Here is a 111078-nt window from a genome sequence, read left to right on the forward strand (position 1 = left end):
CCCACCATTGCAGAAATTAGGATATATTTATTTCTGCCTTTCCTTCTTGTTTGCTTAAATTAAAGTGATAGCTCAGGAATTGTCTGTTTTGCTTTTATTGCTGTGTCAGGAGCTTTGTTTATTGATGTATGCATGTAAATTCTGTAAATAAATGCTTTATGGACAATCATGTCAAGGCAATGTATAATAAAAACAGGAACATGGGCACACATACACCCAAATCCATCAATACATTTTTTAAAAAACAACCCTAAAACAATGCAAAGACCCATTTACCCAGCTGGGAAAGCCTGTGTGAACAAAAATCTTACCTGTTATTTTTTGACAGGAAAGCTATTCCACAGAACAGGGGCAGCCACACTGAAAGCAGTGCTCCAGATTACTGTGGGGCAGGCTTCTGAGATCTTTGGAACTTGCAGAAGAAACTCCTTCAGAATACAGTGATCTATTATTCTACTGGGCATTTAAGGAGTAGGGTCTGTCAAATAACCTGATCCTGAGCTGTATAGAGCTTTAATTGTTAGTACCAACACATCAAACTTGGTCTAGTAGCAAATTGGCAATAAGAGCCTATCCCCCAAGCAAGGTAATTTGTGGCAGTTTTCTCAAAGCAACCTTTCATGATATTAAAGTTGATGAGTGGAACAAAGTACTGTAATTAAGGTGCTCACATTGTTCCTCAAACATGAGCCTCCAGCTGATGTTGGACTAAAACTCCCATCATCCCTACCTCACTTCATAAGAAACAACTGGGGCAGAAGCTGCCAAGAGGAAGGTTCTAATTAAAGGTGCAGATGACCTCTGTTAAGTGGAACTTCTCAGTAAACATAAAAGATCTTGGGTAAGGGAACAGGCATTGCTAGGTTATATAGCTCAATATTAAGTCCTTAATTAAACCACTGTTTTAATTCCACTTCTAGCCAATGGCAGAAAAACATTTCCTCAGCCGTGCAGTAGCAAGGACTTTGGGGGGGGGGCAGAATCAACATGATTGGTCAGTTAGTTATTTCTATTGTTTAACTTGATCGTGAGGGGGCAGCTGCCCCACTGCCCACACCCATGGCCCTCTCCACCAATTACATTTCTGAGGTCTGAGTTTGCCTATCAGCAATACAGCTGTGTTCCTAACCCCTTCACATGTTAACTAGCATCATTAGAGCTGACTGCATATCTCCTACATAAAGGAGATGCAGCTTCAAGCATTCCTGCCCTGCCTTCCTTGTCCCATTGCTCACCTCTTGCTTGCTTGCTGTGGGAAAACAAATGAGAGCCCTGTGAGAAATGGGATCAGGGCAGGAAAAGAACAGTGGCACCATCTTTTGTGGCTGTGTGTGTGTGTGTGTGTGTGAGAGAGAGAGAGAGAGAGAGAGAGAGAGAGAGAGAGAGAGAGACAGACAGACAGACTCCAGGTTGTGGCCTAAGCATTTTGGAGAGAGAAGTAAGGAGGTGAAAAACTGATTTCAGTATGAAGTTTCAGTGCCAATTTCTCTGGGCAATATCCAACTAAACCATACTCAAGAGAATACTAACTTGATTTCAGTGCGTCTACTTAGACGCACAACCATTAGGGTATCACCATTTTTCTCTCACATAACTGAGGAGCAAGCTTTAGACCATGTTCTCCAACCAGTAACAGAGATAGGAGTGCTGAATTTACTTCTCCTATTCATTATGATATGTTATAATACAGCAGCATGACAGAACAGTTTCACTTTATTTCTGAACCCATTTAACTGATGGCAATGAGGGAACAGAACAATATTGATTATTTTTCTTTGCTATGTAAGGTATTCAGATGTTTCATTAGGTTATTAGTAGTTGTTAGCAATATCCCTGTGCACCTACCCAACATTTAGAAACTATGTGTATCTCAATATGATAAGACTTGGAAATACAATTATTTTTTATTTTGGAGATGTGGGGAATACAGCCCACTGCACTTAATGCAAATGTAAATGTAAATGTATTAGTAATGAACATGATACAATATTACCAGCCTAACTGTGTGTCTACTTTTTAAAGATTTCTGGCTGCAATCCCACATAAACTTACTTGTAAGTGCCTTTGAGCTCAATGGGGCTTAAGTCAGAGTACACACATACTGGACTGCTCTGTCAGACATTCTTAACTTTTATAACTAAAGCTAACCCAGAAGAATACAATACAAGTGTTGAGGTAAAAAATAATAATTAAGTGACAGAGACCATTTATTGCCTGAAAAAAATACATATCTTTTATAATTAAGAACTAAACAGGGCACATAGACAAAAATAAATTGTAGTATGTACATACATTAAAAAGGATAAATAGCATATATATATATATATATATAGTAATACTGCAATACATGCCGTTGTGTATTTCAGGCCCAGAAGTTTCACCGTGCACATTAAAAGGATAAATAAGTGCTAATATAAGACAATTTTTAGTGTAAACAATGTCATAGGCTTACAATAAGCCAACATACTCAGGGCCAACATAATAAAGCACATATTGCCTCTCTCACCACCGTATACTATTTAAACTTAACTAAACATGTATTCACAAATACAATTACAAGATAGTATAAAAGTAGACAATTTGCTTCGCATTATTAACACACAACAAATACAGGCTGAAGGTTCCAAGGCCTTTCTATAATTTTCACAAGGTCCTTTATGGGGATGCTGTAGGGACACCTACGGAACGACCCTTCCCCACACAGGCACAGAGTCCACTGGCTGAGAGGTCCCTGAAGGGCATGACAGAGCTCTGGTTTCACCCGTTTGGTACATGGATATATCTTTTAGGGAATGGGAGATAAGAACATAAGACGAGCCGGCTGCGTCACAACAATGGCCCCTCAAGTACAACATCCTGTTCCCACTGTGGCCAACCAGATGCTTATGGCAAGTCCACAAGCAGGACCTGAGATCTGTATTCACCGTCCAGCCCTTTCCCCTCAACTCGGTCAAGCAGGCTGGACAAAGATGTAAGAAATGTGCACAGGCAGCCTCATTCCTCAGACTGTCCTGACACAATGCTAAAAGAGGAGAAACAAGGCTCTGTTATGTGGAATAGGTTCTCCCCACCCCCCATTTGAGGACACAGTGGTCACATAGGGAAGGGCCGTGCCCATACTAATATTCTCTGCACATAGTCCCAAACACAAAGGCAATGTAATACCCATATATTCTGTGGCCAGCAAATGATGTTGTCTATCAAAAAAAGTCTGCTCTTTCTGCCCTGGAATGGCCAACTACGAGAGTGCTGGCACATGGCAGGAGCATGAGGCTGTGCAGTTTAGAGGGAAAGTCTTGGCAAGTGACGAACAGCTTCTAGGTCTTATACTATGTACTCTGATCCAAGAATCTGTTAATGTAGCTGAAGCTATAAAGATAAAAAATAGACCCAAACTACTTGCTAAACTGCTTTATTGTTCACTTTCATTTCTGTTTGGCTTCAGAATTTGATTGTCAAGACTCGCAGCCTAAGCAAGGCTAGAAGTCAGCAATTCAGCCCCGACTTCAAAAACCAGATTTTTCAAAAGGCATTTCTATCTGCATCTTTTCATTACAATTTCACATATTGTCCTTCCTCTACATGTTTCTCAAATTAGTACATGATTATGGAGGACCATGATTTTCCTTTAAAAAAAATATATCTATGTTGCAATCCTGGACATAGTTGCACGCTCAAAAGTTCTGACCTCCTTCTACTGCCCAGCTCTGCTCAAGATTGTAGCCTCAATGCACTTTTAAAAAGCATGACAGTCATATTTTATTATTATTATTATTTAAAAGCCTATGAATCCAGCTAGGACTAATTACTGGCAAATTCACTGGCACTGCACTTTATTGTAAGCCCTGTTTATGAAGAGAGAACTTTATATTCTCCACTTGGTTATGAAAAGTTGAGGATTCTGGAACGGTACACACAGAATTGCTCACATTCTTGGATTTGCACTTTTAAGAAGTTATCCAATACCCCCATATAGCATTAGGTTAATTTCACCCTAACATTATTCTATTGGCTGACAGGTAGGGACTCTCTTCTGTCTGTTTCTAGCCTACATGAAAGTGGATTCTTACTACTTCCTGGCAACAATTAGCCTCAGTTTTTTTTTTCCCTAGCCAAAAAAAGGTATAATTTACTCTGAATAAGATGACCTCAATACCATTTCCTCTCTTATTATGCAACTGCTTTCACATTCCTTCCAGGATCTCTCTTAGATTCATCACTTTTGTCAAATGTGGAGGCCACATTGTTCAATGACTTCAGGTTAAACGGCTGCAGACATTTCAGTTGCAGTGCACTCTTGAGATGCTGTGCTCTCCCCATGTTGGAAGTTTGTGTCTGGATTGCAGGATATTTTCAAACACTTATGGACGGTGAAACCTGCAGTAGATAAAAAGAAAAATAAGCCTTTTTTTCAAAATCTCTCTCCCTGTTCCTGGAGATTTAGCATGGGTCCAAATATCTGTAAAAGCCAAAACATTCAAATTCTGTTTTCTTTGTATATGACTTGAATCTGTATTTCAAGCTTGTTTAAGACTGAACTGAGCAACATGGATATAAAATGCCTGCTAAATGTTTAAATCTCCATGACTGACAATGTAAACGCTTGCTTCTTGGCTCTCTGTGGGCTGCTGGATCTGGAATAACGTTCTAATAATTACAGAGATTGAAAGGATGAAAGTTGAATGGACATTTGTGGAAGACAGAAGGCTTAAAACTTGTGATTAATTTTGACCTCTTAAAACTCAGGGGAAGAGATGTTGATGGCAATCCTTTATTTAGATTACATTTAGAATGGTTTGGTAATCCTTTTTAATTTAACAGCAGGATGCCTTCCCACTTTGCCTATTACTTTAAATTTGGGGATTGGCAATTGCTTTGGAGATGGGGGAGAAAGCACTTTGCATTTCCTGTCTCTTACATACTAGAAATAGAGCTTTTTGCCTTGCTGCATGAGTTGGAAAGAAAAGCAATGTTTTTAGGGAACAGGAGGTGCAAAAGCCTTGTGCTTTGATCATGTCAGAAGCCACTCTCAGAAACACAGACAAAATGGGCTTCTGTAATGCCTACATTTAAAGCAGTCCATCAGAGGAACCACTTTGTAAGGTATTTAGAATCTTCTCCTGTCTTTAGTATATTTTATGCGTTTATTTGAGACATTTAGCACATAGTGACTTGGCATGCCCCACTGGAAAAACAAACTGAACGGGTGGTATGCCAGTATCAGCCACCACTGAAAGTTACAGCGATGTGCAAAATTGTTCATGCGCCAAAGAAATATGCTGAAAAGCAGCAGAATGAAGCTAGCATTCCAAAATGCAACTTGCCTACTACTGGTACAGAGTTAATGCTGCAGCCCTATGTGCTAAGTACGGTCGTACCTTGGTTCTCAAACGCCTTGGTGCTCATACGTTTTGGCTCCCAAACGCCACAAACCCAGAAGTGTGTGTTCCAGTTTGCGAACTTTTTTGGAAGCCGGAAATCCAACGTGGCTTCCGATTGAGTGCAGGAAGCTCCTGCAGCCAACCGGAAGCTGCGCCTTGGTTTTTGAGCGGTTTGGGGAGTCGAACGGACTCCCGGAATGAATTAAGTTTGAGAACCATGGTGTGACTGTAATGGTACACAGAGCACAGTTGGACAAGGCAGTATGGCAGGCCAGACATGATCAACTTCCCTCTTCATAATGGGCTCTGCTGTTGCTATATTCAAATAAGCTATTCATTCCAAAAAGATAACTACAGCCAGAAATTTCTGAAGGGTTCTCCCCAACCCAACACAAGCCCTCCCCTGCCCCAGCTTTAAGTGAAGTTTGTATGTGCTACATCAGTGAAAGCAGAGGCAGGGGCAAAAAACTGTAGATAAATGCAAAGCTATAAAGCTGGCTTTTATTTGTCAGGAAAAGAAGTGAAACAAAGCAGATGAACTTTGCCAGGATGCTGATAGCTCATAAAATCATAAAAAAGTTATCCATGTTCCTGGTTGTGTGTAATAATTTCTGCCAAGACAAGGAGGACACTGTGCAGGTAGCCCAATACCTCAAGCCCCATTGCCACAATCTTTGCACCAAGAAATCAAGGACTAGGCTGAGGTGCGGGTTTTTGCTGCATCAGGGCCAGATCTAGAAATCCTTCCACACTTAAAAGATCATTATTTTCAAACAATGGCAAATGACATACTTGCCTGGTGACCTTTTAAAACAAATGTCACCTGGCAGCCATATGTGGCAGGGTGTGAGGGACTCAATAAGCTGCTTTTCATGCTTACCTGAGACTTCACAAGGGTGTGTGTGTTCAAGCACCAGGCAGGCTATAACATATTGCTAATAGCCTGTGTTCAACAGGGTGAACCACAGGTTGTAAACCTGGTATATAAGGAACCTAGTAAGGTATCAGAAAATATTGCTTCTGAAAATTGAAATACAATCTGGGGGTTTGTATTTCAATCTGGGGTTGAACCCCCAAGTTTCCTTACCTTGTAAACTGCCGACTCTCTTCATGTACTTCCATTTCGGTGCTTTTAAATTCATTTAATTCTTTCCTTATTGCTGCCTAGTTTAAAAAACAAAGTATGAGATAAGACTACACACACACACACACACACACACACACACACAAAATGTAATAATGTAATGAATATATATTTTATGTAATGTATTCACCATTCTGGAAAGAGCAAAGTATTATTTTGTGTCTAGCCCATTTTTATGTCATAACATATACAGTTAAACTTCTGTTCTCTTCATATCTCAGTGCAACCCCATATTTCGTCAGTATGAATATTATACCATGTAAAATTGTACACCATGATGTTTTAAGTGTAACTAAAACGACAGACCCACCCCCGAACCGACAGGTGAAATCCAAGACCTAATCCAGAAAGAGACCCCCAAACCCCACTTTAGATTTTACATCTATGGACTTGTTGCTGAATAGCTGCAATTCAGGGCTTCTTCACATGTTCCACTTACATGGTAGTGTTTGATGATCTTGCTCTTATGTCAGTTCTTTTACAATACACAAATACTCATGTCTATTTAAAAAAATGCACACCACTGATCTGCTCTCACAACCTCAGCACACCCACATTCTTAGGTGTGTTTCACAAGACACAGGAAATGACATACAAAAGGCCCTGCTATGTTGTCTCAGCTCAAAGTCAATTTTTTTCTTCCCATCTTCTTTATCTAAAACAGTATTTATGGTTCATAAGATAATTCCAATAGAAAATGGCTCTAGCTACAAAGAGTGCTGGGAATAGAGGTCTTGCAGCGGTAGAGCAGAAAGGGAACCACCACCTGTTTAATGGGCACCCACAAAGTGATTATAGCAGAATACAGTTCTAGTCTAGTGGATGACTAGACTTCATGCATAGCAATTGCAAAGAACTGCAGGATTCCTGTCTTTCTTGACGGAGGACAAGATATGAGGCATGTAAGATGACTAATGCTTCCTGTCTAGAAATTAGCTTCTATTTCAGTTTTCTGTAACATCAGGTGAAATATTTGGACATTCTAGGCCTTTGTTTTCATGTGGCAGATCATTAAAAAGCAAAGTAGCCATTCAGTGTACTTTACAAATGAGAGTTGACATATAAAAAGAAAGACTAATCACTTTGCTATCTCTTCATTTATTCCATAGTAATTTTCTAAAAAGGCTAGCTATCTGCGTACAGCTATTACCACAAATACTTTTATGATAATCACTGCCTTTCACCCCCATCGCTCCATGAAGGTCATAGCTACTCTATGCTTGCATTTTGTTTTTTGAAAACACCATTAATATCTCTCAATAATCCTTTATAAAAGGCATCTCATTAGAAGTAGAAATCTTTCAATGCAGGACAGAATTGCAGCATGAAACAATTATTATGCTGTGTCACCACAATGATATATCTCTAACCGCAGTCTCCTGTTTCAGAAGAGGATTATCTTGCTTAATTCTCATAGTGATGCTGAAGCATAAGAGTTATGCAATAGCAAATGAAGTGTTAAGTACCAGAAGAGATATCTCCTAATTTAGCAATATTAGGCCAGAATTAGAGACCTCCTCTCATATTCCCCTCAATACAGTCATGTGCGATTGGGAACCTTGACCCGACCAGGGTTTCTGACCACATATACAGGCCTTACATGTATAGAGTTGCATATGTTAAAGGTAAAAGACCTTACTCACAACCCAATACCTAGTGGGGCCAAGTGGGTGCAACATGGTGATTAAAAGCTGTGGGGTTTAGGTATCAGCACCTAAATAGAATTTACATTCTCCCTTTTCCGACGGTGATGTTCAGTAATGCGAAACTGTCAGAGAATGAAGTGGAGCAAGGCACTGGAAACTTGCAACATGGTGACGTCACATCATGAGTTTTATGTTACTGAACATTAGGTGTGGGGAGAGGAAGTGAAGGTGGAGATGCCAGGCTGCCTAGTTCCAAACTTAGTAGCAAGAATTTCCTCCCTGGAATGCTGGAAGATGCGGGAGAGGAATGAAGGCTGCAGGCACCTTGAGCTATGATTTAAAGCAGGCATAGGCAAACTTGGCCCTCCAGATGTTTTGGGACTACAACTCCCATGATCCCTAGCTAACAGGCCCAGTGGTCAGGGATGGTGGGAATTGTAGTCTCAAAACATCTGGAGGGCCGAGTTTGCCTATGCCTGCTTTAAAGCAATAGTAGGGAATCTTTTTCAGCTGCAGGGCTGCATTCCCTTCTAGGCAACATTCTGGGGGTACATTCCCCACCAGTGATGTGTAGGGCCAGAAGAAAAAGTGGACAGAGCAATGATAGCAACGTTTACCTTTGTACAGTAGACTAATTTCTGCACACATTGAATCATTCCTCTTTATCCTCCAACTAGAAAAAAAATAGTTGAGGGAGCTCAAAGATAACATTCCACCTAAGAAGGGTGTGAAATAAGGCTGGGGCTGGGGCCTAGGATGAGAGGATATGGCTTGAAGAGAACTCCCAGCGCCTGACAGGGAGAGTCCCTGGGCCAAAGGAGAAAACTGGACCACTACATCTGGTCGGTGTATTTTTCCTTCTAGATGGATGTGCGCTATCCATGGGTACATACATATATTTGGAAGCAACCTCTGCTGCAGGAATTAGCAGAAGTTTCTGCCGGAAAATATAAGGACAAAGAAAATTTCTGAGATACAGAAACAAAATTGCATTTATAATCCATATTTGTCTCTTGCCTTGTCTGCAGGGGTTAACCTTGCCCAGGGCTTGTCAGCACGACGATCATAATCTGGAGAATCTGTTACTTCCACATACTCATTAAAACGCAGGATTCTTCTTGCTTGCAGCTCAGCCACTGTTGGTCTCAGACTGAGCTGTAAAAGAAGGCTAGGTGAACAAACCAAAGGAAAGCAGAGCAAGGACTAATGTTGGAAAAGACACACCCTGCAGATAAGCAGCACCCAATTTGTTATCAGGGTACCCAACTTTTCATGTTGGTGACACATTATTTAGACATGCATCATTCCACGACACAGTAATTCAGTTTTCCTAGAAAACCAGTGGACTACCAGCTCCCGTTCCAGCCCCGGGAGGAGCATGGGGAGCGTTCGCACAGCACACCTACACACAGCAGTCGACACACCAACATGTCAAGCATGACACACGGTTTGGAAATCTCTGGGTTACAGAAGACATTTTGCGTACCTTTCTGCTGAGACTGCGCTTCAATTCTCTTTTAGCTTCTTGTTCCTCTTCTTCATTCTTTTCTGTTTTTAGATGAAAGAGAGAAAAGGTAGGAATATTTAAAAGGAATGTTAACTACTGTATAGCACTAGGCTGGTTTGAGTACAAATGCTTTCAGCTTTATTCCTAACTCATTCTGGTTTCCTCCCCTTTTTACTTCTCAGCATGTTACAGTCACTGTCCCAGATGAGGAACAGTAGATGGGAAGCCTTCATTATTACCAATCAAAGTAGAGAGAGCAAGAAACCCAAAGAAGCAATGGTCAAACTGAATGTGCCATGAATAACCTTAGGCAAAGTGGTTGCTTTCAGACATCCTGAGTAACAAGCATCCATCCTGATTTGTTTGAGGGGAGCTGATGTTGTATCAGAGTCAGTGTTATTCCACATTTTTCTAGTATATCTCCCCATCACTTTCCTTATTGAAAAAAGTCCAGTCTTCGGGGGAAGCAGGTTTTTGCACAAGACCTCCCAATCCACTATAATTGGGAGCCCTGAATTTGCTGGCATATGAATGAATTCCACCTGAATATACCAACAATCTGGAAGCACCAATCCTGTAAGGTATGCTCATAGACCTTCATCTTGATCTGCCAGCACCCCTTTTTATATAGTACCATGCTACCTTCCTGTTTATTTAATTTCACAGGATTTTTGTCCACCTGACTGACTGTTGGTCGCACACAGTTCAGTTTTGTGCTCTAATGTAACCCAACAGCATAAAACTGAATTTTCCATCATGTCCTCTGGGGATTAGTTATGTTTATATAACTTTGTAGGCTTGCTAAGGAAATGAAAAAGAAAAGACAAACAGAGCTCTGGGATACTGGAATGCTACAGAAAGCAGATTCTGTCTGCTGGTTTTACATGTAGTGATAATCATTAATATTCTTCAGCTGGCACATAGAGCTATGACATGTTTCTAGAAAGCTCGTTTTGGCAAGATGGCAAAGCCTACAGACATTAAGGCTCCAGATCTGCAATTTGCTAGATATACAATGGGTATTAATGAAACTCGGTGCTAAGAAGATATTTAACCTTCTTGCTGTCATGCAAACTGCAAACTAGTTGCATAGGCAATATGCCATGGTCACAAAACAAGATGTTTGATTCAAGCAGCTCTACAATGTTATAAGCTATCTTCATTCACCTGTCATGGCTCAAAATTCTGGGAATGTCTCTAAATTCATTTGACCCAGATTTCAGGTTGGCATCTGATATGATCATGCACTATCTTAGTCTCCAAGAAAAAGAAATTATTTATACATATCACACACACACACACACACACACACACACACTGCTTTGCTTACGTCTTAGGATGTTTCTCTGTTCTAGTTCTTCTGAAGTAGGCCTCTGGCTAAGCCTCCTGCAAAAAAGGGGAAAAAATGAAAATAATGCAGATTTTCAGTCACTAAGACAGAGAACTGAAATGCAACAGCTAAATTTATTTTCAAACCAAAAATTTCAAATGCCAGTTTATACTAATGGTGGCTGTATCAAATGTGTTGCTGAATGGGGTTAACATGGGTTTGGAAATAGATGCTTATCAAGTCACATTTAACCTTTCACAAGATCAGCTATGTATCTGAATTTTTTTATTTCATAAAATGTATATAACTGCTTGATTGTTCAAAAACAATCCTCAATATCATAAAGCAAATAATCCATTAAGTAATAGTGGGAGACACTCATTTTTTTCACCATCCTCAGGCAATGCAAGAGGGAATCTGCTCAGATGATGCAAGAAGAAAATAAAAGGCTAGATTTCAGGCAAAAGAAACATGCTCAGTTAAAGCAAAATGCTTTTTATGTCAAGTAACTTCAGAAGTAGTACATAAAAGTTGTATCAATGTAAGATGTGAGTTGATCAGAAAAATTACCCAACAAGATGTCTGAAGTTCAGATTTTTCAAGCCAGCTAAGTACTTGTCATATAACAAAACGAAGCAGCAACCACCTGCAGTTAAAATGATTCATACCTGAAATGCTATTTGTTTGTTTTGCTTTATGTATTTGGCCTAGCTTCTATCCAAAACACATGAGTAAGCAGGATGGGAATGCGACCAAGATATCAGTGATTAACAGCTGTATTATTTTTGTTGCGGCTTTGTGTGGGGAAGTGTTGAACAATAGCAAATTCCTTCTACTGAAAACAAATAAAGTCAGATCTGGTGTCAGAGCTGTAGTGGGTTCATAATTATGAAGTGTGATTTATTTTATAATGTTAGGACATGCCTCAGCTCACAGAACAGGAAAACATCTGGGTCAGACCCCAGACCTGCCTCTATTCTCTCTTCCCACCTCCCAAAATGTGCTCAGATGACAACTGATACCTCACTAGCTTTGTGCCAATCTGATGTCTGATTTCCTGCCTCTCCTCTTCAGATGTTCTCGGCAAGATGTTTTTGTCTTCCAGTTCTTTTTTCGATGGCCTGTTGCCAAGTTTGATTGCAAGAGTATCCCTACGCCGTATTTTGCTTGCTAAAGAGCCTGGGATGGAATGGAAGAAGAGGATAAAGGGAGGGAGAGGTTCATTGATTCATTCATATTTGGGCTTAAACATGCCAAATCCCATCAAAAAGCTTTTTAATGCAACCCATGAACACCTTCTATCTTTGCATTCTTTCAATGGAGGAATTTTAATTAGCATCTGAAGCAAAATACTTTTGACTTACTTCATGCCCACAAGAATTTGAATAACTTAGAAAATAACAACCTGCCTGCTAGGGCGCAGTCAGAAAGTTCACAAACTTTCCCCAGTGCCTATGAAATAACTTGATATAAAATCTCAGCTTTAGCAACTTGCTGCATAGTAAGAATGCAGTTTCAGTTCTCTCATTAACACATTTGCATATTTTTTTAAAAGATTGTCCTCAACAATAATCAACAAGCAATTATTTCTAAACAAATATATAGCATGCATTTATTATTATGTATTTATCACACTGGTTTTTTTTTTAAAGTTATTTTAGTGGTCTCAGACAAATCCAGAACAACAAGTTTCTGGATGATGATAATATGTACTCAAAAAACAAATGGAACAAATCAAAACCCTTTGACCCCTACGTACATTGATTTATTTAAGTGGCATGTATACTGAATTTATTATTTAAGATATATTTATGCCCATCATTTGCCAAAATAGTCTTCTAGGATAATACTAAGAGTCTTCTAGGATAATACTAAAAGACAAGATACAATACATAAATAACAATGTAAAATAGACAGGACATCAACAAGTAAAGCCCTCAATAAAGCATTAAAGGGACCCCTGACCATTAGGTCCAGTTGTGGCTCTGGGGTTGTGGCGCTCATCTTGCTTTACTGGCTGAGGGAGCTGGCGTACAGCTTCCGGATCATGTGGCCAGTATGACTAAGCCGCTTCTGGCAAACCACAGCAGCGCACGGAAACGCCGTTTACTTTCCCGCCGGAGCGGTACCTATTTATCTACTTGCACTTTGACGTGCTTTTGAACTGCTAGGTTGGCAGGAGCAGGGACCGAGCAACAGGAGCTCATCCCGTCGTGGGGATTCGAACCACCGACCTTCTGATCGGCAAGACCTAGGCTCTGTGGTTTAACCCACACCGCCACCCGCGTCCCCCAATAAAGCATTAGGAAAAGGCAATTAATAGGATTCTCAGATACCACTAAGAGCCAATAAAGGCCCAGGCATATTAACCTGGTATCAAAATGACCTATATGTGGAAAAAAACTATAATTTGAGTGCCTATTCTGGGCCAGCACCTGGTTCGAGTGTCCTCTGCTCCAACCTCCTGACCACCTTGTTACTTCTGCCCATGAACTTGCAGGAGGGCAGCAAAAACAAGGGCTGCCAAGCACCCGGGTACTGGAGAAGTGTTAGGCCAAGCAGTTGCAGCCACCACAATGTTAACTTTCCCCAAATGCCTCTGGCCCACATATTTGGGGGAATATGTATCCCCCAGATACATTTGGGGGAAATGAAGTTGGTGATGGCTGCAGCTGCCTCACACAGGCATGTCTTTCTTCATGCTCATTAAAAAAATTATTTTTAAAAAATGTGTAAAATTGCAATTAGATTAAATGAAAGTTCACAGAACACGAGGCTTCTGTATGAAATGGAGTACCTGATTTGACCTGGGAAGAGGTCCAAAGGAGCAATTTCAGCAGACACATCTTTGCTGAAACCTGAGAGAGATCTGGAGGACTTTTGTCTGGGAATATAAACCAGCTTCCCCACCCCACATCTCTGACCTTCAACATTAGCAGTATGCTACAATGCAAGACTGCTGCAAGTCACTCTCTATCAGCACAGTCCCTCAACCTGCGATAACGGTATAATAGCGTGCTACACTATAAGCTTCATGCGCCTGCACATACATCCTGCTGCAACTGGTACTGTGCCATCACCTCTGCAGTTCCAACAACTGAAGTAAGCAAGGTGGTATTCCTTAACTACGTAGACTTTTGCCTGGGTAACAGTTTGACTTGATGGAGGATCCCAAATAAAGTGGAACTTGACTCTTCTGACAAGGCGGTATAATTCTCTGCTCAACAAGTATGTTTCCCTCCCCCTTGTAAACATGGCTTAATGGCTTACTTTCACTACCATCATCATCATCTTCATCATCATCTGTGTAGAGTATTGGCCCATCTGAATCAGAGTCACTGGTGTGATTCTCTTTGTAGCTCTCACTTTCTGGAGTGTTTAGGGCTTCAGAAGGTTCATCTGTTGTGGCAGGACTTGGTTGGTCAGGGCTCTCTTTTTCCTGATCTTCTTTGGTAACAGAACTGTAGATCCACAGGGGAGGGGGGAAAAACCTGTAGTACTTGACATAAACACTACAGAAACATGACACTGAGGCTGTTTACATGCGTGCAAACCTTAGGAAAAGGCTGTGTTCAGACATAACGCTAAGCCACAGCTTGTTTTAACTGTGGTATGTTGACCAGCAGAGTAACTGTGCCTTGTTTTGCATCATGTTAGTTTAATTTTCTAGCTGCTTTTGCTTCGCATTTCTGGAACTATGTAAGAATTAAACAGGACATTGGGTTTGGACATAACAAAAAACCATGGTTGATGCAAGCAGAGATTCATAAACCAACTTCAAGCCATGGTTTCACATTCTGCTTTGCTGGCCACAAACCATTGGCTGATGTGGGTTCAAACATACAAATAAATCACAATTAATCTATACAGACCATGGCACAAGCCAGGACACTATGTCAAGCCAGCAGACTTTTAGAAAACAGTAACCAGAACTTAAACCTAAAAATGAGTTGTGTCTACAAAGCACACAGAAGGGGGAGATAATAAAACAACGCTATGTAGATTAGGCTAGAATCTATCATGAACCAAGACTTCTGCTTGGTGTTACAAATGGAGAAAGGAGGATACTAGAACAGTTGAGGATAAGTGTAACATAGCACATATCCAACATGTACCTACCTATGCAGACATTATGGGAAGTATAGGTAGCTTAATTAATATATTTAGAACTCCACTTGTACAGAGCTTTGGATTCCTTAAAAGGTCAGCTATTTATAAATGGATTGCAAATTTGTAGCTCAGACAAACTATGCAGACAAATTTTAAAATATGCAGATCGTGGGCAAAATAATGTAATGCCAAATAATGGTTTCTCCATCCTTTGGGCCATGCAAGCCACCCCTGGTTTGAATGTGGCTTCCAATTCTGGTTTAAAGGCAAACTGTAGTGTGTTCCCAGTTTGCCTGGTTTGGATACAATAGCAAACTATGGTTTGCTGCAAACCTGGCAGTCAGTGAGAAAACTGAAGGAAAAGAGAGAGCTTGTGAGCTCCATGTTTTGGTGGACTTTCTTTCGTTGGAAGTTTTTAAGCAGACTTTGGGTGGCCATCTAGCATGGATGCTTTAGCTGAGATTCTTGCACTGCATGAGGCTGGACTAGATAACCCTCGGGTCTCCTTCCAATTCTGCAATTCTATGATTCTATAATCACTCCAGGGGAAAGTATTTTTCTGGGTGAAATACTTGATTAGTTTCTAAATGGCATCCTGGCCTTATGCTGCGGAATTGATTTTAAGTACATAATGAGAGTTTTATTTATGCAAGATCTGGAATATATATATATATATATATATAGGAGCACAGATAAATAGAAAGAGCTTTAGATTAGAAAGGAACATGGCACAGCTTAGCCCTTTTCTAAAGGAATATTCATTTATTTCATTGTTGCACAGCAGAGCACCAGGCAAAATGCAAGATCCCAATACCAGGTTTCAGTAAACAAGGTGAAGCAAAGCTGTTTTCAAGAAGCAAAGCTTGCTACTGGATAGAAGCATTACCAAGGACAGCTCCTTCTGAAATTGTCCTAAGAATGCAGGCAGCCTCAGAAATGGGGCCATGTCTACCATACTACACCATGTTGGAACAATGAAGTCATTCTAAAACAGAACTCTGAGCCTCATGATATATTCACTCAACCAGAACCATGGATTTTTTTTTTAACAACTCTTAGGAATGAACAAAGAATATGAATAGCATATCTCCAAATAAATGGTGAGCTGTAATTTTGGAGCCCTATTTGTAGACTTTCAAATATATATTTGAAACTCAAAGCAGTCTAACCAAGTTATTTTATATGCTTGGCAATTTTGCTAAAGCTTTTATTTTGAAAGTTTCTTGTGTATTTTTTTAAATAAATGAATTGCATAAAATCCTGGCTCCCTCTCTTTCACTTCTGCTTGAGGTTATGAAAATATAATTAAAGAAAGAGAGAGAAAATTAGCAAAACCTTTCCGAGTTTCAAAGCATAGTTCAAACTTTAGGTATAGGAAAGCCTATCTAAATCACTCCACCATCTCCCTAAATACTACTCATGAGCTACCTGAGAGCATGTGGTCTTACCATTCTGTGTCTTCTCCCTCAGTATCCAGGCTATTGTCTAGGACAGCACTGCTTGAAGAGCTTTCACTATCTGCTTCAGTTTTCATGTGAAGATCGTTAGAATCTGTGCCAGGGACAGACGGAGCTATTTCAGTGCTAACTGGCACATCTTGTGTGTCTGAGAAACCAGGGGGCTGAGAGCCTGGATACAGAGATGGGATGAAGGGAGGAGGGGGTGGTGGCGGAACAGCAGGAGGGGGAGGGACAGTAGCTGTGCTTGGCTGCGTTGTGTCTCTAGCTTCAGAAATAACAGAGAGAGGCTCTTCTGGTTTAGAGTTTTCCACCTTTGCTTCTGAGTTGCCTACTACTGTGTTTGAGGTGGAAGAAATGTCCCCATCAGCAGATGTTCGCACCGTCACCTGCTTTCCATGCTTCTTCTTGTCTCTGGGTGTCCCTGTGCCTGTTTTGCTTGACGTCGGCTCTTTAGAGGTTTTAGGGCGAGATGATGTGGATGAAGGAGATGACGACGGTGCCTTGGAAGTGTGCACTTTTTTTACGTGCGAGGAACTAGCTGAAATGGGAGAGAACATACATGTCATCATTGCAGAAATGGTTTCCTAAACACTTTTTTTTTTGCGGTCAACATACGTTATGTTTCTGCAATGGGGTTCCACCCTATTACTGGAAAATCTGAAGCTAAACAAGCAGTATTGGCAACTCTGAAGTGTAATAAGTACATAGTTATTTACAGAGCTAGGGGACACATTTGACAGTAGTTAAACAAGAGATCTGACTGCTGGTTCACGTCCTTTCTTCCTTCCCCTGCCCATCTTGTACCAGCTTTAAGCATTATATTAGCCCAGTTTGCACACCATAGTAAACTATAGTTGATTATTTACCATGATTACGCCTTGCATGAATGTTTTGCTCTTCCCCATGAGTGCATGGAGGTTAAGAAACACCAGATCCTTGGCTTAGTGTTACATCCAAACTAGGGATATAAACGTAGGAAGGTGCCTTTCACTGATTCATATTGTTGGTCCATCTAGTTCAGTATTGTCTATACTGACAGGCAGAAGCACTCCAGGGGTTCAGGCAAGACTCTTCTACATGCAAATCAGATGCTCTACTATCGAGCTATGAACCTTTCCCACAAGGTGAGTAATGATTAGTAAGCCAAAAGGAAACCTTGGCTAGTCATCAATCATGGCTAGTCATCATCAATCATGCTCCGTGGCTTGGAGCAAACCAAACCACAATCCTTGGTTCAGAAGCAACACTGATTTTGTTCTCCCCAGCACAGGCAGGGAGGGGCAAAGTGGATGTAACTGTCTCATGCACAGCAAGTCCTGTTTCAAGGCTTGCCAAACACTTCCACGGGTACCAAAATTAGCTGTGGCCAAGGCTAATGAGAATTCTTGCTTAATATGAAACAATGGGTTGATGTCTGCTAACATTGATAATGTTGGAATACTTAGATGTAGTTATTATTTTTATTTATTAAATTTGTGTACTGCCCTTCATCTGAAGATCTCAGGGCAGTTCGCAGCATAAAAGGCCAGGGGTATGAATTTGTGAAAGGTTACACAGCTTACTCCCTGTTGCTTAGCCATAAAAAAAGGATTGGGATCAATCATCAGCCCACTGGAAGATGGAAGGAGGGGTCCAAAGAACAGTGGGAAAATTTCATCTCACACATTCTCTGGTAAGAAAAAGTTGGACTTCTTTTTGCTTGTTTTTAGAAGTCCCCTTTCTTTCTTTTTACAACTTATAACAAAACCAATAAACTCCCTAAGCACACCACCCAACACTTTCAGATCTGGTGTAAAGTACTGCATTCCTGGGGTGCCACGAGCAGCTCAAATCCCTGCTACTGCTGAAACAAAATGCTAATCACATGCTGCCTGTTACTGTGCCTCTAAGATCAGGCGTGGGCAATTTGCCTCTGCATTTCACAGGCTTTTTCAATGTTATCTGCCATCCTTGGAAACTTAATGTTAGAAAAGGTTTCACAAACTCATTATTGCTAAGGTATTTTTGAAATATTGGGAGAGGGAGGAAATCAGAATAGAAGCAAGTAAAGAGAATCCAGCCTTCACAGCTGCATGATTTCCAAGTCCTTGTATAAAGACTTTCAGATGCTAAACAATTACAAGTCGCTATTTACAAAAGCACACTTTGGAAAAACAACCACTGGGCATTTTAAAGGCTACATGTGTACACAGCTATATCCACCAACGGCATTTGGGTAGTGGTCATTATAAAGGCGACATGCAGTCATTAACCCCACAACCCTTAGCTTCATCATATATTCTTAGTTTAGCTGTCAATACTGACCAATCCTTTGGGGGGTTTTCTTTTGGTTTTTTGTTCTTTTGTTTTCAAATCAGCCTCGCTATCCAGGAGGGCTAGCAATGTACATTTATTCTAACCAACAATTTTCAAAATTTTAATAACAGAGCATGATAACCACGAAGTTTGCTCTACACTGGGCTGTGTGTTGCCCAGCCACGCATTACAACACCCAAGTCTTATTATCGTCAGATGCAAAGCCAACAACTGTCATCTGCCTGTTTCCATGATGCTGTAGCGCTTGTTCAGCTGAATGCACGCTAATGTCTGGAAGTTGCTGCTCCCTGTACTTTTAATGCCAGTGGCTGTGGCAAGGAAGCATAGCCAGTGGCATTTATTCAGCAGTAGAGTGCATTAGAAAACAAAGTCAGTGAAGAGTTAGCTACTGACAATACACACACTGTATTAGTATTTCTGACATCGAAAGCAAGCAGTAAGCTCCACAAATCCAAAGCTGGGCACCCGTATGTTAATACCCACAGCATGCATTACGGAATGACCAACCCGTGTATTACTCACCAGCTTCTCGGTTTGCACCGCGGCTTGTTGGCTTGGCAGGCGGTGCAGAGGCCTGCTTGGCAGGGGCCTTGCCCTTTTTTTTAGCATGTGGCACTTCGTTAGTCTTATGGCTAGTGGCAGCAGCAGTAGCATTTTTTGGAGGTATGGTTGCTTTTTTAGCTTTAGGCTTAGATTTAGGAGGTGGCGGTGGTGGGGCACGGGGTGCCGATGTTTCTGAACCTTTAGGAAGAGGTTTCTCTATGGATGAGAAAGTGAACAGAAAGCAACTGACAAACAGACGACAACTGGCAGGATGCCAAACAAACAAACAAACAAACAAACACATCTCTCCAAACTGCTCCACCTCTTGAGAATCAGGAATATTTCTGATTTATTTATTTATTTAAAGAAAGGAATTGCAGCCAAATTATATCAAGTCTGTCTAGTACATCTCCGAGGTCCGTCATGCGGCCCAGAGAGGCTCTCAAAATGCAGAAACAAGGGAACAGCTTTAAAAAAATAATTCAGTTCCCACTGAAGGAGGATAGTGTCATTACAATCATTTCAGAGATACTTCTCAAGCAACCAAAGCTCAATTTATTCCAATTCACCAGACCATATTTGGATCTCTACCCCATTCTCAAGAGATAAACAGTGTTATTATTAGAAATAATTAGTATGTAAAAACCAACAGTATGTGAGACAAGTAAATACAGTTGTGCGTGTCACATTTGACCAGGGCTGCCAAGAGACAGGTACAGGGGTTACTGAAATAGCAAGATCACAGCTAGCAGGAACCCCAGACTCTGAGTTTTCATTTTTTTTAAAGCAAGGGTCTCTAGCTCTCCTAGAAAGTAAGTTATGAAGTAAATATGCAGGCACCCTTCTAAGTGACTTCTTTGAGATAAGGCAGCCTTGCTGCTCCTGCCTTTCAATGTCCGTGGCCAATCAGTGAAGTAACAGCTGTAATTGACACTGGGCAACAGGAATCTCTAGGATCCTAAGGAGCTGTTGTTCTCCCCTCCTCTTTAGTACACTTTTCCCAGCTTCTGTCTCATTTACTAGTCCTTGGAATCTCCATAGTTTGCCCTTCCTTTCCCCCTAGCAACCAGGATGCCTCATTCTTGTGATGAGTCTGTCTGAGATCAGGTAGTTCCTAGCAGCTCTTTTCTGCAAATACCAACACACAGTAAGTATAGGTGGATGTTGAAGAATCCCCCTCCCCCCAAAAAAGGCAAATGTAAAAACTCTGCAGAGGCTTAGGTAGTTTTCCCTGCATGCGCTAAAGTCCTGGCACTCATTAATAATTCACTGTATAGTTCACTTATTAATATTAATTTGATTTCTATACTGCCCTTCTTCTGAGGATCACAGAATCATAAAATTGTAGAGTTGGAAGGGAGCATGAGGATCATCTAGTCCAACCCCCTGTGATGCAGGAATCTTTTACTCAAAGTGGGGCTCAAACCCACACAACCCTAGGATTAAGACTCTCATGCTCTACCGACTCAGCTAGCCAACCTCAGGCTCACAGAGCAGTTTGCAATGCAAAACTACAAAAATATATACCATATTAACAAACAAAAGCAACAGTCCCCCTAGTTTCAAGGCCATGGGTTGTTGATTAACCTGGGAGATGAGGAATGTCTACTCAGAAGTAAGTTTGTGTTTAATGGGGAGTACTCCCAGGGAAGTGGGTATAGGATTGCAGTCTAGGATTTGGTTTAGGGATAGCATTGAGGAAAGCAGCGTTCTCATGCATTTAACAGCTGTGTGGAAGGCAAAAATTAAACAAGTTAAACCTTTTGTAGTATAGAAATGCATTTATGGGGAAAGCTTCACTTGTTCACATTCTGTCTGTCAGACATTTTATTATATGTGTGGCCGCTGATTTATTTTTGGACTCTGCTTCACTTGCAAAATTTACATATTAGACAAAGCATATGCAAATTTGATGCAAATCTGTGTCCTTTCTGCATGTGTGTCAGAGGGCCCAGTCCACATACAGTGGACTGGACCCAGAAAACCCTGCTGCCTCACCTAGTTAGTAGTATGTAAGCATGGTATGGAATCATGCCAATTTTGTTACTTTTTGACTCAAGTTCCCCTCTCACATTATCACTGGTAACCCCCTAAATTAACTAGCTCTTCTGCTACCAGTTCTAAGCCAAATTACAATTCTAAAATGGTATGTGCTCAGCTATTACAACATCTGTGTAGGACAGAAATCATTTATACTCAGTGTTGCTTGATACATGCTGGGTAATTTTAGTGTTTATTTCTTCTTCTTCTTTTGAGAACATGGTATTTCTTAAAGCAGATGACAGATTTATAAAAGATTCAGGGCAAGATCACTTATACAGCATGCACTCAATAATCATTTACCCAAAATACAAGCAGATGAAAACCTGTCAGCATGTTCTTATTAATTTGGTACAAGAGAAGTACCTCCTTCTAAACATGCCTCTTGTAGAGTTGACACCCCATCATTATTACTAATAGCAATACTCAAAATGTAGAAAGCATCTGCAAGGCGACAAACTTCGGAAGCATTTAACATTTCTAGAATTGTTTATCAGGAACATCTTTGCTTCCAAAAACACTCTTAACTCTTTCTGTGCTCAGAGTACCAGTCTACCATGGCCTAATCATCAAGGCATTCAGCATTTCATTATTACAGTTCTGCTCATTTTCTGCTCTTGTTAAAAGTCCCATTCCTGAACATGAAAAGAAATCATATATACAATCCCACCACTAGTTATGTATACATAAGTCCTACTGAGATGAATATGAGCCGAGATCAATATAATCGTGAGCACAGAAGAACCATGGGCAGTATTGCAGACCCGGGTTTCGTAGGAGTAGTTTTAATACTTTGTATTTATAGAGAAAAGGTTAAAACAAACAAACTGAAAAACCTCAAGCAGGCAAAGGGCACATAAACCTATTTGCTACAACATAGACCAAGTGAAAAAAACCACCCATCTTCATGCATATATCATGTGAAAGGTCACTTGTCTTTTAATGTATTCTCAGGAGAATACGCTCTATTTGTAGCTAGCAACATTTTTTGCAGGAAATGCACTTGTTTCTTATTTCACATGGCTAGAAAGAATCCTGGATTAGGCTGATAGGTTTGTTTGACAAACACACAGCATTTGCCTTTTAAGATTTCAGGCACAGCCTTCATTCATTTCAGTGATACTGCAAGGAGCTCCTTCATAACGATAAGATACAGATGAGCAACAAGACCTCATAAAGGCACATATGTACGCCATCACATACTTTACCAATTAATCTGGAATTGCCACCAAACTTTCCCCCTGTATTCATAAATCACCAATTTTTATTAGGATGCACCTATTAGCATGCATAGAAAAATAATAATCACCCCTTCTGTTACCCTGACTGCAGGTACAACAGGGAGGTGATATAGTGTTGTCTGTAGTTATCTTGAATATGCACCGTCAAAGAGAAATCTGTCATGTTTCTTCATCTATGGAAATGTATGGTTAAAAATGTTTTAAACTGCCTTGCGGGGTCAGACCTAAAGTTCAGTATCGTCCAGCACTGTTACCTATGGCAACAAGCAAATTTCTCTGGGAGGGCTACAAGCAGGGCATGGAAGCAATGACTTTCTCCCCTAGATTTTTTACCAGGATTTGGTATTCAGAAGTGTACCATCTTTGATCACAGCAGTTTGAGTTAGCTTTTATGGAAAATGGGTACTGACTATTCATAACTATTATATTTGAGAAAACAATGTTGTGATTACCAGAAATATTCTATTTCTGCTATGGAGTGCTTGAAGCTATGAAATACACCAGTCATGGTAAACAGTTAGATGCAGCAATGCATGTAAATAAGCAATCACTGCCTTCTTTCCCTCTGCAAGATTTAGGAATTCTTTGCATGAATATTACTTGTCCGATGGCTCCCTCAAGTATCTGGAGTTATCCCTCAAAAATGCAGAACATTTGCCCATGGAAAGACATCATGGTTGGATCTCCTGGTTTCTCTGTATTGAGTTAAATGACTGGCAGAAGGGAGGCTCTAATTTTGATCAGACTAACAGCATTCCAGAATCTTCAGTTTGCCTTGTTGTGAAAAATACACAGGTAACCCATTGCTCCAATCAAAATTGAAGCCTCCTGTCTTCTATCGACTACAATCAGAAATGTCAGGAGTTTTTGATGTTTCTTTGTCATTTTGCCCCAAGACTACACGAAGCGAAGTTCCATTAATTGTAATAAAACGTAAGCTAAATACAGCCTTCATGTCCAGCAGCAGTATTTCTCTGAATACCAGTTGATAGAGGCAAACATCACAAGATGGCTAGCATCTTCACTTTCTGCTTGTGGACTTCTGGTCCACCACTGAGGAAAATCAGAGTGACAGTAAGGATGGAATTTTTTGCCTGATACAGAATGGCTGTTCTTATGTTCTTACTGATTTTCTCACATAGAAAGCAAATAACAACCTGGTGGCATGCACAGTACTTGTAGTGCCAGCTATAGAACAGCAGGGCACCCACTTAAAAAAAAGATGTTTCCATTAGTGTATTGTGTATTTTCCTTTGTAGAAAAAGTTCATAAATCAACTTTTGGTGGTGGTGGTGAGCTTTTGTTAAAATAGAACTAATATTTGTTCACCATCATCTTGTAGTCTGTAACTGTTCCATTCTACACACGCAGGAAGTTTAGTTATAAACAAGCAGAAAAAGTTATATAAATGCTTTTGCATGATGTACATCCTGCCCTTCTTTGAAGGAGCTCAGGGTGGTACACAAGACCCCCCACACACACACACCACACCTGCTCTAATGTTAGCCTCACAACTTTGGGATGGAGGTTAAGCTAAGATTCAGTGAATGGCCTTCTCGTGCAATTCTAATTGCCTCTCATTAAGCCACAGACAAGGTTCCATTCATGTCTGTTAAAACAAATAAAAATCTGCTCCTCTTCCAAACCTACCACCTTTTCCTCCACTTCCAATGAGACCAACTTTATGTTCCATTTTAAATTTGTATTTCTGATTGAAAAGATGCCACTTAAAAATATTAACTGCTGTCTTGTTTCTGCAAAGTTGGCTTCCTTGTTGCTATAGGCAGAGTCATTTTCAGTATAACCGTTTACATAAATTATCTACTCATGTTTTTAAAATGAGAAATCAATCCAGATGAGTTGCATTTTGAATTACCCTTTTTGCCATCTTTTCTCTCTTCTGTAGCTGGTGGTGCTTTTGCTGATGTGGAGCTATTCTCTTCTGCGGTCTTCGTGACATTTTCTCCCTGTATGGCTTCTTCAGTGATTACTATTGTGTGGCCGTTTGAGGTTTCATAATTTACTGTTATCTCTCCATCTGAAATAAATGATAACAAAGTTAGTGCCTTACACTGACAATGTATGTAAGCGCTTCCCATTTACAGGGTTGTAGCATACAGCAAGGAGCCGCACGCTTGATGTACATAAAATGTGATGAAGCTATATTGGAAAGGGAGGAAGGGAGGAAGGTATCTACATTAACAAGCACTTGAATGCCTAGAATACAGTGGTACCTTGGGTTAAGAACTTAATTCGTTCCGGAGGTCCGTTCTTAATCTGAAACTGTTCTTAACCTGAGGTACCACTTTCACTAATGGGGCCTCCCGCTGCCACTGCGTGATTTCTGTTCTCATCCTGAGGTAAATTTCTTAACCCGAGGTACTATTTCTGGGTTAGGAGAGTCTGTAACCTGAAGCGTCTGTAACCCGAGGTACCACTGTACTTACATTACCAGAACACTAATTGTCACCTAATATTTAGCCCTTCCTAGTCAACCTGAGCAAGCCAATGTGCACACAACACCTTTCCCCCAAATAAAAGGCCCCAACATGTTGTAACATTGCCTCATAGAGGAGTTGCTTCATCCCTTTGATCATTTTGGTTGCTCTTTCCTGCACCTCTTCCAGCTCTATATCTTTTGAGAGGTGTGGCGACCAGAACTATACACAGCATTTCAAGTGTGGCCGCCCCATAGATTTCTGTAGCAGAATTATTATGGTATCAGCAGTTTTGCTGGGAGTACTTGACACCCTTTTTAGGGCATTCCAAGCAGTCTTTGAAGCATGTCTTCCTTCCCTTGACATCTAGACTCAACAGCACAACACTTAGATGCATGGCAGGTTCCCCCCACCCCAGCCACCTGACACAAATACTTGGATTCAAGTATGCTCCTATGTTCTCTCCTGAATATACCTTGCTATTCAGTTCACTTTTCCAAACAATGAGACACAAATGACAGACTGAATTATGGTTTGTGCTTATAACAGAAGACCCAGGGGTTTTATCACAAGCGGGTTATGAGTCTGGCTTGAAAGGATGTGTCCCTGCCTGCTGTATCAGTCATGTCACAGAGTTTCAAAACAATGATAGTAGCAACAGAAAAATAATGCTAATCATTTAAATGGCATACAAAAGTTATTAGCAGCTGCCTATATTAATTGCCATCACCTTGTTCAGTTATTTCCTTCAGGACACCCCTTCTTATCAACTCCTCTCTGCTTTGCCTTGTTGATATCTTTCTTTCCAGCACTTCAAAAAAGAAACAGACAAAATGTAGACATTAATTCACTGAAATTCAATTATAGCAATTATATATATATATTTTAAAGCCAGAAAAAGATTAAAAAGAACAAAAGCAAAGACCTTAGCCTTTGTCTTCAGCAATAGCTTTTCAAAATATTGTTGTTAGACAGAAAAGGAGCACTGTACAAGTCGGCGACGCTGTTTGATCTTTTGTTAACAAGTGCAGCTACTTTTTTTTTTTATTAGTAACAAGAATAGCAATGAACCTCCAGAACAGAAATATATTATGCAAATGTGTAACAGCGGAGTCACACTCACATACTCTGTTAAGGCATTGTTTTGTATGACAGGCAATCATTCTTCCCATCCAAGTTTTGGATGAAATACAATGTAGCCCTAAGGCGAGTGTTCTGTTAGTGCAAGGATTTCTTCTTGTGTAATGGAATGTTTCCCTCCTCTCCTGCCCCTCAGGTTTCCCCAGGCCTCTATAAAAGAGCAGGGGCAGGAGAGATAGAGAAAGTCCTGCTGCCCAAGTGGAAATCCCAGTGCTGACAGGAATTCTTTGTAAAACACCACCCTGGAAGTGGGAAAATGTATCTCTTCTTATATAAAGCTATGCATGTCATAGTTCCTGGAAACATGAGTGCACAAAACGTTGCATAACTCACAGCCTGATATATCAGGAAATCCCCTTGTACAGAAAGCACTGGCTAGTCATCTGAGAGCACATGCTATGATGAATACAAAGAGTGACCTTCAAAGTGGGGTCTCCAGCCTGTATATAATGGCTGCCTTTCAGCTTCGCTTACGGGGTTCAGGTTGGGGAGGAGCCATAGCTCAGTGGAAAAGCTTCTAGGCCCCAGGTGCAATCCCAGGCATCTCCAGGTAGGGCTCAGAGAGAACCATGTCTGAAATCCCAGAGGGCCACTGGCTCTGTCAGAATACATAATACTGAGCAAGATGGACCAATAGTCCTACTTAGTGTCAGCTTCCTTCAGTCTGAAGACTTCCAGTTTCGGCCAGGTCTTACTGGCTTCTGTACAAGGGGACTTTCCATAACTTCTTGGATGCTGTGATGCATCAGGCTGTAAACTATGTAACTTTCTGTGCACGCATATTTTGCAGTTTCCAGGAAGTATACCATAAGCTGCTTTGTTTGCTTATAAAACTTATTTCTGCTGACAGAAAGATGCAGAAACACAAATAAATAATCCTTGAAGGTAAACTGGTACTTCTGAGCATCTGTGGCTCCAGTGGAGAGGGTGCAATACTTGGACAGGAAAAGTGCACATTATCCAAGAGATCCCTAAGATGCAGAATATCAGAGGTCCCTGATTGTCAACCAAGGCAGATCTGCAGCCATGCTTCACAGACCACATCTATCTAAGACCACAATAATGGAATCCCAAAGAACCACAATTCATTCTTTGAGACTAGAATACCCAGTGGATTTAAGTGCAGCATATCATTCCTGGCTTGCCAATTGTTCATACTGACTTTCTGAAGCATTTGCTAATACCCTGTCCTTTAAAAATATACCATATTTTTCGCTCTATAAGACGCACTAGACCACAAGATGCACCTAGTTTTTAGAGGAGGAAAACAAGAAAAAAAATATTCTGAATCCCAGAAGCCAGAGCAACAAGAGGGATCGCTGAGCAGTGAAAGCAGCGATCCCGCTTGTTGTTCTGGCTTCTGAGATAGCTGCGCAGCCTGCATTCGCTCCATAAGACGCACACACATTTCCCCTTACTTTTTAGGAGGGAAAAAGTGAGTCTTATAGAGTAAAAAATACGGTAATTGTTAAGTCTATCTTCTGAATGTGACCCTTAAAATGTTTGCTTCTTCCACTCGTTTAATCCTTCCCCCCTTTCATCTCCCATTGCTGGGAGAGAATTAAGCATTTTACTTTCCTCAAGTGTTATCTATAAGCTAAGTCAGGTGGAGTCCCTTCCTCTTGCCATTTCTATCATCTGTCCTGCCATCCACACTTCCATGCTCTGTGTATTCATCATCTGCCTCACAATGCAGCATTTTTGGGATTTAACTATGGCTCAGATTTATCTGCTCCCTTAAGCCACTATCTCCTCCTTACTCAGAACAGGACACCAGTGAACCAGACAGACATTAAGCGATTAAACAAGCAGAATATTTCCGTATCAGGCTCTGAGCAGGCACACTTGGCTTGTGGAGCTACAGCTATCCTATCTGTCCTGCTTATTGCTACAAGTCATCATTTTTTCATGTCTCTTGCTTGGTCTGTTTCTCTTCATCTTCCCTTTTCTTTAGCTTCTTTGTATGCATGGAATGTTCCTCCTGCTAAAATCCTATATGCCTCCTTTCTTATTTCAAAAAGCCTGTAAAAACCAATCCTTTTTGCTTTGCCTCCTTAATTTTTACCTTCTATATTTTGCTTCATTTTTTTAAAGGCAAAGTAGTAATTACCAACTTTAGCAGCATGCAGATTTAAGAACGTTCCACACTGCCTTAAGCAAATTACAACTCCTTCTGCACAGTCACATATTGTTCACCACCAACATGTTCTCTTCCTTTGCCTCTGCTTGGTTTCAGTGTGAGCCAATTGGATAGAGACCTGCTGTTTTTAGTTTTTGCAAAGTATTAAATATTCTTTAAATCAGGAATGGAGAACCTGTGACTGTCCAGATGTTCAGACAAAATCTGGAGGGCCAAAGCTTCCCCATCCCACCTTTAAACACAATGGCCTTGATCCAAAGAACTTTGTGCAAAGCCGCAGGTCACTTGCATGTTGCCGCCTGCCTCTTTGGAAAAAAGAAACCCCCTCAAAAATAAATGTATAAATATATTCAGTTGCAGATGTTTTCAGTTATAAATGTATTAAGTCACAGACAATACTTTAAAAGCACAAAATAGCCTTTTCTTTATTATTGCATTCACAAAATATGGCTTGTTTTGCAAAAATCAATAAAAATATTACTTTAAAAAATCACGGAAAATATTGCAGTTCAACAGATACAATGTACTTCAGCTTTATAGGGGACATTCTCTTCTAATATATGGATGCACCCTAGGTTTTGTTTTCACATCCTCTTTTCCAATCTCATACTTCTTTATAGAAATATACATATATAACAAAAGAAATAAATGCAGAATGTTTATGATCATGTTTGATCTCAGGAAGTCAGTGAGAGACAAGTCAGTTTTCCTACTTTGTAGAGAAACTTATTCATGAATATACGTAGTCAGATAACATATTGCAGCACCTCCACATGCAACTGTATTTTCTTAAGCTGCTAGATAAAAGGTGTTGAATTCCGTAATCATCAGTTTGGGGTGCTTTATTGTCCTATATTCATTGGGTTTCTAAGCAACCCTCCTCACCCGCTTTTTCTGAACACCAGGGCTTGAACCACCTTCATGCTGTTCTGATAACGCTGCTCTAATCTGGCAGGGCTAATCATGCGCTTGGAAGGTTGTGTCTTAATAACGACCACTGCCAGCCTGGGACATCCCATTGCTGACAACCCTCTCTATTTGGTGGGGGAGGGAAATGAGTTTGCCAGAAAATCCTGAGTTCAAAAATTTCCTGGAAATTAGGGTAATTCACATTGGGGATGGTGACGGGACTGAATTTGCATTGGAAAACTTTCTGATGCCCTAGATCTTTCTGTTATGTTTGCCAAAAGATTATGTAATTTGTGAAATGCATGTTACTGCATTTGAATTATGGAAGAATATATTGTCCAGATATCCGTGCAACTGTATGTGCTTTTAAACAGCTGTAGGCATTCATGTGCTGAAGTTTCTAAAGTGTTGCATGTTTTTATGACTAAGTTAATAAATAATATTTTTGTGCACATTTTTGTAACTTGTATATTGGTTATATATATTCACCCAGAAAATGTTTGGGATTTTTATAAATATATTTGTATGTATTGATAGGAACACTATAGTTTTGTAGTGTTTGTTACAAAGGTACTATACATATGTCAGTCATCTGCCTGTTACAGAAAGACCCTAAAGAAGATTTACTGAAATGTGTAGGGCAACTAATATGTATTTATCGGCATCTTAAGACATTATTCTGAGTCAGACCATTGGCTGCTCTGAGCTCTGAGTTTGTCTAGTTTGAAGAATGATAGCTCTCTAATGTTTCTCTCAGCAGAAATATTCCCAACTCTGCTGCTATTTTTATTTTAACACTTATAGAGTGCCTAACATTTTTCTAAACGCTGTACAGATATTACAAAAAAAAAGATAAGACAGCTTGTAGCCGGCAAGCAGGGACTAACAGACATGATGCAAAAAAGAAAATGGAATGGAGAGTGAAGAGGGAAAGCAAGCGAATTCAGGAAGTTGGAACAGTGTGATCTTTCTAGCAAATGCGGTGGGGGGGGGGAGAGAGAGAGCAAGTTCTTTGCAGCTGCTTCTTCTCTAGCTAATGGATAGAGAAACTTTAGTCTTTGTATAGTTAGAAAGTTGATACTACAAAGGGTGATACTACAGAGGGTGCGGTCTCCCAGTGGCCCTTGTTCAGATGGCGATGGCAGAGATCAAAGTGTGCTTCCCTTCAGTTGTGTAGTCCCAATGGACTGAACCTGGGAATGTCTGCTTCAAACCACATGCTCTTCCACTGACCTATGGCCACTTGCCACAAGTTCCCGCAAAATACTCTCAGCACAAATTGTTCTCAAGCTCTAAAATGTTACTTTGGGGCATCTAATTTACATGCTCAAAAACCTGAAATTCTACTTCCTCAGTTTCTGATGACTTAAAACATTTATACACCTCATGCTCCAGTCTAATTGTGGTTTCTTTAAAGCAAAATGTTACAGGGGATAGATGTGGTAATTTAAACATCTGAATTACACCTCACAGACAAGACAGTCTTGTCTTGTCTCACACATTATAATTCACCCCCAATAGCATGCATAGCACTCAAGATTGTTCCATAAACAAAAAGACAGGTATTTGCTCTCAAGAAATGTATGGCCTACCACAGAAGGAAGAGAAAATGTAGGAAGGAAATGTGAGCATGTGTTCAGTTCTGTTAATTGATTTTGTGGAAACTTGCAGATTCTGGCTTCAAACAATTAACTCAAGGCAGTGTCAATTTACTCTTGGCAGAAAGCCAAGGTCTGCTTGACCTAGAAACTACTTACTCTGATTGGTTAACGACCAGCACTCAACTCTGTTATCTAGAAATGCTAGCACAGTTTGGGGTGTGTTAGGTGTGTTAGGAGTAAGAAGTGCTGTGTATGGTTAAGAGAGAGAAAGAAAGGATTTAGTTTGCTTTGTTTTGTATGCAGAAACTCTGCTGGTTTTATTTTTTCCTTTTAATAAATCCTGTAAATAGTTATTCTGAGGCTAGCTGACTAGTCATTACCACCGCAACTAGCTTCTTCGCTGTGCAGGAAAACTCTGCTACGTTTGGGCTAAAGCCAGTAGGGCTATGCCTGACACTTCAAAGTTCCATGAGGTTATGGGCATTGTGCTGCCAGCCTGAGTTGTGGTGGTGTCAGCATCAACGGTGTTGGTTCCTGTAGTCCCAGAAGTTGTTGTTCCTGTTGATGCAGCAGATGGACACTGGCTGGTTCCTGACTGTTGTGAGCTGGTGACGCAGTGGACACAAGGACAACAGTTGCAGCGTGTGAGTGCTGGGTGCTGTGGTTCCTGTTTTCTCTCTCGGTGGTCGTGAGTAGCTGGTTCCGGGTTCCAGGGACATCGCTCTCAAGATGGCCTCACAACCAGTTCAGATGGCTTTTGAGCGTCTGAATGACTCCAATTACTTGCTGTGGTCGGAACGCATGCAGGCAGTGCTGCAGAGGGATCGTCTCTGGCAAGTGGTGAGTAAGTTTCCTACGAAGCCTGATGATGAAGACCTTGATAAAGACCAAAGAGCAAGGGCCACAATTGTCTTGGGGCTGGAAGATTCCCAGTTGCCGTATGTGAGGGGAATCAAGACAGCTAGAGGTGTGTGGCAAGCACTTAAAGAACTCCATGTGCGTGAGACAGCGGTTTCCAAGCTGTTCATTCGCAGGTCATTGTACAAGGCAATGTTACAGCCTGGGGTTACAATGCAGGAACACCTACACAGTTTACAGTTAAAGTTTGCTGCGCTACAGGAAAGAGACTGTGCGTTAGACCAGCAGGAGAAGGTGGCTATTATTTTGAGTTCTCTCCCGGAAAGCTGGGATAATTTAGTTTTGTCTCTAGAGGGCATACAGGAGCGTGATTTATCAGTCAGTTACGTTACTGGGCGTTTGATTGAAGAATGGCAGAAGAGGCAAGAAAGGTCGTTGGCTGCAGAGACTTCTACTGGCGGGCGGTTTGGAAGGAGTTCTCATGCCGTGCCAGAGGTGAAGCAAAAGCAGCGTACTGGTGAGGAGTCAGCGTTTGCTGTTAGGTGTTGTTTCCGATGTGGGTCTTCAGCGCATCTAAAACGACAATGTCCAGAGTTGGTCAAGTCTCAGTTGCCGGTGCAGGAGCAGAGACGAGATCAGCAGCAGCAGCAGCAGCGTAAAAAGAAATTCTTCAAACAAAAACAGTCGGCTCAGCTGGTGACTGCCAAGGTCAAGATTGCTGATGAGAAACAAGCGGTCTGGGTGGTCGATTCGGGAGCGTCTCGCCACATCGTAAATTCAGATGAATTGTTTGTTTCCAAGAACTCAGCACAGCGCAGCCAGGTGGCTCTAGCAGACGGAAGTACTTCCGAAGTGATTTCGGGGGGTGCAGTTTTTGTTCCTTGTCTTCGTGAGTGCCTGCAAAATGTACTTTGTGTGCCTTCATTAAGGAGCAATCTGATGTCTGTAGATTGTTTGCTAAAAGCTGGGTTTAAAGTGTATTTTGAAGGAGACAGTTGTATTATTAAGAAGGCTGGTGAGATTTTAGGCACTGCTAAGTCAGAGGGAGGCTTGTTTTGGCTTAAAGCAGGATCTCAAGTTGCAGCAGTAGTCAGTAAATCTCAGCCTGCAGTGAATAACAAAGCTATACATGACAACTGTGTGCACTTATTGCATAGGAAAATGGGGCATGCTTGCTGGAAAAGTGTACTAAAAATGTCTGAATTGGCTGATGGGGGTAATTTAAAGAGTTGTAACAAGTACCTTGATTGTAATGTCTGTAAAAAGGTTAAAACCCACAGAGTCTCTTACCCCAGAAGTGACAGAGTTAGTGAGTCACCGCTACAGCTGGTTCACATGGACGTAATTGGTCCATTTGCTGTAAGCAGGGGTGGAGCGCGTTTTTCACTAACAATTGTGGATGACGCCACGCGTTACTCTTGGGTTTTTCCCATGAAGAATAAGGGTGACGTGTTCACTAAGTTTAAAGGCTGGGTGGCATCTGTGGAAAGATTTCTGTCCATTGAACTCAAAAGGATTCAGACGGACAGAGGTGGCGAATTTATGTCAAATGCCTTTAGAGATTGGTTACAAAAGCGTGGCATTGGGCATAGAAAAACGAACGTTTTTTCCCCAGAGGAGAATGGTGTTGCAGAGCGAAAAAATAGGTCTTTACAAGATATGATGTTTGCCATGCTTGATGATGCTAATTTGCCCATGTCTTATTGGGGGGAGAGCATGCTCACCGCGTGTTATCTCCAAAATAGGCTCTTTCATCAAACAATAGGTACAACTCCGTACTTTAAATTGTTTCAGAAAAAACCTAAAATTGACCATTTGCATGTGTTTGGATCAAAAGCCTGGGTATTAATTCCAAAACAAATGAGAAAGAAGGGAGATCCTAAGACCAAACAGTTAGTGTTTGTGGGTTACCAGGAGCTGGGAAAAGGTTTCCGTTTTGCTGAAGGGACAAATGGCATTGTGATCTCCAGGAATGCCAGTTTTTGTGAACATAGTGGCTGGGAGAGACTACATGCCAATACTGAGGTTTGGTTTGAACCTTCCCAGGAGCTTCATGACTCTGAAGGTAAACATAGAGAATCAGAGTCTGAGGGGGAGGAAAGTTCAGATAAGAGCTCTCAAGAAAGTGGAGTTAGCCAGAGACCAGTTGCTAAGCAACAAAAGAGAGGTCGTAGTTCTGAGGAGGAAAGTGGGTGAGAAGAAAAATTTTCTCCCAGAAGATCTAAAAGACAAAACAAAGGAGTGCCTCCGGTGCGTTTTTCTCCTGATACTGCAAATGTGTTTAGTGTAATTGCAGAACCCAAGAGTTTTCAGGAGGTGTTAAAGTTACCAAAAGAGGAGGCAGAGCTCTGGAAACAGGCAATGGAGGAAGAGATGTCCTCTCTGAATGAGCACAAGGTCTTTACACCAGTAGCAGCGCCTGAGGGGGCAAAGATTGTAGGCTGCAGGTGGGTGTACAAACTTAAACCTCTGGTGACAGGAGAGTACAAATACAAAGCTCGTTTAGTGGCTCAAGGATATTCTCAGAGGCCTGGAAAAGATTATGACGAAACTTTTTCCCCTACTGCTAAGGGGGACAGTATAAGGCTGATTTTAACGCTTGGAGCAAAGAGAAAACTCCTGTTAAACCATTTTGATATCCAGACTGCATATTTACATGCATCAATATCAGAAGACCTGTATCTAGCCGAACCGCCTGGTTATGAGACAGGTTCCAATAGAGTGTTGAAATTAAACAAAGCTCTATATGGTCTCAAACAGTCTGCAAGATCTTGGAACAAGTGTTTCCATGAGGCCTTAGTGTCATTTGGTTTCAAGCAGAGTACAGCTGACAATTGTGTTTATGTACGTGGTACAGGCAGTGATCAAGAGTTTTGTCTGATTTATGTAGATGATGTATTGTATGCCTGTAAAACAGATAAACAAACTAAAAGGTTTGCCAAGCAATTGTCCAGTAAGTTCAAAGTGAAAGACTTAGGCCCGGTTAGGACATATCTAGGGTTGGAAGTGTGCTGGGCCCAAGATGGCAGCTGCCTAATTAGTCAGCAGAACAAAGTTAAACAACTACTGACTACATACAGGATGCAGGATTGCAAAGGGGCAGCGGTGCCTATGGATCCAGGTTTCATAAAAACACTTCATATAGATGAGAGTCCTGAATTTGAACATCCTGATGTCTATCACTCTGTAATTGGAAGTTTATTGTATCTAGCACAGTGGTCCAGACCTGATATTAGCTACGCAGTAGGCATATTAAGTAGATTGGTCTCAAAACCCACACTAAATGCCTGGAAAGGGGTAAAACAAGTTCTGAGATACCTCAAACAGACAATTGGCTATATGTTACAATTAAATTCTTCCGAGGACGAAATGTTGAGTTGCTACTGTGATAGTGACTGGGGAAATTTGCCAGATAGAAAATCTGTCACAGGACTAGTCATAATGGTCGGTGGAGCTTTAATCAGCTGGCGGTCACGCAAGCAAGACGTTGTAAGTGTGTCATCAACGGAATCTGAGTACGCCGCATTGAGTGAATTGTGCAACGAGGTGATTTATTTCAAGCATTTGTTAACAGATTTAAATGTAAATTGTGGAGAACCAGTACAAGTTTACATTGATAATCAAGCTTGTATAACCTTAAGTAAAACAGAGGGTTTCAAATCACGTTCCAAACATATCTCTGTAAAATACCAAAATGTACGTTGCTGTGTACAAGACAATATAATCACCTGTACTTATGTATCAAGTGAAGAAAATGTAGCAGATGTATTAACTAAACCATTGGCAAAGATAAAGAACAAGCAAATGTGCAAGGGTTTAGGTTTGCTGGAAAAATAATCTCCTACATAGGTGTTATTTGATGTTAATTGTCCAGCAGAATCTGTGAGGGGGTGTTCAGTTCTGTTAATTGATTTTGTGGAAACTTGCAGATTCTGGCTTCAAACAATTAACTCAAGGCAGTGTCAATTTACTCTTGGCAGAAAGCCAAGGTCTGCTTGACCTAGAAACTACTTACTCTGATTGGTTAACGACCAGCACTCAACTCTGTTATCTAGAAATGCTAGCACAGTTTGGGGTGTGTTAGGTGTGTTAGGAGTAAGAAGTGCTGTGTATGGTTAAGAGAGAGAAAGAAAGGATTTAGTTTGCTTTGTTTTGTATGCAGAAACTCTGCTGGTTTTATTTTTTCCTTTTAATAAATCCTGTAAATAGTTATTCTGAGGCTAGCTGACTAGTCATTACCACCGCAACTAGCTTCTTCGCTGTGCAGGAAAACTCTGCTACGTTTGGGCTAAAGCCAGTAGGGCTATGCCTGACACTTCAAAGTTCCATGAGCATGTAGATTTACTTACACCTGAAACTTGATTACAGTAAAGATTATGGGATTAATCCACGTGTCTCAGGGAAAAGATGGGCTCTGAAAGATGAGAGAGAGTGCCCTACATAAAATGGGTGGTCTAGACCAGTGTTTCCCAACCTTGGGCCTCCAGCTGTTTTTGAACTACAATTCCCATCATCCCTGACCACTGGTCTTGCTAGCTAGGGATGATGGGAGTTGTAGTCCAAAAACAGCTGGAGGCCCAAGGTTGGGAAACACTGGCTAGACACAGCTGGCAGAAAGAGAGCCACAAAGTCCATCTGCCTTAGGTGACCTTTGTAGCAAAAAACACTTTCGATGGATTCTGTGAGGGACGCAAAAGAGCTCACTTTATCCTGAAGTGATGTGAAATGTCACTTTGAGGAGAAGATTCTAGGGGGAAGTAAGGAGCCTGGTTTTTCTGTTTGAAGTTTTTCCACATAAGATTAATGAAGATGAATAAAGATGATGATGCTGTAATTATACTTGGGTTTTTTATATTATTAATAGAATATTTTGCTTCAGCTAATTAATGTCTCTTGCTGGCAGTGTTATAGTCAAAACACCAGAACTGAACTGTGCTCATTTCCTCCTTCCCACTGCATCACAGCAGCAGCCACCCATCAATTTAAATTCTCCATGAACAAGAGCAGAAGCATTAGATTTATTAATGTATGGAACCAAATCTGAGCTATGCACAAGGAACAAAAAGTACAGCAAGGAAGCTGTCTAAATACCAGGCACTTTGCATTTATTAAGGCATAATTGTATTTTGATTATATAAAATAGATGGAATCTGAAGGAGAGTAAATGAGACAGCGTAGGCAAAGGTCACTAAATATTGGAGAGATTTAGTGCTTGATAATTTGCCAAAGTGTTCCATCTTATCTTTTTAAAAGTTATGCAGACACATACAGTGATTTACTGTTTTGCTATTAAAACTTAAATTAAGAAACATAAAATCAAACGCTTCAACAACACACACTGAGACCATCTGCTTTATTTCAGAATCAAGACAGCTACAGAATATCATTCTGTTGCATTTTAAATAAATGTCATTTTAGAAGTTCAGAGTTCTTCAAGATTTTTCATCTGAGTTAATCTGTTTAAATAGCACTGGGGGGAAATGGAATTACTTCTGGGAAAGTGATGGAACTGAATACAGAAGGCATGCCTTGTTATTTGTATGTGAAGCTACTATGACCAAAGTATTTGTACACAACTGGGATTGTATCTTTGTGAAATATACCTGTGTTCACAGGGTTGGGAAGCTAGAGTGCGGATGTGTCAAGGTGGTAGCTCAGCTCACATAGAAGATGTTGTTAAAGATGGGAAGCCTTTTTAAAAAACGGGATGTGGGGACTTGGATGCACAACTGTATAAATATAACACACTACATGGGCCTTTCCTAAGGAGAAGCATCCCTTTACAATGAACATATACACCATTTTAAAAAAGGTGGCCTCTTTCATCAGAACATTTCAGTTCTCCTACAATCCCACAGTTCAAGAAGGCCCCTTCTTTCTATCTGACAGCTCTGACTGGCATTTATATGTCTGCTCAAGTAAACATTTGCCCTATGTGCTCAACAGAGAGCCAGCGTGGTGTGGTGCTTAGAGTGCTAGACTGGGACCCATGGGACCTGGGTTCAAATCCCCACTTGGCCATGAAACTCACTCGGTGACGTTGGGCCAGTCCCTGCCTCTCGGACTAACCTGCTTCACAAGTTGTTGTTGGGATTAATTGGGAGGGGAGAGAGGAAGAACCACTGTGAGCTCCTTGGAGTAAAATGTGGATATAAATAAATATATAAATGTATTATTAATTCTTCACTTTTACTTTAAGAGTCCCCAACCGTGTTATTCAGCAGCTGTTAAATCCTCAGGCTCTTTTAATTATGCCGTTCTTATTTTTTAAAAAACACTAATCCAACATTCTGAAACGCATCCAGATATTTTTGCTTTGCAAAGGTAGACCTGCAGTATCTTCATTTAGCTTCGAGCTTCTCCTCTGGGATTATAGCATTTGATGCAATCAGAGCCAGACTCGGCTTCTGCTCCACCCCCTCCACTTTCCCTATGGATATTCAAAGGAGCATCTTTTCACTCCAGCAGATAAACTACTGATAAACTACTGAAATCTCTTCCTCTTCCGAAAGCAGAAACTGATAAAGTTTGTTTTTTAGGATGACGAAACTGTGTTTGCTCAGCTTTGCAAAGCCAGCGGCTTGGCAGCACAGACTCCAAGATCTACATGGAAAACATGTTACCAAAGGGGGGGGGGATTCGTTCATCATTCCCACATCAGTACAAGTTATTTCCATAAGGAATCCTCCATAATCTTAACTGCTCGTATCATGTGCTGTTTACATAGATTTATTCAGCTGCTGGCACAGTATGATCACCTCCCAATATATTTTTGTAAGAAAACTGAGCCTTCCATCCAAGACTGCACCTTTCAAAACATGCTGTTTTTCACAGGCCTAATACAAAACAATCAGATTCCTGCCCCTGCCCAAGTTCTCTGGCCGAGGGCCAGACTACTACACGTAGCTGAATGTTGCATTCCCCTGAGCCCCCCCCCTTATTGTTATTTTAAAAAAGCAAAACAAACTAATAAGCAAAATAAGCTTTGGCAGTCCCCTATCTGAAGTGAAAGAACAATGGGAAAGAGTGCTTAAAAGTTTTCCTCTCAAAACTGCTCCCAAAGGGGGACCCTATTAGAGCAATGTTACATGCATGGTAAAATAATATGGCACAAGCACACTACAAATATCATCTCCCTTGTCCAAGTACAAAGCATAACTAAATGCAAATGAATGTCAGTCTAGCCACAGAGGTAAGGTACTGCACAGTATCAGGATCCTACCCTTTGTCTCTAAGGGTGTTATGCTCAGTATGCTTTTATTTCAACTGGGCTTTCCGCTGATGATTAGGGACCCATATCCAACTACATATATATAAGCTCACTTTTAAGAAATCCTACAAAACAGGTTCCAGGAAAATAAGTCCACAAATGTTTTCTTGGGAATGTTCCTGCTTACATGTTTATGTTCCAAGACTTAAATATATCACACCAGGCACAGAAACCACCTATTGTAAGCAGAGCTTTCTGAATCTAGTTCTGCTCTAATGGACCAGAAAAATGAAAAGTACTTTTTGAAGGTGACATTTGGAAGAACAAATTGGATGTCCGCATTCCATATAACTGTAAAATGAGAGAATTAATGCCTGCGTACCTTACAGAGGTGTTTCCAGGTACTGCAAGATGCTTTTAATGTGATTTACGGTTTGGCAAGAACTACAAAACATTAGTTGTTTTACTATTAAAAATTCCCATGTTGTAAAAAAATACCACTGTGGTCAGGTACATTTTAATTATGTCTCCTTTGTCATATCACCACACTGTCTGATCTTTTCTCTCTTTTTTTGTCCAAATCTATTAGACATCAGAAGGACGCGGGTGGCGCTGTGGGCTAAAGCCTCAACGCCTAGGGCTTGCCGATCGAAAGGTCGGCGGTTCGAATCCCCGCGGCGGGGTGCGCTCCCGCTGTTCGGTCCCAGCGCCTGCCCACCTAGCAGTTCGAAAGCACCCCCGGGTGCAAGTAGATAAATAGGTACCGCTTACCAGCGGGAAGGTAAACGGCGTTCCGTGTGCGGCTCTGGCTCGCCAGAGCAGCGATGTCACGCTGGCCACGTGACCCGGAAGTGTCCCCGGACAGCGCTGGCCCCCGGCCAATAAATGTGAGATGGGCGCACAAACCCCACAGTCTGTCAAGACTGGCCCGTTCGGGCAGGGGTACCTTTACCTTTACCTTTATTAGACATCAGAACAATTCTTAACTGGTTCAGTGTGTCTGAGAAGGAATTTAGTCCATGAGGGAGAAAGATGGGTAAGGTGGAAGAGGCCAAGAAGAGGAATGGAAGGTTAACAGGTTATTAAGACAATGGTGACAGACAGAAATAGGCAAGGGACTAGAACAATTTGTCTTAAAGAGACCATAGGCTGGGACTGACAGCAAGCAGAAAAAAGTTACATAATATGCACAGAACAATCAGTCACACAATCTTATTTTGAATTGGTATGGAATAATGCATAGGCTGCAGAAGATATATCTGATCAATCTTTGGTGGGGCACAGGCCACTTAAAATACCAAAACAATAAAATTACATAGGATAAACTGGCCGAAGATAAAATGCCTGAAGATAAAATGCTTGTGGGGGGAAAGAGAGTTCTGCCTGGTGCCAAGAGGTCATTCTACAGAGACGGTGTCATATCTAATAATGTCTGGTGCAGTCTCTCTTCTCTTTTTAATGTGCAGCATCTTTTTCAGATCTAGCTTCTGAAAGGAGTAAAGGTATGAAACCAGAAACAATTAGAGTCAAAAGACCTTGAAATGAGGAACAGGGTGGCAGAGTTGAAGCACTGTGGGGATGGAGAAGGGAGATTACTAGCTGTTCCATAAGGAACTGTGGTCAGAGAAATATTTGAGACATGTGGCATATAGAGCTAATGAAGCAGTTCTTTCTTTTGGGGTCAATACATCTAACAGAGACCAGCGTTCAAATCCCTACTTGGCCATGAAGCTCACTTGGTGACGTTGGACCAGTCACTGTCTCTTAGCTCTAACCTACATCATGGGGTTGCTGCGAGGACTCAAGTGAAAGGTGGGAAACCATGTATACCACCTTAGGCTCTTTGGAGGAAAGGCGGGATATAAATGCAGCAAATAAATAAATAAAATAAGCAACCAATCAACCATAACCTTTTCCAGTCACCACCAAGTAACCTCTGCCACTGCCCAAAGTGATACCTGCTGATGTTTCTTTAAATTTTTCACTGGTCTTCTTCTTCCGCCACTTCCATGGTTTGAAGATTTTGCCAATAGTAGAAAGTTTGCCTTTCCTCTTGAAAGAAGGACTTCGGGATCCTGGGTTTGGCCCATCTGAGTTTGCAATTGATGTCTTGTCTATCCCATCAACTATATATATAAAAACAAACAAACCAGCAAGCAGCATGTTAGGTCACCAAAACCTGTAGAACAACAGTCATTTTTTAAAACATGCAAAATAATGAGGGGAAAAATAACAGCCACTTCACAGTATGTGGCAATATACCTTTAACACATTCTAAATAACTTCAGACATACCTAACAATGAAAATGTGATTAAGTATCACAAACTATGTGTAAGTACATTCTAGTTCAGAACCATAAAAGATAACAGCAAATGCTGAACCAGCACTCTGAATAAATCCAGAACTCAAGCAGCCTTCCAGATAAGCTAACATCAAACTTTCAGCATTACGTTGTAAACAGCAAGGTCTAACATAATATTCAAATCAAAGCTGCTATTCTTAGTACTCCAGGTACCACATGCTGCTCCAAAGTGCCACAAGTGCCACATTGTCCACTGTCCCACTTTTATGGTGAGCCCATTAAAAAGCAACAAATATGACTTGTGAGGCACACAAAGAAATGTCAAACATGGAGGATGGACTATATAACTACAAAATGTAGATACAAGTTCAAAGTAACATGGATGTCATTAAAAGCACTTGTAGATCCTACGAAAAATATCTATTTCCAAGTTTAGCATAATTTAACATTTTCCAGATTTCAGTTGTTCCCTAAAAGCAATCCAGGAAAGTTAAAACACATCATTCTTAAGCACTTAAGAGTGCTTGATTTTCTGAGTTGTACCTACTGAATCTACAATTAACATTTATTACATGGACTACAAGTGACTAAGGAATGCTATCATTTTTATTGTCTGTGATCAGTACACTTAGGTAATGTAAAGAGCACAAGCCCTTTTGCTCTTTAGACCTCATCGTTTTAAAAAACCTCTCTCCTTCCTTCTCTAGAACCCTCATGACTCAGACATCCTCTTTACTGCTGTACTGTTACACAGGATATTTTTAGGCAATCCATCCTGTGCATATTGTCATTATTTTTCACCAGACAATGCTATTCAGCTTCTCACAAAAGCAGCCTAATAGCTATGTATGCAGATAACAGTTTTGATGAAGGAATGACAAGCATAGGTCAGTGATAAGCTGCAGAGGCCAGGAATATCTATAGTTATTATTTTATCATTTGTTTATATAGCACTTCTAATATGCACCACACTTGACAAACAGGATAGAGCACAGAATGTCCAGCTGAGAACAGGGAAGGGAGAAAAGCAGGGGCACAACACAGCAGCAGAGGCCAGAAGGAGCAGCAGCTAAGAGACCATCACAAAAGCAATGCCGGAAGGACTACACATTGTTTAGCAACTTCCTACATAGGTACATTGGAACTAAACCTGTTATCAGCCACATTTGCTCTCCACCTATCTACACACATCTCTCCAACTAGTATCAGAGGGTCACAAGTTTGTTAAACCTTCAGATCATTTTGTTTTATTATGCTGTTATTTCACAGGCAGTCTCACCAGGCCCTAACGAAATATTAATTCATGGTGCCCAAGGCCTGGTTCATATATTCATTTCACCTGATTTCTCTACACTTACCTTAACATATACCTATGTCTCAATGCAGTCTTCCCATCCCATATCCCTGTCCTCCTATTCCTTGTCACGGCCTGGTCCATGGAATGCCCATGCACCTCAGGAAAAGCAGCGAAACACAGGGTTCTGTTATGCCTATATGGATCATTCCACACGCAGGCAACTGCACTGGCAGTGGGCTGGATCAAACTCTGTGATAAAATATGAAAGTTCTCTCTGTGGTGGCTCATTCACAAATGCAATTCATCACTTGATTTATAGTAATGAAGTCAGGAATGTGCATTTTGCATCAACCCTAATGCAGCTTAATCAACATATTCACAGAACTTCATACTGTTCCAGTTCAGCAACAAGAACAACTCAAAGTCTTAGTTTGCATACACAATGGTACCTCGGGTTACAAACGCTTCGGGTTACAGACTCCGCTAACTCAGAAGTAGTACCTTGGGTTGAGAACTTTACCTCAGGATGAGAACAGAAATTGTGCGGCGGCAGTGGGAGGCCCCATTAGCTAAAGTGGTACCTCAGGTTAAGAACAGTTTCAGGTTAAGAACGGACCTCCAGAACGAATTAAGTTCTTAACCAGAGGTACCACTGTAGCGCTAAACTATGGTTTAGTCACTAAGCCAGGGATGCAAGGATAAGCTGAAGTGAGCCTCAGGCTCATGTGCCTCCCAGCCTAACTCCACCTCTGGTGTGGCTACAAGGAGACTGGAAGCTTCTGCTTCCATTTTTGATTAATGGTCAATGGAGGTGATTTAGCTTTGAAAACAAAACAGCTTCATAAACTTAGGTTTTGAAGTTGACTCAGTTTCAATTAACTATTGCTGAGACATCCAGGTTGAGACCATAGCTGTCAAGTGTTCCTTATTTGAAGGGACAGTCCCTTATTCCAGTGCCATGTCCCGCTGCTGTCCCTTATTGATGTATGTCCCTTAAATGTCCCTTAAATGATGTCACTTAAATTTCAAAGGAAGCAGCTCCTCTCCCTCCTTCCCTGCCGGCCAGGGAGGAGGGAGGGTCCAACTGTGTTGCTTGGCTGTGTTGCTCTCCTAATAAGAAGTCTAAGAACGACTGGGGGGTGGAGCTTGCATGCCTTGTGTGTGGCTAGTTAATGCAAGCTGAGGGGTTTTTTGAATGCTGGATGCCATTTTGTTGCACATGCTGCTGCAAACTTTGCCGTGCAAAGCCAGGCCGGGGAGCCATCTTAAGTTGAGGCTGCATAGGCCTTGTGGTGCATGTGATTCAGATTCTATTCAGTTGAACCTCTGGTTACAAAGTTGGTTGGACAGTGTTCTCGAAGCTACCAGCATGAGTTTGACCAGACTGCAGGAGGACAGGAAGACAGGAGTGCCTGGAACAGGTGAGGCTGCAGGTCCCTTATTTTAGCTGCTGGTCCCTTATTTTCAAGGCTGCTGGTCCCTTATTTTCAAATCTGTAAGTTGACAGCTATGGTTGAGACATTATGACAAACTGCAATATTGTAAACTACCCTGTGATCCTTGGATGAAGGGCCATAAATGACTCAAAATAGTCTAACATAGAAGTGAAAGCCTCTAAACTCTTCCTTGGAGTTATGGAAGAGATAAGTGGGGAGAGCAAAAGCTCAAGAGTCACTTACCATTATGTGCGAACACAGCCACATAGTTTCTCACAGAGCATCCCAGTTTAAATTATATTTTTGTTCCTATCTCCAGAACAAACCTCTACAGAGTTTTATTAGAGAAAGCATTGCTATATACAAGTTGCAGAGAACCCCCTTGCCCATTTTGTTTTCCAGGACTGAAGAGGAAAAAGAAATATAGCTAACTTGTAATGGGTAGAGTTATACAAAAGATAAGGCTGTACTGTACTGTACTTCAAGAGCAGATCAGCACTACTGGCTTCCATGCATTTTTCTTCACCTCGCTATACAACTGTTAACTTCAGGAAGTTCTTTGAGCTAAGTGTTCTGACAGCATTTTAATTAAAGGAAAGGGAAAAGGTTGAGTATTAATGTGGGTGGTTGAATAGTAGTTTCCAGATGGGGCTGCCAATGCTGCAAAATGTTAATTAGGCCTCCTGCTAGAGAAGAGATTAAAAATGTAGGTAGCAGTGCTTGCAAATGAACCCTGATTTCTGCCGTAATATTGAGAAGGCGGGTAGAGAAGATCCTCTCATCTTTCTTGGGTTTATGATATAAAGATGGGGTCTCAACACACACACACACACACACATTCTGTTAAATATTATGATTTTTAACCCTGAAATAGTTCACTGAAAAAACCAACACATTTTACCATAGCAGTGTTTGCTCTTCCAGAGTTCAGAAATGATTTCACAGGATTAATTTGCTCAGCTTTATATCTTCAGTACACATGGATTAATTTTTTTCTTCTCTTAAATATATATATATTCCCTCCCTTGCTGATTTGCTCTCCTACTTGCCCACCCCTCCCCCACAATATTCCTCGTGAAACCTGGAAAAGTTGCTTAACTGCCAAGATAAACCCTTCTGTATGCAACATGCCCTCCTGACTGTTCCAGGAGACACATTCACATGAATAATGTAACATGTGATCCATGGACACAACTATGGCTTGATGCCCAGAGAGGCGGCCATGTCTGTTCTAACAATAATAACGAGTCTTGTGCCACCTTGTGCAACCCTTAAAGATTAAGGGTTTTGTCAATAGAATTTAAATCCCACTTAAGTCCAACCCTAATAAATGTATTCTGGATTAAACTAGGGTTGCAATATTCCAAGCAGTGAAAATCCGGACAGAAAAGTTGTTGAGCTTTTCTTAGTTGAACTCTTTTTCTTTCTTTCTTTCTTTCTTTCTTTCTTTCTTTCTTTTTCTTTCTTTTCTTTTCTTTTCTTTTCTTTTCTTGCAAAATGCAGTATTCTGGATATGTCCAGGAAATCCCAGATGTACGGCAACCCTAATTAAGCTTTTGTAGGCTGGATGTAACTGGAATAGAATTGCAGTCAAAATGGAAACTGAAGCCAAAATATCTGCAAAGTCACGCATCACATTCTTCACGCATTTGTATCCCCAGGTTTTGTTGGGATATGGAGAAAGGTCCTGACCACGTGAACTAGCCTTCTGCCTAATTCCTTTAAGAGTTTTCCCCCTCCCGCCACATCATTTTTAACCTGCCAACCTTTTAACCTGCTTAGGTCTAAAAAGAACCCTAAATAGTGCCAAATCAATAGGTATTTGTAATAAACCACAACAGCATCATGTTTTTTTATATACATCTTTCAGCAGTACAACACTAATAATGAAGACTAGATATAAAGAAATGAACCCAAAAACGATACAGAAAAATACTCTTGTTTGAAAAGCAGAATGTAAAAATCAGCATTTTCGGTCTTTTACCAATAAAAGGAGAAACTAAGAGAGCAAAGTACAGTGTTTATGTATCTTGATTTGGCAGGACATAGATGACATCTTCTCCTCCCGTCAGTTCAACTCACAGTGGTTCTGTGTTTAGCCAGGATCACTTGGTCTCTTCCTGAACTGGCTGACATCCCAGGAAAGTTAAAGCCAGCAACAGTTGTGCAGAAGGAAAGATTCTGGATGCTCCCCCTCAATTGAACTAAGGGCAGACTCTGACCAGTAACTCGTAGGAAGCACTGTAATGGTTCAGGAGAGTTTAAAGTGTTTTTTCGGACTTTCAGGAGAGGACCTAGAGGAACACCACACGTTTTCTTTGCATTACAGGAATGCAGTGTCTACCAGAAGCTGAGGCTTTTATCATTTGTTTCCTGCAGCTTAACATCAATTTGTCCCTCTCCTTATAAATTCTTAATTCTATAGTTCCGAGAATGTACAGGAAGCTAGAAATGGCTCTGTTCCAGTCACTAGCAACAGGTGAATTAGTCTGCTCACATCAATCCTGCATGTGTCTTATATTTGCATCCCTGCAGTTTCCAGCCAGTGGTTTAAGTCCTGCCATCTGGTGCACCAGAAACAAGTCAGCTTCATCTTACGCATGAGAGCGCTTTAGGTATTTGAAGACCACTGTAATGTCTCTCCTTAATCTTCCTTGGAGGTTTTTAAGCAGAGGGGGGAGGCATCTGCCAGGGATTCTTTAGCTGTGATTGCTGCACTGCAGGCGGCTGGACTAGATGACCCTTGGGATTCTTTCCAACTTTACAATTCTGAAGTTCTATGATTCTCTTCTCCAGGATCAACATATTAAACTCTTTCAACTAAGACATAGCTTCCAGACCCCACATTATTCTGAGCATTCCCATAGGGACTTATTCTAGTTTGTCCAGGTACTTCTTAAAATTTAGTACCCAGAACTGAGTACTAGCACTCTAAAGGTGCCCCAACCAGCCAAAGTGTTCATATCCAAGGAGGGAAAGCCGCAATAGTTCAAATCACAAGTCCAGTTATTAAAATAATTGTTTCATTCCTTAAAACCACTGTTCATAGTACGAAATTAATTGCCCAACAGAGTTCCCTCCCCCAAATCAGCTTAACACATTATTCAGATTAAATGGGATAATCAATCTTGTTGCTAGCCTACTGCTGGTTACTCTTTAATAGCAATCACAGCTAAAGTAATTCTAAATCTGATTCATATTTATTGGGTAAAATGATGTTAAAGAGATGTGGACAGCAGATTTTTGTTAAAACAAATCAACTGATGATGGACAAAAGATCCAAAATATGGTTAGGTATCTTCAAAAATGTATCCAATGTTAAAAATCTGGTACCTTGGTTGGATCTTGACGTATTTGCCACGTGACATTCCAAATCAGGAGTACAGCATATAGAGGTGGAATATTAGATGTAACGTGGTGCTTTCAGCCATGAAGGCTTGTTCTGCTTTTTTCATTAAAACAAGTCTAGGACAGGGCTGCAAGTGGTCTCTAAAAGAACTAAGCTTAAAAGTTCTCATGAGAACCCACTCAGCCACAATTTCCATGTAAACTCTCATGCCTACGGAAGCAAGATTGAAGCCCAAAAATGTATTCAGTGGCGTAGTGTGGGGGGTGCAGGGGGGGCTGGCCGCACCGGGCACAACATCTGGTGGTTAGGGTTAGGGGGTGCAAATCCATGGGCTAGGGGGCACAAATTACTTGCCTTGCCCCGGGTGCTGACAACCCACGCTATGCCACTGAATGTATTACACCACTTCTGGTGGTTCCCCGCATCCCCAAGCATCAGTTGACCTTCACTAGGGGCCAAGCCTTTAGTACATCAGGCGCTGCCTTGTGGAACTCCTTACCAGAAGCGCTTCAGCAGGAACCATTCCTTCCTTCTTTCAGATGCTTTCTGAGAACTATATTGTTTGAGGCCTTTGAAATATAAAATGTTCTCTTTTTAATCAATCAGTGGATTGGATGCTTTTTTGCCGATTTTATTCTTCTATGTTGTAAATGTGCCTTGATATATTTTTATGAAAATGTGGATTATAATAAACAAAATATTATAAACATCAATTTAATGGTTGACAATTGACTATGGGGTTTTCATAATTCATAATTTCCAAACCTACTGTACTTTAATCAATAAAGTAAAGATAAAGGACCCCTGACAGTTAAGTCCAGTCACAGATGACTCTGGGTTGTGGCACTCATCTCGCTTTACAGGCCGAGGGAGCCGGTGTTTGTCCGCAGACCGTTTTTCCGGGTCATGTGGCCAGCATGACTAAGCCGCTTCTGGCGCAACGGAACACCAAAACCAGAGCAGCGCACGGAAACGCCGTTTACCTTCCCGCCGGAGCGGTACCTATTTATCTACTGGCACTGTCTGGCGTGCTTTCGAACTGCTAGGTTGGCAGGAGCTGGGACCGAGCAACAGGAGCTTACCCTGTTGCGGGGATTCAAACTGCTGACCTTCTGATCGGCAAGCCCAAGAGGCTCTGTGGTTTAGACCACAGTGCCACCCACATCCCTAACTTTAATCTATAATATGTAGTCTAATCCTGTTTTGTCATAAAAGATGGCTGCTGCAGTAGCTGTGTCTGCACTAGCACCAGCTAGTCAATTTCATACTCTCTGCCAACTCATCAACAACAAGGGGTAGTGTTATATGGTCAGTTTGGACTAGCGAAAGATGCTTCTGCTCAAGTAAGGCATGGCCACCCAAATTCCCCCCTCCACCTAGCACACACATAGCCCTCCCCCAAAAAATGCTCCCTAGGCTTGGGATCACCACCCAGAACTGTGGAGAGCAAGAAGGAGCACTTTCTGCTAGTACAAAATCACCAACGGATACAACTCAAAGGTTGACATAAAAGTATCAGAGGAATTATGACAGCAACCTGTCCAAACAATTCAGTTTGCTAACTTTAAGTTTTATATCACATTTGGTCATGTGCAAAGGTATATAGTTTCTGTTTTGAATGAATCTTTTTTTCTCTTTGAAGAAGAACAGGGATCCTGTCAAAGCCAATGATGGTTCCTTTCCAAGAGAACAGAGGAAGCTGAGCCAGACAGAGACCCATTTTATCAGGCATCACATTTCACTCATGGCAAACAGCTGTTTCATTTAATGTTTCAAGTTCTCTACTAAGGAAAGGGGGATGGCGAGGGGCGGGGAAGACAAAAACACACTCAGAGTAGTCTCTCCCATCCAACTTCTTTACCAAATTAATGCAGAGGTATCACATTGAAAAGCCATCCCTGGAAATTAAAGGGCTTAACAATGAAGGACTATAGCTATATGCAATCATTTCTGCATTTAACATCATAAACTGTAATCGCAAATATCAAGATTATAAAAAGGTTTAATTTACAGAGATTTAAAAAACATAATTTTATGTGATTTAGCTTTTTAATTTTTTATGGATTGTAGGCAAGCAAAAACAACGCAAGCCCCCTTCTCTCCCTCCCCTCCCCCTACGCCAGCTGTCGGCACATCTCAGTCCCATTCTTTCTCACTACAGAAACAGCCAAAGTGGTAGGATGGCTCTCGGATGGCCTCCTATGTACCATCATTTCTGTTACAACACTGAAAATGTATCATTAGCATTGTTACTCCTGTCTGGAATGCACTGCTGACATCACCTCTTAGCCATAACTATAAAAACAGAGCAGTTCATTGAAGAAATGTTTATATGGCAAACAATGGCCACACACCACTTGTGACAGATGGAAACCACAAACACACACAGAGAGAGTGAGCTCTTCTGTCCACAGTTGTTTTCAGGCAGGCATATAACCATCCCACTTCTTCTCAGCTGCGTATAACAGCAAGGCAATGGATTTTTGTCATAGTACTCAGTGTGTACTGTCACCTCTTTTTCTGTTGCCCATGGCAGCCATTTTGTGCTGGCACCTATAGCATTTTTATCCATATATGAGTACCAGCACACCATTGTTTTACCTCAAAAAAGCACTGCAGCAAGGAACGTGCCCACAGTCGCTATCTATGCTTTTTACTGGAATACCAGTAAAAGGACTCTACTTACTGTGTAGTAGAGTCATAACACACCTAATTTATTCCTCTGGATGTTTATGCATGACTAAATTAGGAAAAACCACTGTATTCCCTCATTACTAGTAGCATTTGTTTTTATATTTGGTGCCTGGAGCAGGAAGAGTATTAACACCGTGAAGCTGGAAAAACTCCATAGGAAAAACCACCACATTCACCAGGAGGATTCTGAAACAGATTATTGATATGGCCTCTTCTTGTCTTTGACTCTATTAAATATAGGCTTCTGGTTCATATACCTAGTTCTTCATTCTTGGTACATTCAACAGCATCAAGAATTTTCATTCTAATTAATGGTTAGATAGTGGCATATAATTCTAATGATGGTTAAATTTCAGCACATTTAAAATTCTCAGAGTTCAAGGCACCGAAATTTTGGGTATACCTTACCCAAGGATAAAGAATGGTATCTAACCAATGCATACTCTACTCTGAGTATGGGTTGTTTGTTTTTAAGGTAGAATCTTTAATGCACATGTAAACAGCCAATACTCTCAACATAAGACAAGGGCCTCTGCTGTCACACATCTCTTCCTCCATTTCTAGGTCATATACTAATGTTTCCTGATTTCAGGGCAAGTCTTCAAAAATGTATTTTACTCCCACTGCTACCCCAAGAAAGACACTAAAGTTTTATGCTTTAATATTTACGGCTGGTATTGTAGGCATGGTAGCTTCAATGCAAAATGGCAAACCCTTTAATGGTCTGTGTAAAGTTATTCAATTAAAGCTTTGATTAACTGATCACTGGAAACCAGTTTTATCAGGGAGGGCTCAGTTAACAGCTTCTTCATTAATTTATTTTTGCCTGTTTTAGTCTCACAATCAGCGTTTTCCCCCCCAAAGAAATGTTTAGGGGTACTCTCATATTCCTACTCATATTGAAATACTGCCCCTCAATGAGGCCAAACATAGATTCACAAAATGTTTGGGGTATGTGTACCCCTGCACCCCTCCATAAAAAGCACTGCTCACAACAAATGTGAAAACTAGTTTCATATGAATGCTAGGAATGGGGATGGACAGTCAAATTTTATTTTGGTAAGAATAAACTTCTTATCTTGTGGAAAATCCATTTAGACCTGTTTTATGTGGAAAAGCAAAAGAACTACAGGTGAACCTAATTTACTGTCAAGTAATCCAAAGGTACAGTGCAGATCTTACATTTTCATACCTCAAAGAGAACGTGTGTGTGCATTACCAGCTGCTAAAACAGAAGTCAAGCTGGGGGATGACAAGAAGGAACAATCTGGGCTGGATCACTACATTGTGATTCATGCTTGCAGTTTGAATGTGTGAACTCATCTTATCAACGCTTGAATTCTTCCTAATATAAATGTTCCATCTGGCATTTGTTTTCTCTAGGCACCAAACTAGGCATAGCCTATGCATATGTTAGTCATGTGTAGGGCAACATGCTGAATCAGGAGCAAGGCTAGGTTTTTTTACCCTGTCTCCAACATCTCATCTGATTTCTCTGACAATGCAGCTGGCTGTAAAGAAACTTAAGCGTGTGAGCGAGCTCTTGATCACATGTGGGCCCTCTGCGCAACTGAGACACTAGGACAGACAACCATGTGCAATGTGTGGTTGACAAGAGAAAAGCAGATGGGATGTCAACAGTGAGGCTAAAAACACAATCCCACTCCTGATTCGACATGGCTTTGCCCTACATGCAAGTAAGTCATGCATGGGCTATGACAGTGGTAGATCATAAACAGATGCCCTCATACTTAAATGATCATAAGAGAAATCTCATACTGAGGAATATTTAAAGCATTAAGGAATTGCTGCAATGCATTTATACGTAGGGCTGTGGAATGCTCTCCCCTGGGTGGTTCAGCTGGTGCCTTCATTATACACCTTTAGCCGCCAGGTGAAAACGGTCCTCCTTAAACAGGCCTTGGGCTGATTAACTTCCTATGCCCTATTAAATGTGTTTTTGGGAGGGGAGAGGGGAGGGAGTTTTTGTTTTTATTATGTATTTTTATGCTGTAACCCATCCTAAGATCCACGGATGAAGGGCAGTATACAATTGTAATTAATTAATTGATTAATTGATTAATTTGGGGGAAGTACACTGGCAGAAGGCGGTGGCCACAATAAACCAAAACCCAGATGCTAGGTCATATAATATATTTAAATTTATTTTATTTTACTTTGACCAGAACAATGGAGGCCAGGTATGCATCAGTTGGGTTGAGGAAATGTTTGGTTTGCTGATGTGAACCAAACTGGTCCATACTGACTTGGAACCTTGCACATTCCCCTCACCATCCAATAGACATTTGATCCAAGAAAGAAAGAAAGTTAAGCAGACAACAGAGATGTGATTTTAATTTCATTGCAAATACCTTCTCTGTGTCTTGCCAGTAACGAAGAAGCTGGTATGGAAGGAAAGATAAAGCTGTTGAATCTATGAGGTTTTTGTTTTTTTAAACCTTTTCTCCCGCAATGTTTCAGCATATTCTCATTTTTAAGTAGCTTATAGCACATAAGTAAAATAAAATAAATTAACTCCCAAGTTATAGCAATTTATTCTGCTTCACAGAAACACGTGTTTAAAAAATCAGGAGCCAGAAGTAGTTATTTTTATACTATACAGTTTTAAATTGCTTCCGAACAAGTAAGTTTATCTTTCTCATGCATTTAAAAAGGAGTGGTTGGTGACATTTTTAAACCCATCAAGGCCTAACAAAAGGTTAGTCACCAGTATTTTGCAAAACATTCTTTATCTGATTCTATTCCTGTTTCTGCACACTGTCAACTATATCTTTCCTTTTAAGTTTACAGGGTTTTTTGGGCAGCGGGGGTTAGTACTTTAAGTAAGTAGCCTGGAAACTCTGGCAATTTATACTCTAAGACTACAACAGCAGCCTACCAAATAAATATCCCCTTTGCCAAATCCATAACCCTACATTACACATACAAATGTATTCTGCTAGCAGCACTTTGCAGAGTGGAGCAGCAAGGGAATATTGCACTCATTTTCTATGACATCACAGTCAAAACAGAATCCAAAAGCAGATTACCATTCATTAACACTCCTCTGAATTTATGTACCAGAAATGTCTCCAATTTGAGAAGGGATGTGTGCATGCATGCCACTGTTCCATACTAACACTTCAGTAGTCCTGCCTTCAAACATATAAATATGGGGTGCAACAGTGTGAGCTTAATTTGGTGAAATCTTGAAAGGAAAAACACCAGAACAAAGGAAGGGGGAAAGGTGGGGGTCATGGCCTAGGGAGAGTCCTGCGGGCCAGACAGAGAAGCCTAGAGGGCTGTGCCTGGCCCCTAGGGCTGATGTTCTCCACCCTGGAATATAGACTTCTATTTATATCTCGCTACCTGAGCTGTAAGACCACATTTCAAGCTGTAATAATAACACTGCTTTACCCTGCCTGGGGACGCGGGTGGTGCTGTGAGTTAAAGAACAGAGCCTAGGACTTGCCGATCAGAAGGTCGGCGGTTCGAATCCCCGCGACAGAGTGAGCTCCCGTTGCTCGGTCCCTGCTCCTGCCAACCTAACAGTTCGAAAGCACGTCAAAGTGCAAGTAGATAAATTGGTACAGCTCCGGCAGGAAGGTAAATGGTGTTTCCGTGCGCTGCTCTGGTTCGCCAGAAGCGGCTTAGTCATGCTGGCCACATGACCTGGAAGCTGTACGCCGGCTCCCTCGGCCAATAAAGCGAGATGAGCGCCGCAACCCCAGAGTCGGCCACAACTGGACCTAATGCTCAGGGGTCCCTTTACCTTTACACTGCCTGAGTGAAGTCCTCTGAAATCCCATAGATTTCAAAGGCAGAGTAAAACTCATCAACGAAAAGTTTCAAAAATGCTGGCAGAGCAATCCTATGTACCAGTGATATATGAGGGAGGAAAGCTGTTGCTTCTGTGCCAGTGGGGCATCACTGTATCCTACACTCACTCAGCCGAGGAGGTGGCTGGCAAGCAGGAACAAAGACAATCAGAAAGTGGCATTAAAATAGCAGACACCACCCACCAGCCTCACCAAAGCCTACCAAGTCTGTGCCAACCATGATGCCCACACACACAAAGGGAGACAATGAACTCAATATGGCAACTTATCCCAGGATCACTACACACACAGTACTTAAAATGATGACACAACATTCCCAGAGTCACAGCAAAGAATGACTGCCTTACTTCCGAGTTCTACAAACACAGGTTTGAATCTCCTTGCACTGCTCACAACCACCATTTTGGAGCACAGCACACATAGGCAAGAAATGAGAGTGTACACACACAGAGCACACACACACAAGGCATTAAGGCCCAATTTAAGGGTGGAGAGAACACACAGGAAGGGGCCACAACACACAATAAACACACCGCCAGGAGCAGGCTCCAGTGACTTAATGCATATAGTAGGGAGGCAGCAAGCAAAGACATAAGATTGAGCCTCACCAGGGGAAAGCTGGGAACATCCCTTATTCGTCTTTTTGCATTCTTAGCCAAAAAACAATCATGTCGGGGGCAAACATGAGGGAGTAAATGTGCTCCTGACCTTTGCTGTCCCTGTCCTACCCATACTGATATCTTAGATTGCATCAATAAACAGGCTCAAAGTAGCTTCATTCTCTTTCCCAACAGTACTCTTGTGATAGTATACCTATTGGCTTTATGACTGTGACAAATGAAAAGTTGTTTACTGTACTTTTGAATTCTTATGAGCTTTATTTATAACCAAGGGAAAGACAGTGTTGTAGAAGTGCTGATTTTCCTTAAAGAACAGGTCAGATAACATCAGAAATCACAAGCTGATGCAGAAAGGAGCTCATCAAAAATCCCAAATACAGAGAAACAGGAGTTTTTGTGTGTGTGCTACAGGGATCTTTTTCTTGTAATAGTTTTTGACTGTATAATGTGCTGCTTCAGCCAAACACTTATGAGGTGTGTGCTCATACTCTTGTGTCAAAGTGCCAGTACAAGGCAACTGAACTCTGGCAACAATTATTCTCAGTTGGTATATTCTATACTAGCAGTGGCTGACCAGTGGTGGTTCTCCAGATGTAGCTGACTACAACTCCCAGCAGCCTTCATCAGCATGGCAAATGGTAGTTTGTAATCCACAAAAATCTGGAGAGCTACAGTATCCCCACCCCTATTCCATACACAGAAAAATACCTGAAACTCATTGGTAAATCCAATGGAGTACAAAAAGTAGATGTTGCAATACCATAGTCATTTCTTCCTTGCTCTCCATCAATCCCAATTTAGTCAGGACATCAATGATTTTCATGATGGGTGCTTATGTTATCTTACAATGCTAGGAAATCTTGATCCACTGCATAGTGATGCCAAAGATCAAAACAGATCACAAAAGCATCTCAAGGAGCTCAAGCAAAGGCACTGGCAAGAGCCATTTGTTTTCCTCTAAACTTTCTTCCCTAAGGCCTCATCAGAAAACACAACATAGATGCTTTCACCATTTGGTAGTTCTTTCTGATTCTTTACATGCACTGAGGGTCAGGGTAACTGAACACCTATTTTTCTTAATGGCTATTTCTCACCAACTGCACTAAGAAAAATATGTGAAATCTTGAGCAGAGCACCAGTGAGGGAAAGGGACCTACAGTGGTGCCTCGCAAGACGAAAATAATCCGTTCTGTGATTCTCTTCATCTAGCGGTTTTTTCGTCTTGCGAAGCAAGCCCATTGAAGGATTAGCGGATTAGCGCTATTAGCGGCTTTTAGCGGCTTATCTGCTGATCAGATCAGCTGATAAGCGGCTTAGCGGCTTAGAAAAAGGGGGGGAGGGAAAAAAACCAGCAGGAACTTGCAAGACATTGTTGTCTTGCGAAGCAAGCCCATAGGAAATTTGTTTTGTGAAGCACCTCCAAAACGGAAAACTCTTTCGTCTAGCGAGTTTTCCGTCTTGCGAGGCATTCGTCTTGCGGGGCACCACTGTATTTATCCAGGGCTAGAAAACCTCTTATGAGCTGAGACTGAGAGCCATATTTTCCCCATGGAAAACTTTTGGGAGGCAAATTCAAAAAGTGGGTGGGAATAGGCCCACATAATCACACACAATCAGGTGCACAGATACACACTTTCCCGTTTTTTTTTTACCAGCTACTTGTCAGTTCAAAATTCACATCCAGCGTCTCTGAAAGGATAGCAAGCTCTGACAGAAAGATTGCATGCTCTATCAAAAATTACTGGAAAGTCCAAAAGAATCAACAGGATCACACTCTCTGTGTTTTTCTTCCTACAGGAAGACCAAGGCAGATTTTGTGCCGAAATTAGACCAGAAACATATGCACTTATTTGCAAGTTTTCACAGATCTTCTGTTATAGGTATAGCTCTCAAAAATATATCCACAATCTGTGGTACAACATATGGAGAAACAGATATGTGAAGCCGTTATCTAGGGGCCAGATCTGAATTATTCTGTCAGTAATCTATTATAGTACAGTGGTACCTCGGGTACATACGCTTCAGGTTACAGCCTCCGCTAACCCAGAAATAGTGCTTCAGGTTAAGAACTTTGCTTCAGGATGAGAACAGAAATTGTGCTCCGGCGGAACGGCAGCAGCAGGAGGCCCCATTAGCTAAAGTGGTGCTTCAGGTTAAGAACAGTTTCAGGTTAAGTACGGACCTCCGGAACGAATTATGTACTTAACCCGAGGTACCACTGTAGAGGCATAGGATGTATCCAATTTATCTATTCACTAGCATTTGTGTTATTTTTATGCAACTTCAACCAATACAGTATTCATTTGTTGGGGTAGTTATTGTTACTGTTTCTCTAAAACAAGGAGTACCTTTGCTACAATATTTGTAAGTAGCTGTCAGTGACATGATTACTCGGCCAGCATAAGACCAACTTCCTCTGTGTGCACATAGGAAAAATGCTTTTGTTATGTTCATAAACAGGAAGTCCCCAACCCCAGGAGATCTAAGAGTGAACTAGCTGAAAACCAAGCTAGCTTTTGACCTAAGATACTGCCTTCACTGACTGCCAAACACAACAACAGCAGGATTCTATGGGCTAATAACTATTTGATTACAGGAGAGAGGAAACATATTTTGGTCCCATCTTCCCAGTAAGAAAACACCCTGACAAATAAAAAGGCTTGGTTATCAAAATGACCAGTTCCAAGGGATCCAAGCATTACTTTGTGAAGAATTATTATGGAGCATTACTCCTTTGAAGCCCACAAGCATGCTTTATACAGTATATTAGTAAGCAAGAGAAAAACACAGTATCTAACCCATCCAACTTCTTTTAACTTTGTGGGGGGGATTAAACATAATTTCTTGAATGGACACAAGAAGAAGAGTAAGTTATGCAAAACTCTTAGATATTTTTGACTGAATATCTAAACATTTACAGTGGTGCCTCGCAAGGCGAAAAGAATCCGTTCTGTGATTCTCTTCATCTAGTGGTTTTTTCATCTTGCGAAGCAAGCCCATTGACGGATTAGCGGATTAGCGCTATTAGCGGCTTTTAGCGGCTTATCGGTTTATCGGATCAGCTGATAAGCGGCTTAGCGGCTTAGAAAAAGGGGGGAGGGGAAAAACCCCGCAGGAACTCGCAAGACATTTTCGTCTTGCGAAGCAAGCCCATAGGAGATTGGTTTTGCGAAGCACCTCCAAAACGGAAAACTCTTTCATCTAGCGAGTTTTCCGTCTTGCGAGGCATTCGTCTTGCGGGGCACCACTGTATATCTCACGTCATACCTGAAGCTCACAAAAGCAACTTACAGGTAAGCATTGTAACTAAACAACCAAAAATACAATTAACACAGAATCATATGCTTTATGTTTAAGACCATTATCTTTTTTTAAAAAAAGACAGTATACTAACTAGAAAACCCTGCCTCTGGAGTCACATCCCCAGCTATTTCTGGAATGGAGTAGAAAATTAGCTTGTTGGGCTTCTCTTGGAAATAAATTCAACAATGAGGCAAGAATCAGCACCCTGTTCCTGGATATGGCTGCCATCCTCATTTCAGAATACAGGTGCATTCCAAGCACACCTGCTCTGATGATCTCAAAACATCTGGGGGATAAATATAAGAAAAGCACTTTGAGGGAATTTATCATAGCTGATGACCAATACAAAGGCAAGCAATGGTGGTGGGAGGTCGGGAGGCAATTAGAAGATACCAGAAATGGGAGATTGAATTTGTATAAAGACAATCCTCATTTTGCATGGAGGTTACATATTAGACCTCCACACGCATCAGCGGGGCCTGCAAAAAATATTCCACCCTGCCCTTTTAGTGACGTTTTAGGATCACTTCCAGGTTCTGCAGTGTGCGCATGTGTGCGACTGCACGTCAATCAAAACATACAGAAAAAATACAGAAGTTGCTTGTATTTGGTCCTGCCTTCAGAGATCTGTAAATTATCTAATATATATTGTAGAAGTCTTTAAAAACTTGGTTTTCTTTTAAGCTTCAAAGCTGCCCATGGACGTCCTACTCCATAATTTCTTTTTCCTGGATTTCACTGTATCCTACTCTGAAAATTGTCATTGCGTTTTATTACTTGAAATACTGAACACATTCTTCCTTCACAGACAGGTTTTTGTTCCTTAACATGCAGTTTCTTAGCAGCACAGCCCTATACCCGTGTGGCTGTCCTTATGGCCCAACACACAGATATCCTCACCAGTGTTGGAAACTGAGATATGAAAACTAGGAGCTAAATGGCACCTTAAACCTAGATAATGGGCGCAACAACAGAATGTCTAGGCATGCTTTTTATAACCATAATAAAAGATGAAAATGAATGAACTGCAGCTAAAATATTATGTTCATTTTACACAGGGTCCAGTCTGTCCCCTGCCTACCCCCTCTAATATGCTTAAGAGGGTCTCTTCTCCAGTCTTCAGAGAGTAGCTGGAAGTGGGGTGGCAGAAAAAGGTCCTCCCCTCCTTCCACTCTGCAGTTTTAATCTGAAATCTTAGGCGCAGTACTGTGCCCAGAGCTCAGAAACTGCTTGCAGGGAGCCGGCGTTTGTCCGCAGACAGCTTCTGGGTCATGTGACCAGCATGACTAAGCTGCTTCTGGCGAACCAGAGCAGCGCACGGAAACGCCGTTTACCTTCTCAACGGAGTGGTACCTATTTATCTACTTGCACTTTGATGTGCTTTCGAACTGCTAGGTGGGCAGAAGCTGGGACTGAGCAACGGGAGCTCATCCCATCACAGGGATTCGAACCGCCAACCTTCTGATTGGCAAGCCCTAGGCTCTGTGGTTTAGACCACAGCGCCACCCACGTCCCCTTTGTGTCCACTTATACAGCTCCTTTTGCTTTGCTATCTCCAAATATCTAAACACACTATGGATATTTCATTCTAAAAACAGACATCACCCTTGTAGCGGTTTCCCTTTAGCCATCTCAAATCCAGCAGTTCTCAAAAGCTTAAAATTTTGATTAGCTGAAATACTACACTCAAACGGTCTATCCGAGGACCACTCATTGCACTGATATCTATAAAATGTTACAGATTTTATGATTTAGACAAAGCATCTGAAACACACCTGTTAGACAAACAGATGTATGTCACAAAAAACCTTATTAGGTGAGCAAGTAGGACACACTGTAGGATTTGTCTTCTTTTATGTTGAAAATCTAGGCCTATCTTACTTAGAAGAGGGCCAATGACCTCAGCTGTCAAGTAGGTTACATCTAAGCAAGATTAAAGGCAAAGGTGGTAGATCAGATTGGTAACTGGGAGCTCACAGGTTGACTATGGCTTCTTGAGAGAGTTGCCTGGTCCGCAGCTGCCAACAGCTTGCCCATAAGAACAGCCTGCCGGATCAAGCCATCTAGACCAGCATCCTGTTCTCACATTGGCCAACCAGATGCCTATGGGAAGCCTGCAAGACCTGAGCATAGCAGCATCCCTACGGTTCCCAGCCACTAGTATTCAGAGGCACACTGGCCTCTGACAGTGAAGGTAGAGGCACCATTGAGAGCCTTTTCCTCCACGAATTTGTCTAATCCTCTTTCAGAGCCACCCAAGTTGTTGGGCAGCACTGCCTCTGTTGTTAGTAAATCCTGCAGTTCAACAATGTGCTGTGTGAACAAGCGCTTTCTTTTGTCTGTTCTGAATCTTCCAACATTCAGCTTCGTTGGACGTCCGTGCGTTGTAGTGTTACGAGAGAGGGAGAAAAACTCCTTCCATCTGTCCTTCCTTTTCCTAAGTGCATGTTGAACTAGGGTGGGAGACTGGCTGTGCAAGGGAGAAGAATTGCCCCCTCACAGACATTCTGGTTTCCCCCTTCCTCTCAGCTTCCCTGGAAGAATTCCAAGTAAGGAAGTGTATCTGGACTCCTCCTTCCCCTGACGCACCCTGCCTTATCCTAGTTCTTCCAGGAAATGTGGATTTGCAAATCAAGGTGGGGGGAAGGCTTAAAATTATATTAATGGTTTATTTGTTGGTATAAACCGTTTGATTGAAAAGCTTTCTGTATTTTTTTAAATAGATAAATCTTCTTGACACAATGCTCCTTACTGCTCCCCTATTCAAGAAGTACAGAGGGAGGGGTCTCTGCGTTTAAACTGGCCACTATAGGAACACATATTAGATAATATTGTTTATAAAGCATCTAAAACAGTTGGGTGCTGTACAATGACAAGCAATACACAGTAACCATGAGGCTGCCATCAGAGAAGGAAAATATTTAGAGATTCTAGGTCTCTGTGGCCCCAACAGAACTCTCCTTTGATGCCCACCCAACAGTGCTTTTGGCATTCCTTTTCAATAGCAGCCTCCCTTCCTCTAATCCAGCGGTTCTCAACCTGTGGGTTCCCAGATGTTGTTGGACTACAACTCCCATCATCCCTGAGCTCTGGCCTTGCTAACTAGGAGTGATGGGAGTTGTAGTTCAACAACATCTGGGGACCCACAGGTTGAGAAAGGCTGTTCCATGCCAAGTGGCAAAGTGTTCCTAACTGCCATATGAGTCAGGAGTCTACTGTTTTAAGGACTCACACCAGGCATGACGAGTTGGGCTGATTTACATACATCATTCAAGATTTCATCACTCACACCTGACAGGGTGATGTCAAGGGAGAAACAGGAAACACAAGCAACCTACACTTCCTGTTCTTCCACATCTCTGCCACACACATGAATGAATTAGGACCAATGCAGGGACAGTATGCAAGAGAGATGGGAAATCCCATATGTAGTACACACACAAAATGCAGACATGCCATCCAAACTTTGTGTGCACATTGTTCAAAAATCAGTGTACCTACATTAATGGTAATATGCGAAGTGTTTAGCGGCTCTGAATCATGCAGTTATCTGGATTGTGGCTGCATTTGTATTCTATGGAAAGCAGTAAGATGAGCACACACAGATTCAAACTTAAACAACTGGGGTAGTTCTTATATGGCACTGCAATTTTAAAAGACATTTTAAACATTTGCGGTAACAATTTAGGTTGTATGTGCAATCTTCTTTTATCTTAGCAGGCACTAATCGATACATTGTTAAATTAATGGAACTCTTTTGTGTGCTGACATTTCAAAATTTCAGATGCGGAACAGTATTTCAGGTTACTGAACAGCAATTTAAATCAAGTACAGCCTTTAAAAAAATTTGCCTTGAATAACTTGAATATTCTCAACATATATTAAATAAAAAGTTTATGATCCCTGTTTTCCCATTTTCTTATTAGAATATCAGCTCCAACGTCCAAATTTTTTTGGGGGGGGTGTTAAAACAAAATATTACATAGATTACCATTGTTAAGGCCTTTTTAAAAAATCAACACACTGTTGACATTTTAACACATACACCTACCCCTTCCCTGAAACTGTGTTAGCTTTATTTCTAAGTTTTAATAACTAGAAATACAACCGTGCAAAAGGGAAGGGAACAGGAATGTGCAAAAAAGCAGATGTGTAGCCACCGAGCCTACACTAACAGTGCAAACGCATGATAGGAAACCACGCTTGTGGTAACAAAATAAAGCTTGTAAAAGGAGAAGCTGGGCGTAGACTGTTATGACCTACGTGCTGCGAATCTCAGCAACAAAAAGCAGTTGTTTTCTTACTTCTTGTTGTTGTTTTTAAAATCAGGAATCGAAAGAATCAGAACTATGCGTTTCACGGAAAGCTTTAACCCTCCCCAAAAGTTGTTGTTTTTTTAATTTTTTTATTACTTTTATTATTATTATTAAAAGAGGCGATACAAAATGACATGAAGCCAAGCCGTTCCTTTCAAGGGGAGGGGCAGGGAAAGAAAGAAAGAAAGAAAGAAAGAAAGAAAGAAAGAAAGAAAGAAAGAAAGAAAGAAAGCTGCTCCTTTAAGAGAAACTCTTGCTAGACCCCTGCTCCCCAAAGAGGCTGTATTCTACTTTTCCTTGGATAAAGAAACCTGTATAGTGCAGTTGGGAAGGTCTGCAGCAGCATCTGAAAGCAACACTTGGTTGACATTAATGCTGGTGTAGACTCTCTCCCGGCTGCGAAGGAAACACGATCAATCTCGCGGGGTGGGGAGGGAGAGTCGTCGTCCTGCCTGCGTGCGCGCCGCTTCCCCCGCTGCACTCACCGCTTGCGTGCTCGGAGAGAGTGGAGACTGACGTCTGGCCCATGTCTTGGTCCTGGCAGAGGGCCGGGGGTCCTACAATCAGGCCGCCCTCTCGGTCCTTCGGTAAGGTCTCCTCTCCCACGGAAGCTCCCGAGGGCTCATGGCACCTTCTCCCGGCGCTCGCCTGCTGGCTCGCTGCAATTAGCAGCCTCCTCCTTGCAACTTCTGCTGCCTCCCTCCCCTTGCGCGCGAGTTGCTAAGCCCTCCTCCGGCTCCTCCCTCCGCCTGTTGCTGCTGCCGCCCAGCTCAGCCTGCTCCTGCTCAGCCGAATGCCTGTCATTCCTCTATGCAGATTAACTCGGGCCAAAGGGAGAGAGCCCCAAGCTGGTACAGCCAGGCCAGGCTCCCTCGCCGAGATCATCCGGCCCCACAACAGTTGTAGTGTGTGGCTGTAAGCTGCTCGCACAAAGAACTCGGTGTTAAGCGACCACGTAGGGCTCGGCTGACAAAAAAGGAAAGTACTTAGTCGTGGCGTTTAAGTTTGCAAAAAGGTCTTGTTTTCCCCAAAGGGGCTTATCCCTGCTCAGTTTTCCGACCTTAGAGGGCCGGTTTCATGCGCTTCTGCTAAATAGCTGCTGCTACAGGTTAGATAATTTCCTCTAGAGAGGTAGATATCCTAGCCTCTTGCAGCAAAAGGAAAGAGTCCTTTGGGCCTTAAACAGTGGCGTAGCGTGGGTTGTCAGCACCCGGGGCAAGGCAAGTAATTTGTGCCCCCTAACCCGTGGATTTGCGCCCCCTAACCCGTGGATTTGCGCCCCCTAACCCTAACCCCCAGATGTTGCGCCCGGTGCGGGCGGGGCCCCCCCTGCACCCCCCACACCCCCCACACTACGCCACTGGCCTTAAATACTAAAGGATTTGCAGTGCCACAAAAATGTGTTTTTAGACCTTTACAGTTCCGTCAATAAAGCATTGCGCTTTCGAATAATGGATTAAAATCTGAGAAAGTGTCTGGGACCTGAACTGCACCATGCATAAGCTCCTATAGGGAACTGATATGGGACTGAAACACAAAGGGATTCCAGCATTAGGATTAAAAAAGAGAGAGAACGGGTACTCATGTCTTCACTTGGTGAGTCACAACACTTCCTTGCATACAAAAGTCCAAACTGCATTGCTCAGAAAAATGCATCTTACACATTTCCGAACCTGCCTTGCTAATCTGGTGCTGGATAGCAGGCAAAATCTAAAATTAATTCCATAAACTGTTTCATACCCTCTCTAGAAAAATCCGATTGTAACTTTGAATTGGATTTTGTACCTTAATCTAGTGGCAAATAATTCTGTATCTTGCATAACTTTGTTCTGTGCTTCATTTCCTATTGTCTGGTGGTCAGGTGTCTTGGGAACAAAGGAAGCATCTTTTCGTAGTTCCCAGTGCAAATTGTTTCCAGTACAGGTTGTAACAGGATATATACTGCACAATTATATACAAATGACTTCAACGGCTCTTATTCCCAGCTAAGTGGATAAAGAGTGTAGCCATAGATTTTCTCCGCTTAATAAAAAGGAAGTTTATATTAAGAACAAGTTCCTCTGTCCTTTAAAATTATGCTCATTTTCTTCTTGGTTAAAATATGGAAAGTAAACAAAACAAGTTTCACCACCCATTTAAAAGGGGTTATTTAATATAAATGTTATTTCACATGACGTAAAACCACTTCTGGAGATCTACCAGAATAAAGCGCAAGTTAAGCACTCATTTCCATGTTCTTTTCTCCCAGGGGGCAAAAAACTGTTTCACATTGAGCTGCCAAGCAGAGTAGCAGGCCATCACCTGGCCAGAGCCTTCCACCTGCATTCTGCTCACCATTCACAAAAATATGGGAGTCTCCAGGTGGCAAGAGACTCCAGGAGTTTCAGTTTCCTTGGGAAAAAGAAACACCATGATGCAGCTGTAGCATCACAGCCTGATGCCTTCATCTGCCCCAGCTGCAACAAACATGTCTCTCCTGTCTCTGTCTCTACAGCAACAGCAGACGCTGTAACCCATGGGTAGGCAAACTAAGGCCTGGGGGGCGGATCCGGCCCAATCGCCTTCTAAATCCGGCCCGCGGACGGACCGGGAATCAGCGTGTTTTTACATGAGTAGAATGTGTCCTTTTATTTAAAATGCATCTCTGGGTTATTTGTGGGGCATAGGAATTCATTTTTATTTCTTTACTTTCCAAAATATAGTCCGCCCCCCCATATGGTCTGAGGGATAGTGGACCAGCCCCCTGCTGTAACCTTCCAACAGTTTAACTTCACTCCCCCAAAGGCACAATCTTGCATTGTTTCCAGAGACAAATTTATCCCAACAAATCCTCACTGGGAGCTGGGAAAAGACCCCACCCATATGTCTCTATGACATATTTATCAACTGTCTTGATAAATATGTAAACTACCCTCACAGTTTTCAGTTGGTATGAAAGTGTTTAAAATCTTTAAAATAAATAAAAATAAATTTAATTCTTTTTAAAGCAAAAGAAAAATGTAGACGGTGTATGAACATCAGCTGAAGGGCAAGCCAGATAGCTGATCCAGCACTCACTATGAGGTATGCACATCTGTCCGTTTCAGTTGTGAAACAAGAGGAAGCCAGGCTCACATTTTATCAGGTTAGGAATTCTTTACGAGCTCTGTTTTCACATTACGGTATATTCATCTTCAACCTTAGATGTCCAAGGAGCAGGTCCTCTATGTCTTGAAGGCCTCCTTCCCTCTTAATTGGTCTAGAGAAGCATTTTGTCATGAAAACAGATTAGGTTGCAAACAGCAAATAGTTTGGCATGGGAAAAAGAATTCTTATAAGACATTATGGGCAAGTTGGTATAAGTCTATGAAAGCCACTTTTTTTTTAAGGCTACTAATCTCTTGTACAGTGGCACCTACATCCATATAATTTATGTTAAACTATATGCTTTTGGGTTTTTCTATAACATAATTACATTATGTTGGCTATTAATAATATAATAATGTCCACAGCAGAAAAAATATGTTTAAAAAATTGAAAAGTGTAAGGAACAGGGAGTATACACTCCAAAAGAAGTGTAAATAAAAAATTACTTGTGCTTCTGAATATGACTAAAATTATTTGCAGGTCAAAACAGCATATATCATATTAGTCAGTGACTTAACCTGAGAATTTTAGAAAAGATTTCTGATAAATATGCCAAGACTGTTCAGTGGCTGCTTCTATTAAATACCTTGATGTACAGTCATACCTCGGGTTACAGACGCTTCAGGTTGTGTTTTTTCAGGTTACGGACCGCCGAAACCCGGAAGTACCGGAACGGGTTGCTTCTGGTTTTCGGCGGTCGTGCATGCGCAGAAGCACTAAATCACACTTTGTGCATGCGCAGAAGCGCCAAATCGCAACCCGTGTGTGTGCAGATGCGCCGCTGCGGGTTGCGAACGTGAATCCCGCATGGATCACGTTCGCAACCCAAGCGTCCACTGTATTAAGTTCTTATTGTGTACCACCAGCAGGGTTGATTTTTTGTCTGTATTGTGATAAGAAATAGAAAAAGTTACATAAGAAGAATAGCAATGCCAAAATATAACACTGGGGGCAAGTAAACAAGTTCATAATGTCACTCTCAGGACACTGGAATACACTGGAGAACACACACACAAAAATTACATAAGGACTATGTCACACCACACAGAAAAATAAATATCAAATATTACCAGTAGGGTTTGTTGAACTTCCCTTCTTGTATACTTATTAAAGTAAGGAAAACAAAATATACAACAATACAATTATTTAAAGGTGAGTTTTGGTAAGCAATCCAGAGTGACAACATTTATACCAACTAGCTTATGTAAAAGAAATGTAAATGGAACACAGGAAGCTGCCTATACTGAGTCAGACCACTGGTCCATCTAGTTCAGTACTGTCTACACTGATGGGCAGCAGCTCTCCAGAATTTGAGGACATCCAGCAGGAACTTGCATTACCGTAATTCCTTTTGAAACAGAACTTTCCATGCACTAGGTATCAGTGTTGTGATTTTCATCTCTTTTCCCCTTACATTTTTAATAGCTATATTGCTTGCTTTCCATTATATGGTGTCTACAATAAATGATCATATCTAGTTATTTTTTATTTTATTAAGGAAAAAACTGTATGTTACTTAATTGTACGTAAAACCTCTAAGTGGTTTGTTCGTCTATTCTGCTTTGTTAAACCATCAGTATCCAGCCATTTTAACTCTGCTGACAAAAGCCAGGTTATATGTTTCATTTTTTAAAAAAAAAAAAATTCCTTCCTGACCTTAAATCAAGACTTTGGAGTATAATTGGTGCTTGGTATCGTACGCTAAAGAACAAAATGCCAGATGTAATTTTTAAAGTTCCTGTTTTATATCATTTTATGTCACAGTTGAGTGCAGTATAAACACAATGGTGGCCTGCATTCCATAAATATTTGTTCTTGCTACCAGACAGATTTTGTATTGTTTCTCCAATGATATTTATTTAGAACTGCTTGTGTGAGAGAGACATATAGATCTATGGAACCACGTAAAGCCATTATTTCTGAATAAAAATAGTTTTGTGGTCACAATGCAGGTCTAGCAAACAGGTCTGTGATTGGCATTCATTCCAGAATATTGGCCATCAGCAAAATGCCAACATTTTAATGCTTTACTAATTGATCACAATTCTGTAGCAAATTCCCAAAGTCAAACATGATATTCTTATTAACCATGACATTCACTCCTTGGCAATTATGAAATGCTCGCAGCAACAAGGAAGGGTGGCTCTGATTTATAAAGCAAAACAAAACTTTAAACTATATTTATATGTTCAGCCAGTGATTGGGGTGTATGGGGTGTTAGGAGAGGGGTAGTAGCTCTGGTGGGGTACATGTCATGCTCCTTCTGGGATATTTTGCCCACCTTTGCTCCCCACCCTGCACTCATGTCATGGACTGGCTGGATGCAAAGGAGTGGGGGGGGCACCAACTGGATAACCCCCATGGGACCCCCCAGGGGAAGAAGGCTCAGAACCAGGGGGCTGGTGTTGGGACAACGATGAGTGGTCAGAGGGAGGAAAAGGAGAAGAATGGTAGGAATGTCAGAAGCTGAAAGGGCAAGAGGGTTTAGTAAGGAGAAAGAGGCTAGGGCAGAAAGTAGTCCAGGCTCAGAGGCAGAAGAGGAGGCTGGAGAGGAAGGGGCCTAGCACTGAAGGTTTGCTCTGGAGGGTTAAGGAGACACTGGGAGCAATACGAGGAGCTGCAAAAATGGCCTCCCACTGTATCATAAGCTTTCTGTGGATGGAAAGAGTTTGTAGAAGGGTCAGTCATGATCCAAACCAATACCACTTAAACCAGTGATGCCAAAATACATCCACCAAGAGGCCACTAATTTGTTTATTTCTAAATGGGACTGGCACCTGGGTTGCTGAAGAGGATAGCAGGAAGGGCCTTCTTCCATTGCTGCATTTTGAACCTCTAAGTTCGGGGTGGGGGGTAGGGAGGCAACTTTTCACAAACTAAAGCCACAATAAGCCATCTACTCCCTCCTGTTCCCGCTTCCTTTTTGTTTTATGTTTTAAATTAGATTGGGAACCTGCAGGGAGAGAAACAAAGTAATCTAGGAGCACCCGGCAATTTTATGTGCTTTTATTAATATCATGTGATGAGGTGCCGTAGCCTTGTCTGTGTTATGGAACCAGCCAAACAGGAACCAAGGCAGCAATGAAAAACATAATACTACAGAGGCCAAATAAGGACTAGTCATGTTAGAGCTGGAATGGGGGAGCTGTGGCCTACCAAATGCTGCATTCCAATTCCCATCAACCCCAGCCAACATGGTCAATAGTCTGGGATGATGAGGACTGAAGCCCAAAGGTATCTGGAGACCCATAGCCCCTGTAGGCAACTCCTGGAAGCAGAGTGTTGAAAGGGGGGAAATCGGATATGTTTGGGAAGAGATTCCCTAGCTAGTGTTGCATACCCTATTTTCTGTAGTAGTGCACGCCGCTCCTTGTGCTAATATCACTACCGTAGCTTAGCGGCATTGGACTTCTAGAAAAATAACATGGGATCAAAGCAGGACCTGATTATTTTCAGTTACTTTGAACCTCTGTTATAGAGGCAGGTACTGATATTTTAAAATTAAAAGAAGTCTTGCAAATATGTCCACATGGACATCACCAGAACTTATTAAGCAAAATAATAGCGCATCCGAAAATGATAAAGAATTGCTGCTTGGAACATGGCAATAGCTCTTTAAAAACCATTCCATCCAGGAAGGCTGATGTTTGAATTTCTAATGCACAACATGGTGTCTTTATTTCATTTCTTTCAGCATCTACAGGTCCTATTGAACTCGATGCATTTACACAAGTAGCACCATCACTTTACTGCCTATAAAATGCAAAAATGAGGCAAAACCCAAAGGCTGAAAAGGAGATAATGATAATCTAGTCCACCCAGCTGCTCTAAAGTGGAACCCTCCACAAAGCAACAAACATCTGCTCTAGACATTAACACCCATCATCTAGGTTATCGCATGCTGTGAACAGATGATAGTCACAAGGTGCTCTACCCTACAGATACCTGTAAAATACAGTGAGTGGTCTAGAAAACATTATATCCACACTAACCTCAACTTGCTTCTTTCCAAGAAGCTGAGCAGCTGGGTTTTAAAGAAGAGTATTGGAAAACACATTTAGGTTAGGAACATTAAGTGCATAGCGAAGCACAGACAGTGCGTAATGCTTACTGAAAGCCAGCTTAGTTTTTGACCTGTGATATTTAATGTTCAATAAAATGAGGTGGGCAGCAATGTATTGTGTTTCTCCTCTGAAAACATGCCTCACTTTTGTGAAATGCCGCCTCTGCACTCAATATTTTAGGTTCCTTTCTATTTTATTGTGCCTCCAGCCAGATTAAGGACTACTGCTGTTATGCCTGTGTATGTGGATAAAGCACTACAGGATGAAAGGCTAATGATGATGTTAAAGAACTTTTATTTTATGAAAAAGCAATAGGATTTGTAAAACTGAACTGCATAATTGCTAATACAGCCACAAGGTACAACAGCTTAGAAATGTGGTATTTTGTAAAAGGCAAAAGATGTATACAATCTGAAGAGAAACCAGAGTATGATGAAATTATACAATTGAATATAAATATAGATGGGAAACGGCTATGTATTGTGAGTACTTATCTACTTTTAAGGGTTTTCATTTATGATCTTTTTCTTTTGCTTCTTTATTTCTTTGTTCTTTTTTCTTTTTTCTGATGTCTTATCTTTCATTTCACTGCTTTATTGTGAATTGCATTTTATGGAAGTATGAATGGCTGTGAATATGAGAAGAGACAAAATATTCTCTAATTTTTTTTCTTGGTTGGATGTGTTTTCTTTTTCTTTTGTATTTTATTTTGTTGTGAATATGTATGTTTTCTAATTTGTACTTAATAAAAATATTAATAAAAAAAAGAAATGTGGTATTTTGGGTATTCAGGAGGTAGGAAGAAGCATAGTTAACCCTCTCCCACAAGATATAGTAATGGCCACCAAAATGGCTACTATTGATGACGACTAGGTTCCACTGTTGTAGATAGCATGCCACTGAATACCAGTCACTGGGGACCGTAACTGGACCAGTGCTATTGTACTCATGTCCCGCTTGCAGGCTTCCCATGGGCATCTGGTTGGCCACTGTGAGAACAGGATCCTGGGCTAGATGGGCCTTTGGCCTGATCCAGCAAGCCTGTTCTTATGTTCATTCAGTGGCCGCCAACTGTTGTGCTGCCCTCTTCAGATCAGTAGAACAGTACCACTTCAGTATCACTGGTAAAGAAAAAGCATTTTATATGTGTTGTATATGTGATATAACACTGTGACACCAGATGGCGCTGTGGAGTCCCATCTTCCCCTACCAGATTTCCCTGTATGAGTTTACAACGGGTTTAACTGAATCGCTTCTTTGACGTGTATCGATCCAGCCCATGTCTCCTACAATCTTAAGTACTTTAAATCCTTTCAGCAGAAACTGACATATTCACAGAATCACAAAATTGTACAAACGGGACCCCGAGGGTCATTTAGTCCAACCCCCTGCAATGCAGGAATCTCAGCTAAAGCATCCTCTGCTTAAAAACCTCTGCTTAAAAACCTCCAAGGAAGGAGAGCCCACCACCTTCTGAGGGAGTACCTTCCAGTGTCAAACAGCTCTTGGCACCAGAAAGTTCTTCCTGATGTTTAGTCAGAATCGCCTTTCTTGTAACTTGAAGCAATTGGTTCAGGTCCCACCCTCCAGAGGAGGAGAAAACAAGCTTGCCACTCCAAAGATGGGCCCACTATTCAAGGGTCTCTAAATACTAGCCAAAAGAATTGTGAAATGTCAACTGGTCTCCACAAAAGAAACTAAACTGTCCTGACATATTTTTGTGCATTAAAATTGGCAGCACACTTCATTCTTACACTCAAAAGTACTTGGCTGCTGCCAGTTTTAATCTAGAGAAAGTGTACCTCAGGCAACAAAACACTGTATTAAAGGCAATAAAGGTCTGGCTCAGTCCTAGCCAGTGTGGGCAAATCCTGGAACATTTTAAAGAGTATCAGAGAATCAGAAGGTAATATTAGGGGGGGGGGACCAAAACTCCTGCAGGTAAGCAGACACACTCTACAGCTTTACAAGACCATGCCGCTATCTTTTTAAAAACAGCAACAACAACCCTCTAGGTTTATCTGCACATTGCTCTTGAAAAGACAGCGAACACTTCTATAAACCTTTCAGTACAGTATTTAATGAATATTTCATTATTATTCCAGTAAAGCCTTTTAGAAGAACATACAACACAATTACATACAATTGCTCCCTAACCACAAGAGAAAAAGCATTTTCTGCTAGGACATAGACATGAAGCAAACCATTTGCAGCTCAACTTACAGATGGAGCGAATCAAAATAGTAAAAATGTGCACATAATATTTCATTCGGGACTTCTGGGCAACCTGAACAGTGAGTTCTGCATAGTGGGTTGAGACTCACCTGTGGCTCTTTGGGGGCAGGAGCTGCATAGGTAGCTCACTACGTACCAGTAAGCGGGGGTAAGAGAGTGTCAGAAAAAGCTAATGGAGGGAAAGAGGATTCCAGATCAGAAGCTGGATTGGCTGGGAGATCCCATGCAGAAGCAGACTTCCATCTCTGGGTTTTCATGGCAAAGCAGTTTGGGAACCATTATGTCCAGTAAATTACAAAAGATACATTTTAGGTTAAAACTGGAGGTTGAATTCTGCTTACCAATTATCCTTCAGCTGATTCATGATCTGATTTGAGGACAATTTTGATAACAAAAGCCTGACTCACCAATGCTGATATACCTAAATTGCTATTTCTAGCACTAAATAGCCAGAGCCAGCTGTGTGCAGGACTGTCTAGTTCTGTGCCAAAAATAGTAGCTATTCAGAAAGATATGTCAGGTATGTAGCCAGACTGATTTTTTCTCTTTCTCTATGGTTTACAGTTTAGTTGGAAAAACAACTAAAGTGTGTGTTAACCTGACAACTCAGAACAGAGTTTCCAAAACATTACTATGCAGACATTGGGAAGGTGATTTGTTACAGAAGGCCTATATTTTATCTTATTTACTGAGGACTTCCGGGTTAGCGCCTCTGGTAATGGCTGAATTCCTCTGATCAGGAGGGATTCGCTTCGTGGAAATTAGGGTCTGGCCACCACGGCGAAGGCGGGGACCCATAAAAAATCACAGGCAGGAGAAGCCTGTGAGTGTGGGATTCGGCTGGCACCTTTTGCGCCTCCCCTACTCGCGGGGAAACCCGGTTTCGGGGATCCGGAGCGACGTGGGGTGAGTGGCGCGGTGCTTCAAATTGACTGCTTCTTTCATGGAGTGAAGCCACATTGCTGTTGCCGGAGAGCGCTGACTTTTTCCTGTGGACAATTTGATTTTAAAACAACTACCCGTGAGTAGAACGGAAAATTGGATTTTTAAACGTCTTAATTTGGTACCAAAACGGGGAGGTTTCATACAGGAAGTCCGCCTTCCCCTTTTGTAAATAGACTGAAGCAAAAAGGCTGCAAGCTAAAGTCTTGGAAAGCTTTTCATAAAGGATTAAACTTCCATCAGCTAAAATCATTAAACCCCCCCTTGGAAGCAGGAGGAGAGGGGGGAATTTTTAGACCGCTTAAGCCTGCAGGAGAGAGTGAAGAAAGTCAAATTACCACCGCTCTGAACTTGGAAACGGGCTGCTAGTAAGACTGAAGTTTTGGATATGCTCATTGACTGTGAATAGATCGTTTGTTGACAGTAAGTTAAAGAAGAGAAATACATGGTTTCCATTGTCTCCTTCTGCGTTTAAAAAGGAGTAAATGTAATTGAAAATTGAAATTAACTTTGTTGCTGGATCTGTGTTTAAAAGGACAGATACAAATAGAAATTGTTTCCCCTAGAGAGAGGTTTTGAAACTGTTGCAGGAGTGGAGCTGGGGAATTTTCCAGCTGTAGAGATTAAAGACCGTGAGAAACAGAGATTGACCTTGGACAAGAATGTTGACAGAAGAAGCCTTAGTGATTGCATTTTGCAAGACAAGTGCTTTATTGGAACAGCTTCATAAGAAGATGGATGGGAGGATTATTAAAATTGACAATATGGGACAAAAAATGACTGATTTGGGACAAAAAGTGAATACCTATACAGAAACAACTCAGGAACTGATACAGGGATCTACTTTGACATGGCAAATTGAGGAGAAGGTGGGGGAGAAAGTTGTTAGAGCCCCAGCCTCGCGGATGCAATTTGATGACTATAAGTTGATGCCTTTTATGACTGAATTTAGAGAAAGCCAGACTTTGAGGATTGGAGCCCCGCTTGGACTGGAGAAGGAAAGTTGGATAGATCCCTACATGCAGGGATTTATTGATCTTTGGGACCTGGACTTGGGACAGGAGAAGACTGGAGTTGTGGGGACCGCCAGACTTAGAGGAACTTTGAAATGCGACTGGAAATATCTTGTGAATTTTACTCTTAACTATGGAGATTTGGCTGATTTGTCGAGAAGGAATAAAAGCATTGTTAGGTGGGAATTTCCCCGAGATCTACTTTTCAGCATCAAAGGAAGGAAAATAAGAACAAGATCAGGAGAAGACAAAGTAAAGTGCATGTATAAACATGAAGAAGACTCACAGAAGGGACTTGGAAAAGAGTTAAGAGCCTCGGACAGAAGATCACCAGGTTGATGGACTATATGGAATTGACTGAAAGGACTGGCAGAATCCGAGACCAGGGAGAAGAGACGGTGGAAGAATATTGGGAAAAGTTTAAAATCTATATATGGAAATAATGTAAAATTAATGAGTGTTAGAAAAATGTTGGAAGGAAATTATATGGCTTTAGTAGAAATGTTTTAAGGAATTAAGCATAAATAAGTATTATAGTTTTAATGGAAAATAAGGTTAAAATATGTTAAGATAATCATATGACAGAAAATAGAGAAAGATGGAAAGGATTTGCTGAAATAATTAATAGAAATGGAATACAAAAAGGGAGGTGAGAGGAGGTCGATGAAACAAGGGAATGAAAGAGAGGATATTGAGATGGTATGATGTGTGTTTTTTGAACTGTTTTTGCTTTTGTTTTGTTTAATGTGTTAATGTTGTGTTGTGTATTGTTTATATATTGTACTGTATGTTTTTTCTTGTTTTTTCTTATTTCTTTGCTTTTCTTCTTTTTGTAAGGTTTAAAAGTAATAAATATTATTTAAAAAAATATTTTATCTTATTTATTGAATTGATATCCCACCTTCCTCCCAAATGGTGCTTTCTCTTGCTTACATGCATATGTTAGTACATTTGATCACCACACACACACACACACACACACACACACACACACACAGTATATATATTTGGAGGAATAGAAGGACTGAGACAGATGTGAAGGCTCACAGTGCAAGGGAAAAATGACAAGGTAAACTGAACCTGGTTGTTATGTTGTGTGGCAGATTAGGTGCCTAGCCAGCCTGGAAAGAATGAGGAGATTGACAGAATGATTCCTCAGGGCAGGGAAGCTGTGGGAAATGCCACATTGTCACCCTTCTTCCTGTAATGTGCAGATTCACTTACCTCTTGTGATATTGTCACATTGTGTGCTCTCTCGTTCCCTCTGCCAGCAGCTGCAAATGGCATGGAGCAGGGGCAGTGATATGCCTGCAAGCGAAACTACACGTTACAGGGAGAGATGGAAGCATGTGAAACAGGGATGCCATTTTCAGCAGCCACCCCACATCTGCCATGATGCACTGAGTAAGACTGCAAGGAGTCATTTTCATACTGTTAGACCACACTGTCTGTATTTCAATCTCAATTAGCCCCAACTTCATTTCACACCTGTTAATGCTTATCTCATGCTTTATCCTGTGATGAAACCTGTACATGTGGATGTGCTGCAATGTTTTCCATGAGAATATTTATAATTCTTTTCTTTTTAATTGTTTGGCTACAAGAATAAATTTGTCACCCAGTTTGATTGCTAATTGTTGTTAGCTATGCAGGCTGTAGAACAGATATATTTGGTCCTCCAAAAGCAGTGAGGTTATATGACTGCAAATGAAAAATAAAGCTCTGCAACGTCACCATAGGGTGTGTGGGTGGCAGGCTCCGAAAGCTGCAGTACAATATTTTCACCATTACTTTAGCTTTCCCTAATTTTTATATGGCATTTCATCCCTGTGCCACTGATGCTATAAAAGCACTGCTATAGAATTTCTATCTCACAGGAGTGACCCAGTTCACACATAACACTAAGCCATGGTTTGGTTTAGTGTTACATGGCTTAGTGTTACATGCAAACAAGGCCAGTGTGTGGCTAACTGATGAGTCCAGCCCAAATAACGTTTAAATGCCAAAGTACTTTATTCTGGGTACTAAATATCACGATTCTTAAGGAAATCAGCCCTGAGTGCTCTCTGGAAGGACAGATTGTGAAGCTGAGGCTCCAGTACTTTGGCCACCTCATGAGAAGAGAAGACTCTCTGAAAAAAACTCTGATGTTGGGAAAGAATGAGGGCACAAGGAGAAGGGAACAACAGAGGATGAGATGGTTGGACAGTGTTCTCAAAGCTACAAACATGAGTCTGACCATACTGCGGGAGGCAGTGGAAGACAGGAGGGGCTGGTGTGCTTTGGTCCATGGGGTCCCAAAGAGTTGGACACGACTAAATGACTAAACAACAACAACAACAAAAATATCACTCTTCAATTTAAAAGCACAGATGAAGTTTGATGTGTGTCACAGTGTGTGGTGGTCCCTCCACAGGACCAGGCAATGATCCAACAATGGGCCTGGTCACAGATGCCGATTTTCTGATTAACTGGCTTCTTGTTTTAGTCTAAATTGGATATAGTCACAATGGTGTGGATTAAGGAGTACTAAACTGAAACATGTATTACATGTCAGCCAGGGCAGGAAGTACTAGAAGTTGCTGCAAGAGTCTGTCAACTGAGGCAGGCTGATATCACTGGAGAGCATCTGAATCCTAATCCTCAGCTGACCACTGTTTAATAGAACAAAAGCAGCCAGCTGGGGCAATGGGTGATTCACACAAATATAACATACTGGAAGAATTAACTGGATCAAAAGACTGGGCACATTTCACCAACAAACCTCATTTGGTACCAAGATCTCTACCAGACATACTGAAGAAGAGTTCTCCAACAAAAGGAAGCTGGTTTGGTTTGTCCTTTGTAGGCAATAACTCACATTGTAATTTCAAAGATAAATGTATTATAGGCTTTCTTAGCTTCTTTCTTTTCCTTGGTAAACAAATTCCTAGTTCACCATCCTGATACGCTGTTTCAAAACACAAGGGACAACTTAAGAAAGCAACAATTGATGTTGCTATCAGATGCTTGGAGCATTTCAACACTAGTTAATTAAAGCAAGCCAGACAGCAATATCCTTGTGAAATAGAAAAAGAAATGATGCCCCTAAACCAAACAAGGATAATTTAGGACCTAAAGCTATCCTCAGAGAAAGAATAAGAACAACAAAGAAGAATTGGTTTCTATGGTTTTCAAACATCAGCTTCTGTCCTCCCTCTGCCCCCTCCTCCTCCCCCCCCAAAAAAAAAGTTTGAGTCATATTTATTTTTAGTCTCATAAATGCTCATATAGCTACACTGTATGGAGTGGACAGTGCCATATAGTTTAGGATTAAAGTGACATCTTTTGACAGGGTTTCAAGAATCTGTAGTAGTGAGATAATTTTTTTAACTAGGAGAAATGGGCAATTCTGCCTGTTTCATTTGCTTGCCTATGCTGAGGTATGTCTGACATGAAACCGGAATTTTGCCTAGTCATGGAATATTAGTCATGTCATTGTATTAAATTCCTGCATCTTAATGGACCTTAGTTATGTCAGCTGGCTTGTTCCACAGACCTAACAAGTTTGTTTTAAAGTTTGTGCTAGTATGAGAGGTTCCCTCGCTCTGTTGATAAAATGTAAATGAAACCATAATTATGGTCTTAACTGCAGCTCTGTTGAAAGTGTGTGCAATGCAATAGGAACAGAATTTAAATCCAAAATCCTGAACACACTTACTAGAGAGTAAGGGCCATTGAATAAAGAGGAACTTACTTTAGATTGAACATGTGTAGGATTAAGCTGTAAGCTTGCAAGCCTAAGCATGTCTACTTCATTTAATTGGGCTTACTCTCAGGTAAGTGGGGTTGGGATTGTAGCCTCAGAAAGGAAAATAAATATAACATGGGTGCACCAGATCTCCATAGCTCAAATGGGCAATCATAGCTTTGTACTAACAAATTGCCTGGTACATGTACGTCACCAGGAATTCTGCACAGGTGAATAAATAGGCTGGTTCCCACTCTGGCTAGCATGCAAACCAGGAAGGATGACCTAGAAGGGACATATCTCTCTTGCTTAGTGGATTAAAAAAAAAAAGTTTGCCAAGAGGCTAGCAAACATATTGAAAACAATATAAGAACCATCCTTGGCTAAATGGAAGTAGGCTGCTTCCCAGCCTTTTCAATTCTCATTTTGAACTTCCCCTTCAACTCCTTAGATGTGCTATTTTAACACGAAAACACATGTTCTAAAGTCAAGCCATCAAAAAGAGATTAAAGTGCACATTATTCCTAAATTAGAACAACAGCTATATATTTAAAATTGAATAACCATGTGTTTATATTGAATAACAGACACAGTGTTTCTCTTTTTAGAGTGAATGTATATTCAAGTTATTCCTGCCGCTAAAAGGTGTTTGATAATTACATGAATTCTATTCTGCCTCCCCTCCCTACCCCTGACACCGTAAGTACACTTACTATTCAACTCAGTGGGATTTACTTCTGAGTAAACATGGGGCTGCATATTGCATATCACCAGGTCTGTGACCCTCAGCCTCATAAGAGGGGGGAAAGGGTTTAAAAGGTGAATTTAAAGAATACCAGCATTGCAGGCAGAAAAAGCAAGCACCTGACAGCAGCACACAGAGAAGACACAAATTAATACTGTAGTTCAGCCAAGCATTAATGTCTGATTAGTTTTACTTACCAGTAGTATCCATTTCTTCTTTCTTCGCAAAGCCAGAAAAACAGCTAAGGCTCATCTCCTTCCCCCGCCCCTCTCTCTAACAAAGCGCCCTGCCCAGCTCTGATTATTAGCCCTTGCTGGCAGCCAGTGCTTGCACTGACTACTGCAGACATCACCACGGAAATTTATATCTCTAAGGATGACAAAACAGCCATTAGCTCCATTACAAGCAGATTATGCAAGCCTATCAAAGATACAGCGAACTTCGCCAAGGTATTCACTTTGGGGAAAGGAGTGGGGAGGACTCATATCCAGCACAACTGCACAAGATTCCCCCCCAAAAAAAACCCACCAACTTGATAGTATTGCCTATACAATTCCGAGAGAGTTTTAACTCACTTTCCTAAAACAGCAGTGATGAAAAAAGACAAATTCTATGCTAGGGATAATTAGGAAAAGAATTTGAAAAGACAGTATCATTAAGCTTTTTATATGCATTTATGACCTTGCCACTTTTTAGTTGACATGCAATAGCTACAATGCTCATGTTAATTTTCAGTGCGTATGTTTGCTTGTGTGCATGTACAAGTTTATTGCTTAGGCTTAAGAGTCATATTCCATACCATTCAGAAGCCTACAGGAAGTGACAGAAAATCATCAGAAGTGGGAATTTAATGGCATAGATGCAGAATAGTAGGTTGTCCCGCCCCCCGCCAAGCTTCACACTTGTTCTTTATCAACATGAAGGCTGGTTTATGCATTCTACTATTGTGGCGATATAGTGGTTGCTAACCTATTTCTGTTCTTCCTATGCACGCAACCGTTTGTTAGATTTAAATGAACAATGCATGAAAAACCCTTTTACAGTGGTACCTCTGGTTAAGAACTTACGGTAATTCGTTCCGGAGGTCCGTTCTTAACCTGAAACTGTTCTTAACCTGAGGTACCACTTTAGCTAATGGGGCCTCCCGCTGCCACCACACGATTTCTGTTCTCATCCTGAGGTAAAGTTCTTAACCCGAGGTACCACGTCTGGGTTAGCGGAGTCTGTAACCTGCAGCATTTGTAACCCGAGGTACCACTGTATTTTATTTGCTCCCTAGAGCAGTCTTGCAGTTATTAAAACTACTGATAACAAAGACTAATCTCTGGTCTTCCTCCTTTAAATATATTCTGCAACCTCATCTCTCATAAGTATTCCAACCAGGCACACTCATTGTACCAATTACTATTAAACAGGGTGGCCCGTCCTGTTTCATCTCCCCCTGCCACTGCCGCCCTGCCTCCCCCCAGAGCCTTGCTTACCAGGGTCACGCAGCAGCTTCTAGGTTCCAGCAGCACCCGCCCCCTCATGGGAGAAGTAGCAGCGATTTCTCCTCACTTCTCCAGTGGGGCAGGAGGAGGCCCTCGGTGGATAGGAGAAAAGCAATGGCAATATCTTGCACAGAGCCCCATGACATTTTGCAATATTTCATGCGGCATTCACAAGATCTCGCCAGAATATGCCACCGCTCTCCTCACTTCTGCAGTAGTGGCAGGTGGGGCACCTGCGGCAGTGGCACCCCATTGTGGTCCTGCTGTCTTGCCTGATGGGCAGGCTGGCCATGCTATTAAAGCACCATTCTCTATCTCCAGCTTTGGATTTTGGATAGTTGGGGAGTTCAGCAGGCAGTGTACAACCAGTGTCCCCAGGATACTTTGATACCAGAGAATGAACAGTCTTTGAATTAGTCTTGAATTCTGCAGCAGACAGAAGCTCGCTGAGAACAATGCTTTATTGTAAGTCTGTTGGGGTCCAAAACCCATGTTACCAAGAAGCTTGGCACTCCTGGAACTTGTACATGCCCTGAGTCTGTCTGCATGATCTGGCTTTGCTCTGAGCCATGATGGTTGACTATCATTGCTGTGGGCACAGAAAGACATAGGGTGTGTGTCAGAGATAATCCCAGCACATGTCAGGCACAAGCAAGAGGCTGCACCGTGAACTAATTAATTTCAGAATGTGACCAGCACTTTTGATTAATTCCCATTGGGAGTAAAGTACTTTATCCAGAAAACATACCCCACCATTGGACAACCACATTGCTTGCAAGTACAGCTGGCTGGACCACCACATTTTAGCTTATTTACTTTCTCTTTCCAATTCTATAAGTAAATGTGCTAGTTGGAAAACCATGCAATGTTTCTAGCAAATTAATTAAATTAATGTATTCTCAGCTGCTGCCAAAAGAGAACACGAGCACCTGCAAGGTTTGCTCTCTTGCTCCTATTCTGAAATTTGATTTCTGTTTGCAGTGCAGATATTCTTTAATTTTTAGCATTATGTATCTTCTGACTATGCCATTTCCAATGTCACTTTTAATGAGAGCTGCCAATTCTAGCAGTTACACTGAAGTCAGAACTTTACAGCATCAGGTTTCCATTTTCACTGCCGCAATGCAATAAGAACAGCTAAACAAGTTTTTCCTGACTGAGAAATGTTATCGGTCAGAATATAAACTTGAGAGCAATGCCTTATTTATCATAGTTTGAGAGCGCAGTTTTGGGAAGAGACTACTGTCGCCATTTTAGCTCCTTTTCCTATCCTACAGAAAGAAAATGGTATTTAAAAATAGGTAAGAGAAGAAGCTGCATCTAGGAGATCATTTTTACAAAATTTTAAAATAGCAGTGGTATCTGATTCTATAACATATAGGAAGAATGTATCATTACAGTAATGATAGTTGTTGTTGGTGTAAGCAATGCAAGAATGAAGATGGCATATACTGTATATGGCTGAAGATTGGAAATGACTGAAGATCAAAAGATTTTGAAAAAGCATAACATGCCCCATTAGTTTAAGTTATCCAATATACTATTCCACCAGATCCCTTAGTTATTTGGGGGTGGCAACGGGTTGTGTGTGTGTGTGGATATATGGAAGAGAAAGGAAAGCCAGATGATAGAAATTGTCTGGAATAAATTGACTGAAGCCAAGTTTCCAATTGCAAAGAAGTGACAGGACTTGAAAGTTTTGGAAGGTGGCAGAAATGTCTAAATTAATAGAATATATTGGGGGGGGGGAGAGGAAACAGCATACAGTAGATTGGAGGTACAGAAGGCCTCTTCCACATCTAGATGGTCTTTTTCTGACTTAGTGCAAGAAGAGGTCCCTTCCAACTCTACAATTCTATGACTCTATGACTAAAATCCAGATATGTACCTCTGTTTCCACAAAGCACTGCACCCCTCTTGCACAATGCCATGTGTCATCATCTAGCACCAGCACAGCAGTTCCCCAGAATTTCTCCCAACAGCACACCTCTGGATCCAGCCCAGCACTGTTTCACAACTCACTAGTTCCTTTTATTATTATTTTTAAAGAAAAATATAGACATAATTTAAAATAATATTGATAGATTGTGGAGGTTTCTAATTATTTAGTTCAAGCTGATAGTTAAATGTTATTTGTATTACGCAAAGTGAACTTGTAGATACAATGTGCCGTTACAGTTGTATGACTTTATGCTATTATATACTTAACTGGTCTTTCAAAATGGCGCAGACGAATTAATTTCATGATTATCCTTAAGGCAAACAGCCTTCAGGCAAAATCCAACAAAAAAATCATGATTTAGGAGGCTCTGCTTTCTTCTTTTGCCTTATTTGGCAGATGGGTGGTGGTGCATATCCACTAATAAAAAAGGCTTTCTTTCTTGAATGAATGATGAGTCCAGAAGCACATACATCTTCAGTAGTATGAGAGAATGCCAAGAAATGATTAAGCAGGGATTGGGATTTCTTTCAGGTTCTCTCCAGCTCCTCCACTTACCCAGAGCCAAACTCCTTAAACTTGTCAGTCTTTAATACATCTGGTGAGAAACATCCTGCAGAATGCCAGATATTTACTTACAGCTCAATATTATGCATGTAAGTCCTGTAAAGTTCAATGGAATTTTCTAGGGAGTAAATGAACAGAGGAATGCAGTGTTGCAGCACATCCCTACATATTTACCTGGTATTAAGTCTCACGTCATTCAGTGGAGCTTACTCCCAGATAAATATGTATAGGATTTTAGTTTCATTCATTGCAGTTCTGAAGTTAAGTCCACTGTTGTGGCTGTGTTCATGATGGATTCAATCAGAACAGATTCAGTCTCTAGGGCAGTATTTCCCATCCCTGACTCCCCCCCACCCCCGCCTGACCATTTGAAGACTGTTTAGAGTCTTAATGGGTGAGTTAATTGTTTTTCTGCCTGTTGTAGCAATTGAAATGTGCTGTGCTAGATGCTGTTTGCCTATTCATTGAATTTAAAAGACTGTGGACCACCGGAATGAAGCTGGTGGTCCATGGTCCACAGTTTGGGAACCCCTGCTCTCGGGATTTGATATTGTGGGAGAGAGAATAAGGTATAGTGGTTAAATGTTAAAAATGTTGCTGTAGGCATTGCCAGCAAGATTGAATGCTAATATTAAATCCTAATAAACCCTAAGTGTGTGTCAGTACCCAAAATGACACATGGATCCCGGTCATGTCATAGTAATGCCAGAAAAAGGACACAATTGTATACCTTCCAAGTACCCCATTTTAAGCAGGACGTTCACAGTTCCTTTGAAGGTTATGCCTTTGTCCCAGGGCACCCTAATTTTGCACAGCATGCAGACAAGGGACACGGAAGAGCTCTTCCTGTGGCAGTGGGTTTGGGAAGGAGACACGAGAGCTCCTTCCCTACCCCACCAACATGGCACCTTTCTTTTCTACGACAACTTTCAGCCCCCGGGAGGGAGAGGAAGAGGCCCAATGTTGGCACTCGCACACCCACCCAGGATGTCCCCATGTGGCTGCCATAGCCTTAGGTTGCCATGGCATGAGGTAAGGTGATGGTTTGGGGATGGGCAGCAGTGGCATGGTGCATGGGGTGTGTGCCCCCCAATTTGCTGTCCCAAGATGTCGGAGGTTATGCAATGGCCAAGTTTCTTAGAAAGCCAGGCTGCTGAAACTTTATTTATTTTATTAAATTTATATTGTACCCTTCTTCCTTAAGAAGCCCAGGGTAGTCATGGGAGGGGGACGACTTCTTTTTAAATCACAACTTCACAAAAACTATGTTATCTAATGGAACAAGCCTACAGACAGTATTTATTATTATTATTATTATTATTATTATTATTATTATTATAGAAAGATAAAGATCAGTGTCTTACTACTTTGTGTACACAAAGCACATACAGATTCAGGGAATAATATTTTTTTAAAAAAAGAAAAACTTGGTAATGAACACTTCTTGACTATATTGTGTCATTTCCCACCTACACGCAAAAAGAAAATGCAAACATCTTGTGAGAGCTATTCTTTCATTTTCAGCTTTTTGGTTAATCAAAATACATGTTTTCCCCCAAGTTTCTTTAAAATTGCCTGTCGGTCGCCAATATAATTTTCACAATCACCTGGACGTTACAGTATTCCAGGAAATATTTTATTTTTCTTTAAAATGCACATTCCAAACTTCTCATGGTATCCGTAAGTCAGTGATGGGAAAGGTCGGTATTATGCATCATCAAGACACAGGAGGGAAGAAAAAGAATGAAGTTTATTGTGAAGGTGAAAAATGAGTTCACAGGGTGACCAAGAGAGAGGAAATGTGTCAAAACAGAGAACGGGAAGGGGACAGCGCCACATAAAATTTAGATATCCGAATTTATACATTCCTTAGAAAATAGGGACATTCTGTTCTACATCAATAGAGCGTCCCTGTTTTCTGAGGTTTGTTGGAGGGTATGAGACACAAATTTATAAATTATTTAAATAGCAAAAAAAACCATCTCATCATAGTGGGGAAGACCATGATAAAGTGCAACTGTTGATGGGCACCTTCAAGGCTCTGTTCTCCTTTCCTTTGGTTTCTTTTATTTAATCTAGGCTTGGTCTGGAAAAGCCCTTCAAATAGAAGACTCTTGTCTGAAAAAGTAGGATACATGACCACCCTGTGAGTTAAGAGCAGAGTTCACATCTCCACTAGCAATTATTTTATTAAGACTCTATGTGGACCTAAAGCAATTAAACAGCAGCAGTACCTCTTCCAAGCCACAGCAACAATCAGTTTCCCAAACCCCAGAGGAGTGCGTCACTATTTTGTCACAAGGACAGACAGTTACCGCACATCTGCAACTCCCTTATGTCCTCTCTTATAATCTTTTTAGGAACATGTGAAACACATCACTGAGCTGTGATTCTGTCATAGTAAGCACTGATCCATGACCACGGTTCCTTCTCATTCTGCAAGATGGAAAACGTAATTATGTAGAGAGCTCCAGTACCATTATGGCAACCTGCCTAGGCTCATCCACCCGGCTGCTTTCCCCAATGCTTTCCCCTGGGAAAACCCACTGTTTACTGCTCAATCTGAAGGAACAAATATCAATCCTGTGTATTGATGTTTGCTCCAATTCAATGGCAGACAGTGGGTTTTCTGGGGGAAAGCTGAAGGGCAAATGAAAAACTGCCCTGACCCATGGCTAGAAAGAATGGTACAAACAGAAAACCTCTCAAACTTGTGCTTTTTAAGAATGGGACAAGTGTGGCTTGGTCCCCAGTCTTAAAGGGCCAGGCAACAACTGCAGTAGCAACCCAGTGTCCTGGTAAATAATAATAATAATAATAATAATAATAATAATAATAATAATAATAATAATAATTTATTTATATCCTGCCCATCTGGCTGGGTTTCCTCAGCCACTCTGGGTGGATCCCAACAGAATATTAAAACACGATAAAACATCAAACATTAAAAACTTCCCTAAACAGAGCTGCCTTCAGATGTCTTCTAAAAGTCAGATAGTTGTTTATTTCCTTGACATCTGATGGGAGGGCATTCCACAGGACGGGTGCCACTACCAAGAAGGCCCTCTGCCTGGTTCCCTGTAACCTGACTTCTCACAGTGAGGGAACTATCAGAAGGCCCTCGGAGTTGGACCTCAGTGTCTGGGCTGAATGATGGGGGTGGAGACGCTCCTTCAGGTATATTGGGCCGAGGCCATTTAGGGCTTTAAAGGTCAGCACCAACACTTTGAATTGTGCTCGGAAACGTACTGGGAGCCAATGTAGGTCTTTGGTAGAAAAACATAGTACTGCTGTACTTCCTCATCACTTTATAAGGTTGTGGGTTGTTATAGATTTTTTTTAATGTTGTTTTTAATGCTGTAACCCACCCAGGGATCTTATGGTGAAAAGTAGGTAATAAACAAACAAAATACTTATTTGAGAGGCCAACTGAATAATATGCTGCAGTTTAGAAGATATTTGCAGTGAATTTTCTACAGAGAGAGAGGGCAGGGAAACACTTATGAAAAAACTAGAAAAACAGGTACATAAATCTACAGCTCAAGAAGGTTATAATTGACGTTGCCAAAGGCTTCAACTTTAATAAAGCCCACAACACAGTATGGCCAGGTGAGGCCACAAAATGAAGCCTCATTTGCTGAAGAAATAAGTGTTGGCAATGCAAAAGCTGGCACTCGGGCCTCTGAGTCATTTCTATAGCCCACTGTGTCATTGTACCATTAGGGGGTAACACTCTGTTAGGCAGTACTATGTGACTACTGCTGCCTCGGTTAAGTATTCCAAAATTGTGATTAACTCAACAGCAAGCTGCAATTCAGGTACTATTATTACTTGAAGCTCTTGGCAATGATGCAAAACACAGAGCAACCATATACATTATGGAAGAATTGGAGGCATTTTCCCACCTCCCTAGAAGTTACAAAGCATCCAGTTTATTGTGCGTTTTCTTTCACCTGGTCACCCTTTCACAGGATATCACAGGAGGCTGTCTATTCCTGTCAAGGAACACAAATCAATGCTGTTTGGATGGCGTGTTCCTAGGGTAGTAATCAGGCTTTAAAATAATCCACTGTATTACTTTTCTTTCCTCTTCACAATAGCATCACATTAGCATTTGCACTTAAAGTGCTTGTTTGGTGTGCAATTGAAGATGCTGTAATTATCACTGTAACACTCAAGTTTATATTAAGGCACCAAATGAGATGGGGGGAAGTGATACAACATTTAATTTATACCCAAGATACACTTTTCAGCACATGTCTTTAAGGAGCAAAATTAGAAACCTAAGGAAGGCTCAGCTTCTGAAAATGCCAAGAGGGACAATACGAGACGATTTTAAGATTGTATAAAGCATTTAAAAAGAATACAGAATAGATCTTTTGGGGGGCTTATAATGCTAGTGAAAAAATGTAAACATTAATCCAAAAATATCATGGCAATTTTAACTATTTTTACTCGAATTATTTGAAGTTTTGTTCTTTCCCATTAACATTACGTAAATGTAATTAACAGCAAAAAAAAAGGCATTAAAATTTAAAGATATGGAAAAGGCAAGGAATCAAAGTCAGGTGTCAGCAATATTCAGTCAGTTGAAAAACTAGACTAAACTCTTTATCACTTTCTGCCAATGTTATCCTAACCTCAGGCAGAAAAAACCAGGCCAAATAGGAAGGTTTTTCAAGAATTCATAAAATGTTCAAGTTTTGGCAAGTATCCAAAGAAAGGGAGTTCATTATTGTACAATAGCCTCTGGCAACATTTCTTCTTAATTTGCCAGAAGTTGAAAAAGCAAATGGGTAGAGGCAAATGCCTCAGTAAATGATGACAGAATAAACCCCCTCCCACCTGCCTTTCTGTCACTCATTCTCCATCAATCTGATGTGCTGAGTAATAGTGTGTCATGGGGCAAAGCCCATGGAAAATTCCAACCTTTTCAGCTAGAAAGCATTATAAAAACTTTTAACGGCTGAATTTGGACATTTCTCTTACATTTCTTTTAATTCTGGAAAGATTCATTAAAAATAAAATCTTTATAAAGTTGTGTCTGTAAAGATTGAAAGAACCTTAATAGAAGCTGTTGCAAAATGCTGTAAGACATGAGGCTATTGAAAGCTGACCACACCACCTGATCAGATTTCATCATCACTATTCTTTGTAATTTCAAATTTGGCTAGCCTGCTTGACAGCGAAATGGGATGATCCACAGACAAGGATGAACTCTGAAATGATCAGAGGAATTTTTTTGGTGGGGAAATCTGAATACCCCAGATAATTTATCTCTACAAGCCCTCACAATCCTCAAAAGCTGTCCTCCTGAAAGATGCCACAGCTGGAAAGGAAACTGGATTAGATAGCCCTTTAATACGATCCAGAACGCTCTTTTATGCTCTGTCCCTTACAAATGCTCTCTACAGATGGGAGAGTGGGGACCAGACCAAGATCATAGCGTATTACTAGGTAGTAACATTTAGTCTCAATGTATGTATGCCTCGTTCTCTTAGAATGGCAATGGTATCCACCTGAGAAGTGCAGGAACCCATCTAAGGGGTGCTGGAACTGAGTTTCTGCAAGTTTCAGCTGAAGAAAATCCTGGGTTTAAACAAAACAATCTTTCAAAAAGAGCAGGATTAGAAAAATGTATATAGCACCCATGGCATGGTCAGAAGGTACATGATACAGCTGGCATTGTGGTCTAAAGCACTGAGCCTCCTGGGCTTGCTGATCGGAAGGTCGGCGGTTCAAAGCCCCACAACTGGGTGAGCTCCCATTGCTCTGTCCCAGCTCCTGCCAACATAGCAGTTCAAAAGCATGCCAGTTCAAGTAGATAAATACTGTAGGTACTGCGGTGGTGGGAAGGTAAACGGTGTTTCCGTGCGCTCTGGCACTCGTCACTGTCCTCTGTGCACCAATAGCGGTTTAGTCTTGCTGGCCACATGACTCAGAAAACTGTCTGTGGACAAACGCCGGCTCCCTCGGCCTGAAAGCAAGATGAGCGCCGCAACCCCAGAGTCGCCTTTCCTTTACCGACCAGGGGTCCTTTACCTTTACCTTTACCTGATACAGCAACTCTGCTGAATGTAAACAGGTCTGAGTCAGTCAGTGTTTGGATGAGAGATGTCACTCTACCAAGGAAGAAACATGAAACAAAGTAGAAATGACAGACAAGGCTTCTCACAACATATGGCAACAAAGTTTCCAAATATAACTAAAGAACTGACCCAAGCACTAGTCTAAATAAAAAACATTATTATCTGAAGTTACATAGAAAGGAGATGTGGAGTTGTGATCCTACACATGTACAGTTTCCTATGAGGCTTCCTCCAGTGAAAATACACACAGGATATATCTCCCTAGAACACTAAAATCTTAATGCTGTTAACAGAAAACCTGTGGCAAAACCATCTTGCATATATTCATCTAGGGATAGATGTATCAGTCTATTTCCAGTTTGTGTCAATTTTGCATGTGTTCATGCATGAGTCAGCTCTGTCCAATTTCTCTATTAATATGCACATTTTAATCTGCATGAAGCTACATATTTAAATAATATTTTATACCAACATACACATTTCTAAACATGTGCCATCCTAATATATGCATATTTAATTCATTTGGTATGTTTTTGAGCCAATAACACTACATGATAATAGTTAATGCCTGGTAGGATGACATCAGTATTCACAGTCTGTGAATCACTAGCTCTGTATGCAGTGAGGTCATTGTCTGATCTCACAGACTAAAATCCTGGAAACCTTGATTTGGTTTCTAAGCAGCCATGTGCCTGCTGAAGTTAATGAACTACTACCAAATTTATTCTGCAGCCGACATATTCAGGCAATCAGTTTTTAATGGCTTCAAAACAACTGCAGCATTGACAAGCATAATAGCAAGTGATAATGCTCAGTGGCGTCTATGCACTAACTGCTGACATTTTATCAGTCACTGCCCACGCACTTTCAAACATATCTTCACAACCAAAATGGCTAGAAACTTATTTTGTACATGTGTGTTCTTTTGAAGCAATATTCATAGAAAATTGGATTTTACAGCCAACACCACACCTTTTTTTGTTTTTATTGACATTTTCTACATAAATCACAGCAATGGGTATCACATTTCACTAGTCCAGATAAATAAATGAGTGGTATATTTATTTATTTATTTATTTATTTATTTATTTATTTATTTATTTATACCCCGCCCATCTGGCTGAGTTTCCCCAGCCACTCTGGGCGGCTCCTAATCAAGTATTAAAAACAATACAGCGTTAAATATTAAAAACTTCCCTAAACAGGGCTGCCTTCAGATGTCTTTTAAAGATAGGATAGCTACTTATTTCCTTCACATCTGAAGGGAGGGTGTTCCACAGGGTGGGTGCCTCTACCGAGAAGGCCTTCTGTCTGGTTCCCTGTAACCTTACTTCTCGCAATGAGGGAACTGCCAGAAGGCCCTCGGCGCTGGATCTCAGTGTCCGGGCTGAACGATGGGGGTGGAGACGCTCCTTCAGGTATACAGAACCAAGGCCATTTAGGGCTTTAAAGCTCAGCACCAACACTTTGAATTGTGCTCGGAAACGTAGCTCAGCATTTATTGTGTTTTGTATGCAAAAGGTTTGATCGTTGGCATCATCATCTAGCCTGGAAAATTCTTAATTCTTAAGTCACTGACAATTAGTGTAGATAATACTAAGCTAGACAGACCACTGTTCTGACTTCCTATGACCAGTACAGCTTTCCTTCAATATATGAATTCAATATGTGATGGCCACTTGTGGGCAGACATTCTCCTACAGCAATGGAGATCATCCTAAACTGGGATCTCTTCCCACCCCCTCCAGAGGGTATGGTCAACACTTAAAGCTTTATAACCTTCCTGTGTGGGAGGGAGGCTCCTACCAGCACTAGTCCTGCCTAGCTCTGGTGTACAGGGTGTCAAGAGCTCAGCAAAACATTTATCTTAACTTCTAAAAGTCCTTCATTTTCTTCCTCTCTGCAGCTATTCAAGAAAATATATTCAACATGGTTTCCTCTAGTAAGAGAGCTGAAAGCCCAGACTTAGAAATCATCTGAGATTTCAAACAGGAGCAGAGATGTAATAGAAGGTGTTCCCTCTCAGTGACTGGCTCCCACAGGGCTAAAGACACTTGTCACTACACCAAAGTCCCAAAGGTGACAGCAGTTTCAGCAGCATCCCTGGGCTGTCTCCCAGACACTCAACCATCCCCACATCATAGGGCAGACATGGAGGGTGAGCACTTATCCTCCCCAGCAAGTCACCAAAAATGGTGACTCAGACACCCAGGGGGCATGGAGTTTTCCCTCAGCAACTTTTCTGCACCCCCACCCATTATACATGGGTCATCTCTTCACCTCTGATTCTGCAAATGAATTAGACAAGTACTTGTTAAGAAGCTTGAGTTGTGTACACACCAGATTGTTGATACACTTGTGGGTTGCACAGAGCCAGTTTTCCTGCATGCTCTTTCGTGCATGTTCATCTACACATGACCACTTTCAGTTCAACTAAAGAAGAAGTGTGCATGCACACAAAAGCTCATACCAATAACAAACTTAGTTGGTCTCTAAGGTGCTACTGGAAGGATTTTTTTTATTTTGATCCTAAGAAGTAATACCACCATTAAGTTCAATGGGACCTACTGTCAAGAACACACAAAAGTGCAGCCTAAATATTACAAGCTGCAAGTCATTTTGTAGCCTACATTTGGATGCACTTAAAATTGGTGTTGTATCACCTATTTTAGAAATATACACTTTGGTTAGAAAGCACTTCTCCTCCTGAGAAATTAAAGACTTTTAAACAGGCATTTGATATTATGGAGAATAACATTTGCCTATCAGTATGGCAAACACTCCATCTAGTGAGTCGACTCTGTATAGCAGCTTTCCTATGTAGCTGTACAGAAACATATTCAATATACAAGCAAGATCAGCATTAGATTCATAAAACCACCATTTCTCTAATGGCTGGGAATAAGTGACAGCTTTTACAAAGCAGTCTTGGACAAAAGATTGTGTGTGTGGGCGCGCACACACCTTTTTAATATTGAAATATAAGAATGTGACCAAAACTAGATTTCTTATAACTGAAAAATATGAAACATTTTGCAGAATAAAAAAAGGCTGTGGGGGGTGTTGGGAGTACCATAAGCACAGTGCATGGGTGAAGAGGACCAGGATGGGTGGGTGTTATTCTGTCTGGCAAGCTGATATGCTCGCGTAGATGGAATGTTTGTAAGAGTTTAACATTGAATTCCACCCCTGATCCGGACTTGGACATGACCAGAGCTTCAACAGGATTGTCATTCATCTCTGCATTCTGGAATCCATCAGGCACTGAGGGTGCACCATCCAAATGGGCCCACCACCCTTGTGGGGAGGTATTGCTACCACCAATCCAAACTTCAGCAGCTGATGGTCCAACCATGACAATAAGATGGACTGCATCACTGCTCATTGTTTTGGGCAGCTGGGCATTTAGACAATCTCATTGTTGCTATGGAGACAATAAATGCTCAGTTGTAAACTTTTCATTATCTCACTCTGTTTCCTTTTTAGCTGCTCTGGAATCTAAGTTAGAAGTTAAAGTGAAATATTAACGCCACCTTGGCATATGACAGTGAATTACAGCCCTGACAAATAAATAAAATCCCCAAGATAGTGGAGATTAAAACCCAAGAGAGAATATTAGCATATGTTTTGAAAGCAATGCTTCCTGCATTTCTCTATTTCAGTCAGAAACAGGAAATTACAAACACAATCTGGGTATCTATCAGAAAATTGCATCTAGCAAGAGACAGGAAAAAGTTCAATGGCAGATTTTCCTTCTCTTCAGTTTGCATAGAATATTGTTTAACACACAAAGATGCATGCATTTATAGAAATCATGTAGATGAAGCTTCTTGGTGTTGATGGATTTCATAGCAGTATGAAAATTATCAGGGTTATCATAACCTAGAAAGCTGAAATTTGGTACACACATAGTTCAAGGCACCCTGATGATTATAAACTTATGAAGGTGGGGCATTTGAATAAGGCCCAGGACAAACATATCACTAAACCATGATGCACTGTTACAAGAATAAATTGGAGCAGCAAACCTTGGGTGTCATGACCCCCGACACACAAACACCATTTGAATGGCAATTCCCATCAACTTTGGAGGGCCTGGCCTCCTCAAATATTTTATTGGAGGAGCGGAAGGGACCTTGGCCCCTAGGAGTTGGCTTCTATGCCCACAGTAGCAACTTAGCAAGAAACAAACAAACTCAAAAGAAAGAGGGAGTGGCAATAAGCTACAGCTTCAAGGCCCTGAAGAAAAGTCACAGAGCTCAAGGTCAACAGGGTTCCCAGTAGAGACATGCTGATGAATTTGCTGGCCTCCCCATCTCTCTTCTCCTTGCACAGACAGCATTCAGGGTCCCGCAGGGCCTTGGGAGAAGGGTCTGTGGCACCAGTCCTTAAATAGGCATCTCAAGGCTGAAAGCCAGTGAATAAGCCACAGCTAATTTATTTTTTTCCCCTCTAGATGTTGCTGGACTATGACTCCTCTCAACCCCAGCCAGCTCTAGCCCTGTTTTTGCAGGGAAGTCCCATTGCTTTCAGTCCGGAACTTATTCTAATGAATGTATGCATAATATTTCTGTCTTCCTTTACCTTTTTGCACTGGAGACAATAAAGACAGCATCAATATAAAGCAAACCACAAAGCGGACTAGCCTGCTTCATAAGCTCTATAGCTTAAAAGAACTGAACAAAATAGATGGCAGGAAATTGTAACTATCAGCATATTAAACAATAATCTCTTTAGAGATAGGTGGATCGTATGGAATAACAGATAGATGGATTTTGTGAACCGTTGCCAAAACTGCTTTTTAGAAAGGACAATGTCTCTAACTAGAATATTCTCATTAACTTCTTCCTGTAGCAATTGATGTTTTCAGTATCAGCGATGGGGAATTTCTGCCTCTCCGGCTGCCACTGTACTATAACTTTTATCATCCATGACCATTGGCCATGCTGGCTGGGGCCAATGGAACTTATAGGCCAAAAACATCTGGTGTGCCATGGGTTCTCCACTTTTTCAATGTTTACTAATACAGATAATGTATGGGTACATTCACATAAATTTCCCCACCACTTTAATGTCAAGTTGCAAAGCAAATCACATTTCTCTCACAAAGCAGTTCAAAGAGGTCCGTAAAATGCTGTCTAATAATTAGAACAGAGAGGACCGCCTTCTCATTCCTGTGCTTTTGAACTGAACATTCTGTTTGAAACTACAGGCCCTTGGCCCACAAGTATTCAGTTCCCCAATTCCAGCCCAGAATAAGTCTCTGTGTTGCAGAGCTATTATTCATAATAGCCCTTCATAGAATTAGTTTATGGGAACTTCAACACTTCATGAAAGACTAGCACAGGAAAAATGTAACAGATAGCCTAGAATATCTGGTTCCAGCCTCAATAAATATCAACACCATTAATCTCTGCATAAATTGAAGGATCACCTTTCAACAGTACCAGGCAACACAAGTTTTGAGTTCTGCAGCAGAAGCCCAGAGAAGATAGCCTGGAGATCTGCCATATTTTGCTCTGATAGTCCCCTGCCTACTGAACTCTCTTCCTCTGCTAATCCAGCTGCCCCTCAGCTTCTTTTGTTCAGGTGTCAATTTAAACCCTGTTTATTTTTGCAAGCCTGGGGCATATTAAGAGTGGCAATTGGAAACTATATTACTGAATTGTATCTTTGATTGTTCTGTTCTTCCTGCTGCTGCTGCTACAGTGGGTTGTAGTTTATGTTTTTAATTCTGTTGTTTGTTAAGATGCTGTTAGCCACCCTGGAGTCTGTATGAGAAAGGACAGGATATAATAAATAAAAATAATAAGAAGTTATACTTCAAATTCATCGATATTTGGGTGAACTTAAAGGCCCTCAAAGTCTGTGAGAAAATGAAGGTCCCCTACAACTCTGAATTAAACCCATGCTCCTGGAGCAGACTATAGATGTTATATAAACAATATGCAGATTCATTCAGGTCCTGAAATATGTCAAGTGCAAAGTGTATTCCCTATATAGAGATTGTCTGAGCCTTGAACAATGCAAGTCCTCCAAGCAATGCTCTTCAGTCAAGTCTTGATGTAAATCGACAAACCTGGAAACAACAACATACTGCACCTCCTTACTATTCAAAAAGCTTTTAGACAGTGCAGTAACCCAATACAGTCTGTTATTTCTCAAGCTGATGCCCATGCTCTGAGAATCCAGGTATGAAAACCAGTCCTTTCAAAAGCTACGCTGAGGGCAAAATTTTATGTTATGTGAGAGAACTACAGACACTATCTCCTTTAAAAAAAGAGGGGTGTGTGAATAGCTATGGGGCAGGGGAATCAGACTGAGGCTGCAGTAGTGGGTAAAGCAGTTTGCTTAACTCCCTATTGTACCCATATGCTTGCACTTGCATGAAAAATAGCAGATGCAAAGACATGGAAAAATGGCACAAGAGAGGATTAACTTCTCCCAGCACTGATATGGGTATGGCCATAAGACTGCTATTAACCATTTTTTAAAATTGCAAGTATGGCCTATACTTCCTAGTCTTTTACCCAAATGCTTGCTACATGAGAGATGCTTGTTCTTATGACTAACAGCCCAAACCCCAGGCCATGTTGGAAGTTTTCAAGCCTTACAACTGAAGATAGGTTGAACACAGTGCTATTTTTTTCCTAGAAAAAGAGGTGTCAGAATTCACCATGAACACTTCCCTCGTTCTCTTAGAATGGCAACGGCACCCACCTGAGAGGTGCCAGAACTGTGTTTCTGTGAGTTCCCCCTGAAAAAAGTTCTGGTTGATCAGAGGGTTGAAGTTCATACTTTGGAAAACGTTGACACAGAACTCATTTGTTGTGCCAAATTTGATTTGAAACAGGTATTTTCTCGAAATGTCAAGCAGCAGTATCCATCATGGATAATCCATGGCAAACCCACGATCAAATCAAGCGTTGGCTGTTGGAATGGTTGAGCACCTGCTAGGCCCAACACGATGGCCTAAGTCCCTCATTGAGACCACATGCTAGATCCAAAAATTACTGAAAACAACCCTTTGCTTGACAAACTGACTTACAACATATAGAATTTTTTTGGGTGTGAGAAGACTGCCATGCACTACACCTGTGGACCCTACCTCACCTTGCCTCATGAGCTGGCTGTCCCTGCCAAAGCCTCAAGTTCCAGTGCTTTCTCTATACATGAAAAGTACTATATAACATAATAATATTTAGTTCTCCTAATGTAACAAAGTGCTGTACAACCTTAGTCTGGAGCAAGGCTGGGAAATCTGTAGATCTTTAGATATTGTTGGACTTCAGCTCACATCAGCCCCAGCCCAGCATGGCAAATGGTATCACGTGATAAGAGTTGAGAGTCCAGCAATGGCTGGAAGGGCACAGCTCTGATCTAGAAAGTCATTTGAAGTAGGCTGCTGTTATGACCATTTTACTAAGAAGAAAATAGGTGTTTGTGATGTCAGTTTCTTTAATGGTCAAAGAATGTGGCATACTAACTACCAGAGAGAACCCATCACTTGCCAAAGCACTGAGATGTAAGCCAAACCAAGCCAGAGAAGATGACAATCATTCTCAGTGCTAGTCTGGAACAACCACTACTGTGTTTCTTCATGCTCATTATCACCAGCCAAAAATCAGTTCATCTACAAAAGCATGCTGGAACTACTCTAGTTGTAAATTAACAGGGAGGTCAGTAGGCTCAAGGCCAAGTTTGCGTTAAGGAATCTTGACATCCTACCAGAAGCGTAACACTGTCGATCCCATGAGGCTTACCTCTCTAGATCCCATGAGGATTACCTCTCTAGACCTAACATCATGCTGGCAGCTGCCTTGTGACAGGCAGAAGTTCAGTGGGAGAATATCTTTCCCATAACTACCTCTCAACCACAGTGACCTGGTGCTTCCTGAATTTCTGCCTGCCGTGCAACTATCAAAGGCTGAGCTTTCCTGCAGGAAAGGGAGGTATGAAGTGGGACTCATATATGACTCCCTACTTTTAAAAAAAGCAACAGAAAATCCCTCCATAACCTTATACAATACTGCACATATCCAGCAGAACATTTTAAATTCTCACATATATGCTTATCTTACTCACACAGGCAAAAAAAGTTGCTTGGAGAGAACTCCAATGCAACCTGATCCTGGATCCTGGATCTAGGCTTGGTGACCGACTTGCATTCAGCAGGTGAAGCTTTCCCAGCAAGCCACTTCGCAAAGCAGCTGCAGTGAGCTGGGGAAGCTTCTCCTGCAGAATCGCTGCCTGTTCAAGGCGCAAGCCCCCCGGCTGCCGAGAAAGAGGGTGGGGTGGGATGAAGGGGGCAGCTCTTGGCGGTCCCTCTCCCTTACCTGAGCCGGAGAGCGCGCCCCGCTGCAGGTGGCTCTTTCGCAGCGTGCAGAAAGCGGAGACGTCGCTCTGGGCGCGGCCCCTGGGGCCGGTCTCGCCGGGGAGCATCCACCAGCGGGACGAGGGAGAAGGAGGCGCCTCTGCCCGGGGAGGGCTCGCCTTCTTCTCCTCCATCCCCGCGACGAGAAGGGACGAGCTCGCCTGCCCGCCACTTCTTTTCTCTCTCCCCGTTTCAAGTGGTCTCTGAGAGGAAACGGGCGCCTTCTTCCGCCGTAGGTGTGGCGCCTTCGAAGCCAGCGCAGCCACAGCGCGACCAAGCCCTGCCTGAGGCGGCGAAAGGCGAGCGAAAAAGTTTTGACAGGAAGGACCCGCCCACCGCCTCTCGCTTCTCCTCCCAGCCAGTTTGCGCTGGCTCCGCAGGGGCTGGTGCTGCTCGTCAGGGCCACTGGCTCTGCAGGAGCCAAGGCAAGCGGCCGTTTGGCAAAGGCTTACCTCGCAGGGCGTGGACGACCAGGAGCCACCTGATAAAGCGGCAGCCTCCCCCGGAGAGTGGCCTGTCAAAAACGGGGAGAGGAGGGCGCATTTCCCGCTCCCTCCTGGGCTGCACATTGACATTTGCACACCGAGGTAGTTTACTGCTTGGGAAAGGGTCGCTTGCTTTTTGAAGGGGAATATGTGTGTTTTCTAGTTAGGAATCCAGACTGAGTTGGAAGGCATCTTTGGAAAGGTCTGAACCTTAAATGCGATAAACTTCCTAAGCTGAAACCACTTCCAAGGAAGGAAAGGGCAACCCACGTGTTAAGATTATCCTGCATCACACACATGCACATTATGCAACATGCATATATACTGGGAAGCCTCAGATGGACTTGCCTGGACGATGAGATGATGTGTGTTGGGGGTGCTGCACTCCCAGATGAGACAGTTGTCCCAAATCCTTTTTATGGGTAGCTGTCTTTGTAGAGTCTCCCAAGGAAGGCTTATCTGGTATCAACTCTGAGGCCCTTTTGGCACCAAGTGAAGGTTGCTTCAATTGCCCTGGTGCTTTAGATACTTTTTTCAATACTGTATATGTTGCATTCCCTGCTTTATTCTGTTTTAACACAGATTTGTCTTTTAGGTGTTTTTTTTTAATAAAAAAATGTTATGTATCCAATTTTAAATGGCATTTTAATGACTGTTTTTATTGTGAACAGCTGTGGAAATCGTTTGTGGTTGAAGAGTGGAACAAGAAAATTGCTAAACAGTTAAGTAAACAGGTATGGTTTCCCAGTGAATATTTGTCTGCCGTTTTAAAAACTGAGACATATTTTATGCTCTAATTCAGCGCACAGTTGCACATACTGCATGGCAACCTGCCAGGGATGCTGCTGTTGCATCCTGCATTGCAGATCCTGCACTGAGCAAAGGGATGGACTACATGTCTTCTGAGGTCCCTTCCAGTTCTATGATTCCAGAGGTGGATTTAGGGCACTGTGACCAGTTCTGCTGTACTGCATGCTGAGCCTAGGGGGTGCTGCTGGGCACTGCATCTATGACATAGTGAATTGACCAAAATAGAAGGCAAGAGGTGGGGAGCGGGTGCCAAATGTTGGCCTTGCACAGGGCACCGCTGAAATTTGAAAGACCAAAGTTAACCCCTAATGATTCTGTCCCTAACAATGTACTAGATTGCACTGCATGCAGGAAGAGAGAGGATCTCATTACAGTGTCAGATGCAGTCACTGTACCTAACTGGATATAAATATAGTGTGCTTCCTGTGAATTCCTAGAAACAGGCTACCAGATTCTACTCATATAGAGTTTGAGCATTCAGGCTGTTTGCTCTCAAAAAGCCCTTTGCTATACCTTCCAGGTTCCAGCTATTCCTATTAAGAACTGTGGACGTGCTCTGTCATGCTCAGAAACAGGGCAGGGGGGCCTACCCTAGTCCATGGCCAACGTCCATGTGGCACACAGTGAATTCCCCATTGCTCTAAAGCAGAGGACAGAACACAGGACTGGGTTCTGAAAATAGCCCATAACATTTACTTGGAAGTGTACTCTATGGATGCCAATAGAATTTCCTTTCTCAAAAATCTACCTAGGAATTATTTATTTTATTTCACAGATTTATACCACACATTTCAAGGCAGCTGAGCATAATAATACAATAGGCAAACAGCAGTGCTAAAATAATTACTAAAGACAAACATTAAGGTAATATTGAAGAATAAATCTTACGTTCTTTTCCTACACCAAATACATTCCAATAGAAAATAGGTTTTTGCAATTGCATTAGACAAAAATACATTTCTGTCTACACTTGCAAAGAAAAGAAAACTTTCCACCTTGTTATTATCCTTTCCCTAGCATGAGTTTTTGGGAAATTTTTGTAGTGAAAGATACTACATTGTTTCAACTATTTGTAGGTTTACAAATAGCTATTCCAGCTGTAATCCAAATGTCAACCTTTGTGCAGAGTTGATATGCAGTATCTTCCATAGCAAAAGTAAATGACAGATTCATCAGTGTTCTGACTTTGCTACTGGTTCTGCCTGCAACAAAAGCATAATATTATAAACAGTCCTACTGGCGTAATCATATGACATTATAATGTCTCTTTTATGTATTACTAATGTATTGGGCACCATAGTCTCTAGGCAGCAAACATAAAACCAATCAATAGTTTCATTAAAATTGCATGGAAGTGCTCTTATATCCATTCCCCGAATCAGCAGTTACCGTATGCAGTATTTCTCTGCCCCCCTCCTGCATTTTTCTCCTCCTTTCTTCATTTATTTTCCACTCTTTATTGGCAGAATGTTCACAGGTAGACTTATGTTTATTGTTCTATGAAGGCATTTAAAGTGGCAATGAGTCTGACAGCTTTTAAGTGATATTCAGGCTTCTGGAATAAATAGCTTAGTTTTGGGGACAGTAACATTTTCCCCAGACTGTAGGTTATAGCTACCCCTGGTTAAGCTAAGCCCATAGGTTCACAAATGGTTCATTTAGCATCAATTAAATAGAAGAGACCCATGGCCACTCTGCTTTCTTTTGAAAGCAGCTGCCAGAATTGCCAGGGTTGAGGTGGGAAGTAACTCTATTTCCACACATACTGTGTCTTCCAAGTCTAAACTGGCCTTCCCACCAGCTGTTGCTTGCCCTGCTATAGAAAACATGCAGTCTTGAAACTGAAACTCATTAAATCTGGTGCATCCCAAGATTAGGCCTAGCATTTCTTTTTAAATGTGTGCTTATATAATTTATGTGATTGTCTTTGTGGCCTGTAACATGTAAGAAACTACTCCAGTTATGGAACAGAACGAACCTGCTCCACATTTATAGTCCTCATGTTGAAACACCTGTGGAAAGTTTGATTTTCTTTAAAGTTTAGTGGATGAAAACACTGCAGTATAAGAGTACAATCAGGATATGTTTCACTAAATTCTTGTTTACACACTAGCATCCTTGTCTATGCAATGGCAATAACACAGCTGAACTGTTTAAGTTGCAATGCAAAATTAGAAGTCTTTTGAACATTTTTTTTTTGTCTCCTTGATTTTGGACATTTATTATGGTTTACTTCAGGGGTCTGCAAACTTTAAGACAAAAAGAGCCACTTGGACCCGTTTCCGAAGAAAAAAAAACTGGGAGCCGCAAAACTCGTCATGATAAAAATATTTTTTTTGTCACTTTTTTATTATTTCTTTGTTTGACCCCTCAGAATTACTCCTCCTCATAGAAACGTTAAATTAACAAGTTACCTTTGTGTGTGTGTGTGTTCTTCACTCCCCTTCAAAACAGTGACCAGCGTACATGCCCCTTACAATGTAGCGGGTGGGTGGGTGGGAAGGTGACGTCGGGACGGTGCGTGACTAACGCACGCACCGCCCCCATGTAACGTCACAGCCAGTACAGCGCCCGCCACAGTGGGGAGTGTCGGGGTGCACAATGCGCCTCCTCCCCTCGCTAGTATCCGCCCCGGAGCCGCGGCAAAGGTGTAAAAGAGCCACATGCGGCTCCGGAGCCGCGGGTTGCAGACCCCTGGTTTACTTCCACCTTTGTCAACCTGGTAGCCACCAGGTGTTTTTGACTACACATCCTATCAGCTGCAGTCAGCATACGCAGTCAATTTCATTTGTACTCCAGAGCAATTGGTGAGGAGGAAGACCACAACACACTTGGCCTCACAGTAGGCAGCAGAGTCACTGCCACTTACTGGGAGGGGCAATGAGGTGGGGAGGCTGGTGTTGTCCAGGTCCATCAGCAGAGCCTGCAGCACTGAGCTCCCTGCTTCCTTGCCCTTCCCACTCTTCCTCCTAGTAAGCAGCATTGACTCTGTTGCCAGGAGGTCAGGTGACTGCTGCTGCCCCTCTCCACCAGCTCCTCCTCCTTGTACTGCTAGATACCAGGTTATGTTATAACATTATAGTGAAGCTAACAATCTAATCATCTCCATTCTCATGTACTCAGGGTCCTGAGACTGAACCGCAGCTTGTCACCTCTAGTGATTGCACAGAACTTTATTTAAATCCCAGTGCAGAATAATTATTTTAGTAGAACATATTCCATTTGAGCAAACTCAAAACATTTGTGTCAGTGGAACACCCGGTAGTGAGCAATGCTCCTGTTTCTACACTTGGGAGATAAAACATTTAGGCTACATAGCATTTGTAAAAGGGATGTAATATTTTTAGGAGCATGCTGCCTTTATATGAAAGATTTGCAACAAATGAGGACTCCAGGCATGTGAAATCTTGAGTTATGATATCTGAATGTCAAAGAGAGAGCCTCAAATATATACAAAAGCTAAAGATTAACAGTTATATTAAAAGTAACAGCAGGTGGCACTTGATAATACATGGAAAGAAGAACTTAGTAGCCTTTATAAAAAAAGGTGAGAAATGTTTAACTGAAAAGAGGTCAGAACTGAGATAGAATATTCAGAAAAAGGCAAGGAGGGTGATGGCAGGTTAAAGGATGTAAAAGTGAATTAATCATATAAGGCAATAAATGTTAAAAGAAACTCAGAATTCATGATGCATGTAGAAATTTAAACAATACCCTATAATTTATTATTATTGTTATTTTTAAAAAAGCCATTCAATTTTAGCTTGGGAAGAATATTCTTTGGCTGACACATTATTATGGGGAAACCCAATTCCAGTTCTCTGAGCAGCACTCTTTTAATTTTCCACAATGCTGCAGACTGATGCGATGTCAGAGGCATTGTGAGGAATGAAATGGTGGCTAGATTCAGACATCCGGTGCTGCTTGGAGTGCTCCTCAGAGCCCTGCTGCCAACATTACTGCCCATTCCCGACTGCCCAGGTAGTCTACCATGGCTTATGGATGAAGGGGGTACCCACTTTGCCTCCTCAAACCTGGAGCCAACCTTGCATTTCATACTTGCCTCCACTGAGGAACATCTCTCAGTGGCAGCAAAAATAATAAATTACACATATGCACTGTGCAGATGGTGCTGATAAAGGATTGATCCTTTTTTATATCATGTGAGCTGTTAGAGGCAGTGAGTTACAAACCTTTCAAAAGGAAGGTGTAGATGCATCTTCAGCTTAAGTGTCAGCTGCCAACTTTGAAAAAGCATAGATCGCCTACTAGGATTGCTGGCTGTTGGAGTTGAAAGAATGATCAATGAGGCACATCACCATATTATGATGAATAGGGCAACTGAATAAATACTTGGATTTGTTTTGTGAAAACTGAGTGCTTATAAGGGTAAGGGTAAAAATGCCCAAACACAGTTGAAATCCTTTTTCACCTTTGCCCTGCAGCTGTCCTCTCTGAGGCTCTTCCATACCCAACCTTGCACCAGCAATTTGGCACTGATAAATTAAAACAAGAAAGCACAATGACTGTAAATCTAACATTGATGGTGTGGGTTTCCAGAGAAAGTATGCATGGTCCTTTTTGCTATAACAGGGGTCAGCAACCCTTTTGACTCCACAGGCACATCTGCAAACCAGAAAAACAGTCTTGGGCACCAAGCACACACAGCACTTAGGAATGAAAAAAAGGACTGACTTTTTATCAAGTCTAATTTGGGGTATGTTTGTTTGTTTGTGTGTGTGAGATCTTCCTGGAGAATGCCATTTGTGGGGGAAGACTTAAACTTCCCTCCCCAGCTGAAATCCCCAGGCAGATCAATTAGGCTAGAAAAAAGTCTCCTTTTGAACAGGATGGAACCTTATAGCACCAGGGAAGGCCTTTAGAGGCCCATGGATGCCCATGGATGCCCATGAGTGCTATACTTGCAGTCCATGTGCTATAGGAGCCAATGGTTATCACATTGTGTTAGTTTTTATTGGTGTTCTCAGCTTTGGGAATTCAGTTGAGCTGATCAGTTGCTTATACATTTCCAAATAAGCAAATAAAATATCTTCCAGACACCACAGCATGGGAAGGGGCAAATTAATTGATTCATTGGTTGCCCAGTCTGCCTTAGTAAATGCCTGCTGCCGCTCATAAAAGTTTCTGTAGGTCATTCTATCATTATCTGAGCAATTGCCATTGGGATTATGATGCATTACTCCCTGGGTCAGGTTGCCCTCTTGATACTAAATAATCAAATAGGAGTCAATGCCAAATAAGGTTAAGATGGTAATGCAGTCCATTAAGGAGCACTTTTCCTCTCAACGTGTGGGAGCCTGCCAAATATGCCTACAGTACAGTACAAGGAAAACATAGTTGGACCAGTAAAGGCATGGGCACTTCAACTTTTGATAGAAGACAACGGGTACATTTCTGCTGCATTAAATGTGAGCAGCTCATCATTCAAAGATAATTGAATGAGCAAGTGAGAGAGCAAACTAAGCCAGCTCCTTCAAGGCAGTTTTGGCAGCATTTGCATTTAAGGAGTTTTCATAATTTAAAAAAGCCTGGCTTGAATTTTCCTCCGGAATATGCATTGTAGAATACGTGTTCGTTTTTAGATCCTGTTATATAAATTTAGCACCAGGTATGAAAAAGGCAAAGTGCAGCAGGAAAGTGTGAGATTTAACTCTTCTGGGCTTCCGGGTTGGTGCCTCCGGCAATGGCAGAATTCCTCTGATCGGGAGGAATTTGCCCCGTGGGAATTTGGGTCTGTACCGCCACGGCGAAGGCGGAGACCCGTAAAAATCACAGGCGGGAGAAGCCTGTGAATGTGGGATTCGGCGGGCACCTTTTGCGCCTCCCCTACTCGCGGGGAAACCCGGTTTCGGGGATCTGGAGCGATGTGGGGTGAGTGGCACGGTGCTTTGAATCGTCTGCTTCTTCCACGGAGCGAAGCCGCATAACTGTTGTCAGAGAACACTGACTTTTTCCTGTGGACAATTTGACTCTAAAGTAATTACCCGTGAGTAGAGCTGAATTGGGAAGAATTGGATTTTTAAACGTTTAATCTGGCATTGAAATGGGGAGGTTCAATACAGGAAGTCCGCCTCCCCCTTTTGTAGATAAACTGAAGCAAGGAGGCTGCAAGCTAAAGTCATGGAAAGCCTTTTGTAAAAGACTAAATTTCCATCGGTAAAGAACTAACCCCCCCCCTTTTGGAGACAGGAGAAGGGGGGGAGTGGTGGACTGAATATGCCTGTAGGAGAGAGTTAAGAGAGTTAAAATACCGCCGCTCTGACCCTGGAAACGGGCTGCTAGCAGGATTGATGTTTTTTGGAACGTCCATTGACAGCGTTTAGAACGTTCATTGACAGGTACCTAAACAAGAGAATACATTGTTTCTACTGTCTCCGGTTGTTTTCAAAAAAAGGAGGAAAGTAATTGAAACTAACTTTGGATTATTGAAATTGTGTTTAAAAGAGGACATACTGACCGATACAAATAGAAACTGTTTTCCCCTAGTGGAAGCTTTTGAAATTGGTTACTTTACAGGCTAGGGGAATTTCCAGCTGCAAGATAAAAAAGTGTGAGACTTTGGAATTGACCTTGAATCTCTTAAGTGTTATGGCAAACGGAAAGGAAAAAACAGACGGGATGTCGACAGAAAAGGCCTTAGTGGCTGCATTATTGAAAATAAACGATTCGCTGGAACAACTTCACAAGAAAACAGATGTGATAAATGTGAAAATGGATGCTGCAAATATTGAAATTGACTTAATCGTAGAAAATTTAAATAACTTGGGACAAAAGGTGAATACCAATTCAGAAACCACCCAGAAACTGACACAGGAATCTACTCTGATACGGCAAACTGCAGATGAAGTCAGGGAAAAAACCCTTGCTGCTGAATCTAAAGCAATACAACTGGAGAGGAGAGTCCCATCCATACAAAGACAACCTGATGAACATAAGCTGACATTCGTTATGATTGAACTTAAAGAAGAACAGATGAATTTGAGGACCAGAGCCCTATCTGAACTGGAAAAGGAAAGCTTGACAGAGTTTCAGGAGGCAACAGGACTAACATCGGTTGAGAAAGAGAGGTATTTGGGGGTTAGTATGACCGCCAAAAATGTGAATCTGTTTAAGGATAACTGTGAAGGATGTTGGAGTGAAGAGAAGGGGGATTTGGAAATATGGACAAATCAGAAGTCGTTACTGTTGGGCCGAGTTACTGTGGAGGGGATAAGGGCTGCTGTGTTGCTGGGGATGTTGCCTTTGTTTCAAACATTGCAAGCTTTGGATGGGATGGATTGTTTCAGGAGGTGGCAGAGGGATGTTTTTGGAGTTGTTTGGCAGGGCAGGAAGCCTCGAGTAAAACTTAAGATATTGATGGATGCCAAAGAAGGAGGTGGATCTGCCCTGCCAGACCTTTAAATTTCGTTGTGAACCATCTGCTTTTTGCTGGTTGAGAGAATGGCTGCTTCTTGAAAACACTGAAGTGTTGGACAATGGCAGACGAAGTTGATGGACTATATGGAATTGGCGGAAATGACTGGCAAGATCCGAGACCAGGGAGAAGAGTCGGTGGAAGAAGATTGGAAAAAGTTTAAAGACTATTTATAGAAATATTGTAAAATTAAGGAATGTTAGAAAAATGTTGGAATGAAGTTATATGGCATTAGTAGAAATGTCATAAGGAATTAAGTATAAATAGATTAATAGAGAATTAAAGGAAAAATAAGGCAAGAATGTGTTAAGATAATTATAGGATAGAAAACAGAGTAAGATGGAAAGGAATTGCTGAAACAATTAATAGAAGTGGAATACAAAAAGGGAGGTGTGAGGAGGTCGCTGGAAATAAGTGAATGAAATATAAGATATTGAAAATGTTTGAGGTGTTTTAAAATTGTTTTTGTTGGTTTTTGCTTTGTTTTGTTAGTCCATGTAGTATTTTTGTATTGTATTTGTATTGTTTTTTCTCTTTTCTTTTTTGTTTGTAGTGTTGTGTTGAAAATGTTGAAAAAGTAATAAATATCATTTTTTAAAAAAAAATAGATTTAACTCTTCTGTTAAGATTTGTTTTTTAAAAATGCAACCCAGCAAGTAGCTAAAGATTGTGATGCAGCAATAATATCTGGCAAACTGCAGATATTCTTCCTCTGTTACAATGACTGCAAAGTAGAGGCTATTTGTGCAAATGAATGAATGAGAGTGTCCGTTTGAAATGGAATCCACTGCTCTGCATTACTCTATAGCTTACTTATCACAGTGGTTAATGTATCCTCTAGTGGAACTACTTGCTATAGATGGTAATGACACTCTGCCACAAGACTTACTCCTACATAGATAATTGTTATGTACAAGTTTTCAACAGTTTTGTTGTGATTCTCTGATGTAAGCGAACAGTAACCGAGGCTGTTGTTTCTTCAAGATTGGATTCAATAGTATTCAAATCAGGACAGAATGGCCTGGTTCACACAACACAGTAAGCCAAGCTTAATAAAACTTGGTTAATGAGGAGAGAACCCAGGTTCCCATGACATGAGATGTGGGAATCAAAAAACCTAGGAAGGAGCAAAGGGGCTGTGTTGATTCAGGAGTCTGTATGGTTCCATTAAGCCATAGTTTGGCTTACCAGGTTGTGGGAATCAGGCCACTGTATTTATTGTGGTCAAAAAGAGTACAGAATAAAACTCACCAACTCCATCTGCAGTACAGACTCTGGTGTGGATTATATGTGATCAGCAGGACACTTCGTATGTACAGAAAGCAAGTACAAGCCTGCAAGGACAGGCACATTTCAAAGACCTATTGCTGGACCCAACAACACAAGAGGCAATTACTCCTTCTGGTTTGTTTCTGAAGATGCAGAAAAAGCTAATTTTATTGAATTGCATCATGCACTCTTTATACATTAATAATGATTCATTGCACACTAACTCTAGGGCTGAAATCAGACAACTGCACAGTTTCACACGGTCAAAGAATTTTTGAACTTGTATTCCTTAAAACAACAGTTCCCCATGCTACGTAGGAAGCCATTATTTTAGGGAAGTTTGAAAAATGGTTTATAACAAGCCACTCTTGTTGGACTCGGTTAAAGACGTTCTTTGGATCAAAGTACAGAAATGTGAATGTTTGAGCTAATTACATACGTCCAACATTTGACAGAGAAAAATGAAGTGTACTTACTTCCTAGTGATGAGTTTATGATGGTAGCTGAGCTTGCCAAATGTCTAAGACACTAGCTGGATCATCTACCAAAGAAGTTTTGAAATAGTAGCTTCCAAATTGAGTTTCTTACAGTCCAGAGAGCACAGTTGGCTGTGTTCTTAGATGCATTAAATCAGCTGATTAAATGAGGTCTTGAGTTTTACAAGTCCATTCATCATTCCATTTGTAAGACTGTCTGTCATGTGAGAACTTTATTGAACTTCAAGATATCAGAAAAAAGAACTTGGTACACACAGTCAGGTTGAAAACTTCTACATTTCAAGTGTGAATACTAACTTGACCCATTTTCAATGGGTCACAAAAGCTGTAAAACGTAAGCAAACATAAGTTGAGTAACAGACCCATTGAAATTACTGGGCCTACATGACTCATTGCCATCAATTTCAATGGGCCTACTGTGAGTGAGTTAATTCAATACAACCCAGTATTTCCCTTGGCATCCTAGTGTGTGTATTCAACGTAACAGTTTGTGTTTCAAATAAAAGCCTCAGGTCAACTTTCTCAAACCAAAATACATTAACTTGATCTCTGAAATGAGGCTTTTTGAGCACTTTGCTGTATTATTATTTATTGTCAAACTCCTGCCTTCCTTTAAAAATACTAATTTAGATTTTAATATGCACATATCCTAGCAGAGTTGTTCACATAAATAAAATAGCTTGGACATTTATATATACTCCACCCTTCATAAGCTTCCCAAGGGATGAGTAACTTACAGAAAAGTAAAATTAGAATAAAACAAAGGCCTGTCCAACTCAGGGATGCTTGGGGTGGGGAGCATATTGGTGTGGGCTGGTGCAACTCAACACTTAGATGGGGGGGGTTATTTAAAGAGCTCAAGGTGGGGTTCATTGTTCTTCCCCTTACTATTCTATCCTCACAACAACCTTTTGAAGTAAGTTAGCCTAAGATAGTGACTGGCCCAAGGGCACCAAGTAGGCTTCGTGCCTGAGTGGGGGTTTCAAATCCTTTTTGTTCAAAAGAATTGCAGCAGTTATTATAAGTTATTAATAAACAGCCACAACAAATGAATACACTGCTTGCTTTGTAACTATTTAAATCTTAAATTTATCCAAGCATGAATTTCTAAATAGAATTTCTGTAAATCTTGAATCACTTTTGACCCCCTCCATCTTAAATACCATGCCTTATCTTGCACCAAATGTAGTACTGCTAGCCTTAGACTAGCAGATGAAAGACATACAGTAATATAACATGAATCACAGAATCATAGAATTGTAGAATTGGGACCCTGAGGATCTTCTAGTCCAACCCCCTGCAATGCAGGAATATGCAGCCATCCCATGCAGGGATTGAAACTGCAACCTTGGTGTTATTTGCACCATACTCTAGGGAATCTATTTAAAGACAATTATGAAAAATGCTGGACTGAAGTGAAAAAAGATTTAGAAATCTGGTCAAATTTGAAGTTTCGCTGCTAGGCCGTATTGCTGCGATAAAAATGAATGTATTGCCTAGAATGTTGTTTCTGTTTCAAACATTGCAAATTTTGGACAGAATGGACTGTTTCAAGAAGTGGCAGAGAGATATTTCTAGATTTGTCTGGCAGGGCAAGAAGCCTAGAATAAAATTTAAAATACTAACGGATGCAAAGGAAAGAGGTGGATTTGTCCTGCCATACCTTAAACTCTATTATGAATCAGCAGCTTTTTGCTGGCTGAAAGATTGGCTGCTTCTTGAAAACACAGACATTTTGGATTTAGAAGGTTTTAATAATGTATTTGGATGGCATGCATATTTGTGGTATGATAAGGTCAAAGCACATAAAGCATTTAAAAATCATATTGTCAGGAAAGCATTGTTTAATGTCTGGATAAGATATAAGGACCTACTTGAAAATAAAACCCCAAGGTGGTTGTCACCGATGGAAGCGAAGGCTCAGAAAAAGCTCAATATGGAGGCCAAATGGCCGAAATATTGGGAAATTTTGGAACAAGAGGGAGACTGAAATTGCAGAGTTTTGAAAAACTAAAAAATAAAGTGCGAGATTGGCTTCATTATTGTCAGATAATGGAGGCATATAATTTGGACAAGTAAATTGGCTTCCAGGTGGAAAAATCAAAATTGGAAACAGAACTGTTAGAACCCAAAACCAAGATTTTGTCAAAGATGTATAACTTGCTGTTGAAATGGAATACTCAGGATGAAACAGTGAAATCTGCTATGATTAAATGGGCACAAGATGTTGGACATAACATAATGATGGCTGACTAGGAACAGTTATGGACCACAGGTATGAAGTTTACGGCATGTACTGCCTTAAGAGAGAATATTATGAAAATGATTTACAGGTGGTACATGACACCAGTCAAGCTTGCAAAAATCTATCATTTGCCCGATAATAAATGTTGGAAATGTAAAGAAACTGAAGGTACATTCTTTCACCTTTGGTGGACGTGCCCAAGGATTAAGGCTTTCTGGGAGATGATTTATAATGAAATGAAAAGGGTATTTAAATATACCTTTCTGAAGAAACCAGAGGCCTTTCTCCTGGGCATGGTTGGCCAATTGGTGTTAAAGAAGGATAGAACTTTTTTTATGTATGCTACAACAGCAGCAAGAATACTTATTGCAAAGTATTGGAAGACACAAGATTTACCCACTCTGGAAGAATGGCAGATGAAGGTGATGGACTATATGAAACTGGCGGAAATGACTGGCAAAATCCGAGACCAGGGAGAAGAGTCGGTGGAAGATTGGAAGAAATTTAAAGACTATTTACAGAAATACTGCAAAATTAATGAATGTTAGAATGATGTTGGATTGAAGTTAAGTGGTTTTTAGCAGCAATGTTAAAAGAAATATGTAAAAATGGATTGTTAACAGGTGATAATTTAAAGTTATTATATTTTAAGATAAGAGATTAAGATAAAATCAAAGAGGGAAAGGATTTGCTGAACTAACTAATTTGAACTGGAATACAAAAAGGGAGGTGTGAGGAGGTCGGGGAAACAAGCAAATGAAAGATAAGACATGGAAAAACTAATCTGTTTTTTAATTGTTTTTATCTTGTATTTTCATTTTTTATTCCCCCCCCCGTATTTCTTCTTTCTTTTTTTGCTTATTTTTGTAATATGTTGAAACTTATATATATATATATATATATGCAGGTTTTGGTGTCTTCGGGTGTCTTCCCGTGTAAGAGTCGGGGTGTCTGTGCGACGTTTCGACGAGGTCTCACTCGTCATCTTCAGGCTGGTGCTTTCGGCTTCTTGTTACTGGAACAGAGCAGAATCTGGTGTTTGAGTTCCTATAAATACTGTTGAGGGGTGTGGTGTATAGCCTCCAACGTTCTGGGCAGAGAGGAAGTTCCTAGATTAGTGTGCCTCTTCTTCTTTTGTTCCTTAATTACTTGAGGGATATCTTGAGTGATTTCATGAGTGATATTCTGAGTACCACTGGGTGGGTCATTAAGTGTAGATTAGTTGCTAAAGCTTTCGTGTCTTGACCTCTTGAGCTTGTGAAGAGTTTTTCTGAGAAGATGGCTGTGCTGCATTTAGTTGTGCTCTGGCTTGGCTTCGTGTATAGGGGCGAGCTGTGGTTTTGTGCCTTGTGCCAGCCAGATCTGTGTAGGGATTGCAGGGGGGTGCAGCATCCGGAGGTGCCACTATAGTTTGGCTACTGGATGGAGTCTGTAATATGTCTGTGGAGAGGGTCTGGGTTTGGGTCTGGTGTGGTTGATTGGTGACGGCGTTCTGTGTGCCTCTGGTTCTGGTGTCGGTTTTTGTGGGGAGGGCTAATTTCCAGATGTCTGGCAGGCGGGACGTGTCGTCACGCTTGTTCATGTTGTGAGGGTGTTTCTCTATCTCGATGGCTTCCATGATTATTCTCTTGTGGTGATGTTCCATGTTAAAGAGCAATTTGGAATCTGCAAAATTAATTTCGTGTCCTGTTTCTTTCATGTGTTGGAAAAGAGAGGAAGTTTTTTCTTCTTTTTTGACGGCATTCTTGTGTTCTGCGATACGTGCATTTATTCGTCTGTTTGTTTGTCCAATGTACGTGGCTGGGCAGACTTTGCAGGGTATTTCATAGACCCCTTGGTTTTCCAGCTGGAT

General features: G+C 41.3%; 1 protein-coding gene across 4 annotated transcripts; it reads right to left on the minus strand.

Moving 5' to 3' along the window:
• Positions 1-2170: 2170 nt before the first annotated feature.
• On the minus strand, positions 2171-96634 carry PHACTR2 (phosphatase and actin regulator 2). Of its 4 annotated transcripts, none has more exons than XM_082215928.1 (14): positions 96448-96634; positions 74776-74859; positions 40973-41140; positions 25887-25967; positions 24595-24756; positions 19417-19653; positions 16567-17116; positions 14279-14469; positions 12031-12187; positions 11009-11064; positions 9658-9719; positions 9189-9326; positions 6469-6545; positions 2171-4377 (listed from the first exon to the last, which is right to left on the minus strand). In XM_082215928.1, exons 1-14 carry the CDS (start codon positions 96617-96619, stop codon positions 4362-4364), a joined length of 2151 nt encoding a protein of 716 aa, XP_082072054.1. In that variant the 5' UTR covers positions 96620-96634; the 3' UTR covers positions 2171-4361. The 4 variants fall into 4 exon arrangements, with proteins under 4 accessions (XP_082072054.1, XP_082072055.1, XP_082072056.1 ...); XM_082215929.1 differs by lacking the exon at positions 96448-96634 and adding an exon at positions 78224-78251; XM_082215930.1 differs by lacking the exons at positions 74776-74859; positions 96448-96634 and adding an exon at positions 78224-78251.
• Between the last annotated feature and the right edge of the window lie 14444 nt (positions 96635-111078).

The sequence above is a fragment of the Podarcis vaucheri genome (assembly GCF_965113315.1).
Source record: "Podarcis vaucheri genome assembly, chromosome: 3".
NCBI lineage: Eukaryota > Metazoa > Chordata > Lepidosauria > Squamata > Lacertidae > Podarcis > Podarcis vaucheri.

Bases quoted from the DNA above. Each gene is read 5' to 3' on its own strand.
- PHACTR2 (XM_082215928.1), bottom strand. From the start codon at position 96,619: ATGGAGGAGAAGAAGGCGAGCCCTCCCCGGGCAGAGGCGCCTCCTTCT. The intron at 24,757-25,886 runs GTGATGGCAATT...CATTTATTTCAG, and splicing joins GAAGGAAATAACTGAACAAG to ATGGAGAGATAACAGTAAAT. The intron at 17,117-19,416 runs GTGAGTAATACA...CTCCCATTTCAG, and splicing joins CGGTGCAAACCGAGAAGCTG to CTAGTTCCTCGCACGTAAAA.